Here is a 144,179-nt window from a genome sequence, read left to right on the forward strand (position 1 = left end):
CATTGAAAGGGCCTGGCTGATTTCCTTCCCCATCCTTGACACAGTCTGAGCTTGTGCTCCATCTCTAACGACATTTATGTCAAGGGGATGTTAAATGCAATCTTCCTTCCTTTCCTTTAAAGCATTCCTAGGCAATGCTAGCAATAATTCGTCTTTTTTCTTCCTCATCTTCTTCACAGTATCCGTACTCTGCTGTGAAGTATTTCCAGGAGAACTTGGTGGTGCTGTAAGGGCCTTTGCATGGTTTTAACCAATCAAAATGCACTACCACAGCGTGATAAGAGAACTGGGTCTCCGCATTCGCAGGAGAAGTTACCCATGTAATAGGATAGGGGCCTTCACACTGAGGTGTGAATTTCTTAGTTTTCTCTTTTTTAACCATAGGACTTTTGGACAAAACTGTACCTCCTAGTTTGAACTGGGAGGGAGCATAGCCCCTCTGTTGCAGCTTTGTAACCGGTTCTGAGTAGCCTTGGAATTAATTTGTTTAACCTGTGCCCAGACAGCCTCATGACAGTGAGCTGGACCCTTTATTTCAGCCAAATCAGCGTCAGGTGGCAGCTTGTCGAGTTGAAATGGGCAGTTCATAAGTCTTATGTATACTCCCTCTTAGGGTATACAAACAGTTTATTTGTGAATAAAACTGTTGCACATAGAAGCTGCATAAGTGACATGCCAGTCCCAAACTGAATGTGATTTTTTCACATAACAAGACAGCATTCGAACGATTGTTTTATGGGCAAGACGACGTTAGCTTTGGGATGAAAAGGCATAGTGCACCATTTTTTAATTCTCAACGATCTGCATACTTGGTTCCTTGGTCTATAAAGGTAGCGTCAGGACTTCCATAAGGTAGAACTAAGTGACTAACAAAGGCACATGCTACAGTTTCTGCTATCGTTTCTACAAGTGGTGCCAGTAAAAGTGGTCAGTTATAGATAAGATGTACTTATAATTCTGTGTGCTTTGTGGAAAGGGGCCAACGGTATTGAAGGTGACATTTTGGAATGGTTTAGTAGCTTCTGGAATTGTCTGTAGAGGAATTTTGGTCCTTAGTGAAGATGCCTTTGGTCACAAGACAAAGTATTCCATATATATTTCCGAACATTTGTCTGTCTACCTTTCCACCAGAAATGGGAGGCTACCCTACGATTTGTGGCCCATCATCGATTATGGCATACTTGCCAACTAACGTGACACTAAACCATGATGCGTTGTTGCAGCTCTTTATCCACTACCCAGTGAGGTCTTACAGCATAAAATAACATTCTCTGTAATGAAATCTGAATGGGAAGGATATTGGTGGCATCCTACATCTCATTGCTGTGTTTCTTTTACTTCTTTTACATTATTTGTCTAAATAACCTTGACTTTGCGGTTTAGTCCTTCAACATTTTCATATAGACGATGTGGCTTGTGGTGTACATCATAATCATATTCTGACAAATTCCAACCGAGTTAAGCGACTACTGGGATCCTTTAAGCTTAACATCAATGGAGGGGCAGTTTGGGCAGTGACTACAATGAATTTTCGCCCACACGAATACCATTTGAAATAGTTTACTTCAAAAACAAGGCCTAACAACTCCTTTTCAGTAGTACTATAGTTTACCTCTGCTGAGTTCATCTGTCTAGAAGTACAATCTATGGATCTTTCTTCGCTATCATACTCTATGACAGCTCCAGTAGCATAATCCAAAGCATCCATTGAAAGAATGAAGAGCTTTTCAAAGCACAGGTAGATCAGCAAAGAAGAACTTGTCAAAACATCCTTAATTTGTCTCATAGTTGCCTCACACTCTTCTGCCCACTTAGACACAACAACTTTCTTCAATAATCTCATCAAAGGTTTAGCCATAAAGGCACAAGTCTTCATAAAACCATGATAGTAGTTAGATAGGCCAAGAGATGACTATAACTCCTTAACGTTGCAGATAACTGAAATGTTCAGTTGATTCTGTTCCTCTTGGGTCTGGCTTTACTCCCTCTGCACTAATAATATGTTCCAGGTACTGAACCTGCAAAAGAACACTTCCCTATTTTAAAGCTTAAATGAGCACTTTGCAACCCGGGCAACGCACTTCCTAGTCTCTCCACATGATTCTCAATTGTTCTTGAAAAAATTATATTTTCTAAATACACAAGACACATAGTGGACTTTAAACCTCTCAATAACAGGTCAGTGAATCAGTGGAAAGTGACAGGTGCATTCTTAGACCAAAAGGCATGTGGAGAAACTCATACAATCCAGAAGGAACCACAAAAGCCGGCTTCGGTCGATCTTATAGTGCAATCGGAATATCATGGTACCCAGAGAACATGTCAAGTGTGATAATGTGTCCAGTGTTTTGTCGATACGGGGTAGACGGTGTCAGGTGTCGTGATGTTACTTACCACTCTCATATCACTGCATAGATCGTAGGTTTTTTCTCCATTGACTAACTTCTTAGGGACCACAACCATTTGTATCGACGATGGGCTTTAAGAAGGATTAATTAACCCAGTAGCTACCTGCTGTTGAATAATATCCTCAACAAAGGATTGTAAGTGGAATGGTACTCTGTATGGTTTCTGAGCAATCAGCATTTCTCATGGGGTTTTCGTACTGTACAAGGTGAGTTGCCGACAAATAGTGCCATTCCTCGTATAGCCATGCATATTCCTCCAGAACTTGGTACAGAAGGCTCTATTCTGACTCAGGCAGATGTACTAACTTCTCCTGTAAGTGATTTCTTAGCCAAGCTGTTATGGCATGAACCTTTCTCACTAGAAGCTTCCTCTTCCTATATATTATGTTGAATCCGCTTTTGACACTGAACCACTTCTTCAATTACTTTCTCTCCACTGGTCAATATAGTTCTGCATGGTATCTCAATATCTCTATGACCAAAGTTATTAACACTAATTGATACCTGAGCGTTAGTTCCGAGTGCTTCTGTTTAAGTTATACTTCTTTTGACATGAAATTGCAACTGGTGAGAGCGTTGCTCTAGCTAAGCAGATCTACCAGGAGGTCTAATCTCAGCAGTATCTCAGTTTTGACATCAATCCAGAGAACTTTTTCCGTATCTCCACTGATTTGGACAGTGGTGCTAGTTTTTAACACCCCTGTACACATTACCATCGACACATGTGAAAGAAGTCTCACACAACAGATTCCTTGTAACTGGGGTGCACACTTGCTGCCAAATCAGTGAGTTGCCCCATTGGATTGTACAGTTCACTTCTTATACTCTATCATAGGCTGAAAACGGTTTAGGAAGTAGTCCCACAAATTGACATCGAAATCTCGTTAGTGTTTCCTCACTACTTCCATGTCCAATTCATATTTACTCCAACATTCTGCAAATATAACAAACAATTACCTGCAGGGACTATTATCTCCCCACCTAACTCACTTATTTCGTATCAAGGCAGCTTGAATGCACATCTACCATTTCATGAAACAAATTCTGAGTTCCTCTATCGATTAACATTTTGTCAGCCCTTCCTTTGAGCTTGCCTTCTAAGATTATGTTTGACACCACTCTGATTTCTCCATTTCTCGTTGGATTCATTGTTCTTGTAGGGGGCAAGGGTGGGTGGCAGAGCCTGCCCATCCCGTTTTCCCACTGTGCATTTGCATTTCCCCATTCCGACCTCCCGTTTCACCTATTTCTTTGCAGTGAATTTTGCTGTGGAAGCCCTGCCTCAGATTTTATGCGCAGCCATCACTGGTATGCCCTGTGGTACAACATGAGAACAATTCGTACAACAAGGAATGTGACAGCGCTGAGCCAAGTGTTCAGTTTTCCACACTGCTGCCAGCTTGTACCATTTCGATTGATGTGGCATGGATCAGTGCTGTGCACAGTGGCTGAAACAAATAGACCTGCTTCCTCACACAACAAAGCCAATCTGATGGCTCTGTGTAACGAGGTGGAGGACGCCTTCTTAACTTCACTCCCAAAATGTGGATAACTCCATAAATAAATACGTCAATAGCTCTTGCTTCGGTTTCTTCAATTAGAACCTCTTTGCCCAGCGCATATGTGTAGCAAGGCGCAGATCTTATTCTGTCTGCAAAAGCCTCGAATACATTGTCGTTTTTTTGGCGCAAAGTGGACGACCAGTGTCGGTAGTAACTCACATACTGTGTGATCAAAAGTATCCAACACCGCCAAAAACATACGTTTTTCATATTAGGTTCGTTGTGCTGCCACCTACTGCCAGGTACTCCATATCAGCGATCTCAGTAGACATTAGACAGAGAGGACAGAATGGGGCACCCGTCAGACCTCATGGACTTCGAATGTGGTCAGGTGATTGGGTGTCACTTGTGTCATTCATCTGTACACGAGATTTCCACACTCCTAAGCATCCTTAGGTCCTCTGCTTCCGATGTGATAGTGAAGTGGAAACGTGAAGGGACACATACACCACAAAAGCGTACAGGCCGACCACGTCTCTCGACTGACAGAGACCGCCGACAGTTGAACGGGGTCGTAGTGTGTAATAGGCAGACATCTATCCAGACCATCATACAGGATTCGAAACTGCATCAGGGTCCACTACAAGTATTATGACAGTTAGGCGGGAGGTGGCAAAACTTGGATTCACTTCTGGGCAGCTGCTCGTAAGCCACACATTATGCCAGTAAATACCAAACGACGCCTCGCTTGGTGTAAGAAGTGTAAACATTGGACGATTGAACAGTGGAAAAACGTTTTGTGGAGTGACGAATTACGGTACACAATGTGGCGATCCGATGACAGGGTGTGGGTATGGCAAATGCCCCGTGAACGTCATCTGCCAGCGTGTGTAATGCCAACAGTAAAACTCGGAGGCGGTGGTGTTATGGTGTGGTCGTGTTTTTCATGGAAGGGGCTTCCACCCCTTGTTGTTTTGTGTCGCACTATCACAGCACACGCCTACATTGATGTTTTAAGCACCATTTTGCTTCCCACTGTTGAAGAGGAGTTTGGGGGTGGCTATTGCATCTGTAAACACGATCGAGCGCCTGCTCATAATGCACGGCCTGTGGCGGAGTGGTTACACGACAATAGCATTCCTGTAATGAACTGGCCTGCACAGAGTCCTGACCTGAATCCTATAGAACACCTTTGGGATGTTTTGGAACGCCACATTGCAGATGTTTTGCAGAAATGTGGTGACACTTTTGCTGGGTTTCCCCTAAAAGGAAGGAAAAATGAAACTGCAGAAAGAATAATAGCAAACATGTGGTATATATATCACTGTTTCCACTGTAGATGCTCTAGAACTGCTTGCAGGCCTACAGCCTGTCTAGTTTCACGTTCACATTGATGTACTAGATCAGCAGTCTGCTCCTGTAACTGTATTTTATGTAATAACAGTGCATTAACCTGTTTTTGGATGAAGGGAGCATTATCTGTCTCAACATTCCTGGCAACAGCGGCTTCTTGCCATTCATCCGGCCAATTCGCCCCAGAGCACATGCCAGACATTGTTACAAAATTTGATACCGAAAGTGCTAGAGACCAGAGATATTAACAAATGTAGAGACCTAACCGTGTCGAAGTGCAACGGCGGCAGCTCGCAGAAAGACAGTGGTAGAATGTAACTTCTCGAAGCAGCGAGACTGCCATTCGTGTTTCCAGAGTCGGGTGGGGAGATGTGTCGACAGCAGTGTCAGCGCGGTCAGCAGCACAGTGTGAAGTGTCGGCGACGTTGGAGTCAGCAGGATCGGCGTCAATACAGACCCTCAACAGACAGCACAGTGATGATGAAATGTGGCTTCAGCCTTCAGATCGACGGGGTTGACGTTGACTGTGCTGGGATAGTCAGTGCAGCAGCATGATGTGTGGTGTGGGTGGTGTACAGTGAGCAACTGCTGAATGTAAGGGGCTGCGTGTGTGGCAATGGAAGGCCTGGTGCAGACGGACACTTGGCAGTGCCAGCAGCGCATATCACTCACACACAAGCGTGTGGCACGGCACGAAAGAGAGCGTCAAACACTAACTGATGGAAGTGGTGCAGTAAGGCAGCTCTCTCTCTCTCTCTCTCTCCCTTAGGATCAATAAGTGGCGATTATCTGCAAAGGCTATGCCAGCCCACATTGACAGGTTAATTCTGCCCCATAACTGACACCACTCTGTTCAGGCACGGACAAGTTAGGATGGTGGTGGGATGGGGGCACCCAGGTTTGCTAGGAAATTTCTTGAAATGCAGACTGTGAGCAGAAACTTAACTATCAGAATTGGAATTTATTATCTACAGATCCTAAAATTAAAGAGAGGCAAGTGATGTGTTCTATGGCCGGTAGGCAAGAGAGCAGCTGTGTGGTCAGGTGCCCCTGTCGCTGGCGTCCACTGTTTCTAGCTTTCTTATTGGCTAGCAGATGGGTACCTTAAGGTATCGCATGGTCACTATGCCTTTGGAATAGCATCCCCTGTCAGCAGTACCCTCTGTGAGCTGAGTGTGGGTAGGTGTGCATCGAGTAACATGTGGTATAGCACCAGTCCAGGCCAAGCAACTGTCTCATCATAAGATGCTATACCAGAACCATGAAATAGAATGAAATAAGAGCTTGAAAAACTCCCCACAATGTTTTAGATAATCACTCAGTCTGAATGCTCACCACTCTCATCATCACCACCCTCTTCACATTCTATATCATCATTAATGTTCACCACAAGTTTGTCATTGTTGGATAAATAATACCGGTAACAAATTTTAATAGTTGTTTCATTTTTTGTCCCACTATCCACACACAATTTTTTGGAGATTGCTCGTAACTCCGCTTCTGAAAATGATGATTCAATGAATGACTTCTTAGCTTCAAGTTCACAAGGCACTGACTGAAAAGGGAAACAGGGAAATTCTCACAACTGTTTCAGATTTCTTCTGCCAGCTGAAATTGTTCAGAAAATTAACTTATGTAGAGCTCTAATGGTTTTAACCAGTGACGTGGTTTACTTTTCCCATTTCACTTAACATTGCCGTTTACAGAGCTTTTTCGCCAGCTACTTCTCTTTTTCACCACGTTTCAAATGTCTCCTTGCGTCGCTCTGCTACTGCTAATCGTCGTTAAAATATAAATCCTTGCCGTAGATACAAAATCACCAGAATCACATGTCGCTATGTCGTCGCAGCAAAACGACGCTTAGAAAAGTTTGGAGTAAACGTCGTGGATTAGGCACCAAAACTGTGACATCACTCATGTAGTTGATTTCGGACAGAGCCCCAAAATATGTAGGAAAAACAGTTCCGACTTTCACAAAGAAACTATTTATTAATGTCCGCATTACAATAGAAAAAAACGAAGCATAACCATCAAACTCATGTTTTTTTTTCCTTGACCATTATTTCTCCAGGAACAAACAAAACTACTTTCCAATAGTCAGCTTCTCTGGCGTGTCACTAGTCTCATCAACAGAAAAACATTTAAACCCCTCATCTGAATGCAATAGTAGTGTTTATCGGGCCTTAGAAGAGATCATAAACATGCCATGAGTAGCATTATTTCATCATAAACACAAAAAGACTTGCATTTGCATATGCCATGAGTAGCATTAAAATGACAGTACTGTTTTTCAAATCTAATAAGGAACTATCTATTCTCTCAGTTAAATGCAAATTGCTCCAGCTGGGTAATAAACCAGATAAGTTTACGCTTACAGTGGTCACAATGGGATACAAAAGTGAGAGGAGGGCAGCAAGAAAAAAAAGGCAGGGATTGATTGTGCATGATTGAGGGAAAAGTGAGCATGCATGGTCAAACAGAAAATGGACTGAAAGGGTGGGAGGAACTAGAATTTAGGGAAGGAAGGTGTACAAAAGAGAACAGAATGGTGTCTTCATTTGATTGTGGAAACACAAGCTAGACCAACACAATATTGCTTTTCCTTGAAATGGTGACTGTCGATATCAACACTAATAGGTAAATGTAGATGTCATCTTTAAATGACTGGTATTGACAGTCTTTAGATGCTGGGCTCACCATCTTTGTGAAACCTGCCTGGTGTGTGATTTTGGAATCAGGTGAGGGCTTCCTTCCATTCTCACTTTATTTGGATAGTGTTTACTGTTGATTTGTATGAATAGTGACTTATTTTTTATCATCATGTATTATTATTAAAACATTATGTGTGTTTGCATATTCTGCCAAGTATGAGATTGTTTATAATGGCTGCATTCTTTATAATATTAAGTAGTATATGTATCTGTTTGTCTATGCAAATTTCCAGTTCAAATGGGGTTGTTATTAATTTGGATGGTACACTGCTATATATATTGTAATCATCCATTAGGACATGTGGTCCACAGTCTTTTCATAATGTTGAGGCATAATCTCCTATAGTTTTGTTCACTTCATCACCCCAACCATTCCCCCTTATCCTTCTATTTCCTATTTAGCTTACTTCTTCCCTTCACCATGCTTGCTTGCATTCCCATTACTCATACTCAATCTAACTCCTCCCCGCCCCCCCCAACCCCCTCCCCCCCTGCTGCCTCAATGTGCACTCTGTGTGTCAAATTATGTCAAATCCGTAAAGGAAACCAAGACACGGCGCCGTTCAACTGAACCATGAGGTCCAGCACCTAGAACAACTTCTATTCTGTAGTACAGCAAAGAGTAAGATAGGTAGAGTCTAAACAGGCGAGGAATGTCTGGTCTTCTGGCCATTCTGGAAAATAAAAGAAATGTTGTGACCTGTTAAAGATATTATTAGCTGCAGAATGCCAGGGATTTATGATTCTTTGTGAGTGCGTCATTAATTACATGGGGCAGTATGTGAGGCTGTTGCTAATTAGTGAGTTGAACACAGTTACCTTAAGTGCACAAACGTTAAAAGCGCAGCAGTTTGTGGGAACACGAGATTATGTTTGTACAGATGAGGAATCTGATTAGCACTTCAAACCGTTGGGTCTCTGTGATTAGGGAAGCAGTAGAAATTAGACAGTATACTCACAACTTTAGTAGAGACACTGGCAATGCACTTAGCAATTTATTTATCTGCCGATTATTTAGTGTGTTATGTAGACACAAGAACAGACCAAATGTTGCGCAACACATAATACATATTTTAACTCGATTTCAAACAAGTTAGTATAAGTAAAACAGTACATAGAGGCATGCACTTGAGAAAGAAAATTGACAGAGGAAAACTTAACATAGTTCTATATCTACATCTACATACACACTTTGCAAGCCTTCGTGTGGTACATGGCATGGCATAACTTATTCCACTACTAGTCATTTGCTCTACTGTTTCACTCACAGAAAGCACAAGGGGAAAACGACTGTCTATATGCCTCCATATAAGCCCTAATTTTTTTCATATTACCTTTGGAATCCTTACGCAAAATGTACATTGGCGGCAGTAAAATCGTTCTGCACTCAGCTTCAAATACCGGTTCTCTAAATAATCTCAATAGTGTTCCCTCATAAGAACGTCACGTTCCCTGTAGGGATTCCCATTTGAATTTCTGAAACACCTCTGCAATACTTGCGTGATGTTCGAAACCACTGGTAACAAATCTAGCAACAAGCCTCTGAATTGAAACTTCCTGGCAGATTAAAACTGTGTGCCCGACCAAGACTCGAACTCGGGACGCGCGGAAGGCAAAGGTCCCAAGTTCGAGTCTCAGTCGGGCACACAGTTTTAATCTGCCAGGAAGTTTCATATCAGCGCACACTCCACTGCAGAGTGAAAATCTCATTCTGGAAACATCCCCCAGGTTGTGGCTAAGCCATGTCTCCGCAGTATCCTTTCTTTCAGGAGTGCTAGTTCTGCAAGTTTCGCAGGAGACTTTCTGTAAAGTTTGGAAGGTAGGAGACGAGATACTGGCAGAAATAAAGCTGTGAGGGCCGGGCGTGAGTCGTGCTTCGGTAGCTCAGATGGTAGAGCACTTGCCTGCGAAGGCAAAGGTCCCGAGTTCGAGTCTCGGTCGGGCACACAGTTTTCATCTGCCAGGAAGTTTCATATCAGCGCACACTCCGCTGCAGAGTGAAAATCTCATTCTGGAAGCCTCTGAATTGCTTCGATGTCTTCCTTTAATCCCACTTGGACCGACACTCAGGCAGTATTCAAGAATGTGCGGCTCTAGTGTGCTATAAGCGACCTCCTTTCGCAGATGAAGCACACTTTCCCAAAATTTTCCCCGTAAACTGAAGCCGACCATCTGTCTTCTCTACTACAGTCCTTACATGCTCTTTCCATTTCATATCACTTTGCAACATTATGCCTAGATATTTGAATGACATGACTGTGTCAAGAAGGACACTACTAATGCTATATTCGAACGTTAGGGAATTGTTTTTTCTATTCATCTGCATTAACTTACATTTTTCTACATGTAGAGCTAGCTGCCATTCATCACATGGACTATAAATATTGTCTAAGTTATCTTGTATCCACCTACAATCACTCAACGACGACACATTCCTGTACAACACAGCAGCACCAGCAAACAGCCGCAGATTGCTATCTATCCTCTTGGCCAGATCTTTTGTGTATATAGCGAATAACAGCAGTCCTGCCATGCTTTCCTTGTACACTCTCCACAATACCCTTGGCTCTGATAAAAACTAGCCGTGGAGGACAATGTACTGGGGTCTTCAAACCAGTCACATACATGGTAATCTATTCCATATGGGCGGGTTAAAAGAACAGTCTGGATCGCAATAATACTTTATTAACGACGGTTTGAACTTCTACATGAAATCGAAACAGGCCAATAATAAAAAGTTACTGCAGTCTAGATTGTTGTTTTAACCTAGTTGTATTCCAGATCTCTATTATTCATCTGCAACAAATTGACCAAATTTATGATGTAGTCTATATGAAATTCACCATCTGATATGAGTCATGATGCTGTAAACTATGCTGGGTAGCAAGCACAAACGTAACTTATGGGTACAGGGGACATCACACAAGCATACACCATCTTCGTGATGTCATTATGATGTAATTTAGCCAATCAGTTGCCATCCACTGGGCACAAAAATGGTAGTTATACAGCAGTCCCCTGGTGATGGAGGACGTCATCAGAAGTTTAGGATTTTATCCAAATTTGATGTAGCATGTTAACTCCGAACTTTTTATCAATGCAAGTAAGAATATTGTTTACAACTACTTGTTGACCATCTTACAGAAGCCTCTTAGTCCTTCGTATTCTTACATTTACATGTCAGTCTATTGACTCTCTAATAGTATATGTTGTTAATAGTGTGACTTATGAGCATTATTGAAATGAACCGGCAACATATTGGAAGCATGAAAAATTTCCATGTTGTCTATCGATCCCTACTTCGGATTCAAAATGGGATTTTACATTATTATACAAAAATCTTTATTGGGTTGCTGATAGACATCCACCAGAATACTGGAAATTGCAAAATATTTATAAAAAAATACAAAGTAATGGACTATCTTATTAGTCTCCCCTTCCATAATCATAATGTTTGAACATATACTAGTTAACACTAATGTTCATATTAAAAGCTTTTTAACTTTACTGTTATATGTACAACCGATGGTGTTCCTTGTACAGTAATAAAATGGTTTATATAAAGTGTTACAGAAAATCAGCAGCTGAGTGAAAAACTATTCCTAGCTTTTAGGAGTCTTAATTCCTTCCTCCGGGAAGATGGACAAGTTTGAGAAGATTGGGTACATGAGGAAGGCCACTTGGACCACACATTGGGAGGGAACTACCTACACAGAACACTAGTGTGACCCATTCTTGCATACAGCTTGAGTGTTTGGGATCCCCACCAGGTTGGATTAAACGATCACATGGAAGCAATTCAGAAGTGGGCTGTAATATTTATTAACTGTAGGATCAGTCAACACGTGAGTATTATGGAAATGCTTCGTGAACTCGTATCAGAATTCCTGGGGGAAAGACAACATTCTTTTCGTGGAACACCACTGAGAAAATCTGGAGAACTAGCATGTCAAACTGGCTGCAGAAAGACTCTACAGCTGCCAAAGTATATTTTGCGTAAGGACCATGAAAATAAGAGAAATTAAGACTTGTGCAGAGGTATATAGATATCATTTCTACATCGGTCTATTTGCAAGTGAAACTGGAAAGGAAATGATTTGTAGTGGTACAAGATATCCTCCACCAGTAAATATGGTATGTATCTGTGAATACATAGATGCTGAATACGGAAAAAATAGTGACCGCCTACTACATTAAAAAATTAGTTGATATTAGCTATTTCGTGATTTGTTTCAAATGATTTGTTCCACATTTAACACTGTACACTGTGATAATCAGTGGCTTGCACGTATAACAGTCTTATAATTTGGAGATGTGAGTGTTGTCTACCTCTATTAATATTCCTCATTCAGCTCTGTTTATCAAACTGCCAAATACAGATAAACTGGATTCTGAAAAATTACATAGAGTTAGATGCACCTGACATGTAGCTATTTGTTTACATAACAACAATAAAAAAATCAAGCATAACACGTATTGGGGCTAGAGAATATAAAACGAGGAGCCAAAACATTATGACCACTGTCCACTGCGAGGTTGAATGCCTTCTGGTGGTGTTGCGGGCGCATAACACAGTAAGAAAAGAATGTAAGTGGATGAGAGACGAATGGGCAATCATTATAGTGAAGATATGGGCCGCAAATGCGGAGATCCACTGATATAAGGGGTACATTGTTGTGGCGCTGCAGCTGGAAACGAGAATCTCTGAAACGATGAAGCTGGTCGCCTTTTGGCGTTCTTCTGTCGTGAGCACTTACGAAAAGTGCTTCAAGGATGGTAACATAACGAGTAGGCCATATTGTATTGGACGACCACGTCTCATCAGGAAACGTAGCTATCGAAGGATCCCCCACTGTGTTATCCAGGATGGGCAGCGATCTGTGGCAGACCTGGCGACAATGCTGGGGCAGGCACAAGTATTTTGGAACACACCATTCAAAAATGGCTCTGAACACTATGGGACTTAACAGGTATGTTCATCAGTCCCCTAGAACTTAGAACTACGTAAACCTAACTAACCTAGGGACATTGCACAACACCCAGTCATCACGAGGCAGAGAAAGTCCCTGACCCCGCCGGGAATCGAACCCGGGAACCCGGGCGTGGGAGGAGCACACCATTCAAAGGCCAGTGTTGAAAATGGAGCTCCACATCATACGACCCTATGTGTTCCTGTGCTGACCCAGTGACACTGTTAGTTGTGATTGTAGGGGACGCAGCATAACTGAGTTGTCACAGTGGATCGGCAGAATCGTGTCGCCTGTCGAATCAGTCACATTTCTTGTTATAAACAGGTCAATGGTTGTTTCCTTACACGTCATCAGCCAGACGAATGACTGCACGAAGCGTGCACTGCACCACAAATGCAGAACAGTAAGGGCAGAATTATGCCATGGGATGAACCTGTCTGTGTTGCAAGGTCCGAATTGTGCTACAGTGGTTTTAGGTGCATTATAGTGAAATCACATTGATGTTTTGGCCAGCAAATGTATCTGATCTGCACCTGTTGAAACCCATATTTTGGCGCCAGCTGTGTGCCTGTAAACCACCATTCCATAGCTTATGGGAATTGCTTGTCCTGTGCGTAGATATATGGTGCAAAATACTTTTGGAATCCTGTCAAGGACTTGTAGAATCCATGCTAAGCAGAATCTTCGTTGTACTGTGTTATAAAAGTGGAACAACACACTGTTAAACAGGTGGTCATAATGTTTTATCTCATTGGTGTATGTGGGATAGAGTATGATATTGCAAGCCCTTGCCCCCCCCCCCTCCCCTCTCCCAAGGAAATCTTGCTTGAGGTTACAGGCCTATTTGCAGTGCACTCTGAGGTCTACATTAGGTTGAAAGAGGTAATTTTATTGTCAGTTGTGGAACTCAGTGAATGTGAAATAAAGCTTATAGAAACAGACTGACGTGTGGTATTGCCTAGTATTTATGTTTGCGCCATATTTAAATGTACTTTGGTATATTTAACGCACTTTTTGTCATAAAAACTAAAACCCTATAGCAAAGCCCAACAATACATATTAGACAATGAAAAACCATCTGATGAATATTTTGATGCATATTATGTACGTATATCATATGTAAACCGCAAAAAATGGAAGAGAAATTCCAATGTATAACTTTTACCCACATTTGGCCCTTTTTCCACATTTGTTACTGCTGCTATGGGTGTAAACACAAATTCTTAATTAAGTACTGCTAAGGCCTGATCATCAATTAGATTAGGAAGCACCGCTTTATATACTGAAAAACGTTGAGACACATTACAATGAAGGTGAAGTAATATGTGTTATGCTATAAATCACTTTGTCATTCAATTAATAATTCATAGTCACTTCATTGGCTTCAGTCAATCGTGTAACACATTAATCTGGGCTTAAGTTGGTGCTGCACCCCGCCACTACCCCTGAGATCCTGGTTGTGGTGACAGATTGATCTGTAGTGCAGCCTGAGGTCTAGGTTGAGCCAAGTAATGAAGGTGAAATATTATTTGTTATGCTATAAATCATGTGACATTCAATTAATAGTTTGTAGTCACTTCATTGGCTTCACTCAAGCATGTAATCTTGGCTAAAGTTATTTATTGGACCCTGTCCCTCCCCCTGAAATCCTGGTTGTAGTGACAGACTGATCTGTAGCGCAGCCTGAGATTTAGGTTAGGTTGGAAGGTGACAACTGGGTTGAGTTAGGGAAGCCAATGAATGTGAAAGCAGAAAATCTGGTTACAGTAACAAACTGGCTGGTAGCAAAGCCTAATATCTAAGTCCATGCCATATTGAAAAATGCAAGGGTGTCCAATATGTAAATATTACACTAATCTGTATCTATTACTACGCTATGGACTAGTCTGTCACCATGGTCTCTCAAGATTATTCGTATTTGAACCTCTTTTCTGCATTTAATTCTCATGACCAAAGCTCCATTTAGCAGTATGTACTGACTTGACATTCCAAAATGGAGCTGCAGACAGGTCTGTATTTAAAGGCTTTGGGCAAGACATGAGCAACGTCACTTATGTAAACAGAGCTGCTTAAGACCAATTCACACTGTCTGTCATGGCACCATCACAGCAACATCACATCACAGCGCTGTCACATCAGGGTGTATTCACGCCGTCCATCGTGGCATGGCACGTCAAGCCAATTCAAGTCGCGTGATCTCAACTCATATTACTGTCCTCAGCTGTTCTTTTCGTGGGAATTCCGATATTCGCAAGATGATTTTCACCTTTTTTACATGTGAACTGCACATACACAACGCAGCAGCTTATATGTGTGGATGCTGGAGTCCAAATCTGTACGAAAAGGACATTTATTGGACTCAAATAGTTTGCAGCTTGCAGGGATAGCTTTTATATTAAAGAAGGGAATTACTGTTCAGAATTCGGTTTTGGTTGATATAATTCGTCCTTGCATTCAGTTATATTGTTCGAAGAATTTGAGTGATGTAGGTGGAAACAATATGCGGGTACAGTTAAAAGAATTGTTGAAGAGAGGCCTGTTACTGTAAACATCAAAAATAAACCAAGTCTAACGATTATTGATACCGGGCATGTATATTTGTTTCTAATGAAATGTAATAGGTGATGAGGCGCTATGGTCTCGTTTGAACATTGTTCATTCTAATGGTCATATTGGCCATTGTCTGTCTGTGAAGGAGGAGGTGGATACAACGCCGTCGCCATTTAGTCCGGAGACGCCGGTATGGGAGATTTCGTCCGATGAAGCATCGTGTTACTCGCATGATGAGACGATGAGCTGAGGACAATTTCATTAAGGAATAAATATACTGAGAAACAATGGTTAGAATACAAAGTTCCTTGAATAGGTTTCTACACGATCCTCTTGAATTTACACCACAAATGAATCTTATTACACTCTTTTGCACACTAAAAATTTTTGCTTGTTTTGACGAATTACCCCAGAATATGAACCCATATGACATAATGGAATGAAAGTAAGTAATCCCTGAAATTTAACACTGTCAAGCTTTTCAATATGCATGTCTTCATGTGTTATGCACATGCTGGAAGGAAATCTCCTACAAGTTCAGAACTGCTTATAGTGAATCAGCTTTAAACCATTTATTCATGTCAGTGAAAATTTGATTAGTAGCTATTTCTGAATCAGTACTTCACTTGCTACTTCTTCCAATGTTTGTATCATCTACAAACAAAACAAACTTAGTATCTCGTAATGTAACCGGTGTGAGGTCATGAATGTACACAAGATAATGCAATGGACCCAAGATAGAACGTTGAGGAACACCACATGTAATTAATTCCAGGTTAGATGAAGACTGACTATTTACTGCATAGGTATTTCGCAACGACACCCTTTGTTTCCTAGTTAGATAAGAGTCAAACCATTTTGCAGCAGTGCCGGTGACACCATAATATTCTAATTTACTTAAGAGAATGTTGTGATTCACACGGTCAAAGGCTTTAGATAGATCACAGAAAATGAAGATGAATAATAAAATTTTTGTTGATGGCAGGACTCAAACCAAAATAACCACATTTACAATTCAACTGCCTTCACCAATCATTACGTATGTTACCCACTGCACCAGAGTGGTTAACTGTAGTTTCACACTTTGTTTTGTTTCATATGCCAGCTGAAACTAGTAACCTCAATAACTCATTAGCTGACATTTAATGTCAATAAATTGTACCTTTTAGAAAGATTCTCAATGTATTTGTGTGGAACAGCATTTTATTATGTGGTTACAAGATAAAAGACGCCAAATAGAAGTTTGACGAAATTCAAATGGCCTCATGCAGGTGCTTCAGCCAAAGTATATCTTTGAAAGGAGTGCAGCCAGAGTACCTCTCGTAATGTATATGCAAATAAAGGCATGTTCACATCTTTCCCAGCCATAAGCCCATATTATGTGGGAAGAGGATATGAACAGAATCAGTGTTCTATCATAACATAAAGCAGGCATGGAATGAAATTTTAAAAAATCTTAGTTCTCTGATCCTTCAATGGACGATGTGGGCTATATGTTCCCTCATTTCACATCTACATCTATACTCTGCAAACCACCGTGAGGTGCACGGCAGAGGGTATGTCCCATTGTATCAGTTGTTAGGGTTTCTTCCTGTTTCTTTCACATATGGAGCATGGGAAGAATAACTATTTGAATGTATTTTGCATGCAGTAATTATACTAATCTTATCTTCACGGTCACTATGTGAGTGGTACATAGGTGGTTGTATTATGTTCCTAGAGTAATCATTTGAAGTTGGTTCTAGAAATTTTGTTCACAGACTTTCTCGAGATAGTTTACATCTAACTTCAAGAGTCTTCCAGTTCAGTTCCTTCAGACATCTGTGATACTCTCCCATGGGTTACACAAACCTGGGACCATTTGTGCTGTCCTTCTCTATAATGTTCAGTATCCCCAGTTAGTCATGACTGGTACAGATCCCACACACTTAAGAAATATTCTATAACCAGTCACACAAGTGATATGTAAGAAACCTCCTTTGTAGTTGGATTGCGTTCCCCGTTATTCTGCCAATAAACCAGTCTACCACCTGCTTTACCCAAGACTGAACACAGGTAATCATTCCATTTCATATCCACGTTACACTCAGGTATCTGTATGAGTTGGCTTATTCCAAAAGTGATTGATATTATTGTCAAAGGATACTACTTTTTTTTCGTTTTGTAAAGTGTGCAGATTTACATTTCTGAACATTTAAAGCAAGTTGCCAATCTCTGCAGCACTTTGAAATTTTATCAACATCTGAATGAATGTTTATGCATCTTCTTTCAGATAGTACTTCATTGTAGATAACTGCATCATCTGCAAAAAGCCTGATGTTACTATTAATATTGTCTGCAATGTGATTCATATACAGCATGAACAGCAAGTGTCTCAACAAACTTCCCCGGACCACACCGAAGTTACTTCTACATCTGACGATGATCCTCCATCCAAGATAAGATGTTATAACCTCCCTGCCAAAAAGCTCTCAATCCAGTCATAAATTTCACTTGATACACCATATGATCATACCTTTCACAATAAGTGTAGGTGTGGTGCTGAGTCAAATGCTTTTCAGAGATCGAGAACATAGCATCTATCTGATTGCCTTCATCCATAGCTTCCAGTTTGTTGCGTGAAAAAGTGGCCGTTAGGTTTTGCATGATCGATGTTTTCGAAATCCATGCAGGTTGGCATTGAGGAAGTCATTCTGTTAGAGATACCTCATTACGTTTGAACCCAGAATATGTTGTAAGATTCTACAGCAAATGGATGCCAAGGATGTTCGACGGTAGTTTTTTGGATCACTTCTACTACCCTTCTTGTAGATGTGTGTGACCTGTGCCTTTTTCCAAGAACTGGTCACTGTTTTTTGTTCGAGGTATCTACGGTAGAGCGGCTAACTCAGTCGCAAATTCAGTGTAGAATGTGATAGGGTTTTTGTCAGGCCCTGGAGCATCTCTTTAATATTAACGATTTCAACTGTTTTCCAATACCACTGACACTAATACTTATTTCATTAATTTTTTAAGTGATATGAGGACTAAATTGGGGCAAATCTCGTGGGTTTTCCTTTGCAAAGGGACATTTGAAAATGGGAGTTATGTGCTTCAGGTTTTGCTTTGCTACCCTCAATTTAAGTTTGTGTCTCATCAGTAGAGACTGGACACTAACATGGTGCCACTAACAGCCTTTACGTATGACCAGAATTTCGTTGGGTTCTATCAAAGATCATCTGACAATATTCTGCTACAGTAGTCACTGAAGGCATCATGCATTGCTGTCTTGACAACCAAACACATTTCATTCAGCATCTCTATATCTATAGCCCTAAGCTTTGTTTTACATGTATTATGCAGTAATCTCAGTTTCTTTAGAAGTTTCTTAATAGTGATTGTATACCATGGAGCTACTTTCCCATTATGAACTGTTCTAACATGTGCATATCTACCAGTACATGGTGAACTATTCTTTTAAACCTGAGCCAGAATTCCTGCCCCATACTGCAAGTTTCAAGCTCCTCATTGAGATATGACACTACTGATTTTTTATCTAGTTTACTGAATATACACACACACACACACACATATATATATATATATATATATATATATATATATATATATATATATATATATATATATATATACAGGGCCCTAGCCGAGCCTCAGGTACAGGGCGGGTCGCAGGTGGCGGATAGCAAACGATCCATCAGATATGGTGGACAGCTGCGAATAAGGGGAAACCCAAATAAGCAGTCCCGGACCGAGGCGGCAGCATCACGAGGGTGTGAGGGTGACTTTTGGCAAGGGCCACACTCATTCAAAAACCACAGAATCCGAAGACGTTGCTGTGTCATGGCGAGTAAGTGCCGCCATTACAATAAGCACTGTCAACACCCAATTCCAGGACGCGTCTGAAGTGGGAACCATCGGCATCCTGGTCAGCGTCTGTTCACACAATGTGCGGCTGGTCATAATGCGCCAGGAACTAATAATCCCTGGTTCTAAACACCCAGTGGAAACACTGGACCAACTTGATTACAAGCAAGCATGACTCGTGCAAGTAATAACAATATTACCCCAGGTGGTAACCAATCCACCCATCAACAGATGGCAACCAGGAATTCGGATTCTGGGGAACCTGGACTTACATGATTACATCAGAGAAAGTCGGAGCTCTCTGGCAAACTTCCACTTAAAACACCTTCATACATTGGAACCTTTAACATAAATACATTAATCCAACCAGGAAAACTTCTAAACCTTACAACAGAACTTGAAAAGCAAAAGATAGTAATACTAGCTTTACAGGAGACACGTTTTACAGATGAAGAAACATCAGATTATGGCAACTATCGCATTTTTAAGAGCAAGACGGATAAACGAATCGGAAGAGGAGCCCCCCATCTCGCGATGGCGTTTATCATACACAAGAGCGTGCTCAGCTCCATCAAGGAAGTTACTCCCGTAAATAATAGGATAATGACGATGCGCTTACAATGTGCCAACAAAACATACACAATGGTTAATGTTCATGCTCCCACAAACGGAGACAACAAGAAAAACCCCATAGAAACAGCAAAGGTCTGGGAAAATTTGGAGAATATAATGGCCAAGATTCCAAAAGATGATACAAAAGTTCTACTCAGCGATTTTATGCCCAAATTGGTAGAGAGAAAATCCACCAAAAAACCGTAGGCAAATATCCTGCACATAAATTTACCAATAAAAATGGTACAAGGCTCGTCGAACTATGTAAGCAGAATAACCTGAAGATAATGTCAACATCTCTAAGAAAATGTCCAAGAAAACAAAAGACATTGAGATCTCCTATACAACAAATTGGCGAGTTTCAAATAGATCATGTGGCGATTTCATACCCAGTACAAAAAGAAATTTACGACGTCCAAGTATACAGAGGAGCAAACATTGATTCAGACCATTACCTAACTAGAATTAAAATCAAGTTTACAGCACGAAGAAGTCATCAGAAGAAAACAGAAATACAGAAATATGACACCAAGAAGATTAAAGAATCTAAAGTAAAAGAAGAATGGGAAAAGGAAAAGGCAAACACATGGGAAGAATTTCATTCTAAAATCACGCAAATAGCTAAGGAAACTATTCCCTTGAAAAAGATATTCAAACACCCTTGGTGGGATTCAGACTGTGAAAATGCATGGGAAAGGAGAAAAAAGGCATTTCAAGAATATAACAGTAAAAAATCACAAGAAAGTCTACATTTATTTAACGAGGTTAGAAAACAGGTTTCAAAATCTATTAGGCAAGCAAAAAGAAAGTACACAAAGGCACAACTGGATGCCATAGAAGAAAATTTCCAAAACTATAATACAAGAGATTTCTACAGAACTTTCGCAGATAAAATACGAGGATATATCCCTCAAAATTTATGTTTCAGAAAACCAGATGGTAAATTAGCCCTAACAAACCAGGAAAACTGTCAAGTATTGGCTCAATATTTTTCTAACCTACTAAATTGCCCAGAACCTAGTTTAAGGTTTCCCAAAGAAATCAGTACCAACGCTCAACCAGATTCATTACCACCAACACAGGAAGACATCAAATGTCACATTAAAAACTTAAAAAATAATAGAACATCTGGCGAAGATGGCATTGTTGCAGAGCTATTAAAAAACCTAGGACCAAAGACGTTGCAAGAGCTCATAAAAATAATAACAAAAATATGGGAAACAGAAAAATTACCAGAGGATTGGAAATGTGCCCTTATTCACCCGTTACATAAAAAAGGAGACAGAACAAATATCAATAACTACAGGGGAATCTCACTTTTACAAGTCATCTACAAAATTCTCTCAACATGCCTGCTGAAAAGAACACAAGAGCAGCTGGAACGCCAAATTGGTGATTATCAAGCAGGCTTCCGCCCCGGTCGCTCATGCATAGAACAAATATTTAATTTAAAGACAATATTAAAACACAAAGCAATTAGAAATGCCCCCATAATTTGTACATTTGTAGATTTTAAGAAAGCCTATGACTCAACTGACCGGCAATCTTTGTTTAACATTTTAGAGGAACTTGGACTTGACTCCAAAACACTAAGGCTTATCAAAGAATCACTGACAGACACTGTATCTAAAGTTAAATTCAGGGGAGAAATCTCTGAACCTTTTCTCATAAAAACTGGTGTACTTCAAGGTGACGGGCTAGCTCCACTTCTGTTTAATATAGTCCTGGATAAAGTCATTAAGGAATGGGAAAAAGAATTAAAAAATCAATCCTACTGGAAACCAATCCATCTTGGTAGAACCAAAGACAACGTGGAGATATCTTGTTTAGCATTCGTGGATGACTTGGCCATATTTGCTGATGATGAAGAAATCGCCACCAAACAAATTGAGATCCTTAAGGAATGCGCGGATAAAGTAGGTTTACAAATTTCGTTTCAAAAGACAGAATTTTTCTGTACGAAATTCCATATACACAGTTTGAACACAAAATATGGAAAAATAAATAGAGTAAAACATTTTAAATACCTAGGTGAAATTTTGGAGCCAACCGGAGGAGAGAAAGTTGCACAGAAGATCAGACAACAGAAAATGAAGAGAGCATATGGTATGACACATGAAATATACAATAAAAAAATGCATCTCCTCGAACACAAAAATCAGACACTACTGCGCAGTAATTAAGCCAGCAGCACTATATGCTAGTGAAACGCTCACACTCCACACAAAATGTGATTTAGAAAAAATACTAAAAGAAGAACGCAAAATTATGAGAAAGATTTTAGGTCCAAAACTAACAGAAGAAGGATACCGGATACAATAAAGAAGAACCACAGAAACTATATCAAACCTGGCAGCAGACGTAAGAAGGCGAAGATTAAAATTTTATGGACATGTCACTAGACTTCCCCCCACACGACTCACCAACAGAATTCTCACTTACATAGAAAAAGTCAAATCAACAACACCATGGATTAGCCAAGTAAAATTAGATTTACAAAAAGCAAATATTGAACTTAAAGATGTCAAAGATAGAAAAACTTTTAGAAATAAGGTGGAAAAGTGGATTGTATTGTCGGAGAAGGAAGCACTAAAGAGACCAGGAACAAAATGGACAGAAGAAAGAAAAAGAAAACATGGAGAACGAATGAAAGAAGTATGGAAGAAACGACGTCAGAAAGCTTTGCGTGATCCTTCTGGGTCCATTCGCGATAACGTAACGTATATATACGGGGTGTCCCAGCTATCTTGTCCACCGAAAATATCTCTGGAACAATAACAGCTATTGGAAAACGACTTTCACCGGTATCAATGTAGGGCTGAGGCCCATGAATGTACATATTTGGAAACATTCTAAAACGAAAGCATATGTGTTTTTTAACACAAACTTACGTTTTTTTAAATGGACCTCCTATTTTTTTACCATTGTTTCGGACCTCTTGATAAGTATGGAAGTGTGACTACGCATGTCAATCACATCGCAATTACGGGCAGCATGGGGTTCACATGTGAGCCTCAGGACGTGCGCTAGCAGCGCATGTCGGGTGTTTCAAGTGTCAACTTCGCGTCTTAATATCTCAGGATGTAATGGGAATATTGCGATGCAATCAACGCCATTGTGTATGTGCTTTGTCATGCTATGGATTTCTGAAGAATATATATATATATATATCTGCTTGTTTCAATTGTCCTTTGTACTTTGGTAGTTATGGTTGCTACAATCACATTGTGGTCATTGATACAAGTTTCGATGTGGACATCCTCAATAAGATCAGGTCTATTTGTTGCCACTGGATCCAATATATTTCCATCATCGGTGGAGTTCCTGGCTATCTGTTTTAGGTAGTTTTCAGAAAAGACATTTCATAAATTTCCACTGGATGTCTTATCATGCCTACCACTAACAAAATTATAATTTTCCCAATTAATTGTTGCATGATTGAAGTCTCTACTGATGATTACAATATGAGTGAGGAACTTACGTACAAGTGAACTGTAAAGCTTTTAGTTACATTAGCAGATGAGTTTGGTCGACAATAGAAGGATCCAATTATGATTTTTATACCTACCCCTGATACTGACTCTTGCCCAAACGATTTCACATGCAGCTTCAGTTTCTACCTAGGTGGATTTGAGATTCTTGTCTACTGTGACAAATACATCATCTCCGCCTCCCATTTGCCTACCTTTTCAATATGTAATTAAATTTTCCTTAAAAATCTTAGTGGTATCAATTTCAGGTTTCAACTAGCTTCTGTACCTATTATTGCATGAGCTCCACTACTCATCATTAGTGCTTCATAATCTGCTACTTTATTGGGTATGCTTTGGCAGTTTACCAGTAGGATTTTAATATTCTCACCTGTTGGAGGCATTTGAGTGGAAAAAAAAATTAAAAAAAATTTAAAAAAAATTGTGTGCATCCTGCGCACAGTTGTGGTATTTTGGTATTTTAATGAACTATTGTTAGAGGACCAAGTAGAAGAAAGTAAATTTTGCATACTTGTGCCTTTGTTTTAAGTATGAGGACGAAGTAACTCTAAACAAATTATTAAATGTTTCACTGTCCATCCGCAGAAAGCTGATGTACTCGTCGGGTTCTGAGTATAGCATTTCCATTAAGTGGTTTTTGTCGTGTGTATATTTCCCTCTCATTTTAAACCTTTCCATGGACCAGGGTCTTGTTTTCTTCTATAAACACAGTGCCATAACTGTGTTTGTAGCCACTCCCAATAGTGTTAAAATAGAGCATATACGGCACGAGAAACGTCTGCTTCAGAAGTAAGGTTAAATTGACAAGGTTTTTTGGTACATGTACGAGCTTGTTTGACCCTTCTATGGCTATATAAGAACGAGTTTGACAGACAAGTTTGTCCTTTTACTGACGCCTTAACAAGTTAGTGTAAGTTTCTTTGCCCATTCGAAGGAAGTTGCTGTAATCTCCTTGTTCTAAGAGTAATATTTCCTTTGACAGATTATCATGTGTAAATCTCTCTCTCACTTTAAGGCATTTCCTGGGCAAACGTCGTGTTTTCTTATTCTTCTTTAAGCACAGTACCGAAGTCAATACGAGGACTGCTTTGTCTCCATTTGTGGCAATTCGCCCTACTCTCAAAATACTCATGAACACGAACAATGTCTGCTTCAAAGTGAGGTTAAATTGACAATCTTTGTTTTTACGTATAGGGGCTTCTTTAGTAAATCCGCGGCTACATAAGGGCGAATCTGACAAACAGGTTTGCTTGTTTAGACTGTGTGGCCTTGACGTAAAGCCGGGTTCACACAGGCAACAAAAGTATCGCCACTGCTAATGACGAACTGCAGTTACTTTGTAGTTGCATAATCGAATAACGTCATTCGATTGCTACCTCGCGGCTGGATTCAAACCTTTCTAGTGCGTATTCGTTCGCAGATATTGCTTTTGTTTGTGCGTTTGCTATTAATATGTCGAAAAAGTGTTCAACAGCGACAATTATGAGATTATTGGAGATGTATCAAGAACGAGAATGCCTTTGGAACCACAAAAGTGAATCATACAAAGACAGAAATTTGAGAGATGCTTCATTAATTGAAATAGTAGACAGTATGCGTGAATATGTGCCTGGAATTTATGTAGCTACAACAAAATTAAAAATTCGAAACATTCAAAATGCTTACATGAATGAACATAAAAAAGTACAGAAATCACTTAAGAGTGGTGTGTCTACAGACGGTATTTATAAACCCAGCCTTTCTTGGTTTGAAGCTGCATACCGGTTCTTAAAACACGTAGTCGAGACAAGAGAGACGAGAAACAGTTTGGTAAGTAATATTTTGCATTTATTATGTTTCCTAAAGATCTTATTTAGTAATACGTACAGCCATTTAATCAGCTGAGACAGGTGACGCCATTTTGCAAACTGCGCAATCACGAAGAATTTGTGGCGTCCTGTGTGAACGGTAGCTCACAACGCCACTCCAGAATGACTTGTGGCGATACTTTCGTTGCGTGTGTGAACAGCCACACGCGTACTAGTCGCGAAATGCTCCCCACATGAGGACAGGTATATCTTTGCCTTCTTGTAGATCAATAGCGTTAGTTTGTTCTTCCGCATTTATTATCTTAGAGCACAAGACAATAGCGTGTTGCGAAGTTGCTGCGAATTTATGTTTTTCCGAAAAGTGGTAAATTACGTTCTTCAGGTAATAGACAAGTGTCTAAGGATTAGAGACGTGAACGAAGGAAAGGCAATTTATTTTGGAACTAATTTAATACCTGAAGCAGTTCGCCAATGTCTTGTCATGGTGTAATGACTTCGTAACCCAATTGTATTTGTTTATTACGGTTGTTGGACACATTTGAACATAACTTTATTTGTTATTTAATTTTCTGTGACAAAATCACTTTCGGTGTATTTGGTTGTGGCTTTGGATGATGTTATGAATTTCGTACATAACTGTTTATTACAACTAAACAATTGCGTTACTTTCATCGAGTATGCAATTTTTCGTATTGGGTAAGGGAGTGGAATACTTAATAAAAAAGCCATTTTCGTCTACTGTTGACAGTCATGATAAAGGCACGTTTTCACGTATGTGTAGTGTCTTGTGAAATGCTTGCTATTTTCGCACTGTATGATAAAATCGCTATGTGTGTCTCTCGTAACTTGGTAAAAGAAGCGGCTGAGAGTGTGATGTGAAGTTACTGGAAGAGTTTCTCTGTGCTGTGATCCACGTGAAAGTCAGTGTTAAGTATTTGGTGACAGGCGGAAAGGGCCATTGTAAAGTTTCCCCATTGAAAATATTAGAATGGTTATGTTGACGTGCACACCGCATGTAAATATAATAATGTTTGTGAAGGGACAACCAGAAACAAAAGAGAATTTTTCTATGATCTGATGTATACCTCTTTCAGATTACAAAGTGAGCAGTTTGATTGTCATTTCTTTTGACACAGGGGCCCATAGTTATTACTAATCATTTCAGAGATTCGTTACATTGGGATGAAAGAAAGTGCTGTGTAATCCATTCATTCTGTTGGTTTTCAGTGTGTGTTTATTATTCGTCTAGTTCGTTCAGTGAATCGTTTAAGAATTCAAAGTGCAGCATAGAGTGGTATGATTATAATTACAGATTCTATTCTGTTGTCACCATTTGTTAATAATGAAAGGATTATAAAACGCTTTGATAGTCAAGGAAAGCTTTGGAGTGCAACCATTTGGTTTGACCCTCGCTGTAAGCGTGTTATGTTGTGTGAAGTCCTTCTCCAAGGCCTCGGGTTTGTGAGTCGGGTCATGTCTGTACATAGTTGGCGTATTGTTGCATTTGGTGGCGCGTGCTTGTGGGTGTTCATGTGATGATTTATGCGTGGCATTCGGTGATGTGAATTTATATAACAATTATGTGGATTTGCTGGAAGAACGTATTACAGTCGCCAGTGAGTTGATCTATTGTTTTGGGGGATTATGTGCTCATGTTGTTTGGTATGGACTGACATGTGTTAGTGTTTTCTTGTTTTTTGCTGGCATGGATATGACAGAAGAAATGTAAGTTATGCTATGCGGTTCCACAGGGTAACGATATGACAGTAATAAGGTTTATTCAGCGGTACGGTGTGATTGCCTACAATATGGGGTGTGGTGTGTAACGAGAATATGAAGTTAACTAAGAGTCCTGTCTCCTTGGATCAGTGACCTGTGTATGTGACTCTGACGCCACAACAATATTTTGAGATCTATTCAACGGAGGACCTTGTTTTAGGTATCAGGAGGATTGTTTTAGTCAAGTATTATATTGGTTAGCGTTCATCTTTCCATTTTTTTTATGTGTGAATGGTATTAGTTTTTGTTTGTTCTATTTCCTTTTGGGTGTTGTGATTAGGACTAATGTTCGGTGGGTTGGTTGGTTAAGGGGGGGGGGGGGAGGGTTGAGAGGTTGTGGTTGTTTGGAGGTTTTTGTTCTGTTTTTGTTAATTGTGTGTTGGGGGCATGAGGGGGCACCTTGTTGTATTCGTTGGTGGCTGTGGTTGGTGAGTAATGTTTTATTTTTATTTGCTTTTTAATGCCTTATATATGGTTTGTTTGTTTTGGTGTAGGCCTATAGTTCCTGTTTCTATTTTAATTGGCCAAGTAATCAGGGCGTTTCGGATTTTCAATTTGTCTGTGGGGTTTTGATATAATTGGCTTTGTGTGAGCTATGTCGGTGAAGGGCATTAGCGATACAACGTTTTGGAGTTGCGCATTTTAGTTTCCTGATACCGGAGGCTTCATTTTGAACTCTATAGTTCAACATAAGTGTACATTTCGTGTGAGTTTCGTATTTGTAATGTTACGTTGTACGTTGAGAATTTTTTGTTTTTCACGTAGGATGTGATATTTACTTTGTGATGTTGTTTTTCGTGTCCTCGTAAATTTAGTGCCTACTTCCTACAGTTGTGCCGTTAGTTTCATTTTATTGCTAGAATGAAATTTTTTGGTGACGTTTGTATTTTTATTCACATTTGTAGGCAATGACATTATGGTCACCATATTGTATACGGTGGAACTAGGGGATGTCCTCACCTTGATGATGTCATGGGTCGAGCCAGGTGGGTGGAATCAGATGTTTCCGTAATGCACACTTACATTGTATTGTGCATCAGGATAGACTCAGAATCATTCCGCTAACTTTGATGTAACAGATAACTGCGAGCTCCAATTTAACCTTCCTTTCTTCGTCTGCAAAATTTGGTCAACTAGTGTACATTATGGTTTTACTTAGTAAATTCATTGTACTATATTAGTTTCTTTTCTTGATCATAATGCCAAATGTAGAGTTCATCCAGATAAATCTTTCTCCCATAGTTCACAAAATAGTGCGATGTAGCTTAAGCCAGTGCTCCATAGTGCATTATACCTTAAGCCGGTGCTCTAAAGGAACTGTAGCAATCAATGTACATTTAAAATACAATGTTGCAGTGCCTGTATTGTTAAGAATGATGACACAATGGCTGTAGTTGCCACAGCACTTATTCCTGCAGACATGCATGCATGTCCGAAGGAACATTGCGTCATTTCTCTTAACAGCACAGAAACTGAAATATCATATTTATTCACCAATACTGGGCAGTGACATCAAATTAAAAGTCCTCCCCTGTGTGGGAATTATGTAATGTGTGTATGAATACAGGTTGTGGCACAGGAACGATGATGCACATAAGTTTGGGTATGGCTGTGAGTCGTGGATGGATAGCCAAAGTGGTTAAGGTGACCACTTGTGGAAAGCGGGAAATCCAGATTCAAATTTTGGTGCAGCACAGATTTTCATTGTCATCATTCCCTTAAACAGCTGATGGTTGTTGGTATTTGCAACTGTGAAAATATTTCAGTATTCATTTTTTTGCATTGTACATGATTTTGAGATTGTGTTCTGACTATCTGTAAAAAAATTAGGTCATGTTGTTGGATGCTTGTTTCTTAGCCAGGGTCATATGTATTTTTTGTATAGTTTGTTGTTTACTGCGGTCCATAAGAGACAGAAAATATTGTCTTTGAGCTATACCTGATAGTGACAATGGAAATTGAGTACAGCGGTTTTTATCTGATTGTCTGTTTTTCAGACGTGTACAGTGGCAGCCATGGATGACATGAATACTATCTGGATAAAACAAGAGATAACAGATGGGGTACCTTCTGAGCCGGACCCTATGGTGAGTGGCTTCCTTGTATTTCCTGCTACTGTTTCATTAATTTCTGTGTGCAGTATGGTGTGTGAGTAAACATAATTCATATTTTGTTGCTGTATGAGTGAGTAATTCAGTCTCAATTTTCTAAAATTGAAGTGTATGTTCATGTTAAATATTACATGTTACAACACTACTTTATGTCATTGCTGGTGTGGAAGCTCTCACACAATGGAGGTAGTGCACCAACTAATTCTTTGATGGTATATTTGGCTTAGTGAGTTTATTCTGATCAGATATATCTCTTTTTAAATGTCAACTTTATTGACCTACATAATACTAAAGTTCATTTTCTCATGAATATTAGCAATGTTACTAAATATAAAAATGAAAAACATTACATCTTTTTACACTGTGTGCACCACGAATTTAGATTTCTATGTATTTGATTTAAAATAATTATTACAGAAATGAGTGTGAAGACACACTTATTGTGTTCATCAGTCTGAGAAATATGTTTCATAATAATATTTACATTCTGCATTGGCTTCGAATATGCAAACGAGGCTTCAGTGAGGACTGATAGCAATTAAGTTCACTGTTAGAGGGATATCATTAATTGACATCAATTAATAGTTATGCAATTTCATATATGTATGCAGCTTTACTGTATGGTTAAAAGATAATGGCATACTCTTGGTAAAATAGTCCCCCATTCGGTTCTCCGGGCGGGGACTACTCGAGAGGACATCGTTATCAGGAGAAAGGAAATTGGCGCTCTACGGATCGGAGTGTGGAATGTCAGATCCCTTAATCAGGCAGGTAGGTTAGAAAATTTGAAATGGAAAATGGATAGGTTAAAGCTAGATATAGTGGGAATAAGTGAAGTTCGATGGTAGGAGGAACAAGACTTTTGGTCAGGTGAATACAGGGTTCTAAATACAAAATCAACTAGGGGTAATGCAGGAGGAGGTTTAATAATGAATTTAAAAAATGAGAGTGCAGGTAAGCTGCTACAAATAGCATAGTGAACGCATTATTGTGCCCAAGATAGACACAAAGCCCACGCCTACTACAGTAGTACACATTTATATGCCAACTAGCTCTGCAGATGATGAAGAAATTGATGAAATGTATGATGACATAAAAGAAATTATTCAGATAGTGAAGGGAGATGAAAATTTAATAGTCATGGGTGACTGGAATTCGATAGTAGGGAAAGTAAGAGAAGGAAACGTAGTAGGTGAATATGGATTGGGGTTAAAAAATGAAAGAGGAAGTTGCCTGGTAGAATTTTGCACGGATCATTACTTCATCATGGCTAACACTTGGTTCAAGTTTCATAACAGAAGGTTGTATACATGGAAGAGGCCTGGAGATGCTCAAAGGTTTCAGATAGATTACATAGTGATAAGACAGAGATTTAGGAACCAGATTTTAAATAGTAAGACATTTCCAGGGGCAGCTGTGGACTCAGACCACAATCTATTGGTTATGAACTGTAGATTAAAACTGAAGAAACTGCAAAAAGGTGGGAATTTAAGGAGATGGGACCTGGATAAACTGAAAGAACCAGATGTTGTACAGAGTTTCAGGGAGAGCATAAGGGAACAACTGACAGGAATGGGGGAAAGAAATACAGTAGAAGAAGAATGGGTAGCTTTGAGGGATGAAGTAGTGAAGGCAGCAGAGGATCAAGTAGGTAAAAAGACGAGGGCTAGTAGAAATCCTTGGGTAACAGAAGAAATATTAAATGTAATTGATGAAAGGAGAAAATATAAAAATACAGTAAATGAAGCAGGCAAAAAGGAATACAAACGTCTCAAAAATGAGATTGACATGAAGTGCAAAATGGCTAAGCAGGGATGGCTGGAGGACAAATGTAACGATGTAGAGGCTTATCTCATTAGGGGTAAGGTAGTGCCTACAGGAAAATTAGAGACTTTTGGAGAAAAGAGAACCACTTGTATGAATATCAAGAGCTCAGATGGAAACCCAGTTCTAAGCAAAGAAGGGAAAGCAGAAAGGTGGAAGAAGTATATAGAGAGTCTATACAAGGGCGATGTACTTGTAGACAATATTATGGAAATGGAAGAAGATGTAGATGAAGATGAAATCCGAGATATTATACTGAAAGACCTAAGTCGAAACAAGGCCCCGGGAGTAGACGACATTCCGTTAGAACTACTGGCAACCTTGGGAGAGCCAGTCCTGACAAAACTCTACCATCTGGTGAGCAAGATGTATGAGACAGGCGAAGTACCGTCAGACTTCAAGAAGAATATAATAATTCCAATCCCAAAGGAAGCAGGTGTTGACAGATGTGAAAATTACCGAACTATCAGTTCAGTAAGTCACAGCTGCAAAATACTAATGCGAATTCTTTACAGATGAATGGAAAAACTGGTAGAAGCCGACCTCGGGGAAGATCAGTTTCGATTCCGTAGAAATATTGTAACACGTGAGACAATACTGACCCTATGACTTATCTTAAAAGATAGATTAAGGAAAGGCAAACCTATGTTTCTAGTATTTGTAGACTTAGAGAAAGCTTTTGACAATGTTGACTGGAATACTCTCTTTCAAATTCTGAAGGTGACAGGGGTACAATACAGGGAGCGAAAGGCTATTTTCAATTTGTACAGAAACTGGATGGAGTGGAGGGACATAAGAGGGAAGTAGTGGTTAGGAAGGGAGTGAGACAGGGTTGTAGCCTCTCCCCGATCTTATTCAATCTGTATATTGAGCAAGCAGTAAAGGAAAGAAAAGAAAAATTCGGAGTAGGTATTAAAATCCATGGAGAAGAAATAAAAACTTTGAGGTTTGCCGATGACATTGTAATTCTGTCAGAGACAGCAAAGGACTTGGAAGAACAGTTGAATGGAATGGACAGTGTCTTGAAAGGAGGATATAAGATGAACATCAACAAAAGCAAAATGAGGATAATGGAATGTAGTCAAATTAAGTCGGGTGATGCTGAGGGAATTAGATTAGGAAATGAGTTTTGCTATTTGGGAAGCAAAATAACTGATGATGGTTGAAGTAGAGAGGATATAAAATGTAGACTGACAATGGCAAGGAAAGCGTTTCTGAAGAAGAAAAATTTGTTAACATGGAGTATAGATTTAAGTGTCAGGAAATCGTTTCTGAAGGTATTTGTTTGGAGTGTAGCTATGTATGGAAATGAAACATGGATGATAAATAGTTTGGACAAGAAGAGAATAGAAGCTTTTGAAATGTGGTGCTACAGAAGAATGCTGAAGATTAGATGGGTAGATCACATAAATAATGAGGGGGTAGATCACATAACTAATGAGGAGGTATTGAATAGAATTGGGGAGAAGAGGAGTTTGTGGCACAACTTGACTACAAGAAGGGATCGGTTGGTAGGACATGTTATGAGGCATCAAGGGATCACCAATTTAGTATTGGAGGACAGCGTGGGGGGTAAGAATCGTAGAGGGAGACCAATCGATGAATACACTAAGCAGATTCAGAAGGATGTAGGTTGCAGTAGTTACTGGAAGATGATGAAGATTGCACAGGATAGAGTAGCAGGGAGAACTGCATCAAACCAGTCTCAGGACTGAAGACAACAACAATAATATTTACATTCTGCATTGGCTTTGAATATGTAAACGAAACTTCAGTAAGGACTGAGAGCAATTAAGTTCACTTTCAGAGGGATATCATTAAGTGACAGCAATTAATAGTTATGCAATTTGATGTACGTAGAATGAATCACTATGCAGCAGTGCAGTTGTGACAAAGCCATAGGGTTGCCCTTTGACTGTTAGCATGTTTCTTTGCTACCACCCTGTAAATTCACTTTCCATTGTCATTAATAATGTTCGTAAAACTGCAAGTATGATACAGAAAATTAAAGGGCTACAGAGTTAAGCACTGTGAAGTTTCACTCAGTGCAACCAATTGGAGGCTGGTCAGCAATTGCTGGATAGACTAACTCACAGGGTGCCATTAGTCATTCTTACAGTGCTTCCCACAAGGACAGACGGTACTGACACAACTATGCAACAGTTGACTTTTGAACTACCTGCAGGTCCCAAATATGTTTCCTGAAGCATCTGTCAAAATCCTAAACTAGCTCTGAGAAAATTAGGGAAGTAACTATATATAATCAAATTTACTGAAAACAGTAATAGGTTGAGTAGAACCTGCTGATATCAGGCTTTGGCAGTAACTCTTGATGTAATGAAAGTTGGCTCATCCTTAGGGTAGCTTAAGGTATAGGTTAATGTAAGGTGATTTTTTGATTTTGAGCTGGCAAAGCCAACAAATGGGATATTGTAAGGGTCACTATTATTATTGTCGTGACATTTATTTTAGACCAGTTGGGTTTATTGACGGGCAGCTTTGGCAAGTTCCATATTTGGCATTACTGCCAGAAAGAGCCCTGTTACAATCTGGTAGCTTAAACTTACAATCTTTGCAAATTAATTGAAAATTTCAACTTTTTAGAATAGATGAGAACTAGTTTGAACTTCAACTCTGAAACTATTGCGAAGCCCCATGAAATCTTCTCACACTTCATTTGCCACTTTAGTTGGTAGACTGAATATTTTCGTTGACTTCTGATATTTATTTGGGTATGAATTCATTGAAAGCCACCTTTGTTGCCAAATTTAATAAAACGTAATATTTTTGGTTGTTTTATATATCATTTTCTAAACACATGGTGTCATCATTCTCTCCACAGTTCTACTTTGACATTGTTCCCATGGCTTTGGTCAGTGTCCATTTGAAGTCGTAATGGCTGAATGAATATTTGCCAGTTCCCATCTTAAAAGATAAATTAATAATGATGTCAAAGATTGTTGTATTTCCATCTGCCGTGAGGTTTCCATTCAAAAATTTTTTGGCCACCAGTCTGGTGTTCTCAGGAAATGTAGATAGTACTTTAATGATTCTGTTTCCATGCTGTCACTGTTTCATTTATCATTCTATCTGTTAACTTCACCATTAGTCTTTTCCACAATTCTTGACATTCTGTTACTTCTCTTTAAATAATAGATTTCTCCAGCTGTCACACTTCTCTTTAGATCAATATTTAAAATCCTTAGTTCTGTTAATAGGACAGATACAGCCATTATACTACTCTCTCCTTTATTGTTGTTGTTGGAAATATTCTTGTCTCTCAAAAAAATTCATATGCGTTGTTACTTTTTTTCCTTTGTTGTATTCAGTGTTACGCAATCCACTCTTATCGGCACATGACCCCTAGATATTTAAAGCATTCTACCTGCCTTGTAAATGCTATGTCATTGATGTGTTTGTAAAAACTATCACTATTCAGTGTGACATATTGAGTTTCTGTGAGGCTCGCCTACAATCCCCGTTTGTCATATTCCTGATACAGTTAAGAGCCAAAGAAACTGGTACACCTGCCTTACATCATGTAGGGACCACGTGAGCATGCAGAAGTGCTGCAGCATGATGTGGCATGGTCTCGACTTATGTCTGCAGCAGTGCTGGAGGGAATTGACACCATGAATTCTTGAGGGCTGTCCATAAATCTGTAAGAGTACGAGGGGGTGGAGATCTCTTCTGAACAGCACATTGCAAGACATCCTAGATATGCTCAATAATGTTCATGTCAGGGGATTTGCTGTGGCCAGCGGAAGTGTTTAAACCCAGAAGAGTGTTTTTGGAGCCTTTCCGTAGCAATTCTGGCTGTGTGGGGTGTTGCATTGTCCAGCTGGAATTGCTAAAGTTACTCGAAATGCACAATGGATACGAATGGATGCAGGTAGTCAGACAGGAAGCTTATGTACATGTTACCTGTCAGTTGTATCGAGACATATCGGGTGGGTTCCATATCACTCCAACTGCACAAGCCCCAACCATTACAGAGCCTCCACCAGCTTGCTGTGCTGAAATGCATAAATTATATTATTTGTAAGTTATTAATATTTGTATGTGTTGTTCATAAAATTCATAACAATTGTAGCAGAGACATAAATTACACATATAGCACAGTGTTTAAAAGTCCCTGATACAAGCAGTGAAAACAAGCAGACATGGCAGCATGATTACCCCACTCTATGACAACTCCAATTTGTGTGGGCCTTTTTCCTTCTTTTTTTTTTGCTATAGTTCAGTGTTATAGCATGTGTAAATTTGGTGTTCTGACTAGTCAGGCTGCAGCAGCAGTTGTAGCAAGAAGTTCATAAAGTGCTTTATTATTTTATGAGGCACATTAAGTTGCAGAACACTTACACATTAGGTTCTGACCACATCCTTTGTCACAAAATGAAAGAGAAACACCATTAATTCACACAAGCAAGCACACCTCATGCAAACATGATTACCAACCCCGGCAGCTTGGACCAGAGCTGCTTGGGGGTCCTGTGCGCGTGAAGTGTGCTTGATTGTGTGAATGAATGTTGTTTTTCTCTATCTTCTTCTGATGAAAGATGTTGCCGAAAGCTAATGTGTAAATGTCTTTTAATTGTGCCTGCCTGCAACTTAATGTGTTATCTGTACAGTAAGTAGTAATCTGTCTTTTCCTTGTGTTGTTGACATTCCAACCTGTAGTTTCCCTAGTTTTATCATCGAACAATTTAGGTTTAAATTGGTTATTGTCAGCTCATAAACTAACTATGAATATCCATGAAAAGGAAAGGATGGTGGTTCATATATAAATATTTGGGTTGAGTAGCATAGTGTTAATGTGACGAATTCTTTAAAATAAGCTGCAGACCTGAGCTAATGGTCTTGTTTTCAGTTGGGTAAGGTCTTGTGTCTGGTTGTGCATCCAGAACACTGTTGTGGCTTCAGACTGTGTTAATGGGGCCTGGTATGTTTTGGTGATCACAAGTTGAACAATTAGAAGTATTCTGGGACTTTAAATTCAGTTGGAACTTGGGAATTTCAAGTCACTGGCAAGGATTGATTCTTTGTAGTCATGTAAACTTTTAGTATTTAACTGTTTATAAGGAGCTGTGAACTTTTAGTGAGTTTGCTGCATATTAATTGTATGATGAACTTGTTCTACATCAATGATGATGATCTTCATCATGATAATGAACTATAGATTTCACTGTGAGTGCTAATGAAATTTCACACTTTCTCAAGCTGTTAAGAACCAGCTGCTAGTTCTTTGTGAATTAGTGTGTGGCCTTGTGCATTTATTCCAACTTACTACTGTATGTAAATTATCCACTTGCACTGTAAGTATACCTCATTGAGCTACTTTGAATGTTATACAGTTGATTTATTAACTTTGATGTGAAACCACCATTCACATGTATTTGTGTGCTTACAAAAATAAAGTTCTAGTTAAAATTCTAAACTGCTCATTGTAGACAACATCAACAGCCTACAGGATTGTTTTAACATATTTACCCTTCATTTTAATTAATTATTTCTTATTTTGTCACTATTGTCGGTACCAGTAAGAGGGCTTCTGGATTAATTTTGAGCTATAATTTGAGCTTAAAGGCTACAATGGATAAACTACCCCTGCTGAGTCATTGAGCATGTACTGAAACATCATGTCGTGGATTGCCCTCTGCAAGCTGCTTGTTCTGTAAGAGTTTAATTGATGCATGTAGAGGCCAATGTTTTGTAAAGTTATAGTCTGTCACTGTTCTGTACTAGGAACCATATCGTAAGCTTAACCTTTAACCAAATCAGCAAAGGCTATGTGTAGCTCCTTCCTTAGGCTATAAATTTCTCCACTAGTCATAGTAAAATAGAGATTATCTGTACTGTCTAAACTCACTCAGGTCTTCCCAAATATGATGGCCAACATTCTTCCGTAACCCCCTGTGGGCCCGGGGGCTAGAATAGGCCCTAGGTATTGCTGCCTGTCGTAAGAGGTGATTAAAATGAGTCTCGCACCTTTTGGCCTTTATGTGATGGTCCCCTGTAGGGTTTGACCTCCATTTTTCAAAATTTTCTCGAAGAGTGAGCCAATTGGGGAAGGGCGCCTTACATGGTGCATTGTGTCCGTCATGCACTGAGATCTTTAGCCCACTTTCTCCTTGTGGCATTGCAGTCCCACTCATCTGCCATCTCTTGAGCGAGGACACCTTCCTGGGTGCATTCCTTCGCCCACTGTGCAGTGTCGTTTTCTGTGCCAACGAGGACCATGGAATTCCTTGCATCTCATATCCAGCATGGTGGCAGGTCTGTTGTGGTGGGGTCACCATATGCCCTGTTGGTTGTAGCCCCCTGACAACACAGTATCACACTACTGATGCCTGCGCCGTTAACTCCCCATGTATGCCATGGAGTAGATGCCCATCTCCCTGGGGCATCTGGAGTCACGGCAATGGTCATCGTGCCAGGTGGCCCTTGCTGAGGCTGAGTGGCGCCCATGGGAAGGGCCCCTGGTCAAAGTGGGTGGCATCAGGGTGGCTGACACGCCATGAAGCATAGTACGTCATCTCCTGCTGGTGGTCCGTCGCCAGCAGTCTCTAAGTGGGCAAAGTCTAACTTCAATGCTAAGAAATATGACCAAATTGTTCCCCTCCCTGTCCACACCATGGGTGGAACGCCAGGCTAAGGATGGCAGTGAAGCTTATTCACACCAGTACCTCATACGTACAAGAGTTGATGGGGAATCTTTCATGTCCATGAAGCCTCAGTTTTTTGTGTAGCGTTTCGAGGACAAGTTGGGGGAGTGGAGGGCTTGTCCAACTGTGCTCTGGGTCAGTCTTGATAAAAACAGCATCCTCTGTCCAGTCACGGGCGTTACTCGCTTGTGACAAGTTAGGGTATGTTTCTGTTACCATGTCCCGTAAGAGCTTAAATATGGTCCAGGAAATTATATTCCACAGGTACAGACAATAAGCAGTCAGACAACAAGCTGTGCTCCAATTTAGAGTGGTGAGGTGTTCATTTTGTCTGGCGCCATTCGGCCATATGTCTTCCTACTGCACTTCCAGTGTCACATGTTGAGATTGTGGACGTCCATCACATCCTAATACTCCATGTGCCGCACCTCCCATCTGTGTCAACTACCGAGAGCATCATTCACCTTGTTCGCCAGACCGCAGGATTTTACAGAAAGAGAGGAAAATCATGGAATATAAGACGCTGGACCAACTGACCTACACTGAGGCTAAGAGGAAATTTGAGTGCCTACATCCTGTGACTATGACCTCCTCTTACGCTGGCGCTACAAAAACAGTTGTTGCCTCATCAGTTCCTCACATTCCTGTCGCCTCTCAGAACCACGAGACTCCACCTGCCCCTTGATGGTGGGGGGCACTTCCTTCCCTGTTGCTCCCACACCCCCTATTTCGGGAGCAACACCGCCCCCAACCATCGAGGATATCAGTCCCCACTTATGAGCCGGAGAAGTGTAAGTCTTCTTTGGCTCCTCTTGCTAGGAAGGGGTCCCTTGGGTCACTGCCTTCCCAGGTTTCTGCTAGTGGAAGGGATGACACCTGCCAGTGTCTGAAGAGCCCAAAAGCAGCTGGTCGTAGGGCTTCACACTCATCCTCAGTCCCGGAGACTGAATGAGTGAAGTCTTCCCAGCCAGGAAAACCCAAGAAGCAGTGAGAGAAATCCAACAAGAAGGTCCCTAAGAGCAAGGGAATTGCAGTGGCACCCACACCACCACTACCTACAAGCTCTGCTTCTGTGGATGAGGCCGCTGAGGACCTAGATCTCCGGCCAAATGCGTTACGTGTGGCGGGGTTCCCATGGGGGTGCATGTCCACCTCCGTCCCTTCGTTGCACCAACTGTATGGATGACCACACTGCTTCCTCTAGAGATTGCCCCATTTTCAAAGATGAATGGCTTACTCAGGAAACCATAGTGAAGGAAAAGGTGTCTACATTTTTGATCGTAAGGTATTCGCCTGTCGCAAGCCCACTGTGCCTCCAGCAGGTAAATATAGCACTGTCCTTGCATCTCCTTGGTCTTCTAAGGAGGCAGCCATGCAGACTTGTGATCTCACCTTTAGTGCCACGGTCGTCAGATTGGCGAGTGCAAAGATTGCCCATTCAACCTCCACACTATCACCTGCTCACTCTACAGCTCACCCTTCATTGGCACCTGCTCAATCACGAGCCCCAAAATCAGACACCCAGACTTACAAAAATGAGCCTACTCGCGAAGATTTTTTACATACCCCAATTTCACAACCGTCGATTTCTCCCTCATCTCAATGTCCTGTTTCCAAGAAGGCTCATAAGAAACGAAGTTCCTCTCCTTCTCCGCCATGGCATCTGGCGGCCGATCAACTGACCAATCGCTGGTGGCAGGAACTGCCCCCGAACAACCTATGGATCAGGATCTTCTGCCTTTGACTGAATGCCGTTCCATGCTGTTGGCCTCCGGCTCTCAGAAGTCGTTGAGTTGAGAGCAACCGTGGTAAGATTCTTCCCTTTTCTGTCCACCCTATGTCAATTATCCACTGGAATATCTGCAGCATTAGAGCTTATCGGGATGAATTGTCAATCCTCTTACGATCATACTTGCTGGTCAACTTCTGTCTTCAGGAAACAAAACTGCGTTCCCATGATCGCTTTGTTTTCCCTCATTTCCAATCAGTACAGTTTGATCTCCCGTCTGTTGATGGAGCTCCAGCACACGGTGGACTTATGATTCTTCTCCATGATACTGTCGATTATCACCCAGTCCCCTTAAACAGTTCCTTCCAAGCTGTTGCAGTCCGTCTTTCCCTTTCTGGATATGTCTTCTCTCTTTGTACCGTGTACATTCCATCATCCACACCGATGGCAAGAGCACATCTCCTTCATCTCCTTGGTCAGCTCCCAACCCCCTATTTGTTGGTTGGGGACTTTAATGCCCACCACCCGCTTTGGGGGTCTCTGCGTCCTTGTCCGCAAGGCTTTCTATTGATTGACCTCTTCCACCAAGCAGATCTTGTTTGCCTCAACACTGAGGAACCTACATTTTTGTCTGCCTCCATGACAAATTTCTCTCATTTGGATCTTTCAGTCGGTACTTTTCAGCTAGCTTGGCGCTTTGAATGGTTCACTCTTGCTGATACACACTCGAGTGACCATTTTCCATGTGTCCTTCGATTGCAGCTACAACTGCCATCTGTGACCTGAAATGCTAGAACTTTGCTCAAGCCAATTGGACACTTTTTTCGTCTCTAGCGACATTCGATGACAGTCACTTTCCTAGCATCGATGATCAGGTCACCCATGTCTACCGAAGTTATTCTTACAGCTGCGGAACGTTCAATACCTCGCACCTCCGATTTGCCCCCGTCCCCCCAGTTCCTTGGTGGAATGAGGCGTGCCGTGACGCAGTACGCGAGCGGAGACATGCTCTTCGCATTTTCCGCCACCGTCCTACTTTGGCCAACTGTATCCGCTATAAGCAGTTACGTGCGCGATGCCATCGCGTCATCTGCGATAGCAAGAAGGCAAGCTGGGAGTTATTTACTAGCTCTTTTAACACTTTCACTCCCTCCCCAGAAGTTTGGAGTTGAATTTAGTGGTTATCTGGTGGTGCACCTAGTTTCTCACTGTTGCGCATGATACCTTAGTGAACCCAGTCGCAATTTCTAACTCATTGGTCAACACTTTGCTGAGATTTCGAGCTCTTCGAATTGCCCGCCAGCCTTTCTCCCAAAGAAAGGTGCAGTGGAAGTGCGGCCTGTTGCTTTCTCATCTCAAAATAGCGAAAGCTATAATACATAAAAACAAAGATGAGGTGACTTACCGAACAAAAGCGCTGGCAGGTCGATAGACACACAAACAAACACAAACACACACACAAAATTCAAGCTTTCGCAACAAACTGTTGCCTCATCAGGAAAGAGGTAAGGAGAGGGGAAGACGAAAGGAAGTGGGTTTTAAAGGAGAGGGTAAGGAGTCATTCCAATCCCGGGAGCGGAAAGACTTACCTTAGGGGGAAAAAAGGACAGGTATACACTCGCACACACGCACATATCCATCCACACATACAGACACAAGCAGACATATTTAAAGACAAAGAGTTTGGGCAGAGATGTCAGTCGAGGCAGAAGTGTAGAGGCAAAGAAGTTGTTGAAAGACAGGTGAGGTATGAGTGGCGGCAACTTGAAATTAGCGGAGATTGAGGCCTGGCGGATGACGAGAAGAGAGGATATACTGAAGGGCAAGTTCCCATCTCCGGAGTTCGGATAGGTTGGTGTTGGTGGGAAGTATCCAGATAACCCGGACGGTGTAACACTGTGCCAAGATGTGCTGGCTGTGCACCAAGGCATGTTTAGCCACAGGGTGATCCTCATTACCAACAAACACTGTCTGCCTGTGTCCATTCATGCGAATGGACAGTTTGTTGCTGGTCATTCCCACATAGAATGCATCACAGTGTAGGCAGGTCAGTTGGTAAATCACGTGGGTGCTTTCACATGTGGCTCTGCCTCTGATCGTGTACACCTTCCGGGTTACAGGACTGGAGTAGGTGGTGGTGGGAGGGTGCATGGGACAGGTTTTGCATCGGGGGCGGTTACAAGGATAGGAGCCAGAGGGTAGGGAAGGTGGTTTGGGGATTTCATAGGGATGAACTAACAGGTTACGAAGGTTAGGTGGACGGCGGAAAGACACTCTTGGCGGAGTGGGGAGGATTTCATGAAGGATGGATCTCATTTCAGGGCAGGATTTGAGGAAGTCGTATCCCTGCTGGAGAGCCACATTCAGAGTCTGGTCCAGTCCCGGAAAGTATCCTGTCACAAGTGGGGCACTTTTGTGGTTCTTCTGTGGGGGATTCTGGGTTTGAGGGGACGAGGAAGTGGCTCTGGTTATTTGCTTCTGTACCAGGTCGGGAGGGTAGTTGCGGGATGCGAAAGCTGTTTTCAGGTTGTTGGTGTAATGATTCAGGGATTCCGGACTGGAGCAGATTCGTTTGCCACGAAGACCTAGGCTGTAGGGAAGGGACCGTTTGATGTGGAATGGGTGGCAGCTGTCATAATGGAGGTACTGTTGCTTGTTGGTGGGTTTGATGTGGACGGACGTGTGAAGTTGGCCATTGGACAGGTGGAGGTCAACGTCAAGGAAAGTGGCATGGGATTTGGAGTAGGACCAGGTGAAACTGATGGAACCAAAGGAGTTGAGGTTGGAGAGGAAGTTCTGGAGTTCTTCTTCACTGTGAGTCCAGATCATGAAGATGTCATCAATAAATCTGTACCAAACTTTGGGTTGGCAGACTTGGGTAACCAAGAAGGCTTCCTCTAAGCGACCCATGAATAGGTTGGCGTACGAGGGGGCCATCCTGGTGCCCATGGCTGTTCCCTTTAATTGTTGGTATGTCTGGCCCTCAAAAGTGAAGAAGTTGTGGGTCAGGATGAAGCTGGCTAAGGTGATGAGGAAAGAGGTTTTAGGTAGGGTGGCAGGTGATCGGCGTGAAAGGAAATGCTCCATCGCAGCGAGGCCCTGGACGTGCGGAATATTTGTGTATAAGGAAGTGGCATCAATGGTTACAAGGATGGTTTCTGGGGGTAACAGATTGGGTAAGGATTCCAGGCGTTCAAGGAAGTGGTTGGTGTCCTTGATGAAGGATGGGAGACTGCATGTAATGGGTTGAAGGTGTTGATCTACGTAGGCAGAGATGCGTTCTGTGGGGGCTTGGTAACCAGCTACAATGGGGCGGCCGGGATGATTGGGTTTGTGGATTTTAGGAAGAAGGTAGAAGGTAGGGGTGCGGGGTGTCGGTGGGGTCAGGAGGTTGATGGAGTCAGGTGAAAGGTTTTGCAGGGGGCCTAAGGTTCTGAGGATTCCTTGAAGCTCCGCCTGGACATCGGGAATGGGGTTACCTTGGCAAACTTTGTATGTGGTGTTGTCTGAAAGCTGACGCAGTCCCTCAGCCACATACTCCCGACGATCAAGTACCACCGTCGTGGAACCCTTGTCCGCCGGAAGAATGACGATGGATCGGTCAGCCTTCAGATCACGGATAGCCTGGGCTTCAGCAGTGGTGATGTTGGGTGTAGGATTAAGGTTTTTTAAGAAGGATTGAGATGCAAGGCTGGAAGTCAGAAATTCCTGGAAGGTTTGGAGAGGGTGATTTTGAGGAAGAGGAGGTGGGTCCCGCTGTGACGGAGGACGGAACTGTTCCAGGCAGGGTTCAATTTGGATGGTGTCTTGAGGAGTCGGATCATTAGGAGTAGGATTAGGATCATTTTTCTTCGTGGCAAAGTGATACTTCCAGCAGAGAGTACGGGTGTAGGACAGAAAATCTTTGACGAGGGCTGTTTGGTTGAATCTGGGAGTGGGGCTGAAGGTGAGGCCTTTGGATAGGACAGAGGTTTCGGATTGGGAGAGAGGTTTGGAGGAAAGGTTAACTACTGAATTAGGGTGTTGTGGTTCCAGATTGTGTTGATCGGAATTTTGAGGTTTTGGAAGGAGTGGAGCTGGAAGTGGGAGATTGAGTAGATGGGAGAGACTGGGTTTGTGTGCAATGAGAGGAGGTTGAGGTTTGCTGGAAAGGTTGTGAAGGGTGAGTGAGTTGCCTTTCCGGAGGTGGGAAACCAGGAGATTGGATAGTTTTTTGAGGTGGAGGGTGGCATGCTGTTCTAATTTACGGTTGGCCTGTAGGAGGATGCTCTGAACAGCCGGTGTGGATGTGGGGGAGGAAAGATTAAGGACTCCAACCTCAACTCCTTTGGTTCCATCAGTTTCACCTGGTCCTACTCCAAATCCCATGCCACTTTCCTTGACGTTGACCTCCACCTGTCCAATGGCCAACTTCACACGTCCGTCCACATCAAACCCACCAACAAGCAACAGTACCTCCATTATGACAGCTGCCACCCATTCCACATCAAACGGTCCCTTCCCTACAGCCTAGGTCTTCGTGGCAAACGAATCTGCTCCAGTCCGGAATCCCTGAATCATTACACCAACAACCTGAAAACAGCTTTCGCATCCCGCAACTACCCTCCCGACCTGGTACAGAAGCAAATAACCAGAGCCACTTCCTCGTCCCCTCAAACCCAGAATCCCCCACAGAAGAACCACAAAAGTGCCCCACTTGTGACAGGATACTTTCCGGGACTGGACCAGACTCTGAATGTGGCTCTCCAGCAGGGATACGACTTCCTCAAATCCTGCCCTGAAATGAGATCCATCCTTCATGAAATCCTCCCCACTCCGCCAAGAGTGTCTTTCCGCCGTCCACCTAACCTTCGTAACCTGTTAGTTCATCCCTATGAAATCCCCAAACCACCTTCCCTACCCTCTGGCTCCTATCCTTGTAACCGCCCCCGATGCAAAACCTGTCCCATGCACCCTCCCACCACCACCTACTCCAGTCCTGTAACCCGGAAGGTGTACACGATCAGAGGCAGAGCCACGTGTGAAAGCACCCACGTGATTTACCAACTGACCTGCCTACACTGTGATGCATTCTATGTGGGAATGACCAGCAACAAACTGTCCATTCGCATGAATGGACACAGGCAGACAGTGTTTGTTGGTAATGAGGATCACCCTGTGGCTAAACATGCCTTGGTGCACAGCCAGCACATCTTGGCACAGTGTTACACCGTCCGGGTTATCTGGATACTTCCCACCAACACCAACCTATCCGAACTCCGGAGATGGGAACTTGCCCTTCAGTATATCCTCTCTTCTCGTCATCCGCCAGGCCTCAATCTCCGCTAATTTCAAGTTGCCGCCACTCATACCTCACCTGTCTTTCAACAACTTCTTTGCCTCTACACTTCTGCCTCGACTGACATCTCTGCCCAAACTCTTTGTCTTTAAATATGTCTGCTTGTGTCTGTATGTGTGGATGGATATGTGCGTGTGTGCGAGTGTATACCTGTCCTTTTTTCCCCCTAAGGTAAGTCTTTCCGCTCCCGGGATTGGAATGACTCCTTACCCTCTCCTTTAAAACCCACTTCCTTTTGTCTTCCCCTCTCCTTACCTCTTTCCTGATGAGGCAACAGTTTGTTGCGAAAGCTTGAATTTTGTGTGTGTGTTTGTGTTTGTTTGTGTGTCTATCGACCTGCCAGCGCTTTTGTTCGGTAAGTCACCTCATCTTTGTTTTTATATATAATTTTTCCCACGTGGAATGTTTCCTTCCATTATATTGAAAGCTATAATACTGTTTTCTCCGTGTGGGATCTCCAACACACACTTTCTTCTTCTCACTCTTCTGCCCCAGGACCAGATGGTGTCCACATCCAAATGTTGCTGCATTTATCCTACCATAGTCTGCTTTACCTCCTTCGCCTTAATAATCAAATTTGGACTGATAGTACTTTTCCCAGAAGATGGCGGGAAGCTATCGCTGTTCCTGTACTGAAACCTGGAAAGGACAAACATCTCCCCTCTAGCTATCGCCCCATTTCTCTCATGCGTAGTAGTTTATGTAAGGTTTTGGAGTGTATGGTGAATTGCCATTTAGCCTGGTGGCTGAAGTCCCGAAGCCGTTTAACACCCGCCCAATGCAGTTTCCGAAAGCATCATTCTGCAGTTGACCATATTGTTGCTCACTCCACTTACATCATGAACAATTTTCTCAGGAAATGCCGAGTGGTAGCAATATTTTTTGATCTGGAGAGAGCGTACGATACCTATTGGAGGACAGGCATCCTCCGCAGACTGTTCTCTTGGGGTTTTCGCTGTTGGCTACCCCTGTTTATTCGTGAATTTATGACAGAGTGCACATTTAAAGTGCGGGTGAGCACTACTCTCTCCTTTACTTTCTCCCAAGAAAATGGGGTGCCCTATGGCTCCGTGCTAAGTGTTGTACTGTTTGCCATCATCATAAATGCAGTTATAGATTGTCTCCTTCCCGATGTCTTGGGCTCCCTCTTTGTGTACAATTTTGTGATCTACTACAGCTCTCAACGGACCAGCCTTCTTGAACGATGTCTTCAAGGATGTCTCAATCGTCTCCACTATTGGAGCATCAAAATTGGCTACCCCCTTTCCCCCAGTAAGACCGTTTGTGTAAATTTTTGGCTTCACACGGAATTTCTTCCGCTTTCCCTACATCTAGGCCCTGTCGACCTTCCGTTTGCAGACGTCGCTAAATTCTTGAGACTTGGGTTTGACAAAAAACGGTGCCTGTCCTCACATGTTTTCTATCTTTTGGCTCGCTATCTGCGATCCGTCAACACTGTGTTCTGAGTGGTCCCTCCTGGGGAGTGGACTGAGTGGTCCTTCTCCGCCTATGTTGCGCCTTAGTGCACTCAAAATTGTACTATTAGCATAGTTTACTCCTCTGCTCGGCTGTCTATTCTTCGGCATCTCGACTCTGTCCACCACCGTAGATTGCATTTAGCATCTGGAGCTTTTTAAACCATCCCTGTGGAAAGCCTTTATGCTGAGACTGCTGAACCTCCGCTGTCCAATCGGCGAGCTGTCCTTCTGAGTCGTTATGCTAGCCATCTGTCTTCCATGCCTGCTAATCCGGCCCATGACCTTTTTTTCGATGCCTCCATGGATTTGGGATATGCAAGACACCCTTCCTCTCTACTACCAACAGGAGTCCACTTCCGTCAACTGCTAAGATCTCTTATCTCTTTCCTTCCACGTTCCTACAACTTTCTTGACAACTGGGCGTACAGCACTGCCTTGGCTCCGCCTCTGGACCTGCCTGCTCCGTGACCTTTGTCAGCTTCTCAAGGATGGTACCCCTTCTCTCGTTTTATTGTTGGGCCTTTGCTGCTCTATGCGCACGAATGAAGGATGCCGTATTTATTTACACTGCCGGCTCAAAAACATAATTTGGTGTTGGGAGTTCCTATATTGTTGGCGACACCCGCGAAGTCGTGTGTTATGCACTTGTCGGCATCGTACCGTTCATCCGGAAGCAGAACTTTACCTCGCTGATGATCCGTTCACTGTAGTGGAGACACATTGATATTTAGGACTGGTTTTTGATGCCCTGATTAACTTGGCTTCCTCATCTGCATCAACTTGCTTGGAACTCCAGGCAGAACCTCAATGCCCTCCGCATTCGGGAGGACGACGGTTCAATCCCGTCTCCGGCCATCCTGATTTAGGTTTTCCGTGATTTCCCTAAATCGTTTCAGGCAAATGCCGGGATGGTTCCTTTGAAAGGGCACGGCCGATTTCCTTCCCAATCCTTCCCTAACCTGAGCTTCCGCTCCGTCTCTAATGACCTCGTTGTCGACGGGACGTTAAACACTAACCACCACCACCACCATCAATGCCCTCTGCTGCCTGAGCAACACCAACTGGGGTACAGATTGCTCTACGCTGCTGCAGCTCTACGGAGCCTTTGTTCAATCCTGCCTTGACTATGAGTCTGGTTTAAGGTTGGACCCAGGGCACCACTGTGGCGTTCGACTAGCGACGGGAGCTTTTAGGACGAGTCCGGTGACCAGTGGCCTGACAGGCTGGAGTTCCTCCATTGCAGGTCAGGCGTGCACAACTGCTCACCAGTTACATTGCACATGTTCGTAATTCTCCTGTGCATCCGAATTACCGTCTTGTTTTCCCACCCTCGGCAGTTCATCTCCCGCATTGGCGGCCCAGGTCAGGGCTTACAATTGCTGTTCACATTCAATCCCTTCTGTCTGGAGTCCTTGCCTATACCACCTATACTTGAGAACCTTTTGCGTACGCCTCCATGGTGTACACATAGGCTGCGGCTTCGCCTGGATCTTTCACATGGCTCAAAGGACTCCATTCACCCTGGGGCTCTCTGCCGTCATTTCCTCTCAATTCTTGACATGTACCGAGGGCATGAAGTGGTTCGCACCTACGGCTTGAAGGCTGATGGTCACATTGGCTTTGTGTATGTCCATGGAGGACATATTGAACAACATTCGTTGCCTTATGGCTCCAGTGTTTTCACAGCAGAGATGGTGGCTATATCTCGTGATCTTAATCACATCCGTTTATGCCCTGGGGAGTCGTTTTTTCTATGTACTGACTCATTGAGCATCCTACAAGCTATTGACCAGTGCTCCCCTCTTCATCCTTTGATAGTGATCATCCAAGAGTCCATCTATGCCCTGGACCAGTCTGGTCGTTCAGTGGTGTTTGTGTGGACCCCAGGACATGTCGGAATCTCAGACAGTGAACTTGCTGACAGGCTGGCCAAACAGGCTATGGATATTGGCATTCCAATAACTGACCTGCATTTGTTTTTACGCCGCCAGGTTTTTTGGCTTTCGAATACGGAATGGCATAGTCTCAGTATGCACAACAAACTACATGCCATTAATGAGACTACGAATGTGTGGCAGTCCTCCATGCAGACCCCTTGCAGGGACTATGTGGTTCTCTGCCGGCTCCGCATTGGCCACCCTTGAGCAACCCACAGCTACCTCCTGTGCCGTGAAGACCTGCCTTAGTGTCAGTGTGGCACCTGGTTGACAGTGGCCCATATTCTGGTGCACTGTCCAACTTTGACTGTCCTCTGATGAAACCTTTGGTTACCGGACTCGTCGCTAATTTTATCTGAAAACGTCTCATCAGCTGATTTAGTTTTACATTTTATTCTTGAGGGTGGGTTTTATCATTTTATCTAAGTTTTAGTGCATCTCCTTTTGCCCCCCTCTGTCCTCCACCCTAGTGCGTTTAGGGTGGAGGTTTTATTGTGTTGCAGAGTGGCTGGCTTCTCCTTTTTATTCTCATGGTCAGCCAGCTATGGTAATCTGTTTCGTTGTTTTAATCTCTTCTACCTGTTACTTGTGTTTCTGTGGTTTTCTTCTCTCCTTTTGTCCATTTAAGTGTTCGTTACCCTCCCATCAGTCTTGTGGTTTTTCCTTTCTCTCTGTTTTGTGTTGTCTGTCTTGCTTGTTATATTCTCACCCTTGTGGCATTGTTTTATTCAGAACAAGGGACCGATGACCTATCAGTTTACCCCCCCCCCCCCCTTTTAAACCAACTAACCTTAATTACGAAGACTGTTAGCAGATTTTGAAGTGTCACATGAAGATCTTTATTTACAACAAAATAAACATAGATGAAATGCAGCTATCGTGGTACTCACTAACATTTGTGTTATTCAGCTGTGGAGGCACGAAATGATAAAGACACCGTATTTCACACACACATAAAACCTGTTACATGGTACTGGTACCTGGAATACAATGCTACTGTAATATCACCAGACTTCTGGTGAGTTAAACAGTTTCAAGTTAGTGCTGGGTCTCAGTTATTGTTTGTTTTTTCAAATTGTAAACATTTATCCATTTTTAAGTCAGTACCACTTTTGATATTTAATAAGAAATTCTCTTTGGGTTGAGCGTTTTCTGTAAATCTGTCACTTCTGCCTTCATTAAAGTTGTGCTCTTGCTGCTGTTGGCAGCTTTCAGTTGTGAAGTACAAATGGCTGCAGACAACAACAATAGTTGCTCATAGTGCTGTGACAATACTCATGAGGTGTTACCATAGATATGTGTTACAAACTCATGTTATGTCATTTGTTGTGATAGAGGTGCAAAGCAACCATACCAAACCCACCTATTTTGCTGGCTCTGCAATAGGCTTGTTTCTTCTTAGCTGCCCCAACTTGTGGTGGTGACTCACTAATCATCATGCCATTGTTGTTTACAGGTAATTATTGTTATTGCACATCCATTTTTAGTGCTCCGTCATCTCATATTGCTTTTATCATTGTGTTTTTTGTACAGTACTGCACTGTGAAGTTTTTAGTGCTTACTGTTTATTGATTGTGTGGCATAGTTCTTCTGTATTTGTTACAGTACTGTATATATTTGTGATTGTGTGTGCTGTACAGCTTGTGTGTGTGTGTGTGTGTGTGTGTGTGTGTGTGTGTGTGTGTGTGTGTGTGTGTGTGTGTGTTTTCAAAATGTCAGAAGTGAATGATAAACATGTTACTCTTCCATTAAATGAAAAGTTAGCAGTGCTACGAAAACTGGACACAGGGGAATCACTCGAAAAAATTGCAAAGGAACTCATCAGAGGCTTCATGATAACTAAAGAGTAGAGAAGAATTCGGACAGACTTTGAATCATGTACAGTGACAGTAGATGGTGAAAATGCTCTTAAGAATTGCAGAACATTGAAAAAGCCTAAATTTGAACTGCCTGATAATGCATTGTGGATGTGGTTCCGCAAAGAAAGGAAGAAGGAAAGGAGCCTGATATCTGGGCTCATTATAAAAGAAAAGGCAATAGCTTGTGGTAGAAGCCAGAAGCGAATTAGCAGCTAGTGAAGGCTGGATTTATTGCTGGAAAACCCATGATGGCATTTGGTGTGTTTCAATTTCTGGTAGAAAACTATCTGCTGATGCTGAGGTGGCTAAGGAGTTTTGTATGAAGTCTCAAGACTCTTCTGAAGAAAATGAAGTGTTAGATTGCCTAGTCTATAACGTAGACGAGCCAGACCTGAACTATAAAATATTTGCTACATCAAATGAAACTGAGAAAGGAATGAAACATAAAAAGGTGAGGCTAATTGTTGCTTCTTGCAGCAGTGCTGATAATTCACACAAGCTTCCTGTTTGTTATTAGGATATGTAAGAAGCTTAGGGCATTCAAGAACATTACCAACTTATCTTCCTTTCAAGTTTATTACTGCAATCAAAAATCTGCTTGTATGGACTGGAATCTTTTCAAATCTTTTTTTGAGAAGTTTGTTCCTTCTGTTGTAAAAGACTTGAAACAAAAGTTCTCTCTTTGTGCTCTGTTGCTGTTCGATAATGCCTCATCAGATCCATCTGAGGAGGATCTCGTGAAAGGGGACAAAAACGCTATCTTCCTTCCACCAAATATCACATTGCGTACCATACCAATGGAACTGGGAGTAATGGTTAAAGAGGTAGTATCGCAGAAAGTACGTCAGCTCAATTTTAGAAAAATACCAAGGAGGTTGTGATGTACTTGAAGCTGTGAAATCCCTCAATGTCAGAGATGCTACCTATACAGTTGCTGATTCATGGAAGGAACTAAAATCTGACATGCTGCAAAAATCTTACCATAAGCTTCAGGTGGAAGTTATGACCGAATCTGACCAGTTTGAAGGGGAGCAAAATGACGTCACGCAGGATGTCATTAAAGATCTACATACTGTACCACCAAATGCCCGTGCTAGTGAAGTGAGGAGTGGATTTTCTAGTGTGACAAAGACTGTGAAATGAGTGAAGAGGTCCATGACGATTGTATTATTGCTGCTGTTTTGCAAGAAAATGGTGAAGAAATTGTGAAGGTCTTGGCTGGTGAAGACAGACCCCCTACCTGGATTTCACACATTGATGCCAAGTATGCTTTTGTTATTGTCCTTCAGTACATTGAGCAGAAATCAACTGCAACACCTATGGACATTTTGTAGACCAAGAAATGGAGGAACACTACAGCTTAGTCCAGAATTTTACCTTCTACACAAAAGATCTTTAACTGACTTTTTTCCTAAGTGATTTTTTACTAGTGTATAGGGTACCTTCAGTTTTTACTGTACTGTACATATGTATTCTGTGTATAGTGCAGTAGATAAATACTGTAGAGTGTTGCTCTTTTTCAGTATGTAATAATAAGAGGGTTGTGGAGTTTATTGCAGTGTTTTTACTGTAGAGAACAATATGCATATGTATAGTAGTCCCAAAACTGTGAACAGAGGGGTCAGTTTTACATGATCAGTGGTCATTGAATATATTTTTATTCTTGCAGAGAAACTTTTTTCTTTAAAAAAGAGCCATCATGTAGCAGCACAGAATCATGCTACAAGGTTTTAACATCTGCTAGATAGGTCTGTACTTCTGTACGTGTTTCCTGTGACTTCTTACAAATTAGCGTGGATCTTGCCTCTTTATAATCACATGCAACAGACCACTGTTTTGGTAACTAATAATGATGTTGCCAATGTGGGGCCAGTTTTACCCCAGATTTTTTTATTGAATCTGTTGGCTACTCCTTTAGGCTCTGTAGCCTCCTCTGTGTTCAGCATTTTCATCTGTTGTGTATTCCATATGGAATTTGAGATTTTTGTAGCTATTTATTTCTAGTTTATTGTTTTTAATTTTCTTAGCACAGTGCTATTTTGGTTTGATTAGAGTAACTCTAAATCTTATCTTGAATTCTGCAGTTTTCTAACATAAGGTGACTTCGTGGCTCAGTGGCAAGTGTGAGGCTACAAAAATCCAAGTCTGTATGGCTTCTTTCTGTGTGAGCTATGATTTCTCTTGTTTTGATGATGATTTCTGTGCATGCAGGTCAATGTCAACAAAATAATTTCGCATTCAAAGGAGGAAGTTGGTGATTGAAATTTCTTGAGAAGATCCTGCTGCAGTGAGAAACGCCTTTGTTTTAATGATGTCCATCCAAAATCCTGTATCATGCCCATGACACTCTTTCCCCATTATCTCGATAATATAAAAATGCTGCCCTTCTTTGAACTTTCTTGCTGTACTCTGTTAATCCGGTCTGGTAAGGATCCCACACTGTGAAGCAGTACTCCAAAAGAGGACAGACAAGTGTAGTTTAGGCAGTATCTTTACTAGATCTGTTGCACCTTTAAGTGTTCTGCCACTGAAACAGTCTCTAGTTTGTCCTACCCACATTTTCAATGTGTTATCTCCAATTTAAGTTGTTCGTAATTGTGATTCCTAGGTATTTAGTTGAATTTATGGCTTATTGTGTAATCAAAGTTAAATGGATTCCATTGAGGCTTCATGTGGATGACCTCAAACTTTCCATTATTTAGAGTCAATCGCCAATGTTTGCACCATGGATAAACAACAGCAATATCTGCATACATTATCACCTAAATCATTTATATAGATAAAGAACAGCAGAGGCCCTATAATACTACCTAGGGGAAATTTTGCCCAGCATTTCTTTCATTGCTGGCAATGATTTGTGTATGTAAAAAATGCAAAGTTTCACAGTAGTTTGTAGTGTCTGTTAAATATTAGTCAGTGAAGAGGTCGGAGGAAGGTTGCGGCATACCACACCCAGTAGAACCATGCTTCGTAGAACACTGCAGTCATGAGAACAACCTCTATGTTGATGGGAGGTTTAGTTAAGGTTTACATTTATTTTCTCTGACATTTCATGACATGTATGTGCCAATGGCGAGCAAGTGAGCCATTCTTAGCTCTGTCATGTCCTTTACTTATCTGCATCTAGGCTTTACAAAGGGCTCTCCAAATGTAAAAAAAATATGAGAGTACATTCCAAATGTACTGTGCTACTTACCTGGTTTCTTCCTGAGAGCACTGCACTCGTGGCTTCTTCTTTGTGCAGTAACATAGGCTGCAAAATATACAACTGAGGCTATCAGAAATTCAACAAAGAGTTTGATATGAGCCTTCAGCTCTGCTTGGAACTGGGTGACTGACATAGGTGCAGAACATGATACTGTTAATTGAAAGCTTCACTTCGGACTTGGTAACAGATGTAGTCTTCATGACCCTTTCAGCCGATGGCCAAAACAAGAGCTGAAGAGGACTTCAGAGTCCATAAAACTTCATTGTTGCTACATCTACATCTACATCTACATCCATACTCCGCAAGCCACCTGACGGTGTGTGGCGGAGGGTACCTTGAGTACCTCTATCAGTTCTCCCTTCTATTCCAGTCTCGTATTGTTTGTGGAAAGAAGGATTGTCGGTATGCCTCTGTGTAGGCTCTAATCTCTCATGGTCTCTTCACGAGATATACGTAGGAGGGAGCAATATACTGCTTGACTCTTCGGTGAAGGTATGTTCTCGAAACTTTGACAAAAGCCCTTACCGAGCTACTGAGCGTCTCTCCTGCAGAGTCTTCCACTGGAGTTTATCTATCATCTCCGTAATGCTTTCGCGATTACTAAATGATCCTGTAACTAAGCGCGCTGCTCTCCGTTGGATCTTCTCTATATCTTCTATCAACCCTATTTGGTACGGATCCCACGCTGCTGAGCAGCATTCAAGCAGTGGGCGAACAAGCGTACTGTAACCTACTTCCTTTGTTTTCGGATTGCATTTCCTTAGGATTCTTCCAATGAATCTCAGTCTGGCATCTGCTTTACCGACAATCAACATTATATGATCATTCCATTTTAAATCACTGTTGTGCACTTGAACTGTGACTCATAGCTGCCCAATAGAGTTTACACCACATCTCAGATGAGATCCTCTGGCAAATTTGTAGTGTTGACAAGTCTCTTCTGTCCTGACAAAGCTGCTGTTTCTCTCCGACATTGGGGCTCCTAGTGATGACCCACAAACTGAGTGGTGTGTGTGTGTGTGTGTGTGTGTGTGTGTGGGTGCGCGCTTGCGCGCACGCAAGTACACACGGTTATTACTTGTGAAAATTAATTGAGTGTATATATTATAGGAACTACAGTGTATGTATTGTAGCTATCAACATGAACATAAATTAGAAACTCCCGTACTTAGGTTAAGGAGTACAGGTACCTGAAGTGATTGTCCTCTGATTCAATAACTGAGACAGTAATGCAAATGACTAATGAAACTCAATTGGTAGTGAAATATTTGACACATTGTTGGATAATTTTGGTAAACATTTTTGGAATACAGTGATCAATTAATTGTTATATTTAGATTGAAGTTCAGTCTTGATCATGTTATGTCTGTTTTAATGAGTAACCGGTTTCGGTTTTTTCTATAAAACCATCATCAGACCCAAGGGAGCCAATGGGTCTGATGATGGTTTTATAGAAAAAACCGAAACTGGTTACTCATTAAAACAGACGTAACGTGATCAAGACCGAACTTTAATCTAAATATAACATTGTTGGATATTATTAAGGACTCCTCCATCAGTTTTACACCTGTTGACATAATGATTATCAGAAGGTAAGTACCATTCATCATACAGTCAACATGAGGGTCATACACAGCAACAGAAACATCCATAGTAGAGTAACTTGCTAATAGCAGCTCCTGACAGAGAAAATAAAAATAAATCTTAGTACATCATCATTTGTGAATAAATATTGAGGGATGTGCCACTGTACGTACTGTCGCAAACTTTTTTCGGTTACTTTCTAAATGAGCCCTATAAGCTTCGTATTTTTTCTCTTCAACGAAGTCATGCAACCAAATTATCATAATGAAATTACAATGAAATCCAGACCATCAGCTGCTTACAGGCATTGATAAGTATCAGCGGGAACAGTTATTTATGTGATGTTTGGATCTCACTTTCAACAATCACGGTTACTGTTTGTATCTATTATAAACTCCATCACAAAGTCCATGGTCCATGAAAGCGTTTCTACATGCCTGTATCTCTGTACAGTTTACCATGCCTCTGCACAAAACTAGCATAGTCCCTGTGGGTATTTAACTATCAGATAGCAGTTACTAGTAAGATGAAAGGTTCTGAATGACTCACATCTACATGTACCTCTCCATCAACATGGCTACTCCTCAAATTGCACTTAAGTGCCTGGGAGAGGGTTTATTGTACAATCTTCACACTAGTTCTCTATTATTCCACTCTCAAACGGTGCACAGAAAAAATGAACACCTGTATCTTTCCATGTGAGCTCTGACTTCCCTTATTTTTTTATGACAATTGTTTCTCCCTCTGTAGGTTGGCATCAACAAAATATTTTTGCATTTGGAGGAGAAAGTTGGGGATTGATATATGTAATTGTAATTCCTAGAAATTCAGCTGAATTTATGGCTTATAGATTTTATTGATTTACCATGTAACTGAAGTTTAACAGACTTCTTTTACCACTTGTGCAGGTGACTCATGCTTTCCTTTATCTAGGGTCAGTTGCCAGTGTTCGCACCATACAGCTATCCTATGTACATTGTTTTGCAATTGGTTTTGATCTTGTCAAGATTTTGTTAGATGATAAACAATCTATGGTGGCTGTTCAGATTCTCATAAATCATTTACATAGATAAGGAGCAGCAGAAGGGCCATAACACTACCTTGGGGAACACCAGATATCACTTCTGTTTTACTCGATGACTGTCAGTCAGTTACTATGAGCTGTGACCTCTGACAGGAAATCACAAATCTTGCCTCTCTTGAATATTGGTGTGACGTGTACAACTTTCCAGTCTTTGGGTTCAGATCTTTCACCAAGCAAGTAGTTCTATATAATTAACTAGGAGTCATTGCATAAGCATACTCTGAAAGGAGGTAATCTGAACATGGAAGACTTACTTTAATTGATTTAAGTTGCTCCACTACTCTGAGGATATCTGTTTCTCAGTTACTCATGTTGGCGGTGTTCTTGATTCAAATTCTGGAATATTTACTTCATCCTCTTTGGTGGAGAAATTTCAGACAGCTGTATTTAGTAACTCTGCTTTAGCAGCACTGTCATCAGTGGTGTTTCTGTTGCTATCATTCAAGAAAGCTTTGAATGTGCTTTGCCGCTAGCATACTTTACATATGATCAGAGTCTTTTTGGATTTTCTGCCAGGTTTCGAGACAGTTTCGCTGTGGAAACTGTTATAAGCATCTCACATTGAAGTCTGTACTAAATTTTGAGCTCCTGTAAAAGATTGCCAATCTTGGAGATTTTGTGTTCATTTAAATTTGGCTTACTTTTTTCATTGCTTCTGCTAGTGTTCTGACCCATTTTGCATACCATGAGGGATCAGCTCAATCTTTTGTTAATTTATTTGGTGTAAACCTCAGTTGCTGTTGACACTATTTAATAAAGCAAGTAAGCTAAATGCTCTGCACAAAGAAAGTACTTTCGGCTGCTGGAACTCACCCTGCTTATTTTTGCAACTGGGGTAGGTTTTCAATAGTTGCTGTTCTATTCAAGTCAGCTGACAGTGGCATATATAGCAGGGCAAAGACGATCCACAAAATTTATACATTTGGCCTTATTTCTCACAAACACACAAGTGATAAAAATGAGCCTAAATATGCCCTGAGCAAAGCTTACATATTCTAGATGAACCTAAATGTGGACTGAGAAAACCTTACATATTCCTGCTTATTCAGTAACACACAGTAAAACAAACAAAATACCTTGTGGAAAGAACATTCTGCACTTGTTCTGTATGCACTATGTGACCACTTTAATTTGCTGAAAATGCTACAAGAGTTTTTAAGTTCAATGGGACAGAAAATAAATTCATTAAATCACTGCAACTGTATAGATAAGTTCATGAAACTAGGTTTGATTGATGTGGAAACAGTCCATCAATAAGGTACATAAATTAAATGAAGTAAAGAATCAGGGAAAGAATAAAGATGGGTGTGAATGGAGGGCAGTTGCTCAAAACCGACCTACTGTAGCCCACCTTGTCATTCACTGAAAGCTGAAATTGTGCCAAGTGTGTGTTTGGGTTCTTTAGACTGGAAAGTTTTGTGGAGAGAACCACTAAGAATTTGTACGTTACTGCATGTAAGGCAAGTGGTCACTGCTATTTACTTCAGAGGCTGTATTCATTCATAGTCCTGGTGGAAAATTTGTCTTTAGTTTTGGATTTATACAATAATAATCATTAGAGTGAAGATGGCATGTACAGAAGTTGTTTTATATGATTTATGTAGTCTTTCTAGTGTTGTAGGTGAAGCCAGTATATTTATTTTTATCTGTACAAATTTAGGATAATTCATAATTTGTATAATTTCAAGTGTAAAATAAATGTTGTGGTTGATAAAGCCTCCATAATTTACTGTCTCTGTAACATGACAGTGGTATTAGAGAGAAGGAGAAAGTTACGTTCTATTTTCTGTACAGAAATGAAATGCCACTCTGTGCAGAATGGTGGAACTTTTAGTGAAGGAAAATAGCGTATCTTTTGTGTGTGTGTGTGTGTGTGTGTGTGTGTGTGTGTGTAGTTGGTATGTAAGAATTAATTTTTGTTGATATTTGGTGGTTTATCTTCTTCTGACATGGCAGACTTCCAGAGTGAATAGACATTTGGTTTAAGATGTTTGACTGTGGCATCCACATTTCCTTGCTGTTTAGGGATAACTGCTATCTACCTTTGTAGCTGAGGGGTTAGCATAGCTGACTGTCATAAGAGTGACATATGTTTGATTCCCATGTCGATCAAAGGTTTCCCTTGGTGGGAGGACTTAAATGGGTTGACCACATGCCCCCCGCCCCCCAACCCATACCACATCCAATAACACTATCTGCAGCAGATGATATGGTGAGACAAGCCAAAAAGTGGAAGTTAGAAATTTAATGCTAATTGTTACTTCTGTGACATCATTAGTCATTTGAAAGCATTCCCTCCACGTTCCCCTCCTCCACCCCTCTTATGAGAGAGTCACATACAGCCAAGGTACAGAAGTTTTGATTGCATTATTTTTTTATTTTCTTAAAGTTCCATTGAATAACCGAAATCCCAGTGTTCACTGCTTGTGAATGGCTCTGAGCCTAATGTAAGTTTTTGAAGTTTTTGAACTTTGTAAAAATATTTGACATGTAAGTGATGTATGAAAGTTAAATGAACACTTATAAGAAGTGTAACTTTATTAACCGTGACCATTGGTGATAACTTTTTATTACATGTATAAGTAATGGATGCCCTACATCTACATCTACATCTACATGATTACTCTGCAATTCACGTTTAAGTGCTTGGTAGAGGGTTCATCGAACCACAATCATACTATCTCACTACCATTTCACTGCAAAACCTACGTCAATGATATAGGTCTGTAGTTTGATGGATTACTCCTACTACCCTTCTTAAACACTGGTGCGATCCGCGCAATTTTCCAATCTGTAGGCACAGATCTATCGGTGAGCGAGCGGTTGTATATGGTTGCTAAGTAGGGAGCTATTGTATCAGCGTTATCTGAAAGGAACCTAATCGGTATACAATCTGGACCTGAAGACTTGCCCATATCAAGCGATTTGAGTTGCTTCACAACCCCTAAGGTATCTACTTCTAAGAAACTCATGCTAGCCAGCTGTTCGTGTTTCAGATTCTAGAATATTCCATTCGTCTCCCCTGGTGAAGGAATTTCGGAAAACTGCGTTCAATAACTCCGCTTTAGTGGCACAATCGTCGGTAACAGTACCATCGGCACTGCGCAGCGAAGGTATTGACTGGTGTCAGTGTATGAAGGAAGATTCCTCCCTGCAGTAATTGTTGCTCTGTTAACCTGCCTTAATGTTACATTGCTATAAGAGAAAAGCTGGCAGCCATAAGCAGTAAAATATCTGGTTGGTATATATTTGAAACTTAGTAGTTACTGTTCACTGAATACTTAATGTTAAGGAAGATGGTTGTATCCAGTGCACAAGACATACATTTGGGTTTTAATGCACAAGTCACACCAATATTCATGAAAGGTAGTAAGAGTAATCCACTCAATTACAGGCCCATATCATTAACGTCAGTATTCAATGGGATTTTGGAGTATATATTGTGTTCGAATGTTATGAATTATGTTGAAGAGAATGGTCTATTGACACAGTCAGCACAGGTTTAGAAAAAATCATTCATATGTGTCTACAACTATCTCTTTACACTCACAAAGTGCTGAGTGCTATTGACAAGTGATTTCAAATTGATTCTGTATTTCTATATTCCCAGAAGGCTTTTGATACTGTTACACACAAGTGACTCGTAGTGAAACTGTGTGCTTATGGAATATCGTCTGAGTTATGTGATTATTCGTGATTTCCTCTCAGAGACGTTGCAGTTTGTAATAATTGATAGAAAGTTGTGTAGTAAAAGAGAAGTGATTTCTGGCATTCTCCAAGGTAATGTTATAGTCTCTCTGCCGGTCATTATCTATATAAATTATTTAGGAGAAAGTGTGAACAGCTGTCTAAGGTTGTTTGAATATGATGCTGTCATTTGTCATCTAGTAAAGTCATCAGAAGATCAAAACGACTTGCAATACAATTTAGAAAAGATATCTATATGGTGCGAAAATTGGAATCTGGCCCTAAATAACGAAAAGTGAGAGTTCATCCACATGAGTGCTAAAAGGAATCTCATAAACTTCGGTTACATGATAAATCAGTCAAATCTAAAGGCTGTAAATTCCAACGCAATACCAAGGAATTGCAGTTACGAACAACTGTAATTGGGAAGAACACAGAGAAAATGTTGTGGGGAAGACACAAATCTACCAAAGGGACTTCCTACACTACGCCTGCCTGTCCTCTTTTGGAGTACTGCTGCGCAGTCTGGGATCCTTACCAGATAGGGTTAACAGAGTATGTTGAGAAAGTTCAAAGAGCAGCAGCACAATTTGTGTTATTGCGAACTACAGGATTTGGGGTGGACATCATTTAAAAGATTTTTTTTGTTGTGACAGAATCTTCTTACAAAATTTCAATCACCAACTTTCTCCTCCAAATGCGAAAATATTTTGTTGACGCCAACTTATGTAGGGAGAAACGATCATTGTAATAAAATAAGGGAAATTAGAGCTTGCACGGAAAGATATAGGTGATCATTTTTTCTGCGTGCTGTTTGAGACTGGAATGATAGACAATTATTGTGAAGGTGGTTTGATGAACCATCTGCCAGGCACTCAAGGGATTTGTGTAGTACCCATGTGGGTGCAGATGTAGAATGGAGCATTGCATTTCCTAAACAGCATGCACTGAAAAGACATGGTGACAGTGTGAAGCTGTGTAAATAGCACAAAATTTGGTTAATTCTATTGATACTGTATTCATTTTATGACCAAAAATCACTCTTTCTGTTTGTGGGTTTTCAGTTGACAATGCAATCATTTGCATCTGTATTTCCTGAGTTTAATTAATTTTGAAATGTTATATCACCTCTCCCCTGCCCCCCCACCACCCACACGAGTGTAAGTTTAGGATACAGCAGGTCCTCATGCGACTCAGAGTAGATTTTATGACAGAGATAGGTAATGAAAGTATGCCAAGAAGATCATTCGTACAAGCAGAATCAAATTTACGTTCTATTGTAAGAAAAAAATGAGCATAAAGGAAATATCTACAAATATGTGATAGAAGACTCCGGTATGGCTGTGAAGCTAGGAAGTTTCGCAAGTCTCAATATTTATGGTGGATATGTAGCTAGACTTACACATTTTATACACTATCTGATCACCTATTGCTGAAAATTAATATGGAGTGTCCACTTTTCTTCTTTATGAAGGCATGAACTCTGTGGGACACTTTCAGTGATGTATCTCAATACCTGATGGCAGCTCATTCTTCCTTAAGAGCAGAAATCAAGAAGGCAGTATCGATGGATGTTGGGGACTGAGTGGTGGTGGATGTTCTGTCTAATCCCAAAGGTGGTACATAGGATTTGTGTCAGGATTTGGGTTGGTGTAGGCTAGTGCAATTCAGCACCATTATTGTCCACAAACCATTGCTTCACAGATGCTGATTTATAGCAGGGGGCATTACCATTATGATACAATAAACATCTCTGAACTGTTCCTGTACTGTATGCAGCACACAGAACGGTAAAACATGTTCGTATCATTCCACATTTAGCATTTTCTTAGGTGCAATAAGAGAAGCACGCACCAGCCACAAAATACAGCCCTATACTGTAACTACCTGTTCTCCATACTTCACAGTTGGCACTACACATGATGGGAGGTGACATTCTCCAGGCATTCACCAAACCCAAAGCATTCCATTGGATTGCCGCAGCATATAGCATGATTAATCAGTCCAAATCACTTATTTAGTCACGCATGGCCCAGAGGCATCATTCTTTATACCACCACGAACATTGCTTACCACGGACTACAGAAATGGGTAGCTTATGAGGATATGCTCAACTGTTGTAACCCATTCTTTTTAACCCCCTACACACAGTCATTATGCTAGCTAGACTGCTGGTAACAATTTGGAACTCAAGACTGTTTCCTTCCACTAATTCCGTGCAAATTTTACAACTGCTCACCTTGATGCCCATTGATTCCTGTACATTGGTACATGAAGCCTGCCTGGTCTTTCTAACTCTAATGTTCCTTTGTTTTTACTCTTAAAAATCAGATAACCAACAGTTAACTTGGGAAGCTATAGAAGAGTTGAAATGTCCCTGTTGGTTTTGGTACTCAGGTGACACCCAATGACTAGTCCTCTTTTGAAGTCACTGATCTCTTCTGATCAACCCATTCTGATGATACTACCTATCTACTGACAAATCAGTACTCCCTACTGTCTTTCATATTGGCAAATCCACTTTCTGTAACAACCAGTGGTCAGTTCCACATTCCATAATAAATTCTGGATACTTTAAGTCTTTGCATTTTCACTAATAGTACCCAGCATTGGAAAATAAGATCAACTTGGGTGAATATTAAATTTATATCTGGATGTACACAATCAGAAAATCGAAAAGAAGATAACTGAACTGTCTGAAATAATATATTACAGAATACCACAGAAAATTGTGTGAACTGATAAGAACTGAGGCGGTCTCCACAGAATTGGCAAAGGAGAAACTTACAAAAAGTACTGAGAAGAAGGGCAGGATGATAGGACTCATGTTAAGACATTGGGGAGTAACTTCCTTGATATTGGAGACAGCTGTAGACGACAAAACTTCAGGGGAAGACAGAGGTAGGAATACATCCAACAAATAATTCAGGACATTGAATTTGATACAGATACAGAAGAGGGCAAAAAATACAAATATTAATGTTACCCATGTCAAACAGGATCTGTAAATGAAGTACAGTTAATTGTTATGTAGTGCATAGCAGAAAATCATGATACAGTGTCATGAGAGAGGCTCAAAACTGTTAAGTAATTTATTTATTTACTTTTTTCCTTGAGAAGCATGTGTCATAGGTCCATTTCCAAAGGACACAGTAAGAAGAGCTGGAAATTGTAACATTTATTCTAATATATGCCTCGCAAAATGACTGTGATGGCGAAACCAGAGGCTGTAGAACCCATAAAGATGCTTTCCAACACTTGTTCTTCCCAAGCACTTGAACTACACAAAAACATCTGAAATCTTTAGATGTTTTTATAGTTGTATCTCTCTTGTTGGGAAGTGGGAAATATTTGTAATGGTGCCAGAAGCACACTCTATAATATACAATAAAGTGGCTTGCATGGTTAAGATGTAACTTGAATGACAGGTCTCAGGGATGAGCATGTGGCATAATTTGTTGTAGGCAGGGATATAAACTGTAAATTACATATTTAGTATGAAACACATCTTGGAGATGTTCCAGGAATTGAAATAACCCATGTCTCCAATATTTGTAGATTTTACAAGAGTGGACAGTAATCAGACATCGATCATTCAACAGTGTGGGGGAGTGTTGGAAATCAAGGAAGGTAGTGTACTTAGTGAGAGGGTGGTAAGAAACAACGGTAAGGTGATACAGTAGAACCTAGCTAATGTGACCTCGGATAGTTCAATTCCCCACTTAGTCTGACCATGCCATTTCTGGTTTTTGTGTGCATACCCCGTCTGTCACTACAGTTAGTTCTGTGATGTGGATCAGTAGGCAGGTGACCATTGATAGATGCAGTAATTCGATCAGTTTTAGTATGAAATAACTTGTTTCTTACCTGATCAGTGTTACTTTGAATTCATTTTATAAATTAGTGACCATGTTTTTTTTACATATCGAAGTATGTAATGTTTTTTTTACATATTGAAGTATGTAAAATTAAATTATAGCATCAACTAAACGTAAACATGTGATGCTGTCTTTAGCAGAGAAACTGATAGGATTTAGAAGGTTTGCTAAAGAAGTGTCTCTTTAAAAAACTGCAAATGAGGGGATGACAAAACAACAGTTGAAGAATGGAAAAAATAGAAAAATTTATGAAAGCGACACAGTGCTGATTGATGAGAAGAGTGAACTGAAAATGAGAAAGACTTTGAATAACACCAAAAGTGAAATTCTAGGTGATGCTTTGTGGGTATAGTTTGAGCAGGAGAGAAGAAAACAAAACTCTGTTGTGTGGACTAATTGTAAAAGAAAATACCGGCTGATCAAAAAGTCAGTATAAATTTTATAACTTAATAAACCACGGAATGATGTAAATAGAGAGGTAAAAATTTACACACATGGTTGGAATGACATGGGGTTTTATGAGAACAAAAAACAAAAAGAAATTCACAAAATGTCTGACAGATGGCACTGGACAGCACAACGTCAGTGACTGCACATGACAATCATGTATAAAAGGAGCTGTAATGAGAGAGAGAGAATCAGATGCGCCAGCAGTCGCAGCACATTGATGTTACTTGAAAAGGCGCATTTAATGAAGCTGTATTATCAGAATGGGGAATGTGCTTGTTCAGCGTTACGGTCCTATCGCTATAGGAAGGGGATTCGAATGGGTAAAGGTCCGTTGACAAATGCAGCTGTGGCGAGAATGATTTCGAAGTTCGAATCCACGGGTTGTTTAGTCGATAGACCCCATAGTGGCCAACCGAACACAAGGCATAATGCTGCTGAGACAGTTCAGGAAGAACTGGAGACTGTAGAGGGTTCGTCCATGCACAGGGAAGTCGGCGCTCGTGCAGTCGCACCAGCATTCCATACACTACTGTTTGGTTGGCACTTAGGCGTACCCTCTGATGCTATCTGTAGAAAAGTCATCAGCATCATGAACTGTTACCTGGCGTTTTAGTGAAGTGGAGGGCATTTGCGGTGTGGGCATTTCAAAAGGTGGCGGAAGATGACGATTGGTTGAGTAACGTGTTGGGGACCAACGAAGCTCATTTCACGCTCCAAGTGTCTGTCAATGCCCACAACTGCAGAATTTGGGCTACCGAAAATCCTAGAACTGTTGTGGAAACTCCATTGCACGACGAGAAAGTCATGGTATTGGTTGGATTTACCACATCTACCGTTATCGGGCCTTTTTTCTTTGAGGAAATGCGTGATTCTGGTTTTGTAAGTGCTACCGTGTCGGGTGAGAGGTACGCCGATATGTTACAGAATCACATCATCCCCAGCCTGGCTGATAAACACCCACTGGAACGTACGATGTTTATGCAGGATGACGCTCCACCCGATATTGCTAGATGAGTGAAGATCTCTTGCGCATGTTGTTTGGTGATTATCGTATGCTCAGCTGCCACTTTCATCATGCTTGGCCTCCCAGGTCCCCAGACCTCAATCTGTGTGATTATTGGCTTTGGGGTTACCGGAAGTTGCAAGTTTATCATGATCAACCGACATCTCGAGGGATGCTGAAAGACAACATCCGACACCAATGCCTCACCATAACTCCGGACATGCCTTACAGTGCTGTTAACAACATTATTCCTCGACTACAGCTATTGGTGAGGAATGATGGTGGACATATTCAGCATTTCCTGTAAAGAACATCATCTATGCTTTGTCTTACTTTGCTATGCTAATTATTGCTATTCTGATCAGATTTTTTTTTGTTCTAATAAAACCCCATGTCATTCCAAGCATGTGTGTCAATTTGTACCTCTCTATCTACATTATTCCGTGATTTATTCAGTTTTCAAATTTATATTGACTTTTTGATCACCCGGTATATTGATTTTGTATGAAAGATTAGGAGGAAATATTGGAAATGCAAAGTCTGTAACAGTCTGTAACTGTAACATCAGTGGAATGGCATTTGAAATGTAATTATTTTTGGTATGAAACTGTCTGCTGACAAAACAGCTGTCAATGAATTTGTTCCAAAATTTGAAAAAATTATTAAACATCAAAAGCTGATACCTTGCTAAATGTGTAACATTGATGAGTGTGGCTTAAACTACAAAATGCTCCCTACAAGATCTGTTGCTGCACAAAATGAGTCTGTAATACATGAATAACTTGCTAAAGATAGAATAACTATTGATCTCTGTAGTAATGCTAATGGAAGCCACAAAATGCCATTGTTTGTAATTGGAAGAGGAAAAAAAACCAAGGGCGCTCAAGAACAGTGATATGGCATCACTACCTGTATATCATGGTAACCAAAAGTCAGCATGGATGGAATACAGCCTCTCTAAGAAAAGGTTTTATGATTAGTTTATCCCTACCATTACAGAATGAAAAAAATAAAAATAAAAAAACACTCCCTCAACATGTTAGATTGATACTTGACAATGTGACATCTCATCCATCTGAAGATGAATGTGAAAAAGAGGTAGTAAAACTTTATTTCTGCCTGACAGTTTAACATATCTAATCCAACTCGTGGATGAGGGTGTCACTGAGTGGCTGAAGAGGTGATACCATTGAAAATTCACTGGATCAATTTTAGAAAGGATACAACAAGGTAGCAGCTTGTTTAAAGCTATGAAATCAATACATGCAAAAGATTTAAACTGTACAATTTCCAAAGCTTGGGAGGAAATACTGGCATCAACATTTGAAAAATCTTGTCAAAAAATGAATGAAAGAAACAAGTGAAGAGAATTAAGGTGAAACAGCACGTGCAACAAGTGATGAAAGTCAATACGTAGAAACACCAACAGTTCTTAGAGATTTGCAGTCTTTACAACCATATGTTGAGGTCACTAGTCTGAGTGGATCAGTACAGCTGAAGTTGACTGCACAACAGAAGAAGAATTAACTGATGACAAAATGATTGATACTGCAACTCAAGCAACTGATGAGAATGAGGAAGATGGTGAAGACAATGAACGTGCAGCTTGGTTCAGATCGATAATCATATACAGGTGCTAGAAAAGCATGTAATATAGCTCTTCAATATATCTCACATTTTGTGGATAGGAAATGGCAGAACAGTGCAGCAAAATCAAGCTTGTCATCTGCTGAGCAAAAGAACATTACATACTTTTTCATCCTGCTAAAGAACAGAACATTTTTTGTCATATGAGTTCTCATGTTGTAATCAGTTAAGTGGAAATTAGTTGTGTGTCAGTGCAGTACTGTAATAAGGTATGTGCAGATGTTAAACTGCAAGAATAAAAGGAAGCCAACCAGTTGCAATAAATGATGTGTTTCAAATAATCTTTAAATCTGTCTTCTTCATAAAGACAAAAAACATCAGAATAATACTTCATTCAGTAAAAGCTGTCTCCACATTCTGTCTGTATTGGCAATGGCCAGTATATCCCACACACTTAAAATAAGACCATATTAGTTGCTACATGCAGACCCTACTGCTAGTTACTAATGTGGTGTGTTATTTTAAGTGCTTGGTTTTACTGATGTGAGAAGCCCTTGATTCTAGGGCCCTTAATCTTTACATATGGATATGCAAACTGTTGCTGATACATGTAATGTAGAGACAGCTTTTACTGGATGAATTACTAATGTGAAGTTTGTTTGTTCTTCTGGAGAAGATGGGTTTAAATCTGTCAAAACCAGGGTAAAGGTTATTTGGAATCCACCATTTATTGCAGCAGGTTGGCTGTGGTTTATCCCTGCTGTTCTGTAACCATTGCTGTTGTGCAGCCATGTTCAAAATAATTCAAGTTGTTAAATTTTCATTCATGGTAACACTATCTTACTGTACAATACAGATGTATTTTAGACTGTAGGTAAGATTTTTTAGTGTATCTACATTCTCTTTGTGTTTTGCTTCTGTTTTAACAGTGAACACTATTTCAGACAGCACTTCCTGTAGAAAATTAAAGTTGTACTAAGATGTTATGGGTCAGTAAAAGGGTTCCTATGATAAACAACTTTTTTTGCATTCTGACCATGTTACTGGTCTGTAGCGGACAGATTGGCGAGGTAATACCTAAAATATTTATAGTGAAAAGTTTCTGTTCATGCACAGGTTGATGACAAGCTTATGTCGCTTGTCCAAGAATATTCATCATATTAATTAATAAATTAGAAGAAACAGCAAAGGTGGTAACTTTACTGGAAAATACAGGAGCTGAACACAGGACAATTTTATACAGCCATGGCAAAGTCCAGAGATGGGATGATGGTAATAGTGAGGTTTGTAGCCAATAGGACAGATGGAGCTGACCTGGACAGTAATCTTGAGAAAACATACATAATAGTTCTTTGATTCTTTCGAGAGGTCTAGTGCAGACTGCTTCACTGCAAGCTGAGAATTTTATTTTTGAGCCTAGGAAAATTTTTAAATATGGGTGCAACATACAGCTGCATATAAAACAATGGAGCATTCCAGAAAGTAATGTACTGCAATTTTTTTCTTTATTGAACAGAATGAGGATTATGCACACAAGAGAATGGTATTTTATCTACACACCCTATTTTTCCACGTAATCTCCATCTCATTCTAAGGCCTCCTCCAGTACGAGACAAGGGCCCCCGTGTCCTGTCGGTATCAGTCCTTGTCCTGATGGTGGATGCAGTGCTTCACTATGTGACTCGCCACCTCATTGTCCTCAAAGTGCTGAGTTGTAATGTGTTTGTCCTCACAAATGAAATCAGCCCACTACAACATGTCAGGTGTGACAGCTGTTGGTCTCCCGACAGCTGCAATTCGTGGAGCTCCACCAAACCGCCTTCTGACAACCTCACTCTTCATGCCCAGCCATTAACTGTACTTTTGTCTACAGCAGATGCTCCATAGAGTTTGCGCAAGCGTTGTTGAATATTCCCCATAGTTTCTTCCTCTGCAGTGAGCAATTCAATGAAGGCACGCTGCTTGTAATGTACATCACCTGCAGATGCCATTTTGAAACTGTCTGATGGAAGTGATGGAAGTTTGGCGTGCTCACTCAGGAGACTTCAGATTATGCATATGTAATGTTTTGCATATGTAGCATATGTTTTGGCTGAGAAAGAAAATGTGGTGCATTACTTTCTGGGCAACCTTCGTTCATCCATAACCTTGCAAGTACAACAACAATTGACATCACGCGCTATCCCAAAAAAACTGAAATCAAGGCATATAATGCAGTTACATTCCCAGTGTTGATTTATACAACTGACTCCTAGAGCCTTAAACCCAGATGATGGTGAAGCTTGAGCTCTAAATCTCCAGTATCTTTGGTCCAGTGGAAGGTTCTGGTGATGTCTGGACAGAAGGAGAAATCAATGGAAACAGCTGAAATGACAATGTAATGTTGTCAGAAAATAAGTCTTGTAAGCCGAAATACATTCAACCCAGAGCTGTGAGCATGAGAATTTGTTAATTTTGCGAACTCGGACAGCACATAGTAGGCGAGGTGATGGAGGCAGCAAACTATTAGGTCAGCACATAAAGGTAAAGATCAGTAAGTGCTGTAAAGTATGCTGCATAGCAAAAAGAACTGGATCTTTGTAGTGCAGTTCAGCACAAGTTGAAATCATGGGAATGTGTGTTGGTATAAAAGTGGCTCAATAAATTATGTTTCTAAATATATTTGAGCATAAGTGATCAGAATCTCAGAAAGAATGGATGAGATTCACAAGAAAGAAATATTGAGATCCATATCAGGAGAGCAGCTTTAATTGAGAGATTGTTTCCTTTTTTTTCCAGGTTCTTGAAGATCCAGAGGGGAACTCCTGCCCCACTGACTTTATCAAAGAGGATCCTGAACCAAATTTGCATGTGGATGAAACTGAGAATATTGTAAGTATTCACATCTCTGATTTATTGCATATAGAGTGAGGAAAAATGCGTTTGGTTGTTTAATGTAAAGGATGTATTGCAAGGAATTAGGCATATATTGAGAGTTTTCTTGGACTAAGTGCCCTTAATAATTTTCCACTATTCTTGTACTATTAAACTTGACTTGGATTTTGATCTATTATTTGCTGACAGTTATGATTAGAATCTGAGCAGGACTTTTAACAATATGTGTAAACCTATTCTCAGCAACCCTTTTTCGTACCAAACATTTTATATGTGATGGATGCCTTGCATTCACATTTAGTAGATGTATAAATTCTGATGGTGTAGGTTGTTTATGAAATATTCCTATTTTCAATAACTTCTGATTAATGCAATTGAGAAGAATACATTGGACTTTTTTACCTTTTCAGTGAATCTTTGATATATGTAAGTTTATGCCAAGATTCTTAATGGGTGGGAAATTTGTTAAACGTTATAATATTTGTGTGTGCTAAATCATCCTTGATACTTCAGTTTCAACTCATTGTACTTGCGCATATATGCGAAATGTTGAATGACTAAATTAGTTTGCCAATACTTGTCACAAAGATAGTTAATAATTTCTTTAATCATTAAGTTTATAAAGAATTTTATATTTTCTCAAAACTATTTAAATTCCTAAATGAGATTTGGGTGAGTTAATGTGAGATGAGTCTTAATTTCTGCTGTAAAAGAATATGAGTCATGTTGAGGGGTTCAGAGGATCTATGTGCCACTGAATCTCAAAATATTGTATATAGAATGTGTGGATCAGATGTGTGTTGAGCTAGTTACACAGCAAAAAATAATTAATTTTGTTCTGAAAGAATATTTTCTTTTGATTCTCTGTGGACCATTATGATGAATGGCCCAGACTATGATTTAAAATGTCATGCGTTACCAGTAAATGGTGGAAGCATTCAAGAAAACATTATTTTGCATAAAGAAAAGGCATGAAAGGATTAGCAGGGCCTCTTAATTAGTTAAGAAATTTGTTTCATTGTAGAAATGACTGACTCATTTAAGACTATTCAATATTATCATTTAAAATAATTGGTATAGGTAGCATGGTTATAGTCTAGCAGTGAAAATGCATAGGGGTACAAAAGATTTGAGTCGTTAAGGGTCAATTGAATCACAAGGGAAATTTGTTCGATTAAAGAGCCATGTCGTATAGTCACTCATTTTTCACTACTCAGTATGTTAACATTTTCTTTTCTAAATGACTAATATTGCATTCAGACACATGTCTGAACAGAATTAAATATAATCCATGAAAGAAATATGGTTTTACATTGTATTTCAGCCAGAAAATTAAAGGTTCCATATAGATTATGAAAAGTACCTTGCACCACACAAGAATGTACGGATTCTAAAAATTCCAAGAATTTATTGGCATTAAAAACCTGTCATTAAAATTCAAATTCATGAAGAATGAAATACTTCAGCCATTCAATAATTTACCTAAAACTTGAAATGTTGCCCAGATAAATTCACTGGCTCCCAGAACATGTGAAGCACACAGAAGGGGAGGAAGAAACAAAATGAGACTTCACAGGTTTATGGTATGTTAAATTATTTCAGTTATTATAGTATCAAGTCAAATTTACAAAGAAATTGGTGATATGAGGTCACTTATCATAATGATGTACTTTCTCTGGGCTGCATGCTTACACTGATTTGGTTGGAAAGAGTTCCATAAAGTGATTGCAGGTGCTCCTGAGGCAAGCTGATCCACAACTATTTTATGTAACTGGTTGTAGGTAATGTTGATACTGGTATTGGGAAAGAGTTGACATACAAGCTGGTTCCACTCTTCATGTACAGGGGACAGATTTGGAACTTTCTGGCCGCAGGAGTACCTCAGCATCAGACAAACAGCCTTAGAGGCATGCCATATCTTGAGCATTGTCCTGTTGAAAAATAGTACCACTACACTGTCGCATGAGAAGTAATGCATGAAGGCACAGAACATTTCTGATGTACGAGGGTGGTTTGAAAAGTGCTCAAATCACCATGAGAGGTCAGCACTAGTGCAACGAGTAGTTCACGTGATATTCATTGGAGTGCTGCCTGTAAACATGTGCTGCATCGCTGTTCTTGGAAGAGAGCTGTGGCAGTGATGTGGCTCTGTTGTTGTTCCCACATAGTGATTTGTGAAGATACAAAAAAATTGAGATTCGAGCAATGATTTAGTGCTTCGTAAAGAAAGGTATGAAAGCAAAGGACATTCATGCTGATTTCCAGAATACATTGGGGGACTCTGCTCCTTCATATTCGACTGTTGCCAAGTGGACAGATGAATTTAAATTTGGTCAAGAGGATTTAGATGATGATCCGCGCAGTGGTCGGCTAAGATTTCCTCCAGAAATAATTGCAAAAGTGCACAAAATGCAATCTGCCGATTGAAAATGCGTGAAATTGCTCACGCTTGCCAGATGTCATTTGAAAGGGTATATCACATTTTAACTGAAGAATTATAAACGAAAAAATTATCTGCAAGATTGGTGCCACGACTGTTGATGCGCTCCCTGTGTGCCATCGCCATGACAAAATTACACAAACTAATGTATGAATTGTTGCCACACCCACCTTATTCACCCGATACGGCTCTGTCAAGACTTTCATCTCTTCCCAAAACCGAAAATTTTTCTTGATGGACAAAGATTCACTTCAAATAAAGAATTGTTAGCTATAGTTAACAACTATTTTGCAGGCCTGGAGGCAACTCATTTTCGAGATGGGATCAAGGTACTGAAATATCATTGGACCAAGTGCATTAATCTGCAAGGAGACTACATTGAAAAATAAAAAAAAGTTTCAGTCTTGTAAGTATTTTTTTCAATTCTGTTCCGAGAACTTTTCAAACCACCCTCGTACTTTTATGCCATCATAGTTCTTCCAGTCACTATCAGACATGACTTGAAGTCACACATGATGGCTGTGCACATAATGATGTCAGGAGTAACACTATTGTGCCAGTCAAAAACATTGGAAGAACGTGATCTCTTCCCAGGCATTCCAGCAGGCCGTGCTTCCAAGTCAAGGCAACACTTCAAAACCCAGTGATTTCTGTTGTGGTGTTAATGACAGCCTACCCATAGTATAGTAATTTCCTAGTCCGGCTGCTGCTAGTTTCCGAACAGTGGTTCAGGATGACCGAATGTTACAGGGAGCCTATAACTTTTTCTCAGATGGTAGGCACAGTTGTGAAGAGACTAAAATGTGCTTTGTGTGTAATGCAGCGATCCTCCCTTGCAGTGGTGGTATGTGGTTGAACAGAACCTTCATGATGAGTATACCTGCCCTCATACGTGAAAGCCCCACAAAACTGGATACTGCTGCACAACTGAATCAGCTGACCAAATGGTCACCTGCAGTGAAACAGCTTCCTAATTGTCAGGTGCTGATAACACAGTCTCGCAAGCGTGCAAAACATCTTGGTTTCCTTCACAGTGCACTCAACATCTGACACTGTTCACACTCCTTATAAGGTGTGTCTAAAAAGTATCCAACCTTTGATTTTCCTGCACAAAACAGAGACGATAGCACAGCGCCACTGGACACAGTAAAGGAAGAGACCTTTATATGCATGCATGAATTTGGTCCCCGCCTTCCAGCGCGTCAGTTGCCGAGTGAGATGCTACACTACGTGTTCGTTGGATTACCGATTCTCTCAAAATGATGGAAAGTGTTGAGCAAAGATACTGCATCAAATTTTGTCGATAGCTTGGTGATTCTCGAAGTGAAACAATTTGTAAGATTCAGCAGGTGTTCGGAGAAGATGTGATGGGTGTAACACAAATTAAGGAGTGGTTCAACCGATTCAAATACGGCAGCACATCAGCAGAGTGTGACCAGCATTCTGGCAGGCCTCAAACTGTTTGGAGTGCAGCTGTTGTTGAGAGGGTGCAAAATTTGGTGATGGCAGATCGTCGATTGAGTGTGCGGGATATTGCCCAAGAAGTTGGAGTGAGTAAAGATTCTGGACATGCAATTTTGCATGATTTGAACATGCACTGAGTGGCTGTGAAATTCGTGACAAAGTTGTTGTCGCCGGAACAAAAAGACTTCAGTTTTGACATTGCGCAGGATCTTCTGGACACCACCAACACTGATACTGGGTTTCTGAACACCATGATAACTGGAGATGAGTCATGGGTGTACAGGTACCATCCAGAAACAAAAAGACAGCCATTGCAATGGAAGCATCCCGAGTCTTCAGGGCCAAAGAAAGTGCAGCAGGTGCGAAGCAAAATCGAGATGGTGCTGACTGCCTTCTTTGATGTCCGTGGAATTGTGCATCACAAATAGACACCGGAAGGACGAACAGTGACAAAGAATTACTATCATGATGTTATCCATGATGCAGTTTGGCGCAAAAGACCAGATATGTGGCTGGTGAAAAACTTGCAACTGCATCACAACAAATGGCGTAGGAAAATAATTATGTCGGTAACGTCAGGACGCGAAACCCACTGCTCAGTGCAATGTGTGTCAGTAAATTAATGAATTATATTTCAAAGACGTTGAGAAGATTTTGAAAATTTTCGTGTTAACCTGCACGTGGAGATCTTTTTTTACCACCTAATCCGTATCAGAAGAGCTGTATAACAACGAGGAAAGAGACGGCATGGAAGGCGAGTGTAAAACCTATGCGACTGCAATACAGTCTGCATTTAAACAGAGAATTATTTGTGTGTTAATTTCCATTTATTTCATTTCACATATGATCATGAGAAGTATCCCTACAGTAGAAATAAACTTGGTTTGTAGAATTACAGGTGGTAATCTACATTCTTCGATTGACAACTCGGGAAAAACCATAGCCGATCATGGTCTACAGTCAGCTGTGTGACGAATGCAGTTCGCGCGCAGCGCTCTAGCCGAACACAAATCAGCGTCATTCACGTCACCGAAGATACAGCGTTGCCAGTTCCGCGACATGGACAGGTCAGTTATCATTGTAGCGTTGCCCACGACATCTGTTGACCGACGGGAAAACTATTTTTACGGTTGCCTGTTCCGCCGTAAGGACGGTCAGTCTGTTTCTTACGTGATCTGGGATTAGAGTCCCAACCCCGACAGGTATCAGAAATATTTTTTCTGGCCAAAGGTCGGATACTTCTTAGGCAGGCCTCGTATATTATACTAGGCCTAGGGTGACCATTCTGCCTGTCTCACAGACAAATTTACATCAATTACATACCTGCCAGTGGTGTGTGTGTGTGTGTGTGTGTGTGTGTGTGTGTGTGTGTGTGTGTTTGTACGAAGTTTTAGTTGACACTTGACCATGTATTCTGGGTATGTCATTTCTTTTCTTGGGCAGTGTATTAAAAACTGATCATTCAGTGTAGGCTTTCATGGCTGGTACTGTCTTCACTTAAAACTTCTGGGCTGATAGGCCATGGTCTATGTATAAAGCTCTCCCCTGACATTTCCTCCGACTGCGGGAGACGTCCTCAGAGGTGAAGTCAGTGCTTTACCTCGGAGGATGTCTCCCGCAGTTGGAGACAAAATGTCAGGGGAGAGTTTTATACATAGACCACGGCCTGTCAATCCGGAAGTTTTAAGTGAAAACTCAAATTCTGTTTGGCACTCTTTTGATTCTGTACAAGACCTATGCAAATACAGGGTGTAAATGAAGTCTGGGAACATTTCATTTATTTGTTGCACAAGAACTAAACATTGTACAGATGTCATACATACTGCATTTTAAAGAGAAACTCTGAAAGTTTTTTTTTACAAACGTTCGATATGTGAACCATTAGTGACCCGGCAGGTGTCAATACGGTAATAGAATTCTTGCCATACCCATCCGAGCATGGCATTGTCAACTGTGACAGTCGCTCGCCGTATTCTCTCCCAGAGCACATACACCAGATCTTTGATGTGTCCCCACAGAAAAAAGTCACACGGAGTGAGATCTGGTGATCGGGGAGACCATTTCATGAAACAGCTGCCCCCTTCTCTAGCACAGCCGATCCATCGATGCGGCAGCTGTGTGTTCAGGAATCCACGAACGTCACGATGAAAATTGGGTGAAGCCCCATCCTGCTAAAAGATTAACGGAGAGTTTGATTGCATTTGAGGCATCAGCCATTGTTGCAACATATCCAAGTAGGAATATCCAGTGACAGTGCTCTCGGTGAAGAAGAATGGCCCATGCAGTTTTCAACGTGACAAGGCACAAAAAACATTTACCTTTGGGGAATCACGCCCAAATTCAATGTTGCAACTGCGAACAAAACTCAAAACAGTTGTCTTTGTCATCGTCATTGAGCTTCTGCTCTAGCTCCACATTTGAATGGTGTCATAGACAGCTTTTGTAGCAGGACTTTCCACACTGGCAATGGAGCCATTTCGAGTTCACGGGATGCATGATGCACCCATTTCCTTGGACTCCTTATGAATGTCTCTCGCACGTGCTCTACATTCACTTCACTCACACTGGAACGTCCGCTTTTCTTTGCTGGGCAAAAGCAAACCGCCAGTGGTAAATGGCCTTCTTTGTTGGAAGCTTTGTACCATACTTGGTTCTAAACATCAGTTAAACAACTTGTAGCACACTTGTTTTTGTTGAACTCCAACACACAGAAAGCACGCTCCACACCTGAACTCGCCATGTTTGCGACTAATGCTGAATATCGGCAAATTACTAAACTATGTTGTGGTGGTATACGTGAAAAAATCTTTCAGGGTTTCTCTTTAAAATGACGTATGATATTTGTACAATGTTTGGTTCTTGTGCAATAAATAATTGAAAATGTTCTTGGACTTTGTGTACACCCTGTACTTAATGCAGTTTATGGTACTCTACAAAACTAAGCTATACATAAATTATGAACATTGGAAAAATCAATGTTTTATTTTTCCTTTTTTCAATTTTTGTGTTACTTTGGCAATTAAAAATTAAGATAGTTGCAGGTCCCAGTTTTAAACAGATTGGTTCGTGGAATAACCATTGGTTCATTTGTTAGTCTTAAAACATAGTCATATTTGACAGAAGAATTGTCACTTTCACTCGGTGTTGTTCAAATGGCTCTAAGCACTATAGGACCCAACATGTGAGGTCATCAGTACCCTAGACTTAGAACGACTTAAACCTAACTATCCTAAGGACATCACACACATCCATGCCCAAGGCAGGATTCGAACCTGCCACCGTAGCAGCAGCGCGGTTCCGGATTGAAGTGCCTAGAACCTCTTGGCCACAGTGTCTAGCATTTGGTGTGCAAGTATGGATTTCAGAAATATCACTTTAACTTCTACACTTTCATTGACACATTCACAGTTCCCATAGAAATTAGTTTTTAAACCTTTTTCATGTGAAATTTCTGTAGTGATAAACAGTATAGGAATTATCAGATCAACATTCACATCCTTGTAGTATGCCTTCTAGATGTGTCTCATCTGCCACATCTGGTTCTTCATAAGAATCAGTATACAATTCTGAATATGCAACAAATCTTTGAACAGTTGACTCCCAAGTTGTGACTAGAATTCTACCTCTACATGACTACTCTACAATTACACTTCCATGCCTGGCAGAGGGTTCTTCAAACCAACTTCAGACTATTTCTATACTGTTTCACTGCCTAACAGTGTGTGTGGAAAAATAAACTCGTAAATCTTAATGTAAGAGCTCTATGCCATGTAGTATGGTGACAACATTTTCACATTCAGAGGAGGAAGTTGATCAAAATTTCATTAAAACATTATACCACAATGAAAAATGCCTTTATTTTAATGGTTGCCAGCTCAAATTACTTGTCATACCCATGACACTCTGTCTCCTATTTAGTGACGATACAAAAGGAGCTGCCCTTCTCAGGACCTTCTTAGTGTCCTCTGTCAGTTCTATCTGCTGAGGATCCCATGCAGTGTAGCAAGATTCCAGCTAAGGATGAACAAGCATAAAGTAGATAGTCTCTGTAGTGGACCTGTTGCATTTAGTAAGTGTTCTTCCAATAAAACACAGTCTTTGGTTTGCCTTCGCCACTAGATAGTGTATGTGATAATTCCAATTTAAGTGGTGTGTAGTTATAATTCCTATGTATCTAGTTCATTTGTAAACTTAAATTGGTCTGATTTGTTGTGTAACCAAAATTTCATGGAATTCTTTTCATCCTCAGCTGGATGACCTCACATTTTTCGTTAGTCAGAGACAATTGCCACTTTGCACCATACAGATATGTGTGTCATTTTGAAATCGATTTTGATCTTCTAATGCCTTTACTAGATGGTAAATGACAGCAGATTGTCTCCTAAATCATTTATGTAGATTAGGAACCACAGAAGGCCTATAACAATTCATTGGGGAATGATGGATATGACACCTGTATTTCTTGAAGATTTCCTGCAATTACTACATACTGTGACCTTTCTGACAGGAAATCATGAATCTGGTCTGTGTGCTACTTCGCACTTCTTGAGTTTGGATGAGGAAGGACTGGGTGAGTGGGCATTGAACATTATTTGTTGCAATAACAGTGCTAAATGCCATTTATTTAAAAATATAGATTCACTTAAAATACAATAACACATAAGATTCAAGACAATGTTTTTTACATCTTCAAGATAACAGCAGCTACCTTAGTTGCCGCAAAATAAGATTATAGGAGCAGCTAGTTAAACTGTACAGTAAACCTCAGTAGCAGTAAAGCCTGAATAGTATACTAGTTAATCTCGGGAAGGTTCAAAAACAGATCAAACAGGAATTAATAATAATACTTTAAATCAGGCATCAAATATTGATAGCAAAAAATGCTTTAAATAATGAATTAAATCTTGAACAGTAGATGTCATAAAATCAGAAATAAAGTTTCCAGAGCAGCTGTGAAAGTGCACGAGTCTAAACACTGTAAACTGAGACATCTCGTGCTACACTACCTGAGCAACTCAGATTACCCCCCTGCGGGTCCGGGGATTAGAATAGGCCCGAGGTATTCCTGCCTGTTGTAAGAGGCGACTAAAAGCAGTCCCTCCCCCTCAAGGGGGTGGTTAGCGCCTGCGTCCGGAGACGGACGGTTCCACGACCTATATTTGCAGTCATTTTGGTTTTTCACTTCTTCTCGTTTCTTCCTTCCTTTGGTTGGTTCCTTACTTTGTCCTTCTCCATCTCACTGTCTTCCTTACTCTTTCCCTTGCCTTCTTCTCCTTGCCTTCTTTTCCTTGCCCTCTCTGGTCTCCGCCTCGGTGTTTGAGACAGTCTGTCCTCTCTCTCCCTCTCTCTCTCTTCTTTTTCCTCTTCTTCCTTCCTCCCTGTGTGCGCCTGAAGGCCGACCCACACATTCGCATGCGTAGCTGGTGATGGGGTAACGCGTAATTCCCCGCCCTGGGTAGACAAGTAAGGCACGCACGTACCCCCTGGTAAAGGCCAGGCCCAAGGAGGGGTGATTGCCCGAGCTGATACCTTCTGACTGTGCCGATTGGTCCCTCCGTCTGTTTCTCGGGAGGTGTGACCTGAGGTGTAAACATTCACCTAAGGCAGGAGTGCCCTCTGAGAGGGTCCCCACAAGGAAGGAGCACGCCATCGGAGACGCTGGCAATCATGGGGGATTCCTCCGCAATGGATTTTTCTTCTTCTTCTCTCTCGACTTCTGCCCATAAACGGAAACTTGAGCAGCCACCAGTGACAAAAGTACTACCGCCTGCCCCACAGTTCCTCATAGTTTCTCGATCTGAGGACGGCAAGGATTTTTCCTCTGTCAACCCTTTCGTTATCCAGAAGGGCGTAGATGCCATAGCTGGATCTGTCAAGTCATGTACCAGGTTGCATAATGGTACCTTGTTACTAGAAACTGAGAGCGCCTTTCGGGCACAAAAACTGCTTCGGGCCACACTCCTGTACATGTCTCCTGTCCGGGTGGAGGCTCACCGCACTTTGAATTCGTCTCGTGGTGTGGTATATACTCGATTACTCAACGGATGGACTGACGAGGAGATTCAGTCTTACCTCGCTGAGCAGGGCGTAACGGCTGTCCATAGGGTCATGAAAAAGGTCAACAATGACCTTGTACCGACCCGGACACTTTTCTTGACCTTTGATAGTGTTCAGCTGCTGTCGCGTATCAAAGCGGGCTACGAGGTTATTTCTGTTCGCCCCTATGTCCTGACACCTACGCGCTGCTACCAGTGTCAGCATTTTAATCACACTCGCCAGTCTTGTTCCAATGCGGCTAAATGTGTCACTTGTGGCAGGGATGCCCATGAGGGTGACTGTCCACCTCCTTCTCCTCGTTGTGTGAACTGTCAGGGTGATCATGCAGCGTCTTCCCGCGACTGTCCCATCTTCAAGGAAGAACGCTGTATCCAAGAAATTCGGGTCAAAGAGAAAGTGTCCACCAAGGCTGCTCGCAAGCTATTTGCTAGTAGGAAGCCCATGCTGCTCCCAGCGGGAAAATACAGTACTGTCCTCTCCTCTCCTCGGACTACCAGGGAGGTGGCGACACAGACATGCGATCTGACCTTCAGCACCACGGTCGTCCATTCGGCCAGTGCTAAGATCGCGCGGTCGACGTCTCCTCTTCCTCCCGTCACCCCTGAGACACAAGCACCTTCATCAGCTTCTGCTAAGACCAAGACCCAGAAGTCAGATGCATGGGCCTTCAAGAAGGAACCGTCCCGTGCAGACTTCCTACGTACCTCGAACTCCCAGCCGTCGACCAGTACATCCACTAAACAACATGCCAAGAAGGCTCATAGGAAGCACAGTTCTCCTCCGCCGTGGCGCATTTCTTCTCCTGTGCCACCCAGCGGTTGGCGCCCCAGGCCGTCATCAGTTTCGCCTGGCCACGCCGCTGGTAGCCAAGCATCCGGCCGTCCACCGGCGGAGGAAGCTCCTCCTCCCGGCCATCTTAACGAGATGGCTGATGAACCTATAGAACCAATGGACGATGACTGTCCGCCTGCTGATAGCGGTGGCAGTGCTCGCTCGAAGCCTGTCCCTCAGCGGCCTTCGAGGTGACCCCTTCTTTCATCTTCCTTTTCCTATCACGATGGCACTTATTCGCTGGAATATTCGCAGCATTCGCTCCAACCGAGAGGATTGAAGTTGCTGCTCCGCTTGCACCGTCCGCTCGTCGTAGCCCTCCAGGAAACGAAGCTACGCCCATGCAATCACATTGCCTTGGCACTCTACACCTCTGTGCGTTTTGACCTACCCCCTGTGGTAGGTATTCCAGCTCATGGAGGGGTTATCTTGCCGGTCCGGGATGATATTTACTATGATCCCATCACATTGCACACCGGCCTACAGGCAGTTGCCATCCGAATTACTCTCCCCACTTGTACATTTTCCATTTGTACCGTTTACACTCCATTGTCGTCTGCTGGTACCAGGGCAGACATGATGCAAATTATTGCTCAGCTACCTGCACCATTTTTGTAAAATGGAGACTTCAATGCCCACCATCCCCTTTGGGGCTCTCCAGCATCCTGCCCGAGGGGCTCCCTGTTAGCAGACCTTTTCGACCAGCTCAATCTTGTCTGCCCCTACTTTTCTTTCGGACACATCTCACACCTATTCCCATTTAGACCTCTCTATATGTAGTACCCAACTTGCACGCCGGTTTGAGTTGTATGCCCTTTCTGATACATATTCGAGTGACCACTTCCCATGTGTCATCCATCTCCTGCACCATACCCCCTCTCCGTGCTCAACTAGTTGGAACACATCCAAAGCAGACTGGTGGCTCTTCTGGACAGGTTAAGGAGGGAGAAGGGCAAAGAGAGGTGGGAAGTGGCAACAGGTAGCAGAAGGAACAGGCCTAGAACTAAGTCTGACAGTTTTGTGGTGAATGTCAAAAATAAGTTTGACCTGTTGCTTCAGTTAGAAACTGATGAGCCTCAAGCAGAGGCAGGTGTAGACAGGACACAACAACCTTTCAATAGGAAATTGAAAAAGAATGTAGGAAAGTCATCGAAAAGGAAGAAAGTTTTGTTGTTAGGCAGTTCTCATGCCAGAGGTGTAGGCCAACTTCTGCAGGAGGAATTAGGACCAGAATACCAGGTCACAAATTTTTTCAAACCAAGTGCTAGTCTGGATCAGGTGACAGAGGATTTAGGTTCACTCTGTAAAGGATTTACCAGCGAAGACACCGTGGTTATAGTGGGAGGGCCAGGGAACAGCATCGACAGAGATCCTGGGTACAGTATAGAGTGTGACCTGGTAAAGATTGCGTCGGTATTGAGACACACCAATGTTGAATTTGTATCTGTCCTGAGACGCCATGACCGGCCTCATTTGAACTCTTCTGTTGGGAGAGTTAATTTGGAGTTGGAACGGCTGCTTGTGTCGGGTGCGGGGGCTCATATTGGTGTGGTTCCTGTTGATTATCTCAGTAGGTGGGACTATACCAGGCACGGCCTACATCTCAGCAGGAAAGGGAAGGGGAAATTGGCTGGGGTAATAGCAGGAAATTTAAGGGGGGGAGGCACTGCCATGAATGGTAAAATACCAGTGGTTACAGGTGTTGGAGCAGCACCTTTTTTAGGATAGGTAAGACAGAAAGATGTCAAGTTCTACGAGAGGTCAGGATTGAAACAAATCTTCAGTTTAGGAAAGAAATTCAACAGCACAATTCTAGCACATTGGATCACCAATCACAGCTATCAATTATAAATTTTCACCAATCACCAGAAATTTTATCTCCACCAAGTTGTATCTCAGTCCTAGGTAATTGCATTGATGAACTAAAGTCACCCAACCCAATTGACATAATCTGCCTCTCTGAACACCATGTGACCACTGGTATAGGAACTAGGCCTAAGCACAGTGAGAAACTCAGACAGGAGAGTACTGCAAATGTTAGAATAAGGAAAGGTTCTCATAAAAGTATAATTAAAAATAATGTAAGTATATTTCATCAAAATATTAGGAGTTTAAAGAATAAAGTAGATGAGCTTCTGGTTTGTTTGGAAGATTTAGAAGCTGAGAATGAAATAGATATACTATGCCTGTCTGAGCATCACATTGTTACTGATATGGATAAGGTAAATGTAAGTGGCTATAAGCTCTCTGCACATGTAATGAGAGAAAATATGGAGAAAGGAGGAGTTGCCATATATGTCAAAAGTTATCATTGTGCAAAAAGTATAGAAACAAAAAAGTTTTGTGTAGAGAAACATATAGAAGCATGTGCCTGTGAGCTTAAATTAAATAAAGGCACATTTATAATTGTAACTGTATATAGGTCCCCATCAGGAAATTTTCATCTATTTCTGAAAAATTTGGACTCCTTGTTGTGCTATCTGTCAGACAGGGGGAAGCAAATTATTATTTGTGGGGACTTCAATGTAGATTCTCTGAAAGAGGGTAATAGGAAAAATGACCTTGAAGTATTACTCGGTTCTTTCAATTTGACACCCGTTATTGATTTTCCTACTCGGGTGGTAAAGGATAGCAGCTCACTGATAGATAACTTCTTTATAGACCAAGATAAGTTTAACCAGATAAATGCTCAGCCTGTTGAGAATGGTCTTTCTGATCATGGTGCACAGCTAGTTACAATATATGACATAGCTCCATTCAGCAATACTAAACAGTCCTCCAAAGTAGTACGTTCAGTCAACAATTTAACAATTGCAAATTTCAGGGAAAGCCTACAGCAGTTAGACTGGGATGAGGTGTACCGTGAACCTGATGCCAATTTAAAATATAATTTATTTCATGACATTTTTGTAAATGCATTTGAAAACTGCTTCCCCAAGAAAATAGTTAAATATACTCGTAAGAAACCTTGTAACAAACCATGGCTTACTAAGGGTATAAAAATATCTTGTAACCGGAAAAGGGAAATGTATGTGACAGCAAGAAAGAGTAGTGACCCAGAAACCATCAAAAATTATAAAAACTACTGTGTTATATTAAGAAAAGTTATTAAAAAAATCCAGGAGTATGTGTATCATGTCTGAAATCAGCAACTCTGATAATAAAATTAAAACAATTTGGAATATTATTAAAAGAGAAACAGGTCAACCAAGAGCAGAGGAAGACAGTATTACCATCAAATTGAATGAAAACTTTACGAACAAAAAGTCAGAAGTTGAAAATATTTTTAATAATCATTTTCTAAATGTTGTGGATATAGTAGGATCCAGGTGTTCATTAGAAGATGCTAGGCTGTTAATGGAAGAGGCCATACCTATGCAATTTGATACAATTGAAATCTCACCCACTTCTCCCTCTGAAATTAGGAAAATAATAAACTTGCTTAAAAGCAAAAACTCACATGGAATTGATGGCATTTCCAGCAAAATACTAAAAGCTTGTTCTCAACAGATAAGTAAAATTCTCAGCCACCTGTGTAATAGCTCTCTGGAACAGGGCATTTTCCCTGATAGACTGAAATATGCTATTGTTATACCTTTGCATAAAAAGGGGGATAGATCTGATGTCAACAATTACCGTCCAATCTCTCTTCTAACAGCTTTATCCAAAATTTTTGAGAAAGTAATGTATTCAAGAGTAGCTTCACATATCTGTAAAAATGAAGTACTAACAAAATGTCAGTTTGGTTTCCAGAAAGGCTTTTCAACAGAAAATGCCATATATGCTTTCACCAATCAAATTTTGAATGATCTGAATAACCGAACACCACCCATTGGGATTTTTTGTGATCTCTCAAAGGCTTTTGATTGTGTAAATCATGAAATTCTGCTAGACAAGCTCAAGTATTGCGGCATGAGTGGGACAGTGCACAAATGGTTTAATTCGTACCTAACTGGAAGAGTGCAGAAAGTTGAAATAAGTAGTTCTCGTAACATGCAAAGATCAGCACATTCCTCAAACTGGGGAACTATCAAGAATGGGGTTCCACAAGGGTCAGTCTTGGGTCCTTTGTTGTTCTTATTATATATTAATGACTTGCCATTCTATATTCATGAAGAGGCAAAGTTAGTTCTCTTCGCGGATGATACAAGTATGGTAATCACACCTGAGAAACAAGAATTAACTGATGAAATTGTCAATACTGTCTTTCAGAAAATTACTAAGTGGTTCCTTGTAAACGGACTCTCACTGAATTTTGATAAGACACAGTACATACAGTTCCGTACAGTGAATGGTATGACGCCATTAATAAATATAGACCTTAATCAGAAGCATATAGCTAAGGTAGAATATTCCAAATTTTTAGGTATGTCCATTGATGAGAGATTAAATTGGAAGAAACACATTGATGATCTGCTGAAACGTTTGAGTTCAGCTACTTATGCAATAAGGGTCATTGCAAATTTTGGTGATAAACGTCTTAGTAAATTAGCTTACTACGCCTATTTTCACTCATTGCTTTCATATGGCATCATATTTTGGGGTAATTCATCACTGAGGAATAAAGTATTTATTGCACAAAAGCGTGTAATCAGAATAATAGCTGGAGTCCACCCAAGATCATCCTGCAGACATTTATTTAAGGATCTAGGGATATTCACAGTAGCTTCTCAGTATATATACTCTCTTATGAAATTTGTTATTAACAACCAAACCCAATTCAAAAGTAATAGCAGTGTGCATAACTACAATACTAGGAGAAAGGACGATCTTCACTATTCAAGATTCAATCTAACTTTGGCACAGAAAGGGGTGAATTATACTGGCACTAAAGTCTTTGGTCACTTACCAAATAGTATCAAAAGTCTGACAGATAACCAACAAGTATTTAAGAAGAAATTAAAAGAATTTCTGAATGACAACTCCTTCTACTCCATAGAGGAATTTTTAGATATAAATTAAGGGAAAAAAACCAAAAATATTTAAAAAAATAAAAAAATAAAATAAAAATAAATAAAAAATAAAGAAAAACAAAAAAATAAAGTTGTTATATTAACTTAAGTATGTTGTTAAATTAACCTAATTATGTCATGTATTGGAAAATTCGACTCGTTCCACATCATTACGAAATATCGTATTCATGATCCATGGAACTAGTATTAATCTAATCTAATCTAATCTAATCTAATCTCTTCCAGGGCGACCTTTCAGGATCAAACCTTCACAAGCTGTGATAGTCAGGTCGCACACCTCACGGAAGTCATTTTCACTGCTGCTGAATATTCCATCCCTCACACTACTTCTTCTCCACGTCGCGTACCACAGCATGTAGAGATGCTTTACGTGCTTGTCGACGTGCTTTACGCACCGTTAAACGCCACCCTACAGTGGCACATTGTATCACTTATAAACGATTACGTGCACAGTGCCGTCGTATTATTAAAGAAAGCAAGAAAGCCAGCTGGGCTGCTTTCACAAGCACCTTCAACAGTTTTACTCTTTCTGTTGTCTGGGGTAGCCTGCGCCGGCTATCTGGCACTAAGGTCCACTCACCAGTTTCTGGCTTGACGGTCGCGAATGGAGTCCTTGTGGCCCCTGAGGATGTCTCCAATGCCTTCGGCCGCTTTTTTGCAGACGTTTCGAGCTCCGCTCATTACCACCCTGCCTTCCTTCCCAGAAAAGAGGCAGAGGAGGCTAGGCCACCTAACTTCCGCTCCTTGAATCGTGAAAGTTATAATGCCCCTTTCACCATGCGGGAACTCGAAAATGCACTTGCCCGGTCACGGTCCTCCGCTCCAGGGCCTGATTATATTCATATTCAGATGCTGAAGAACCTTTCTGTTGTGGGTAAGGGTTTCCTTCTTCGTACTTATAATCGCATCTGGATTGAGGGACATGTTCCTGCACGCTGGCGCGAGTCTATTGTAGTACCGATTCCTAAGCCGGGGAAGGACAAGTACTTGCCTTCCAGTTATCGACCCATCTCGCTTACCAGCTGTGTCTGTAAGGTGATGGAGCGAATGGTTAACTCTCGTTTGGTTTGGCTGCTCGAATCTCAACGCCTACTGACCAATGTACAATGTGGGTTTTGTAGGCGCCGCTCTGCTGTTGACCATCTGGTTACCTTGTCGACCTTCATTATGAATAACTTCTTGCGGAAGTGCCCGACCGCATCTGTGTTCTTTGATTTGGAGAAGGCTTACGACACCTGTTGGAGGGCGGGCATTCTCCGCACCATGCATACATGGGGCCTTCGCGGTCGCCTCCCTCTTTTTATTTGTTCCTTTTTAATGGATCGACAGTTCAGGGTACGTGTGGGTTCTGTCCTGTCAGACACCTTTCGCCAGGAGAATGGGGTGCCACAGGGCTCAGTTTTGAGCGTCGCTCTCTTCGCCATAGCGATCAATCCAATAATGGATTGCCTCCCAGCTGATGTATCAGGCTCCCTTTTCGTGGACGATTTTACCATCTATTGCAGCGCGCAGCGTACATGTTCCCTGGAGCACTGTCTTCAGCGTTCTCTTGACCATCTTTACTCCTGGACTGTCACCAATGGCTTCCGTTTTTCTGCCGAGAGACGGTCTGTATTAACTCCTGGCGCTACAAAGAGTTTCTCCCACCGTCATTACGACTCAGTCCCGTTGCTCTCCTATTTGTGGAGACAACAAAATTTTTAGGTCTTACATTTGACAGGAAACTTAGCTGGTCTCCACATGTGTCTTATTTGGCTGCCCGTTGTACCCGTTCTCTAAATGTCCTCCGTGTTCTCAGTGGCATGTCGTGGGGAGCGGATCGAAACGTCCTACTTCGTCTATATCGGTCGATCGTCCACTCAAAGCTGGATTATGGGAGCTTCGTATACTCCTCTGCACGGCCGTCCATCTTTCGCCGCCTCAACTCCATACAACATCGGGGTTTACATCTCGCGATCGGAGCATTTTATACTAGTCCCATCAAGAGTCTTCATGCTGAAGCCGGCGCGATATACTGCTTTGTCGGTATGCCTGTCGGCTACTGTCAATGCCCGACCACCCGTCTTATCGTTCCTTTTTTGACGACTCTCTCGATCGTCAATACGGGTTGTATGTCTGCCCTGCTACCCCCTGGAGTTCGCTTTCGTCGCCTCCTTTAACACCTTGATTTTTCACTCCCTGCAACCTTTAGAGTGGGCGAGAGCCACACGCCACCTTGGCTCCAGGCTCAGGTTCGTGTTCACCTTGACCTCAGCTCGCTCCCAAAGGAGGTTACCCCCGGTTCGGTATACCACTCCCGTTTTGTCAAACTTCGTTCGAAGTTCATTAATATGACCTTCATTTATACAGATGGCTCTAAGACCAATGACGGGAGTGGTTGTTCTTTTATTGTCGGGGCACAAAGTTTCAAATACCAGCTCCATGGCCATTGTTCGGTCTTCACAGCTGAGCTCTTTGCCCTCTACCAGGCTGTTCTTTATATCTGCTGCCACCGACATTCTGCTTATGTCTTCTGCTCCGATTCCCTGAGCGCCATCCAGAGCCTCAGTGATCTGTATCCAGTTCACCCTTTTGTGCACCGGATCCAACGCTCTCTTCAGCAGCTGGTGGACGACGGTTCCCCGGTTAGCTTTATGTTGGTTCCTGGCCATGTCGGTATCCCTGGGAACGAAGCTGCAGATGCCACGGCCAAGGCTGCGGTCCTCCCGCCTCGGACAGCTTCTTGTTGTGTCCCTTCATCAGATTGTGGCAGGGTCATTTGTCGGCGCATTTTATCGCTGTGGCATGCCGATTGGGCTGCACTTACGGACATAAAGCTTCGGGCCTTGGAACCTCTTCCCGCGGCTTGGACGTCCTCCTCACGCCCTTCTCGGCGGGAGGAGGTAGTTTTGGCCCGGTTACGAATTGGACACTGCCGGTTCAGCCATCGCCATATGCTGATGGCTGCGCCGGTGCCCTTCTGCCCATGTGGGCAATTGCTGATGGTCCGCCACATTTTAACGTCCTGTCCGGATTTTACTACACTGTGTCTTGATGTTGGCCTGCCATGTACTCTCGATGCCATTTTAGCGGATGACCCAGGAGCAGCTGCTCGCGTTCTTCGTTTTATCAACTTGACGCACCTGTTTAGGGACATTTGATTATGCCATTTTTTTAATCCTATGCCTGTCGATCTTTTATCGTGTTTTCCCTTTTAGTTGCTGTTTTAAACTTGTGCCTAGCGGTGCATTCCTAATGTAGTCTGGGCGTTAATGACCATTGAAGTTGTGCGCCCTAAAACCACAAAAAAAAACAACTCAGATTCCCCTCAGGGGGCTCAGCATTTAGTTGCTTGGTACGGGCTTTGCGATCCCGGGGTCCCTTAGCTGGTGACTGGAAGCGCCACCAGTCCTCAATACCGTAAGCTCTGAGCGTGCTTCAACGCCCACCGTAAGTTACGGTACAGAGCTCGGGGATCTTGGCTTCAACTGCGTGGATCGTGAGGATTGTATAAACCTCTATAAAAAGAAACCTCAATCTGAAGGTGTGCTGCGCGCTGAGGAGACGAATGACTGTTGAGGTAGAACTGTTGCTAGCGGGCGACCTCTGGGGAACCTTCCGCCCCCGGTTGTATTAGGCTTACCCAGACAAGTGGGGCTCTGTCTGGGTGGACATTCCTTTCCCTAGCTGCTCGTGGGACCACCATGAAAAGAAATACGAATAGTGCACAAGCACGAGTCTCTAAGAAAGGAAATTTCAATGTTTTAGTGTATGACCCCCAATCGTTCCCTTCCCTGCCCACACCAGGGGAGGAACGGCGGTCTAAATTACCTGGTGAGACGTATTCTCCTCAATTTCTGGTTTGCAGCTGAACAGATGTAGACTCATTTCTGACCGTAAAGCCTCATTTTTTTGTGGAAAATGTAGAGGACAAGTTTGGAGAAGCTGAGGGCATGTCTAAAATGAGGTCTGGAGCAGTCCTCATACAGACAGCATCATGGCCATTGCTTGCTTGTCACAAACTCGGTGATGTTGCAGTCTCCATTACGCCTCATAAGAGCCTCAGTATGGTTCAAGGACTTATTTTTCATCGTGACCTGTTGTTGCAGTCTGACGACTAGCTCCGTGCAAATCTGGAACGCCGCAGTGTCCACTTTGTACGACGTGTCTTCAGGGAACCTAAAGATAGTAGGGTCGCCACCGGCGCCTTCGTCTTGGCTTTCGAGGATGACACCCTGTGCGCGAAGGTGAAGATGGTGATATATCGATGTGATGTTAAGCCTTAGTCCCTCCTCCCATGCGCTGCTATAAGTGCTGGAGGTTTGGGCATATGTCATTGAGATGTGACGCCAACTCTACCTGTCAGGATTGTGGACGTGCCTCCCACCCCAGCGTCCCATGTTCACAACCCCCTGTTTGTGTCAACTGCAGACAGAAACATTCGCCTTGCTTGTCAGACTGCGCGGTTTATCAAAAAGAATGGAAGATTATGGAGTATAAGACCTTAGACAGGCTCACTTACACGGAGGCTAAACGCAGGTATGACCACCTTCACCCTGTGCTCATTTCATCGACGTATGCTGCAACAGCTTCGATGCCGCCATCCCTGGCGATGAGCCCCCAAGCTCAGCCGCTTTCTGTGGGCCCTCCAGCCCAGCCTTCTGTATCTGCCCCCCTGGTAGTTGGGGGAACACCCTTTTCCATTGCTCCCCTGTTTTCAACATCGAGAGTAACAACCCCGCCTTCCTTGGGGACTGCAGTCCCTACCTCTGAGCCGGAGAAGTGCCCACCTCCTCCGGCTCCACTCGTGCGGAATGGATCGCTTGGTGCCCTCCCTTCCACGGTTACTGCCCCTCCAGATGTCAGTCATTGGCTGAAAAAGCCACCACCTGAGAGCCGTAGGGCTTCCAGGCCAGTCCATGAGACTGGGTCGGAAAAGCCCACTCAGCCTGATAAACTGAAGGACAAATGGGACCCTACCAAAAAGAAGAAAAAGCAAAACGAGGAGGACATAGAGAGAGAAAAGGAGTTCACCACTGCACCTGAAGATGATGATGGGCATCTAGCATCCACTCAGGAGCTAGATGTTGCTTGACCCGCAGCTCCTATGGAAGTTGATCAGGCTACTTCACAATCGGTGGTGGCGAGTGCTTCTAAAGTGTGATCTATCCCCCCCCCCCCCCCCCCCCCCCCCCCCGTCAGGTTCTTTCATGTCTTCACGGTCGGATACCATTATCCTTCAATGGAATTGCCGTGGTTTTTTCCATCACCTTGCTGAGTTGAAACAGCTTTTGTACCGCTTCCCTGCCATTTGCCTGACCCTACAGGAAACCTGGTTTCCTGTTCGGCGGACCCCCTCCCTCTGTGGCTACCGGGGTTACTATAAGAACCGCATAGAATACGACAGGGTGCCTGGCGATGTCTGTGTTTATGTTCTTGCCACTGTTCCTAGTGCTCCAGTGCCACTTCACACGGCTCTCGAGGCTGTGGCTGTTAGAATCCGTGCAGGATTGGAGCTTACCATCTGTTCCCTCTACCTTCTCCTGGATGACGTTGTCCCTCTTGCTGACCTAGCTGCCTTGTTCGCCGAGCTCCCCCCGCCATTCCTCCATTTGGGGAACTTCAGTGCCCACCACCATTTATGGGGTGGGGCCCAGATCTCGCGCCAGGGTAGGAATGTTGAGGCTCTCTTGGCACAGCAGGACATTTGCCTCCTTAACACTGGTGCTCCCACATATTTTAGCTTGACTTATGGCACATACTCGGCCATTGACCTCTGTCTTAGTAGCCCAGGTCGTCTTCCATACCACAGGTCCACGACGACCTCTGTGGTAGCGACCACTTTCTTATCCTGGTTTCTCTTCTTCAATCCCATCCCCCTGACCAGCTGCCATGATGGTCTCTTCGTGGAGCTGTTTGGGCAGCCTACACGTCAGCTACTTTGGCCATTGCTCCGCTACCTGGTGACATTAATTTTGCAGTGGACGAGGTCACTAAGGCCATTGTTTCTGCTGCCGAGGCAACTGTCCCCTGTTCTTCAAGTACTCTAAGGCGTAAGTCAGTCCCTTGGTGGACACCAGAGATTGCAGAAATTATCCGGGACCGCCAGCAAGCCCTGCAATGACACCGGCGCCATCCTTCCCTAATCTGGTTGCCTTTAAACGGCTGCGGGCCCAGGATGGGCAGTTAATCCTGCGGAGCAAACAGGACTGCTGGGAATGATATGTTGCCACCATGGGTTCTCGCACCTCCCCATCTCAGGTGTGGTCATGGGTTCGGCGCATTTTTGGCTTTCACCATCGTGCGTCTGTCCCTTACCTTTCTCTTCGGGGTGCACTTTGTACTGACCCAATCGCCATTGCCGAACATCTGGCAGAGTACTTCGCTCGTAGTTTGGCGACAGCAGGCTACAGCGCAGAATTCTGCGCCATTTAAAGAGCAGGCTGAGCGTACGCAGTTGTTGTTTCGCACGCACCATTGGGAACGGTACAACACCTTGTTTGGTGAATGGGAGTTCCAAAGTGCCCTTACAGCTTTCCCCAATACTTCTCCAGGTCCAGACCAAATTCACAACCAGTTTCTTCGCCATCTCTCGGTGCACTCTCAGGGTGAATTACTCGCCCTGTTTAACTGCATCTGGATGGAGGGCGTTTTCCTAACTCGTTGGCAGGATAGCGTTACCATCCCAGTGCTGAAACCTGGTGCAGATCCATTGGTGGTTGATAGCTATCACCCTTACCAACGCTATGTGCAAACTCCTGGAACGGTTGGTGAGTCGGAGTCTCATGTGGATCGTCAAAGCTCCGGGCCTCCTGACCCAACATCAGGGGGGCTTCCATCAGGGCCGCTCAGCGACCGACAATTTAGTCTCGCTAGAGACGGCTATTTGTACAGCTTTTACTCGGCGAGAACATCTATTAGCTGTTTTCTTTGATCTCCAGAAGGCGTACGATACCACCTGGTGCCGTCACATCCTTGCTATGCTGCACGAATGGGGTTACAGGGTCCACTTCAGATTTTTCCTACGGAATTTTCTCTCCACTCGCTCCTTTCGGGTTAGAGTTGGCACTTATTTTAGCTCTGCTCATATTCAGAACGGTGTCCTGCAGGGCTCAGTTCTCAGTGTTCCCATCTTTTTGTGGCGATTAATGGTCTTGCGGCTACGGTGGGCTCATCGGTCTGTTCCTCTCTATATGCCGATGACTTTGTCTTTATTAAAATTCCCTAAGCATCAGTGTTGCTCAACGGCAGCTGCAGGGAGCTATCCGTAAGGCACATTTTTGGGCATCCAACCATAGTTTTCAGTTCTCAGCCTCTAAGACCCGAGTGATGCATTTCTGTTGTCGTCGAACGGTCCACCTCTATCCAGAGCTCTACCTTGCTAATGAACTCCTTCATATTGAGGAGACGCATCACTTTCTTGGCATGCTGTTTGATGCTCATCTCACTTGGACACCTCATCTTTGCAATCTTAAACAAACGGTACTGGAGGCACTTCAACATCCTTCACTGCCTCAGCCACACCCTTTGGGGGGCTGCACGAACAACCCTCCTACAGCTCTATAAGGCCTTAGTCCAGTCCCATCTTGACTACGGGAGCGTGGTGTACGACTCAGCAGCACCTTCAACATTGCAGATCCTAGACCCGATTCTCCATTGTGGCGTCAGACTGGCGACAGGTGCCTTCGGCACTAGTCCCATGACTAGCCTTCTTGTAGAAGCTGGAATCCCTCCCCTACGATTCCGCTGACAACATTTGCTTGCATCATACATCGCCTGCGTCCATGCCTCGCCCGACCACCCAAACCGCAGGCTCCTTTTTCCATCTTCTGCACTCCCCTCCCCATGACGGCAGCCTAGCTCAGGTCTCCCGATCGTGGTTTGCGTTTGTTCCCTTCTCTCGTCACTCGAGTCCTTTCCCCCTCCTCCATCCTTCCGGCCCTCATCTTCTGCCCCTTCTTGGTCCCTCCCTCACTTGTGGCTTTGCTTGGATTTGTCCTGTGACTCCAAGTCCTCCGTTCCACCTGCCAGTCTTCGTCAACAAGTCATGGCTCTTCTTGCCTCATTTTGCAATGCAGATGTAGTCTGCACCGATGGTTCTGTGGTCGATGGATGCACTGGGTTTGCTTTCATTCACGGCGACTATGCTGAGCAGCATTCCCTGCCTTGTGGGAGCAGTGTTTTCACTGTGGAGCTGGTTGCTCTTTATCGTGCACTCGCTCGCCTTTCCTCCTGCCCTGGGGAGTCATTTGTCATATGCAGTGACTCCCTGAGTGGATTGCAAGCACTCGCCCAGTGTTTTTCTTGGGACCCTTTGGTGCGTGGTATTCAAGATGTGGTTTTTGCTCTCGCCGAGTGTGGTCATTCAGTGACATTTATGTGGACCCTGGGCCACATTGGCATTCCAGGAAATGAACGTTTCGATCGGTTGGCCAAGCAGGACACCACTTCGCCACCCCTGGAGCTTGGTCTCGTGGAAAGAGACCTCCGGTCAGCCCTACATCGCACAGTCCGTGATGTCTGGAGCTCTGAATGGTCTGTCTTGAACACGCCAAATAAGCTCCGCATGGTAAAGTCGTCCACGGCCATATGGAACTCATCCTTGAGGAGCACGCATAGGGACTCAGTTGTTCTCTGCCATCTCCGAGTTGGACATACGCGGTTGACCCACAGCTATCTCCTTTGCCGCCCAAGTGTCGCTGTGATGCAGGACTGACAGTGGTCCATCTTCTGATGGACTGCCCCCTTTTAGGCCCCTTGCGGCAGTCCTTTAATTTACCAGCTGCACTTCCTTTAATTCTCGGTGACGATGCCTCTATAGCTGACTCAGTTTTACGTTTTATCCATGCAGCTGGGTTTTACCACTCACTCTAGTGTGGGTGCTCTCGCATCATTTCTCAGACTACACCCACTCCAGTGACTTTTAATTGTGACATGGATACCAAAATAGTGTCTTTTATGGTAACAAGTTGTGTTGGTACCTCTATAAATGCTTTCCAGCTGGAGGTTCTTCGTTTGTACTTGAGTGGTTGACCTTTTACGTGATCCATCAACTACTGTAGTCTGTTTTAATCTAGTCAACTATTTGCTCTGCTCCTTTTAAGTGTCCTCTATTTTGTGTTATCGCGGTGTTCATTTTAGCCCTGAACCCCTTGGTGTTCCCTCCCTCTGGGTGCAGAGGTTACGCTTTTACTGTGTAGGCCTTTTACAAGTACGTCTGTTTGGAACAGGGGACTGATGACCTCAATGTTTAGCCCTCATCAAACCCCCCAAAAAACCAACCAACCAACTCAGACTAACTGCCTCTAAAACACACACACACACACACACACACACACACACACACACACAAACACAAACACAAACACACACAAACACAAACAAACAAAATACAATTCTGAAAGAAGAGAGAAGATGCACACAATCATGCAGCAGCAATATGCCAACTCGTTTCCCAAACAGTTAAGTGAAGGAGTTTCTCTCTCTCTCTCTCTCTCTCTCTCTCTCTCCAGTTGATAATTCAAGAAAAGGGAATCATACTAAATAAGTGACTAACAGATCACTTCCTGTAGGTAAAGCAGGTAACAACAACTGGTAATTACTCATTTAACAGTTCCTGCGCAAGCAGTCACAAGCAAGTAGTGAAGTTCACATGCTAGGTGCTAAGGACATCCATAATATACCTTAAATTTATAAACCACCAAATACATTTATATGTATCAAGATAAAGGCATTAAATAAAGATCAGATAAGTACACCGGAAGGACATGGGAGACCGAGTATAGCCAAAACAAGGCACCAGGTTACACTCACAATAGTGAAAGTTTGGCATGAGAAAAGTTCACTCGGCAAACGTGATAAGCTGGCAAGCACCTTATACACAAATGCAGCACACCCGGAGATATACAGGTGGAGTTGCACAATGTGGAAACATCACTGGGAAAAGACCACTTGACAGCTGAATTTTTGCGAACCATTCCAAAACTTGCCATCTGGTATCTTTAATGGAGACTCGTCAGAAATTTGCTTCCAGCTCAAAGATATGAACTGCTGTAGCCCCTGTAGCGTTACAGCAGAATGCCCCCCTCGGGTAGCAATGGTCCTCTCCATCTCCGCTTGGTTGTGCCAAAATGATGCTTTCACTTGCTCTCCTCCAACTTGTGCCGAAAGATGCCCAATGTGTCTGACGGACCAGCACAATGTTGCTCTCAGCTGTGTATAAATTCATTTAATAAAAGTTCAGGCATAAAAATGTTTTAATTTTTGTTATTTACTATTATTACTGTTTATTTATATTGGCGCATTAAGCAATTTAACTCTTCTCCACATTGTTCTCAGAACTGTTGTATTTCATCTGCATTGTTTCTGTTCTCACAATTTATTGGTGCATGTGTATTATTTAATGTGTACCTCTTTTTTACATGTTGAATTGTGAAGGCGAAGTGTCCTTCTGAAGATGATGGAAAATTTGATACCGAGTAGTGTAGATTTGTTAATTATGAATGCAGTGGCTAGGTGTGGCATAGTTCTCATGACACGCTTCTCTGTTTCCCCTTTGAAGAGCCTATAATCCTCTGAATGTGATATTTCTTCACCTTTGAATATGGTATTTTTAATGCCGATATTCTAACTTGTAAATTAGCAATTTATTTCAGTAGTTTGAGTTGCCGACATTTAGTACTGTTTCTATATTTAATGTTACATGCCTGTACTTCATTTTGGGTTTGAGTTTTGTAGTTGAGTTTAGAAGATACTCAGTTGCCTTTGCCTGTTGGTTTGGACTTTCCAGAAGACAAAGTCCCAAATGCATCACTCGTGATATAATTTTATAATGAAAGAAAGTAGAGAACTTTTACGCAAGTCGTGGGAGATGAGATGTTTCTGGCCACTTTCCTGTTTGAAGTATCAAATAGGAAGTATGGTTTTAACTGAACCACTGCATTATTATAGTTACGTATGGTACTAAAAACAGTGTTGAAATGAAGTTTAAATTTTTACTTGTACTGTGTTGTGTGTCAATAACTACTACAGTTTTTATGGCATGTCCTCTTTATTTCTATTTGCAAGCATTACAGACATTATCTTGTGGAACAGTCAGATGGTAGTTGGTGTTTATTAAGTTTTATTTATTTAGTGTTTCATCACTTTTAAATCACTAATAATTTCTTGAAATATTTCAGGTGTTAGCCTCAATGAGATGTGCTTCTGATAGTGTAAGGTAAGTTCTTGTTATTCATTGCAGAACTCTCTCTGCAGTTTACATTTTTATTTACTGCACATGAAAGTAGTTAAAACATAAAATCTACTTTAATAATTGTTAATTATTATCGATAAACAACAATAGTAAAAGGCAGAATCCTTAGTATGAATGCCAGTTGCATAGTAAACATGCTGAACGGCTAATATATAAACATATAAACGATGGCTGTCATAATATAAAAATGAGAACTTTTAATATACATACAGGGAAATGAATGGCAGATAGAATTTCAACAGTTATACTGTACTTCCCAGAAGATAACTTGGAACTATGGAAGTTACTGAAATTCAACAGATTCGTGTTGATGGGTATAAGCTAATGCTACGGTACAAGTGAGAAGAAGGGCTGAGTGGCTGTATATCCAAAAATTATATAGAATTTCCAGCCTCTTCAGATTAATGAACATAGTGTTGAACAGTTGTTTGAATGTTGTGCCACAATAGTGGATCAGGAAACACATGATCTTGTGGTACCAACATTCCACAGGCCACCTTCAACAAGTATCTTAACTATGATTAAGCAGCTGAAGACAGTTTTAGTAATATTATGAAGACCTAACTGATGTGTCAATGTTTGTAGATACTTTTATATTGATTCTCTGTCAGATAATACTAACTGAAAATACCTCAAATTGCTGATGTCCACTGTCAAAAACCTACCACAAAAAAAAGCCATACAAGGACTTACAGACATAGTGCAAGAGCTATCAAGTTTGTTTAGAAACCCAACAACCATCAGTGATGTAGTAGCAAAACAATTGGTCACCAGTTTCCAGAATGTGGTAGCCAAATGTATACTGATCAGTTAGGCTTAGATCACAGCAGGAAAGTATTATCACAGAATTGAAAGCAATGATTCAGTTACTGTATTAGATTACAGGATGAATGTTGTTAGTTGAAAAGACAATGTGGTCAGAAAATTATACTTTTTGCTAACCATATTCCTAGACTTCTTTACCTCTGAAAAGGTATAAAATTGAACAGAAGCTTGTGTGTTAAGTATCTTGTGTGAGGAAGAGGGAGCTTTATATAATTCAGAGGACAACTTTTTTTGTTTGTATGGTTTAAGTTTGATGACACTGTGAAGAATTTTGCTATACTATTTGTAGTGCACATTCAAATCTTTGTTAGACCTACCCCTCTGTATTGACTTAAGCTCTCCCTGGCACATGATACTTGAGTTCAGATGTTAACCACACTTTCTCTTGGCATAATAAACTGTAATTACCTCTTATGTGTTGTAAAAGAACACATTATTCATAGTGTTGCAAAAATATTTACAGGAATTTGTTAAATTTCTCATTTACTATGTGTGTATTTCCTCAGTATCCTAGCAGTGTACTGAAGTCTGCCACCAGCATTATCTATGACTGAGCCAGTTTGATGATTCCATTTTAGATCACCACATATTGTTACATTTGGATATTTGTAAAAGATGGGACATTGATGATGTAGCCATAGTATATTATTTCTTTTTATTTTTGTGAAGTGTACTGTTCTATGTCTGAACATGTAAAGAAAGTTGCCAATCTTTGCACTGCTTCGAAATTGTAAGGGACTACATGATACGTTCTTTCCAATCTCTTCATCATTTGCAGAGCTAATATGTATATACACTACTTATATTATGGATGACTACTTACGTTATGGATGGTCATGGCATTGTGTCCATGTTGGGTGTAATACTGTGTTCACTATTCTGTTCATAATAATTACTGCACATTCCTAAATTATTATTTAGTATTAGACCTGTTACTGCATTACCCTTATTTCATTTTGTGTTGATAACCTGTATTCATCTGACTAAAAATTCTGTTCTTCCTCCCACTGCACATCACTAATTCCCATCATATCCTGCTTGAACCTATCCATTTCTCTTTTCTGTTCTCTAACCAACCTACTGGACTAAGGGATTAACATTTCGCACTCTGACCCATAGGATTATTTGTTTCTTTTTCCTGGTGACAACATCCTACAGAGTAGTCCTGAGTTATGAATGGCAGATTATTTTACTTCTGGAATATTTTATCCAGCAGGATGCCATCATTATTAAACTGTACAATAGAGCTACATGTCCTCAGGATATCTAATTATGGTAGTTTCGCCGTTCACAGTACCGGTGTAGAAAGATCATCTTAGCTTATTGTACAAGCCCTGATCAGTCAGTTATCCAAACTGTTGCATCTTCAACTTGTGAAAAGGATTTTGATCTTCTGTTGTAGCCACATATTAGTGGGGGCTCTCTCTAGATGTCATGTCATTGCTGTTGGACCTGTGGTATGGCTGTCTGTTTCATTAAGGCATACAAGCCATCTGGTTTCAACTGGGTCATTGGTTCATGTGGAAAGGGGAGGGGGTGTGTCACACAGCTGAAGGATGTAAAATAATTTGACCATTACCAGAACTCACAGACTTTTAGAAAATGACATTTTGTCATGGTGATATTAAATGTACAATTAACAAGTCAAACAATATCAAAACAGGCTGGACTTCAGCAATTGTACACTTAATGTCATGGAATATCTCAACATATTAAACTTTAGTAAATGTATGGTTTCTTGTAAGCCATTTTTGGGAATTTAACCTGTGGACCATGCACTAAAAACTGAGTTCAGGGTGCCTGGTGGTGCAGTGCTATTAATTCTAAGAACAGCATTTGGCCTCAGTTGGCAGTATTCAAGAGGTGCTACCAAGTTTATTTAGAGTTGTCTATCAGCAACGAGTGTTGCACCAGGTTGTGTAATGGTCATCTAGCAGATATTGCTGACTTTTCTGTAGTTTAAAGAAGACAGAAAAGGTAAGGACTTAAATGACAGCGATGCAGAAGCGTCAAATGCCGAAGAAGTACTGACTGCTGACAGTGATTCTACAAGGATGTAGTCTGTTAATTGTCATGCAGGGGAGAATAAATTTGCACCTATGGGGGCACCATGTGTAAAACTTCATTTTGCAAATCCTCTGAATCCACTTGAGGTTACACTTTCTTTTTTGATGAAGGGATGTTAACAATGATAATTAGTAAGAATACTTTGCAACTTCACATGCAGATACTTTACTGATCATGTAAGCACACATGTTAGCAAACAATTGAGATGTGTATTTTTGTTTGTAATGTTATTCCTACAAGGTGTAGTTGAGAACCTCGATTTTGAAATGTATTACAAGAGGAAAGTAATCCTTGAAATACTAAATTTTGGAAAAGTAATGTTTATGCATTCACTCCTCTGATAAAATCCTTCACGAGACTATCAAAATAAATCAAATGGAACAAGCTTATTTTCGTAGCATACATTGCTGCTGCCAAAAGCTTCAAATCACAACAATCATTTGATTTGAGTGAAGCACTCCAAAATGGTAGATTATGCTGTGCTGCAAGAAAGCACTAGAAGGCACGAGCACAATTACGTGGGTTGGAAGAGAGAATGGTGCAAGATATAGCCAAGTCAAGGGGCTGAACAGGAATTGGAGGATGGCTGGTGGAAAGGATGCAGCAAATAATTGAGGAAAATTTTAAATCATGGGAATAGTGAGTTGGATATCAACAGTGGTATTAATATTAAACTCCACTTTATCATTGTTAACAGAGTTAACAGAATGTGTAACTGCTTAGACGGCATTGAGGTGATGTTATTTATCCCAGGTAGGGCAAGCTATTGATCTGTTTAAAGTTTTTTTTCAGTGGGATTTCACTGTATAATGTAGGAAACCAGAAACTGTGGAAAGTACCATAAAACTACACATGGAGCAGGACCATGATGTTACATTTCAAAAGTTTTTGTTGACTGTTGAAACAGTTAGTCAGTTTTGAGGAATGACTAACTGGCATTGATGATGGATATTCGCCGTCATTTGGTTTTGTTATGGGAGATGCCATTCAGAAAAGATGATACATACAATGTTCAAGCTTTCACCAGCAATTTTTTCGAGAACACATCCAATGGTGGACCATATGCACAGACTGTTATTCCTTCCAGATTGGGAGCTGATGCAGCAGTTAAAAGTATCACTTAACATTCTACTCTTTCCTAGCATTCAAAGACAGATAATATTTGACCTTTTAAGACCAAAAGGACCACCATAATCATCGGAGGAAAACATATAGATAACAGTTGTCAAAAGAATTGGACATCAAGCTTTCACAGCATCAAATTCAACATTTACTCAGTGATGTCTATTTTGTTTTGATTACTATGCCAAGGCAGCCCTTGAAAGTTGCATTACTAATCTCATCTGCAAAGCGAGGCATCCATTTCTTTTTTTAGGAGCTATTAATGGCAGTAATGTGTAATAGAATTCCAGCACGCCCTGTGGTCAGAATGCAGAAAACTTGGTCGTTACAAAAGCTGTCTCTTCTGAATACAAGTAGTAGCATTTGCTTCAGCAAGGTAACACATTCTGCAACTAATCTCTTATCTTGCTTCGTAGTGGTTGCCAGCTCCTCTCAGGGGCTTGTTCTTTGTAACACAAAAGGAAGTCATTGGGGTGGAAACCATGTAGAATAAATTGGGCAATGTTTTACCATCTGAAAATTTTCAAAATTGCTTACAGCATCTCAGACAAGGAATATCATTGAGTAGACTAACCACACTGCTGGTACACTCCTATTGTGGATCTAAGTATTTCAGTCCATAGCAGGCATTTTTGTACAGCTTGGTGACAATTCCAATGGTGATTATGTACAGGGAACATCAAACTGTTGCAGATTAAGAGAACATTTGTATCCTGAACATTACCCCCCCAGAACAACTTTTCAGAAATATATTTTGTTTTCCATTGTTTACCGAGCTCAGTGAAGATACGAGAAACAGAGTGTGATTTATTACTGTCATAATAGCTCACCAAAGCTATTATAGCAGCAGGGATGACATAAACACTAGAGAGTGTAGTTCAGTGGTGAAAACTGTACCATGAAAAACGTAGATATTCCTTTTTATTTTCAGTGAGTACTAATTGGTACAGCACTTACAGACCTAATATGCAAGCATTTGCTATATGTTCTTGTGTAGTGTGGAGTCTGTATTCCCAAAAGTCAAATAAATTCCATCACCCCATGAAATGGGCTCTTTTTAATTAAAAGCTGACTGACTAGAGATCTTTGTACTTTATGCTAGGAAGCAATCTGATTTCCTCTCCTGAAACCAGAGAAGGACTGTACGTTTCACAAGAGCTGTGATAATGTGGCCCTCGGTAGCTGTGAGCAGCATTAAATAAAAAGTTTTCTGAGCAAGTGGCTTACTAGGCTGTAGAATCCAAGAAACTATTTACTGACTTCCTGCCGTGATTCAAAAGGTATCACTCCACCCTGAACAATCCAGCTGCTGGAATACACTGACTTCCACTCCATTCCTCTTTGTAGTTGTACTTGGAGGACTCTTACATGGACAGTCATCACCTTGCTGCTGTAGATGTGAAAGTATGAGGTGTTCTAGGCCACCTCTAACATGAGTCCACAGAATACAAGAACCAGACAGATACAATATTATGCATTAGCTTTGTGACTGAGGAGTTCTTCTTAAAGAATAATTTGTTATGTATATTCTTGGCAATGAATACTATTAACTAATGTGTTGCTTAACTGCAAGTATTTTGATTAATCACATAGAAAATGTATTTGTCCAAACACTTATACTAAATAATTATGTACACTGTTCAGTATACAAATCCCATTAAAGTGAAAGTTCCTCTTAGAGGTCACTTAAATTTTCTCTTTGTTGCAAACTGTTTGCATGAAAGAGAAATGAGACAGAGTAGGGGGGGGGGGGGGGGTGATTTTGAGAGGGAGGGACACACACACTCACAGAGGTCAACATCCTATTCATCACTATACATAAAGAAAATAATGACCTCTCTTTTAACTTGAGCAGAAAAACCCACATCAACATATGTAGGGTGTGCACAATTAAAATTCCAGTTTCAAAGCACTGTAGAAAGAGAACTACTACTCAGAACGACGCCAAATTTGAGCAGCATATTATTGATGCAGGGGCAAAGGCAAAGGAACAAAAAGTTAACGAAAATTTTACCAGTACACGGAACTGCACGCATCTTAACATAAATTGGGTCAGCTACAAATGACATGAGTCACAATACGATGGCTATGATTTGAGATGCACATTACACCATCTGTACTGTCAATTGTACAGGACTGCACAAGTTTGGTAGTCAGTAGTTGTGACACTGTTAGTTAGGTAAGCTCATGCATCAAGACAAGATCCTACCACATTGGATGGGAAAAAATCAGTTTTTAATTGTCCCGAGGCCAAAAACTGCATAAAAAGCAAAAGGACATCGGTTTCTAGTTTAGGGACTGGTAGACATACTCAATATGCTGTCCACCATTTTCTGTGACAAGTTGAAATCGAGAAGCAGCTTGTTCCAAGTCAGTGTGTTTTGGGGGTCACATTCAGAACACATTGCACTGTGGGTGCCTTAGATTCAGATACGTTCTTTCAGATAACCCCAGAGCCAGAAGTCGCACTGGAATTTTAATTGTGCGCACCCTACATATGTTGATGTGGGTTTTTCTGCTGAAGTGATCTGGACAGCCAGGCTGTTGGAGAAATGATAGATAATAATTCTAGCTTTTTCAAAATGCGTTGGCAGAAGTGTGATCTTGCATAAAAATAAACCCACACACACATTCAGAATGTTGAAGTGATGTTGATGCACAAATGATTCCCAAAGCATTTACCAGGAAAAGTACAGATAACAGGGCCCACACTACTCACCTCCTCCAGAAAATGTGGCCCTACAATTAATGATGCTTGCTGTCAACCTGCACCACACAGTTAACATTTTCATAATGAGTTGGTACTGTTTGATGTGTGTGCAGATTTTCCATTTGCTATATTCAGCATACTGCAACATGTCCTTGGATATGGAAGCCAACTTCAGAATGTTCCATGGAAGAAATTCTGCAGTGAGCTTTTGTCATGCTGGCAGGCCAGCAGGAAGTAACTCCTAAATATGGACGATTTTGCATGGATAATACTGCAGGATTTTATACAGTTATTTGTGCACCGTGCTCGCAGGCATGTTCAGCATTCAGGAAATTCCTCATGTGTTACGCGTTGCACACCACCACCACCCCTTGACCCCACCTGGAGTGTGGACACACCTTCAGCAGATGTTTGTTCAGCTGGTTTCCTTTCTCTGCTGCACTGTACGTCAGAAGAACTTGTCTCTTAGAATTTTGCAATTGTATTCTCCAGACTCTTAGCAGAAATCAGACCATTGCTTTTTTATACCCTTGAGTGCATGGAACCTCAAGGTTACTGATGCACTTTATCAGCAGAGTACGATCCTTCATGGAGGCAGTCATGTCAGGGGTCTTAGACACAAACTTACAAATAAGTGTCTGTTGGCATGAATATTGTGATGCTTATGGTACCATCTGTTGGACAGATTTTAGTAAGTGTCTTTTGTGTCCCATGGTGTTTCCCTGTGTCAATAATATGCTGTTCAAATTTGATGTCATGAATAGAGGGTCTCTTGTTGTAGCATTTTGAAACTGGAACTTTAATTGTGGAAACCTGTACAACTGAATTACTCTGTCTGACATTGACATTAGCAAGTAGGCATATACCACCCAAAACCTAACCTCTCCCTCAGTAAAAATGGATATCAAAATGAGATATTGTGGATGAACAACAAAGACATATTAACACTGCAGAGTCTGACTACCAAAAGTAAATCACAGCTATAAAAGGAAGCCGGCCATTGTGGCCGAGCGGTTCTAGGCACTTCAGTTTGGAACCACGAGACCGCTACGGTCGCAGGTTCGAATCCTGCCTCAGTTATGGATCTGTGTGATGTCCTTAGGTTAGTTAGGTTTAAATAGTTCTAAGTTCTAGGGGACTGATGACCTCAGATATTAAGTCCCATTGTGCTCAGAGCCATTTGAACCTACAAAAGAAAACAGAACCCTAGTCTGAACAGCTTATAGTAATAACATGTACCATATTTACTCGAATCTAAGCAGCACCTGAAAAATGAGACTCAAAATAAAGGAAAAAAAATTTCCCGAATCTAAGCCGTACCTGTAATTTTAGACTCGAAATTCAAGGGGAGAGAAAAGTTTTAGGCCGCACCTCCAAATCGAAACGAAGTTGGTCCATTGTAATATGAGACACAATTTAGGTCGAATGAATGACTATACAGCTACAGTAGTTTGGTTTGAGTTGTAAGCATAGCAGTTAAGCTTTACTAGGTAGCCATTGCTATGTGTCAGGCGCTCTGTCCGTATTTATTCGGGTACCCTTCCTTTTTCATGTGCTTCGTCTGGTTTGAATCGATTGCTTAGTTTGCTTCGATCTGATAATTGCCGTTTTCTTTGTTATAGGTGTTTACGTCACTCTTAAGCTGAAAATGCATTACTGTACTGTGTCATGCATTGTTTGTCGCATTCTGATAGTGCGTGTTTACGGCCTGTCGCGGCTCGTGGCATGGCTTACTTTTGTGCGCGCTACTGCCGCTTACAAAAAAAAAAGAGAGGAATCGTCTCATTAGCGAAACAATGGCAAGAGACTGCTATTTGTTGTTACTTACACTGCTGCTTTCTATGATAATGATCAACAAGAACTAAATAATAGACTGCGTATGATAGAACATGTTCTGAACGAGAGTTAGGTGAAAATTTTTCTCCGTTTGAAAATCTTTGCGGCCGCTGCTTTAGTACATCAAATTCTGCACAGAAATTAGTCATCTTAGGTTTAAAAATCTAGTCAGTTGCCGTGCTTCATTTTTTACTGTATCAGTATTAGGCATAAGCATAATACGAATATAAACATGGCTCGATACGTATATTCTTCCGCGTTTGCTGTTGTCTCACTCTAGTTTCGTAGTTTATTAGGCAGACGGGATTTAAATGAGATAGCAGCAAACATGAAAAATACGTGGCAAAATGTTTATATTCGTATTATTCTTATGGTGAAGAGAATACTGCATGTGATTCACATTTCATCAGGTTCCTATTAGTAACCATCTCTTCTCAGAGGTAGGAAAAAATTGAGAACGTAGAGTTGGCCATATTGACAAACATCCCAAACAGTCTTGCCAGTCAGATTTTCGTAGCACATTGAAATTCTGCTACATTCGAAGATGAACAATACGGAATTTGTATTTACTTCGTTGGATAATGTATGAAAATGCAGTGGTCGAAACTCAGGGTGGAGAGAAAAAAAAAGCTCGTCTTGCACCCTTTTTTTTTTTTTTTACTGGCGCAGAGGTTTTGGCACCAGTATTTATCTTTGTGCCTACAAAGCTTGACTGTGTAGCGCTACATATATTCGACGGCAGAAGTTAGTTGTGGCAGCACCTACCAACATTTTTCAGAACTTCCGCTTGCTTTGCACTCGTTTCTAAGACGCAGCCGGTTTTTTGGATTACAAGAACCGAAAAAAAAGTGCGGCTTAGATTCGAGTAAATATGGTAAATCACTAATAGAAGAGCATCAATCGCTCATAGCAATGCAGAAAAAAATGTTACGCAGTTCTTAAGCAGTCAAGTTAACACAGTTTTAAGTACCACAAGCAAGAGACCACCTCTTCATCAATTTCAGAATGAACGAAACACTACACATGCATATCTTGAAAACAAAAATTTCAACAGGTAAATTAAGAGAGGAATATTTGTCCATACAACACCAGAGCTGTGATGTAGAGAAAATTGGAAATATGTATAAAAAACACTTTCTATTTACCAGATACTGTGCCGAACAAAACTATACATTCACACCAAAACGCAAACAAGTCAGAAGCAACAACCAGAAAAGGAAAACACACACACACACACACACACACACACACACACACACACACACACACACACTCACAAGTTTCATGCCCCTACATGACGCACATATTGGGATACTGAAAGATGTCACCTTTCGATTCTGCTGTAGTGGGTAACTGTAGATGTAATGACTGGACCCAGACACCACATGGGTAGCCCAGCGAATAGCTTCCATTAATGGCCTTCGGTATGGTATTATAGCTTCCACTGTGTGTGATCTGGAGACCTAGCCTTTAACATCTGTACCTGAATCAGTTGAGGGTCTTCTTGCATCCCAGGTGATCTGCTGTTGGGGATTCAAAAAAAATATTTTAAAATGCCTGATTGTAAGTGTATTGTTCAGCTTACTATTGTTTCCACCCTGCCAAACATTCTTGTGGTCTTCAGTCTGAATAGGGTTTGATATAGCTCTCCATGATACTTTATCTGGTGGAAGGCTGTTTATCTTTAGATAATTACTACAATCTACAGTCATTTGAACCTTCTTACTGTATTCTGCTCTTTCTGTATAACTTGTACCTCTGTACTTTCCTCCAATACTAATCCATGATTCCTTGGTGCTTCACAATGTGTCCTGTCAGCAGATTATTTATTTATTTATTTTTCGTGACGTTAGGTCACAAATTTATTTTCTCCTCAATTCTATTCATTATTTCCTCTAATCTTCAGCATTCTTCTGTAGCACAACACATAAAAGGATTCTATTCGTTTTACATCTGAACTGTCAGTTCCCATGTTTCACTCTCATACAAGGCTATGCTCCAAGCAAATAGCTTCAGAAGACACTTCCTAACACATTAAATTTATATAATTTGTTAATAAATGACTTTCTTTCTAAAATATATTTTTTGCCACTGCTGGTCTGCATTTTATGCCCTCTCTACTTCAGTCATAATCAATTATTTTGCTGTCCAAATAGCAAAACTCATCTTTTACTTTAAGAATCTCATTTCATAATATAATTTCTTCAACATTGTCCAGTTTAATTGGACTACATTCAGTTATCCTTGTTTTGCTTTTGTTGATGCTCATCTTATAGTTTTCCTTCAAGACACTGTCCATTCCATTCAACTGCTCTTTCATGTCCTTTACTGTGTCTGACAGTATTATCATACAACTGGGTTATTTTTCTCCAAAGGTCTCACTAATTTTCTTATAGGTGATATCTATCTTCTCTATAGTTATAAATGCTTCTATAGGCTTGCATTTATCGTCTAACCATTCCTGCTTAGCCATTTTACACTTTTGGTCAACATCATTTTCTACACATCTGTAATCCATTTTGTGTGTTTCTTTTGCTGCATTTTAATGTTTTCTGGTTTCATCAATTAAATTCAGTATCCAAGGATTCTACCAGATCTTGTCTTTCTACCTATTTTATCTTCTACTGCCTCAAAGCTACCCATTCATCTAATTCTTTTCTTCTGTTTCAGTCAATCTCTGCATAATGCTTCCTTTGAAACTCTCAACAACCTCTGCTTCTTTCTGCATATCGAAATCCTATGGCCATGTTGGCTGACCAGGCCAGTCAGTCATCCAGACTGTCGCCCCTGCAACTACTGGAAAGGTTGCGGACACACTTCAAGAACCATGTTTCTCTGACCTCTCCACAGATTTCCTCTGTTGTGGCTACACAGATATTATACCTGTCTGTATTGTTGGGGGCCACTAGCTATCCTGTCTCGGAAAGGTCTGTGGTGTATTGGAGGGGTGCATGTGTGTACCATGCATCATTTGCATGTATACAGGGTTTTACATCTGTTTCAGAGCCAATGTCTCTCTCTCTCTCTCTCTCTCTCTCTCTCTCTCTCTCTCTCTCTCTCTCTCCCTCCCTCCCTCCCCCCCCCCCTCCCTCCCTCTGTGTGTGTGTGTGTGTGTGTGTGTGTGTGTGTGTGTGTTTGAAATTAATTAATTAATTAATTCCTCAGCATATTTGTTTGTTTTTATTTATTGAACTGAAATTGTTCCCTGTTTACGTACAGTCATTATCCACGCGATTGGAGCCATACTAGATGGCCAATAAAAATGCTGCAGCTTGCCCTTGTTTTTGATTTACATGAAATCAAATAACAAACTTTGCTGTTTTACTCAATGAAATAAACTTATCAATGACTGTTTTACCTAAAGCTAAAAATGTTTTTCAAATCAAAGGAAAAGCCAACTGCAAAGTGTTATTTTATCATTATTTTAAAATCATTATTTGCTCTACTTTCCTGGTTCTTTTTGTGTCCTAGTATTAGTTGTACTTAAAAAGTCTTATAGAATGAACTAGACACTGTTCACTTGTGAGATGAATGTTAAAGAAGTAAGAATCTAATTATACATATTCAGTATTTCTCTTACATAAATCTGAAATGTCTCAGCCTTCATTTTTGGAACATATTGAAGTGCAATGAAAATAAATAGATATGAACCAGTAGCTTGCAGTACCATATGTTAAACAAAATCACACCCTTTTAAATTAAAATATATACTAAAATGTAGCAACCTGAATCAGTAGTAAATAATGTTGTTGTTGTTGATATTTGTCTGATCATTTTCCTTAGAAATGTGTTAAACCTTAGCATCTATTTGCATTACTTAAGTCTTATGACGACTCTGGATTTGGAGGACATGTCACCAATGTTTTTATGTTCTTCTCGTTCTTCAGGTTGGTTCATAGTATGGGTGAGAGCTGTGGCATTTCATTCGAAGAAACTGTTCATGAAGGAGTAATCCATGACAAACTGGAGAGAGGTGCAGAGGACACAGTACCTGTCTACTTACGTGGTACCCATACTCAGGGATTGACTTTGCAAGAGGATAGCTCATTCAGCACCAGACACAATTGTAGTTTAAGTGAAATCGAATTGCATGAATTTAGTTGCAGTTTCTGCTTACAGATATTTCCTTCAAAATACAGGCTTATAATGCATATCTTCACCCACATTGATGGTGTAAAGCCACCTATATTTGTTTGTAGGTCATGTGGGGAGGTATTTTCCAGTAAATCTAGCTTGAACAAACATTTGAAAGGGAGTGGAGGAGATGAAGCCTTATCTGCTGGCAATAGAGAGATATTTGACACCTGTGATGAGGATGAAAACATTATCTTGGAAGATGGTAAAGCAGTTTCTGTAACAGAACAAACTGAGAAGCAGTTTTCACACAAAGGAACTTTGAAAACTTCAAAGAATTCCATGAAGGACATATGTGATACACACAGTATAACACATGTTGCAGAGAGACAAGACAAAAGTGATAGTTATGGAACTTTATGTACAGCAGATAATGCCAGTACTGATGCTGCTGTAGTTACTGTAAAGAGACCCCACAAATGTGATATCTGTGGCAAATCTTTCTTTGAATTGTGTAATCTGAAGACACATTCGTTGATTCACACTGGAGAGAGACCACACAGATGCGATATTTGTGGCAAATCTTTTATTCAGTTAGGTCATCTCAACAGTCATTCATTAATACATTCTGGAAAGAAACCACACAAATGTGACATTTGTGACAAATCTTTTATTGAGTTGCGCTATCTGAAGGGGCATTCTTTGGTTCACACTGGCAAGAGACTATACAAATGTGATATTTGTGGCAAATCTTTTACACGCTTGCATAATCTCAAGAGGCATGAATTACTACACGCTGGATATAGGCCTCATAAATGTGATATTTGTGGTAAATGTTTTGCTCAGTTGGATACTCTCAAGAGCCATACATTAATGCACTCTGGAGAGAGACCCCACAAATGTGACATTTGTGGTAAAACTTTTACTGAGTTGCGTTGGCTCAAGAGGCACGCAACGATTCACTCAGGAAAAAGACCACACAAATGCAAAATTTGTGGCAAGTCTTTTACTCAGTTGGCTCATCTTAAGAGCCATTTACTAATACACACTGGCAAGAGACGTAAGGCATATGCTACCTAAGGCAAAGAACTTGCCCTTGCTGGTGCCCTCAAGGTCCACATGATAATACATATTGGAGGAAGACATTGACACCTGTGAAAAGCCTTAACATGTCAGGATTTTGAAGATACATGCAGTAATATGCACTAGAAAGAAGTCACAGAGAATGTGACAGATCAATTTGTTTAGCTAGACATTTCACGAAGTTGCAGTACTAAAAATGAGAAACCAATCACCCTATGTGGATTCTGTGATTGATACTCCTATGTCCCTATTGCACTTCAGAAGTTCATCATTGTAGAGAAATTGCTTACCTACATTAGTAATTGAACATATCATGCAGTATTCATCACTCCACATAGTTGAAGGAAATGTAATGGTTTGTCAGTTATCATTCTAAAGATGGGATGTCAAGACTCATATTAGGCATAGAGCAGGAAAAAAGAAGTTCACGGCATATCCTTCGCTCAGGTAGTTAACACTCGGGCATACTTACACAACAGTAGTGCTGTGTATGTAATGTTGTCTACATATGTGTACTTATTCTGCTGATCCTCTGTTATGAAATATCTGGTAATGGCAAATATATACTAATGAGCCAGAACTAGATCATGGGATTAATAGTGTGTTGGCCCACCCTTGGAACACTTTGCAGCAGTCATTCTGCATGGTCTGATTTCCAGAGCTATGTTGTGCCAGATGTGTATACATAGATCACTCAGTTCCCAAATTGTAGGCCAACTGGTTTGTGAGCACAGAACTAATGCCAAGTTAGCTTCCCAGATGTGTCCCACTAGGTTTGTATCAGGTAAATTGGGCGGCCAAGACGTCAGTATGAGTTGTTGGCACAATTGGCATTGTGACATGAACAATTATCATGGAAGATGCTAGCATTGTAGGGTCAGCCATCAAGCATGAGGGCTGTAGGTTGCTGCAGTTGCTGCAGTAATGGTCATGTAGTCCACAGACACCATTGTCCTTCAGTTACCATTGTCCTTCAGTTACCACCATTTGTCCCCTAGCAGCCCAAGTGAATGCCCCCCATTACATAATATTTCATGCATTGACTGTGTCTCTGGGGTGGTGCACATTTTGAGCAGGTATTGATATGCATGATGACTTATTTGGACAGTACTATTGACCAGCTGTAACAAGTAAAATCACTTATGTGTCCAGGTGACATTTTCATTGGGCTGTGATGCAATCCCAATAATCTTGTGCTCACTGCAGTCATAATTGTCAATGTTGTTGGATCAAAATGGGAACATACAGTGTTCGTATGCTGTGGCACTGTTGTCACCTGCTAGTGTCACTGTTTCTGTTGTTTTAGAGAGAGGATCAGCTTCTTACCTTCACATTCTGCAAAAAGACATGGATTTCTTAATCTTTGTCACCAGTCTGTGGTTTCAATGCCCTTGAACAACTTTCCATGGATGCTCACAAAACTAGCACACAAACAGCCAACCAGTTTTGTTGCTTTTCAGATGCTCATTCCCAGGCAATAGGCCCTAACAATCTGCCCTTCATCAGAGGTCGTTGTTGTAGTGGTCTTCAGTCCAAACATTGGTTTGATGCAGCTCTCCACACTACTCTATCCTGTGTAGTCTTCCTCATCTCTGAATAACTATTTCAATTTACATCCTTCTGGATCTGCCTAGTGTATTCATCTATTGCTTCCACTCTATGATTTTTACTGCTCCACCTGCCTCATTACTAAACTGATTATCCCTTGATATCTCTGAATGTGTCCTATCACCAATATTTTCTTCTAGTCAGTTTCTACCACAAATTTTATTTCTGTCCAATTCTATTCATTACCTCCACATTAGTTACTTTATCTGGTCATCTAATCTTCAACATTATTCTGTAGCACTACATTTTGAAAGCATCTATTTGCTTTTTGTCTAAGCTGTTTTACATCCGCACAAAAGCTTTTAGAAAAGACTTCCTAATGCTTAACTCTGTATCTCATGTTAACAAATTTCTCCTCTGCAGGAACACTTTCCTTGCCATTGCCAGTCTACATTTTATGTCCCCTCTACTTTGGCCATCATCAGTTATTTTGCTGCTCAAATAGCAAACGTCCATCTCCCACTTGTCTCGTTTCCTAATCTAATTCCTGGAGCATCATCTGATTTAATTCAACTTCATTCAGTTATCCTTGTTTTGTCCAGTCCATTCAGCTGTTCCTCCAAGTCCTTTGCTGTCTCTGACAGGATTACAATGTCACTTGCCAACCTAAAAGCTTTTATTTCTTTTCCCTGGACTTTAATTCGAACTACAAATTTTCTTTGGTTTCCTTTACTGCTTGCTCAATGTACAGATAGAATAAGATTAGGGATAGGCTACAACCATGTCTCACTCCCTCTCAACAGCTGCTTCCCTTTTATGCCTGTTGATTATTCTAACTGCCATGTGGTTTCTGTACAAGTTGTAACCAGCCGTTTGCTCCCTGTATTTTACTCCTGCTACCTCCAAAATTCCAGTCAACACTGTCTAAACCTTTTTGTCAGTCTGCAAATGCTATATACATAGGTTTGCCTTTCCTTAACCAATCTTCTAAGCTGAAGTCATAGGGTCAGTATTCCCTTGAGTGTTTCTACATTTCTCTGGAATCCAAACTGATCTTTCCCAAGGTCAGCTTATACCAGTTTTTCCATGCTTCTGTAAAGAATTTGTGATTGTATTTTGCAACCATGACCTATAAAATTATAGTTTGCTAATATTCACACCTGCTGTGTTTGGAATTGGATTTATTACATTTACCTATAAGGTATGAGTGTATTTCATAGTCTCATACATCTTACTTACCAGATGGAAGAGGTTTGTCATTGGCTACCAATAGTTCTGACAGAATGTCATCTACTCCCAAGGCTGTGTTTTGACCCCTGTCTTTCAGTGCTGAAATTCTTCTTGCAGTATCATATCTCCTATGTGATGTTCATCTATGCCCTCTTCCATTTCTATAATATTTCCTTAAAGTTCATCACAGTATGCTCCTGCCTTTCAGCTCTCCCTTCTTTGCTTAGTACTCGATTTCTATCTGAGCTTTTGATATTTATACGGCTGCTTTTATTTTCTCCAAAGGCTTCTTGAATTTTCCTGTATGTAGTATCTATATTTCCCCTAGTGATTCATATGAATCCTTGTACAGGGTGACACACGGGAAATGGACGGTGTTGAATTGCGTAGTACTGAGGGCGTGGTGGTAGGAGGTGGTCATGGTGGGATAATTCTGATCCACACAAGACGTCATTTCATGTACTCAGTCACTATGGAGCAGTGGGGCTTGCAACATCGAGTGTTTGTCTATGACAGTTTCGTGAAAAGTGGTGAGTCTATTATTACTACGCTGCGATTGTTTCGTGCGCAGTTTAAAGTTTGTCAACATGGAGCTGTTCCGAGCCGTAACACAATCCTCAGATAGGTGGAAAACTTCAGATCAACTGGAAACATACTGGATAAGAAGCATCCTGGTCCGAGACGCAGAGTAACGACACCAGAAAATGTTGAAAGGGTAAGGCAAGCAGCAGTCAGAAGCCCAGGACGGTCAGCTTGATGTCATGCTAGTGAGTTACGAATCAGCCGTGAATCGGTTAGACGAATTTTGCATAAAAAAATTAATATTCCATCCCTACAAAATGCTCATTGTCCAACAACTTCAGGAAACTGATTTTGCTGTACGAGAAGACTTCACTTACAGAATGAAAGTGATTTTGGGATCGAATGAAAATGAAATTTTATTGATGAGCAATGAAGCTCATTTTCATTTAAACAGGACCATGAATAACCAAAAACTATGTTACTGGGCTCCAGAGCATTCACACCTTATCCACCATCATCCTCTACACTCAGAAAAAGTAACAGTCTGGTGTGCTCTTGGCTCTGTTGGCATTATTGCACCTTATTTTATTTTATTTTATTTTTTAAGAGAATGGGGTCACAGTTATTGTTAAATCAATTTGTCACGTTCGTATTCTTGAAACCAGAACTAAGAAGATGACGAATCCCTGTAAAACACATTTGGTTCCAGCAGGATGGGGCAACATCGCGCACTGCAAGCACTTCAGTGACAGTTGTTGAACGCATGTTTCCTGGCCAGATTGTCTCACGTTTTGGCAATGTTCCTTGGCCTCCCAGGTCTGCCAGCTTGTCAGTATGTGACTTAGGAACTGTGTCTATAACCTAAACCTCAAAATTTGGACGAGTTGATGAATGCAATCATTCAAGAAATTGCTGCCATCCCTGCAGAGATTTTAGTCCATGTGATGGAGGATTTTGAGAAGGGAAATGATGGACATCACCTTCACAACATTATTTTTCACAAATAACTTTGTGAACTAAAATGGCAAATATTGACATTTGATTTTGTGTAAATAAACATGCATTAATTTTAAAGCTGGCTGAGTATTATTTCATTTCCTGTGTGCCACCCTGTCTCTGTCCTCTAGCCATTCCAACATAGCAGTTTGGCACTTGGTGTCAACCTCGTTTTTTAGGTGTTTGTATTCCCTTTTACCTGCTTCATTTCCTTCATTTTCGTATTTTCCCCTTTCATCAGTTGCATTCAATGTCTTGTGTTATTCAAAGATGTTGACTAGGCCTTGTCTTTTTATATATTTAATCCTCTGCTGCCTTCACTATTTCATCTCTCAAAGCTACCCTTTTGTGTTCTACTATATTCATTTCTCCTGTTCTGGAGAGTTGTTTTGTAATACTCCCTCTGAAATTCCCAACAACCTCTAGCTCATCCAACTTATCTAGGTTCCATCCCCTTAATTTCCCACCTTTTTGCAATTTCTTCAGTTTTAATCTACAGTTCATAACCAACAAATTGTATTCCGAGTCCACATCTACTCATGAAAATATCTCTTAGCTTAAAATCTGGTTCCAAAGTCTCTGTCTTACCATCACATAACCATTGTTAAACCTTCTGGTGTCTCCTGGTCTCTTCCACAGATACACTCATCTTTCATAATTTGTAAACCAAGTGTAAGTCCCTAGAACGCCAGTTTTATTTCTCCTGATGACATCCTTTTGAGAAGTCCACTCTGAGATATAAGTGGAGGACTATTTTATCCCCAGAATATTTTACCCAAGAGATGCCATCGTCATTTTAACCACAGAACTGCATAGCCTCAGAAAAATTAAAATGTACAGCGGTAGGTTCCAGCACAGCAAGGCCTGTTTGGCTGATGTTAGATCAATCTGTCTTAGAGACTATTGCCCCTGCAACTACTGAAAAGGCAGATGCCCCTCTTCAGGAACCACACCTTCGTCTGGCCTTTTAACAGATAATCCTTTGTTGTGGTTGCTCCTACAGTATGACCACCCCACCAATAATAAGGCGGGGGGGGGGGGGGTTTAGAACTGCTTGCATCAGTGAAATTACACGTCTGTGGCCTGTATTTTGTAGAATGATTATCCATCCATTCGTTTTAGGCTTTGCTTATGTACAATCCTTACTTTGTCGTTTGAGCACCGCTGCCAGGTGGCATTCAGTCTCCATGTGGGCAGTAGTCATAGTGTATTTGCTTGTCAGTGTATCTTCGTAAAGGAGTGTCAGCCAATAAAATATATAACAAATTTATCAAGCTTAGTTGCGCCTTATACCAATTCATTACTGCACATTAGAGAGCATATATTTATTGAGATATGCTTTCTATATATTATATAGCTCTGTACATGATTTGGGGTTGATGAACATTAGTGTTATGCATGGAAATTCTAATTTATTTGTTCCATGTTTAGTACTTCATAACCTCTGCACAAAAATAATGGGATGGACAACTGCATCATATAAGGTTAAGTTTAAGTCACCAGTTGCTTCTGTAAAACATGAGGACACTATTTGAAAGAAACCTAAGTGTGATTACTAAGGGCCTGAATTTTACCCTTCAATGGGCACACATGTGGCAGTTTCCCTCAAGATATAGTTTTCTTTTATTATCAAAGATAGCATTATAGTTGGGTGCCCATCCAAATACTTGTTTGTTATTCACAACAGATACTGTCACTCTACATTTGTACAAGTATTGTTGTTCGGAAAATGAGTATTGTGGTTGCGGTGTGTTTCCAGCTATGTGCCTTGTGATGTGTTTTCTATACTTGTTTTCTTTCACTTCAAAGCTATCTTTCCTTTATTCTAGTATGTACCGAATATTAGAATCTAACTGAGATACCATATGCATTTCTCATTATTTTTTTAAAAATCTTGGGTATTCATTTGCAACAATATCTTACTTTTATAAACATTTCTTTGCTAGGTCTCATAAAAGAATGGGAATAGAGAAAACAATAGCATTTTACAGGCACTGTCAAATTGTACATCCTGAAGACTATGATAATTTTCAGAGTAGTTATTGGAATTGTCCGATTTGTGTGAGTCTGATTTGGAAGAGGAAGTTATTGAAGAAGAAAACCACAGCACTGACTGAACAACCAACTGTGGTAGTAGATCACCATATGAGTCAAGAGGGATGACAACAAACATATATATTTTTACACAGGAAAAGATGAAGAAAGTATATGGATTAGTGAACCACTTCCTCCTTGTAAAATCAAGGCCAAGAACGTCCTAAAAGTTTCGCAAAGTCCAAAAGCAACTGCTGAAAGTACAGAAAATTGTGGAAAATATAAACTGACACCCGCAGAATAGTGAAAGAGCTGAAGTTAAACATTCAATAGAATGAGACCTTAGAGACACCACAAAACCATAGATAATGGCTCTTCTAGGTGCAGTATATGTAATAGGTATAAAAAGAGCAGCACACATGAACTACAGTGAACTGTGGAGTTCAGATGACACAGGAATGAACATATTACAATCTCTCTTCAGCTATAAGCATTTTTCCTCTCTTTTTCGAATTCTTAGGTTCAACAACTTGGGCATCCTGAATGAGAGAAAACAAAGTGACAAACTAGCACCTATTGATGCTTCCATCATGAATTTGTCAACAACTGTCTTGCTCACAACAGTGCCAGTGAAATTGTCATTGATGAGAAGAGATGTTGCGTTCTTGCAGAGGATGCTGTGTATCTGTACAGTAGGCAACCACAAAGCTTTCACGATCTACTATTCCTTACCAACATATCAAAGTGATCTACTTTTAAAAATTCAATAGCTACATTTTTAATTTTTGGATGCCGGTACTGCAAAACAACTATTAAAACTAAAAGCTTTAAATTTTCACTATTTATTCGAAACATAATAATTTTATTTCATAATATTCTGAAGTATACTCTTACTAATAACCCAAGAATTATTTTGCATTTAATGTGAAATCTGAGTAGTTGTTCGGTGTTTAACTTGTTACACTTAGTCGAATACATGAGTCCAGATGTTTATTAATCAACCTTGTTCTGTGTTTATTTTTAATGAAGTTCATATTTGAAAACAGTGATTCACACAGGTAGGTAGAAGCAAAGAAGGCCTTTATTCTAGGAGCAACATTAACTAAGATAGGGTATTTCTCCTGAGGAATTAGAGGCCAACGGGACTGGGTTCTGCAACACTTTTGAGAAACAAATCATTTTTAATTATATTATTTCAAGTTCAAGAGCTGCCCTATCTATGTCAGAAACTTCTGCAATGGAAGAAGATATATTCAATAATTCAATGTTAGCCCAAAGGAAAGATACAAACTGGGTTATCACTGAAATCTCCCCTCAAATTGGAGATCATTATTGCACGATATTCACTATTGTAAGGTATCTCACTTTCTTCTATTTGTGTCTTCATAGTTGGAAAATGTCTTAATTCACCCCTCGTAAGGCAGCACTCCCACAAAAAACAATTTTCAGTAAAAGAATTTACTTCAGATATCATATCAGCAATATCTTTGTTATTGCCTTAAAATTTCAAATTCAGCTCATTAAGCTTTTCTGTTAGGTGAATTAAGGAAGCAAAATTCATAAGCCAGAGAGGATCTTCAATACAAGCTGACCACTCTCATCGTGTTCTTAAAAAAACAGTTTGATAGACGGTAAAGGCGTGTGGAAATGTTGCAGCACTTTTCCCTTGCTGAGCCAATACACTTCAGTGTGGAGCAGTTAATCTGCATACTGTAGTTCTAGTTCATTTGCCAAATCTTTGAAACGACGTCTTTGAAGACAGTGAGACCTACTTTTGTTGACTGTCTTTACAACAGTATTCATAGTTTCAACCAAATTTAAAAACTTTCCACAAAGAGACTGCTGGTGTAAAATACAGTGGTAAGTTAAAAACGGTGGAAAGCTTTCATCTCTTTGGCACAGAGCAATAACACCACTTTTAGAACTTCTCAAGGCTGGTGCTCCATCTGTGGTAATGCTTACAAGCTTGTGGATAGGTATTTTCTCCGACAGAATGAGTTGCTTCATGGCAAAAAGTATCTTCTCCTCTTGTATGGCCTTTCAAAGAAATTACTTTCAAAAGTTCTTCCTTGACAGTAAAGTTATCAAAAACCATCCTTACAAAAACTGGCAACTGAGCAATACCTTTTGCATCAATGGACTCGTCTAATTGCATTTAAAAAGACAGCACTCATCCAAATCTTTTTTCAGTTGAAAGGAAACGTCATTAGACATAATTTCAACTCTCCTTGTGACTCTTCTTGATGAAAGTTGAAGGGATTCGATGGCAGCAACTATTTTAGACTTTTTCTTGAAATTATGAAACAACTCGTCAGCAGCTTCTCAAAACGCTTCTTTTACAAATTTACCGTCTTCGAAGGGTTCCTTCCTTTTCGCCAATACATTCAAAACACGATAAGAAGCAAGAGTGGCAGCAACACTTTTGTCTACTGGTTTCATGAACATGCTTTGTTGTACACTTAATTGATTTTTAAGTTTCTTGATTTTCTCATTTCTCTGTTCGGAGTTTCCTGTAAACTTTGTGTTAACATGTGAGTGCACAGTTTTGAAATGTCTCTCGACATTTGTCTTTTTCACAAATGCAATCTTAGCGTCACAAAATAAACAAATGCATGTGCCGTTTCTTTTTGTTATGAAAAATTCGTGTTCCCATTCAGAATGAAAATGATAAATTTTACGTTTTTTTGATACATAACTAATTATGTGTGAAGTCGCTGCACTACTCGTATGTTCTCGAAAATTGTCAACAAGGTACGCAACTACACATGCTCAGCGCTGAGTACGACAGCACAAAAAAGTTCTACCTATGTCCTTTTCATTATCTATTACATCGCGGAAGTTGGTCGTGCATGGCACAGAACTCACCGCCATTTCCAGACACGTACTGAACACATTTCACAAAGATGAATGAAACAGTGAAGCAACGAGTGGCACACAGGTGGTGACTGATTTAACTAATGCAGCAAAAAATTTTAGGGTTCAAGGTAGTTGTTGGTGCCAGTTCAACGCTGTTATTAACAATTAAAACCACTTGTATCGAAGGAACACGCATTTATACTGCTACGGAAAACAATTGGCGATTTTATTCAACAATTTTTCTTTTGCACTCGCATTACTCATGTGATCTACCAAATAAGCGCTCGCGATCTATCAGTAGATCGCGGTTGACGTGGTGCCGACCCCTGTTCTAAATAAACCTTCAAAATAGGGAATCATGATTTATGCCTTGTGTGATGTAAAAAGACTTTATACCGTGAACTTTGAGATTTATTGTGGCAAGCAGTGGCAGTTTGAATGGCATGCCTGCTGAAGGGTTAATTAAAAGCCACAATTTGTGTTGTACTAAATACATACACAGGAATTATTTCAGTTTCATGCATTCTAAATGTAATTTCATATTGTGTATTTTTCTTACATTCTGTGAATGAACATGATGTTTTCAGAACTCTCTACTTACGATTTGTATTTTATTTCATAGTCTTGGTGGTTATGATCAATTTATTTTCAGTTTTACTACCAATTCATTATTAGTGTAAGACATCTGATTTGGTATATCTTGTCAAACGTGTAATAACCTAAGGTAATCATAACTGAGGGGCAGTTTTGCAACTCTCTCTTGTAGTGATGCCATAACAATTGTTGTTGTTGTTGTTGTTGTTGTTGTTGTTGTTGTTGTTGTGGTCTTCAGTCCTGAGACTGGTTTGGGCAACCTACATCCTTCTGAATCTGCTTAATGTATTCATCTCTCGGTCTCCCTATACGATTTTTACCCTCCACCATGCCCTCCAATGCTAAATTTGTGATTCCTTGATGCCTCAGAACATGCCCTACCAACCAGTCCCTCCTTCTTGTCAAGTTGCGCCACAAACTCCTCTTCTCTCCTATTCTATTCAATACCTCCTCTTTAGTTACGTGATCTACCCATCTAATCTTCAGCATTCTTCTGTAGCACCACATTTCGTAAGCTTCTATTGTCTTCCTGTCCAAACTATTTATTGTCCATGTTTCACTTCCATACATGGCTACACTCCATACAAATACTTTCAGAAACGACTTCCTGAGACTTAAATCTATACTCGATGTTAACAAATTTTTCTTCTTCAGAAACGCTTTCCTTGCCATTGCCAGTCTACATTTTATATCCTCTCTACTTCGACCATCATCAGTTATTTTGCTCCCCAAATAGCAAAACACATTTACTAGTTCAAGTGTCTCATTTCCTAATCGAATTCCCTCAGCATCACCAGACTTAATTCGACTACACTCCATGATCCTCGTTATGCTTTTGTTGATATTCATCCTACATCCTCCTTTCAAGACACTGTCCATTCTGTTCAACTGCTCTTCCTTTGCTGTCTCTGACAGAATTACAATGTCATCGGCAAACTTCAAAGTTTTTATTTCTTCTCCATGGGTTTTAGTACCTACTCCGAATTTTTCATTTGTTTCCTTTACTGCTTGCTCAATATACAGATTGAATAACATTGGGGAGAGGCTACAACCCTGTCACACTCCCTTCCCAACCACTGCCTCCTTACATGCTCCTCGTTTCTTATAACTGCCATCTGGTTCCTGTACAAATTGTAAATAGCCTTTCGCTCCCTGTATTTTACCTCTGTCACCTTTAGAATTTGAAAGAGAGTATTCCAGTCAACATTGTCAATAGCTTTCTCTAAGTCTACAAATTCTAGAAAAGTAGGTTTGCCTTTCCTTAATCTTTCTTCTAAGATAAGGTGTAAGGTCAGTATTCCCTCATGTGTTCCAATATTTCTCTGGAATCCAAACTGATTTTCCCCAAGGTCGACTTCTACCAGTTTTTCCATTTGTCTGTAAAGAATTTGCATTAGTATTTTGCAGCTGTGACTTATTAAACTGATAGTTCGGTAATTTCACATCTGTCAAAACCTGCTTTCTTTGGGATTGGGATTATTATATTCTTATTGAAGTTTGAGGGTACTTCGCCTGTCGCATACATCTTGTTCACCAGATGGTAGAGTTTTGTCATGACTGGCTCTCCCAAGGCTGTCAGTAGTTCTAATGGAATGTTGTCTACTCCCGGGGCCTTGTTTTGACTCAAGTCTTTCAGTGCTGTGTCAAACTCTTCACACAGTATCGTATCTCCCATTTCATCTTCATCTACATCCTCTTCCATTTCCATAATATTGTCCTCAAGTACATCGTCCTTGTATAGACCCTCTATATACTCCTTCCACGCTTCTGGTTTCCCTTCTTTGCTTAGAATGGGTTTCCATCTGAGCTCTTCTCTTTTCTCCAAAGGTCTCTTTAATTTTCCTGTAGGCAGTATGTATCTTACCCCCAGTGAGATAAGCCTCTACATCCTTACATTTGTCCTCTAGCCATCCCTGCTTAGCCATTTTGCACTTCCTGTCGATCTCATTTTTGAGACGTTTGTATTCCTATTTGCCTGCTTCATTTACTGCATTTTTATATTTTCTCCTTCCATCAATTAAATTCAATATTTCTTCTGTTACCCAAGGATTTCTACTAGCCCTCGTCTTTTTACCTACTTGATCGTCTGCTGCCTTCACTACTTCATCCCTCAGAGCTATCCATTCTTCTTCTACTGTATTTCTTTCCCACATCCTGTCAATTGTTCCCTTATGCTCTCCCTGAAACTCTCTATTACCTCTGGGTTAGTCGGTTTATCCAGGTCCCATCTCCTTAAATCCCCACCTTTTTGCAGTTTCTTCAGTTTTAATCTACAGTTTATAACCAATAGATTGTGGTCGGAGACCACATCTAGCCCTGGAAATGTCTTACAATTTAAAATCCGGTTCCTTAATCTCTGTCTTATTATTATATAATCTATCTGATACCTTTTAGTATCTCCAGGGTTCTTTCGTGTATACAACCATCTTTCATGATTCTTGAACCAAGTGTTAGCTATGATTAATTTATGCTCTGTGCAAAATTCTACCAGACGGCTTCCTCTTTCATTTCTTACACGCAATCCATATTCACTTACATTTCCTTCTCTCCCTTTTCCTACTCTCGAATTCCAGTCACCCATGACTATTAAATTTTCGTCTCCCTTCACTACCTGAATAATTTCTTTTATCTCATCATACATTTCATCAATTTCTTCATCATCTGCAGAGCTAGTTGGCATATAAACTTGTACTACTGTGGTAGGTGTGGGCTTCGTGTCTATCATGGCCACAATAATATGTTCATTATGCTGTTTGTTGTAGCTTACCCACACTCCTATTTTTTATTCATTATTAAACCTACTCCTGCATTACCCCTATTTGATTTTCTATTAATAACCCTGTATTCACCTGACCAAAAGTCTTTTTCCTCCTGCCACTGAACTTCACTAATTCCCATTATATCTAACTTTAACCTATCCATTTCCCTTTTTAAATGTTCTAACCTACCTGCCGGATTAAGGGATCTGACATTCCACGCACCGATCCATAGACCGCCAGTTTCCTTTCTCCTGATAACGATGTCCTCGTGAGTAGCCCCGCCCGGAGATCCGAATGGGGGACTATTTTACCTCCGGAATATTTTACCCAAGAGGACGCCATCATTTAAGCATACAGTAAAGCTGTATGCCTTTGGGCAAAATTACGGCAGTCGTTTCCCTTGTTTTCAGCCGTTCGCAGTACCAGCACAGCAAGGCCGTTTTGGTTAGTGTTACAAGGCCAGATCAGTCAATCATGCAGACTGTTGCCCCTACAACTACTGAAAAGGCTGCTGCCCCTCTTCAGGAACCACACGTTTGTCTAGCCTCTCAACAGATACCCTCCATTGTGGTTGCACCTACGGTACGGCCATCTGCATTGCTGAGGCACGCAAGCCTCCCCACCAACGGCAAGGTCCATGGTTCATGAATTATCGTTCTCATTATCATTCTCGTTCTTGCAACATAACACTGTGGCTTTAAAATTTTTATGTAATGTTGACTTACTTGCTATTTCTGGTCTTTCATTCTTCATACATATATGACGACAAATTTTTGTTGCGATTCAGAGTGAAAATACATTGATTTCAAATTGTGTTACCTTATTCTGTGCAAACTTCAGTCAACAGCAGTATGTTCTCCTTCACTGCTTACAATAGTCTGTCAGCATTATTGTAAATGTTGGACTCTGTGCGTGGAGAAGTCATCTGCTTTTGGGGCGAAGACCTTGTCATTTTCATCTGGTAAGCAAGTCCCTTGAAGGAAGTCAATAGAGTACAGGAGAGGTGAAAATCTAAAGGTGCAAGATCAGGTGAAAACTACTGTGTAGTCATTTTTGTCAGTCTAGCAGAATGTGGACAGGCATTATACTGGAGTTTTCACTTCATGCAGTCTTCCCGGTTGTTGTTGCATTGTCTTTGCAAGATGTCAATTAACAGTAAAAGTAAGCAGTTATGGTTACTACTTGTGGAAGCAACTTGTAGTACATCACACCATTGCTGTTTCAGCAGATGCATGATATTATCTTTTATGGATATGTGCATGTCTATGGACAAGGAGTTGCTGCTTTGTTTTTGCTCAACTCCGTCTTTCTTTTCCTTACGTTAGCATGAAGGCAAGTTGTGGTTACACTTTGCAAAAGTATTCCAAGATATATTTCCCCCAGAGTTTATTTTGTCAGTTTCTTTTGCAGCCTTGAACTTATAACATACTTTTAAAAAATCAGAACATTGAGTCCATGGCCCCCATAAGGAAGAACCGAATAAAGAACTGCTGCCGGCCGAAGTGGCCAAGCAGTTCTAGGCGCTACAGTCTGGAACCGCGCGACGCTACGGTCGCAGGTTCGAATCCTGCCTTGGGCATGGATGTGTGTGATGTCCTTAGGTTAGTTAGGTTTAAGTAGTTCTAAGTTCTAGGGGACTGATGACCTCAGATATTAAGTCCCATTGTGCTCAGAGCCATTTGAACCTCTAGACGTGCAGAACTCTTTCTAAAATCAGGCAATGATACTTTTAAGAATTTCGTTTAAAATTTCTTCTGTTTCTGTAGATATGCCTGGACTGATTACAATACTAGTGTGATCTGCAAAAATAACTACTACTGCTTTTTGTGTAACAGGTGGAAGGTAGTTTACACATACTAGGAACATCAGTGGACCGAATATTGAACTTTGGGGAACCCCTATGCGATTTCTCCCCAGTCAGAATTATATCCCTGGAGTATTGCTTGAATTACTAAGTACAACATTCTGCATTCTTTTGAGTAGATGTGACAACATCCATTGGTTGGCTATACCATCAATCCCATAAAATGTCAATTTATGTAGGAGAATACTGTGATTCACACAGGGGTCACAGAAAACATCAGCTGGCTCTGTTTCATTATTTAATGGTTGTAAAATCTGGTGGGTAAACATGTAAATGACCTTCTCAATAGAGCACCCTTCTGAAAGCCAAACTGTGACTTGCTAAGGATACTGTTGTTGCTAAGGTGAGATACTGTTCTAGAATACACCATCTTCTCAAAAAATTTGGAGGATGATGACAGCAGTGAAACAGTTCGATAGTGATTTGTACCCCCTCTGATCACCTTTCTTAAAGATATATTTACGTCTCAGAAAAGATGCCTTGAGTTAACGATGCATTACGTATTTCAGATAAGTCTGGGTTTTGTGCTGTGTCAAAAGCATGGATTTCGTTCACGGTTACAATTGCTGAGCATCCAATCTGGTAAATGGCCAATAAACCCTGATGAATACAACAATGTGTGTATGATCTATTGAAAGGCGATAAAACATGTTGTAGATGACCCGAGTGCGCCACAGAGAAAACAGATGGTGAACAGGCGCGGCTTCAGCGATGTAACAACTGGCCATTGCTGATTCGAGAGATGCTATGTTAGCGACACGACATAGCCGGCTGCTATCGATGTTGCCTGATGGCCAAATGGAATAATAATTTAACTGTCTGAAGTTGGCGACGCATTGTGTGTGTGTTCATGTAATTGATGCCTATTGTATGACATCAGAAAATAGTTAGTTCCCCAGTAGACTTCTTACTGATAAAGTTAATCTTGGGACAGGTCAGGGTCGGATGTGGTACCGACCCACTGTGTGTTGTATAGAGGAACTGCAATTAGTGTTTAAGGCTTGGGAGAGATGAAGGAGTTTGGTTGGTGAAGCCAGTGTAGTATGTTGTGCAGTTTATGAAGACAGTGTGGCAACTTTGTCTGTCGTTTAGGCCCCTGTTGATAGATATAGCTGCAACTGCAGTTTTCCTCCCAAGGCCAAGCTACGGAATAAGTGTAGGTTCGGGATTTTGAAGTAGTTGTGGACTAGACACTTTTTTGATGAAATTGTGTTTTTGTGTGGTCGATTGGTTGGATCCTGTGGACAGTTCGGGAGGAAGGAGTGGTTATTTTGCTGTGGTAGATACAGCATGAGTCGAGTCAGAGAGATTTTCATTTGATGATCTTTAGAGAATCGCCAGAACCCGATATCCTGTCCGTGTTGTGTGATTAGTGATTGTGGCTCACCTAGAGGTAATTGTGTTGCTGCTGTTTTTGGGAGTGGTGTGGCAATGACTGCTGTGTATCAAGAAGGGAAAAACTCGATCACATTTGTTGTTTGGATGCCACGATCTTACAGTGGATCTAGTATTGGCTTGTGTATATTTGAACTGTTTCACCTCGATATGAGAGATCTCACCACTAGGTTGAGTTAGTAAGTGATGGGAATAGAAAGGAACCATTTACAAGCAACACATAACTAAACAAAAAACTTGGTTAGTTGAAGTGGAGAGTGGCCTGATTTAATTTAGGGAACTTTAGTGGGTCGTGTTGTGCTAACGCCATAAGAGGCTCAGTTTTGTTTGACTTGTTAATTATGGTTAAGGCAAAAGAGGCGGTGGCGCCTATTTTTTTGGTTATATTTTTGTTTGTTCTTGAATTTCCGTTTCTATGGGGGGGGGTTATAGTCTTTGCTGGCGCTTGAACACTTATGAGACTTGAACTTGTATTGAGATACCTAGCCCAAAGAAAGACAAGTTTCCTTGGGTCAAAAGAAACCTTTACGTGTTGTTATTTAGTAGCTGTTGCGTGTAGTTCATTGTGATGTAATTGCAAGTTTAAGTGTCACCCTGAAAGCGATGTGTTTGAAGGATACTTAATTTCAAAGTGCAAGGGAAACTTATTTTGGTTGAAATTGAGTGATGAATAATCTCTGAAAACAGTGTTATCATGTAAAGGTGAATCAATAGAAACTCGTACAAAACGGTGAAAGCAAAGATATGTTTCAGAGATATTACTAGCTTCCTGTGTAACATAATCTCGAGCTGACATTACGAAATTTTGGTTTATATGAAAATTACATAATTGCGTTGGTACACGCAAATTACACAAGAGTCTGATACTAATAAAAGCTAACAAGATTACATTTACGTAAGAGAAGTTCTCTGTGAGTTAAACTCAGAATTGAAGTTATTTGAAGCTGTTACGAAAACTCAGCGATTATACTCACGAAGCTGTAGAGGTTAATCTGTGGAATACATTACATGTCATTATTTTCATAGGAACATTAGATTACACAGCAAGAAATAGAATTATCGCTTCAGTTATCTTTATTCCTGTGCAAATGTTTTCCAAATAAGAGTTTAATATTTTGTTCAACTACAGCTTATCTCCATCTGCTGAAGTGATACAACGTAGTAGTCAAGCAATAACTTTTTATTTACTGATGCCTCAACACCAATCAACTGAAAAACATGTCAATAGAAAGAATACTTTAAAAAATCAAAGAGTAAAGCAGATTGCCCTTGTGCTCGTTGTCACAGAATAATGCTGCACAGTTGCTCTTCTGGCGATTCCCACAATGTGAATTGGTCTTTGCACTCACTTCATATTTGAGATGAATGTTAAGAGATATTAAAAGACTACAAGGTGGTTCCAGAGTGATTGTTCTGTGTTGGAATGAGGTCATTGCTTGTGAGGACAATTGCAAGCGGGATTTACGATTTAGCTTGACAATATAAACAGGTATCGTATTTAAATAATTTTGGTGTCTTGTTTTGGACGATAGGGAGATAACGTGTGTAGTTGCTGTATTCTGCTAGTCTCGTCATTGCTGGTAGATAGCGATTGATCGTGTTATTTGGATATTTTGGTGTATCAATTTGTGGTGTATCTATTTGTGCTGTAGTAGCATTGCTGTATGGCCTCGAATTATGCATATAATGAAAATGCTGGGTGTTATTGTCTAGCATTTGAGTCTGCTGTCTCATCAGTGTTTATTGTTGCAGTTGCTAATCACCAAAGGGTTGATCTGTCCTCAATTTGTTGGCGAAGAGTGCAGCTACTGTACAAGCTAGGCTTCAAGAGTTTGCCAGACGCTCGGCTACTACTGGAATCTTCTGTGATTGGATAGCGATCCACAGTCATAACAACGACTGTCAATACAAAAACTGTACCTAATTCTTGCTGTAGTGGTCGATTGATTTGCTCAAGCAATTTTGCGTAGCAGGAACCCATACATCAGGGGGATCGTGATGTTGGTACAGTACAATCCCTTGTCGTTTTGAGTTAGATCTTTAGTTCTGCCAGATGGTGCTTTACAGCTTGTTACATGGAAACAAATTTTTAGTACTCTTTTGAAAACTCATCAAAACCAGATGAGCTCCCGTTTTGAGAGATTCATTCATATAGGTTGAATTTTATGACAGTGAATTTTTCAAGATACTGCAGTGATATTGTTCTTGAATTGTTTGTGCCTATGCTTTCTACTATATTTAAGAAATGATTATTACATGCATTTATTTGCTACCTCTGACTCCACATTTTTAGTCAATAGAGATGTTGCCATGTTCTGTGGCTGGTTGTCCTGTCTCTCGTTTCACTATATTCCATATAGTCGTAAGTCTGTTGCCAGAAGTACTGATTTCTGACATTATGTCCATGTTCCTTGATTTTTTTAAATAACTTTTCTGAGTAATTCTGTGTATTTCTTATAGTGTGCAACTATTGCACAAGATCCCTAGTTGATCTTGGCAAAAGATACACTTCTCATTTTCTTTCACAATATAATTTAATCCCTCTGGTGATCCATAGGTTCTTAAATGTATTTTTAGCGCCCTTCCTGATTTGCTTATGAGGAAAGCTATTTTCAAATAATGACATAAATTTATTGTGGAGCAGATTAAATTTTGTGTTACCATAAATTGAATCCCATGTCATCTCCTGTAAACTATTTTTAAAACCATTTGTTGTGGAGTCATTAATTTTTCTAATTATTTTCCACTGAGGAGTATCCATACTGCAGAGGTGCAATGTTATTTACCGTAATCAACTGTGCACCATGATCAGAGACAGCACCTATTACTGGGTAAACAGTTATTTTCTTACTTTGAGTATCATCAGAGGAAACATTATGAATTATGGTTCTACTGTCTTTATACACTTTTGTTGGAAAGTTAATTACTGAGACTAAGTTGTAGGATTCAAATGAGGTTTCCAGATCGTTTTTCTTGTCAGAATCCCTAATAAAATCTACATTGAAGTTACCACAGTCGATTAACTGCTTGCTGATGACTGACAGATAGCATAGTAAGGAATCCAGATTCCTTAGATATAGTTCGAAATTTCCCAGTGGGGATCTAATACAGTTAAAATTGAAAGTGAACTATTTTTCAGCATTCACTCACAAGCACACTCTTCTAGGTGCTGATCGTTACAAAATCTACTTGTCACAATGTTTTTGAACTTGTTTTCTGTCATAATGTCTGTAACAACTCCTTTCCCTTGTAATTTTTGATGAGTAAGCAGCAGTAGTGTAATATTTTATATGTAAATAATCTAACCCTGTCATTATGTGGTGCTCAGACAGGCACAGGATGTGTATCTTTTCAGAGCTCTCTAAATTTTCCAGACAAGAAGCTCTTTTTCATTATTACTCAGTCCTATAATATTTTGATGAAATCAACTAAGCTTACTTTTCTGTGTACTATTAAGCATTTTATCAGGCTCTTCTGTTATTTTCACATTTTTCAAAACAGGGTGCCTGAATTCTGATTCTAACTTAATAAAGGTGCCCATCTGGCGCCAGTAACCACAAGGCTCTTGTTATATGTGATGGTGCCCCCCCTCCCTACCTATGTATATTATCAGCGAGAAGCTCAGCTATCCTATGTTTCCCTCTCCTATTCTGGTGTAGGCCATACCTAGTGTATTCTCATCTCCCAGTTCTAACAACTGGCACTGCACTCATATGAGATTGTGTTTCAGTCGGTAGTGTGCTCAACTTAGTATTCACACGTCTCTCAGTAGTGTTTACCCAGGGCTGGTCATGGCGCTCCAGGACCTCCACAGAACTCATCTTTGTGTGTGTAGTTGCGACTCCCATTTCGTCCAGGTCACCCCTAATGCTGTAATTGCTGTTCTTAGCTGGGCAAATCCCCACTCCACCAACTATAATTACTTGTTCCTCTTTGCCAAAACCTTTGCAAAAATTCCCTATTTCCTTTATCACCTGGCTAGGACTAGCACTTGGCTTCACAATACTTCTGACCTGGTAGTCAGTTATTAATTTGTCTTGTATCATCTGGCCAACTCCTCTCCGATGACTACTACTTAACAGCAAGACTGTTTTCTACTTACTCTATTTTGGTGCCAACCTACATTGAGTTTCTTGCCTAGAAGCCTACTGTGGCCTATAACTGGATGTATCACTTCCCCTCCTACTTCAAGTACCACGTCAGAATTATTTGATACTGTTAGCTCAGATGTAGTGAAGTTGAAGAGCTGCCCTTCTTTCACCTTTACCCATTTTCCAAGACCTTTTTCCCCATTCAACCTATTTAGTTCAAATATCTAATTCAGCCTGAAGGGCACAAATCTTTGCCTCCTACTTAGCGATTCTCTTGTGTTTTTTTTGCAAAGCCTACAGTCCCATTGCAACACAGATTACGCCTTTAATAACAGAATTAAATCAATTGCCTCCCTTTACATTACACGAATATTTGTTACTTAAGAGCAGTAAAAATTTGGCCTAGATGTTAGTGGTTCAGGTGTATGATATATCGTCAAAAGGTATTCTTTACACTTACAACAAGAACTCATGACTCACTCAACTGCTGTATCCATTAAATATTTTAATCAGAAAAAACTGTAACTCTACGCAAACTGCACATAAACGACCGACTAGTGAGAAAGATTCTAAATAAAACAAATTAAGATTTGCGCTACTTTATGGAAACATGAACTTGACAGTGAGTGGAAATGCTCAAATTAAATTATTGGAAAGAAAAACAGAACAACTAAGCGGGATTCTCTAAGTTAATTGTGCCAAACGTAAACAACTGTACAATTACAGCCAGAAGTTACAGTCTTTTTGCGTTTTCTGGACTAATAAATAAAGGAAGGTGACACCTTAAATAGTAAGCTTAAAAACGCCCTGATCCCCCTATTTAATGAGTAATTAGTACTAAACTAACTGTTATTACAATCTAAAGAACTCATCTTTACGAAAGTGCAAAAACTTAGAACTTAAGAAAGTAATGTATTCAAAAGTAGCATCACATATTTGTAAAACTGAAGTACTGACAAAATGTCAGAATGGTTTGCAAAAAGGCTTTCCAACAGAAAATGCTGTATATGCTTTCATTGGTCAAATATTAAATGTTTTGAATAACTGTACGTCACCCATTGGGATATTTTCTGGTCTCTCAAAGGCTTTTGATTGTATGAATCATGAAATTCTTCTAGATAAGCGTTAGTAATTTGGTATGAATGGGACAGTGCACAAATGGTTTAATTCATATGTAACTGGAAGAATGCAGAAGGTTGAAATTAACAGTACAGATAGTGTGCAAAAATTAGCAGAGTCCTCTAACTGGGGAAGTATCAAGATGGTGTCCCATAGGCATCAGCCTTGGGTCCCTTATTGTTCTTAATATATATTAATGGTTTGCCACTCTACATTCATGAAGATGTAAAGCTAATTCTTTTCACTGGTGATAAGAGTATGGCAATCACACCCAACAAACAAGAATCAGCTGAGGAAATTGTAAGTAATGCCTTTCAGAAAACTGTTAAGTAGTTCTCTGTAAATGGACTGTCACAAAATTTTGAGAAAGCACAGTACATACAATTCTGTAGAGTAAATGGCATAACACCATTGACAAATATAGACTTTGACCAGAAGTCTGTTGCTAAGGCAGAATCTTTAAAATTTCTGGGTGTGTGCACTGATGAGAAATTGAATTGGAAGAAACTTATTTAAGGTTATTGTAAATTTTAGTGATAACCATATCAGTAAATTAGCCTACTATGCTTATTTTCATTCACTTCTTTCATATGGCATATTTTGGGGTGATTCATCATGAAGAGAAAAAGTATTCATTGCACATAAATATGTAATCAGCATAATAGCTGGAGCCTACACAAGATCATCTTGCACACTTTTATTTAGGGAACTTGGGATATTCACAGTACCTTCACAGTATATATATTCACTTGAAAAATTTGTTATTAATAACCCAACCCAATTCAAAAATAATAGCGAAGTGCATAGCTACATCACTAGAAGAAAGGATGATCTTGACTATTCTGGGTTAAATCTGACTTTGAAACAGAAAGAGGTGAATTGTGCTGCCGCCAAAATCTTTGGTAATTTGCTAAATAGCATTATAAGTCTGACAGATAGGCAACCAACATTTAAAAACAAATTAAAAGAATTTTTGAAGAGCAGCCCCTACTCAATAGATGAATTTTTAGATATGAAAAAAATTACTTATATCATGAAAAGAAAACTTGTGCTAAGCTGACACATTCCACATCATTAAAAAATGTCATATTCATGATCTATTAATGTAACTCATATATTTTGCCTGGTGCAGGGCTGTCAACCTTAGTGGCTGCGAATATCTACAGATCAGTGAGTGAGAACACAATGACGTTGTTCATATGTAGTAACTATACAGTCTCATCACTACGGCAAATGGGGTTAGGCAACAGCTAAACAAAAAAAGTATATATGGCGATATAGGTCATCAGCAATTTACAATAGCTTGTTAAAGAAGTCTATACGTTCTATAGCTTGCATGTGAAGATCATGCATAGCAGTGTAGTTCACAGTGAACTTGCACTGACAAATCTTTGGATACTGGTCTAGTATTGAATATAGTGAATGATGACTAGTATAGCTAATAGAATGTCGAGTTGGGCTGATTTGGGCAGTGGTTGCAGATAAATCAGGTATGGTATTAATACTGTTGAACTGTCTGAGTGAAACTGTGCATCTGGTTATATCCGGTTTTGGCAGATGGATGTTCACTTGTGAACATAGGTGTCATGTAGAGCAGAACTGTAACATAGTTCAGGTTGTGCACACAGTCTTTAGTGCATGATTGTAGTTCTGTTCTGCCTCTCTGGAGACTGTCCTTGCAAGTGTTGCTCTCTTAGTACATGGTTCTGTTTCACATCTCTTGATGACACAGCATTTGTGTTATTTGGTACTTTGAAAGATAAAAAGATGGCTAATATAAATAGGCTCTGTGTACTGCCTTTTAAATATTGTTTGATGTACTTTTTTCTTAGTAAATAAATGTTGATTTGTTGAAATTGTAGCACTGTCACTATTTTTGGACGTTTGTGTGGAAAATGACACGTGACCCACAGTAACTGAATGAGCCATAAGCAGCCAGAAGGCGCCAAAGTGTTGGCACACCTGTTGCCCTGTTGCAGTAACAGGGCTGATGTGGACGGAGCCAGGCCAAGCACAGCAATCCTGATGCTGCAGGGGAAAGATAGGGCTTTTTGCAGGACAAGTCGAGTAGTTACTACACCATCAGCCAATGGATTTGTTGTTTATTACAGGGCTGTAAGTACTGTATCAACACAGCAAATGAGCTTCTAACGAGTATAAATAACCATCAATTATAGCATAGGTATTCACAGTCTGGCAGTACGTACGACATCAGCTTATGGAGCAATATGGGTCAGTGAGAGCCACCAGGAATTTGGGCCTGTGTGACTGCTGGACCATCTTCTGCTACTAATTCCTCCTCCCTCGTCTTGGCGCCTTTCTGCTGGTGAACCACCTCTCAGTCTCATTTTGGCAGCAGCCAGATCTCTTCCCTTGGAGACCAATGTGGGGGGAATGAGGGCGGCAGTTCATGACTGCGGTGATACAGCCATTTGCCCTGCATTGCTGATGCGGGCATCCAGGCACCAAATGCCTCTGCTTGCAGGGTTGAGTTCCAACCTTGGAGGCTGTCATCCACTCCAAGAATTCCAGCGGGCTTCTGCACCGCTGGTGCCTACCACAAGCAGCCACACTGCACATAACTGTGACACAAATGCTCCTGAGCAGTCTCCTGGGTATCAACATTCCTGGGGCTGATATTTTGGGGAAACTGGTTTTGCAAGTGTATTTATGATTTTTTTTCAAATAACGACATTTTTTTTTTCTCCCCAAAATAAAATTTCTCATTCGTAATAAAATAACATTTGTCACCAAATTCTGAAGTACTGTATGTAAAATTCTAGTTCATTGACACATGCAATAGTTTTTTTTAATTTTCTTGGAATAATGAGTGCATTTATGAGTTCATCATATGAGCTAATTATTTAACCACGTTGCAACTCAGGCTGGGGTTTCTGTTCTTCGTAGGTTGATGGTAATCATCTGAGTTTGCCTTAAGATCACTTCTGCTGGATGTGTTGCATGCATTTATCTGCAGTTGCAATCACAGTTCAAAAGCATGAATATGGAGTCAGTAATATTTTGCTTAATTACGCTAGCAGTGAAACTGTCATGGTCGTCGGTGTTACATAAATACGTTATGTTGTTTGGTATTGATAATTTCAATGAGGATGGACAAGTATTATTTTGTTTGTCATGTGGAGGAAGTATTGCTTCTGACAAAAAGTTCCAAGTAGTATAGCATCTGAACACTAAAGCCCAAACAAACTCGAGCCAGAAAATCTACTTTACGTCAAAAATTTGTAATTAGGTCATGTAGGGGACAGGTCGACATCCCCACAGGTTCATGTCACTCCTCCGTCAAGGACATATGTTCAGCGTTTATAAATAACACGTATCCTAAAACGTTATTAGAAAGAGACCTAAACAAAAGAGATCTTGGTGAACCTACCATCAGAAATTTGTGCCCGAGTGTTTCAACGAAGTTATTCGTCATTTCCAGGAAGCGTGAAAACATTTGGATTTCAGTAGTTGAGACCACGCTGCATGCCAGTGTATATTTAGTGCTGTAGTCAGTTACAATGAAATCAGGAAGTAAAACATACCTTTTAAATATTCAGACATTAGAAACAGTAAAACATTTTACAGTTGCAATATTTTATTAATGGTTCCCTAGATTTTTTGTCGCCAAATGGTATAAAATATGACAGTTTACTGTTACTCGTATTTTCTACAGACGCTGCTCCATGCATTTCGAAAGCAGCAAATGCATTAAAATCTCTTTACTCCAAACAAATACATTTGCCCCATTTAGCCCAGCCCATAGCATAAATGGGGAGATCGCAACATCTGGAAGTTGACCATCTTGTTCCCAGTGTCAAGAAACGTTTCATTGAACCAGCTGCTAGAGTTTAAATTTTCAGAAGACTGGCGCCAAAGTTAGCATTATTTCCTCAGCCTATGTTAACTTGGTTGAGTTTGTGATCGGACACTATATGCTACTATTCTAACATTTCTGTAGTTTGAAAAATTGTAGACAGTTCAGACCTGAAAGACGCAGCTTCTATACAGATAGCGCACCAGAGTTTCAACTCAAGTGACATAAAAACTAAATTCCAATACATATGTAGTTATTCATCAATAGTACTAGAAATCACAAAGCAATTAAAAGCTAGGAATAATTTATTGCAACAAACATAATTCCTAGTGAATCAGGTATTGCAAGCATTGTCCTTTCAAGTACATGGAGTTGCAAAAATTGCTTCTGATAAGCTGAATGTAGTTCTTGGTAAAAATACAGGCTATATAACATTTTGTGAAATTGCAAAACGCCTGCCCGAGAAATATTGTGAAGTGCAAGAACAACACATGAAAGATGACCTTTGAAGTGTCTCACGTACTGGTGACATCTTGTGATGCAGAGAGCTATTTTTCGGTCTACAAAACCTTTTGTGACAAACGAAGAAAAAAAGTTAATTAGTTACAAACTACAGTCTGTGCACTCTTTATTCAACATGTAAATACACTACAGATATTCTGATTTAGGCTATTAAATGTTCGATATGCCTGGCATCCTTGGCGATGATTTGGCGCAGACGACTGGCGAAATTCTGTATGACCCGCTAAAGTGTCGGAACATCGATACTGTTGATGATCACCTGAATGGATGCTTTCAGCTCAGTAATGGTTTTGGGGTTATTGCTGTACGCTTTAGTCTTTAATGTAGCCCCACAAAAAGGACTCGCATGTGTTCAGATCCGCAGAATATGGCGGCCAATGGAGGCCAACGCCAGTGGCCTCTGAATATCCCAGAGCCAGAATGCGCTCCCCAAAGTGCTCCTCTGGACATCAAACACTCCGTATTGCAGGAACCACATCTTGTCAATATCAGGGTCGCTTTGGATAATAGGGATGAAAACATCTTCCAAAACATTCATGTACCGTTTGGTTGTGCAAATACATGCATTTTCATGCCATCGAGGATATCACACTGATTATTCCATGAAGGGACATTGCACACCACACGGACACAAGTTGAGGGTGAAGAGACTTCCTGATCGTGAAATGCGGATTCTCAGTCCCCCAAATGCGCCAATTTTGCTTATTGACGAACCCATTTAAATGAAAGTGGGCTTCGTCGCTAAACCAAATCATGCATGCACATACTAATTCCCATCATTTCCACATGGCCAACCGTGCAGTTTGAATGTCCTATCATGAACTGCTCAGAAGTTATGACGATTTTATTTAATTTAGTTCAATAATTGTCACTCTGTATTTCACTGTGGAAAACTTCAGAATGGCATGTCTCATTTATTGCAACAGCAGCATTGGACAATAACGTTTCTAATAAACAATATTCTTATTTCATTTTCCTTTAAGATTTAGATAAAAGCAGTCCACAACGTTTCTGAAGTAACTGACTACCAATAATTAAATTGTGATGAACTTATGACAATATTTGTTAATATTGCTATTTTTATTTTTCACATTGTTTATCTATATTTTACGAATTTTGGTGCATACTACCATACATTTTCATGCATTTGTTTTTACATGCAAATCCAGGCTCTGATCATCGCGCATAGGGGTGACTGAACGAACTGTTCGTTATTGCTTTCATGAGCAGAGGAGCTAGTATCAAGGTGGGACTGACACTTAAGTTTAAAACTCGCAGTAGTGGAACTCTTAGAACTTGCTGATGTGTCATCATTTCGTGGCAGTACCAGAGAACATTATGTGGAACCTGTAAGGCGTTCCCAGTGTAATTCATTGGAGAAGTTGGTGGGAGTTGTGTATTCTACTTGTCACTGATACGACCACATGACTAGGCAGTGGAGTGAGTTGAGATGGCTCATGATATGGCATATGGTATGTGTTAATGTATTGTAAATGTGACTGTGTGAGCTATGTTGATTGATGCTGTGTTGTATCTAATTGTGTAATGACAGTAAAGATTCCACAGTGTCAGAGTCCAGGGCACAGAGTCTTTCTCAGCAAGACGCATTACAGTGTTTACTTGGCAAGATACCGTAGTTGAGAGCAGACCACACCAAGTGGGCAACTTGCAGATAGGGAGGAGCAGTTAGCATTAACTACACAGCCTAGTTCACAGATAGATCAACGTACCATCAGTTTAATCACTCCCCCTTTTTTTTGCAAGTCATCTTAGGACGTGATGTCTGTCTTGGACTACATGGAATCGGTGAAGGTTGGAAGTTGGTCAAATGATCGGGCAGATTAGATTAGATTAGATTAGATTAAATTAATACTAGTTCCATGGATCATGAATACGATATTTCGTAATGATGTGGAACGAGTCAAATTTTCCAATACATGACATAATTAAGTTAATTTAACAACATACTTAAGTTAATATAACAACTTTTTCATTTTTTGTGTTTTTTATTTTTATTTTTTAAAATATTTTTTTGTTTTTTTTTTAAATTTATATCTAAAAATTCCTCTATGGAGTAGAAGGAGTTGTCATTCAGAAATTCTTTTAATTTCTTCTTAAATACTTGTTGGTTATCTGTCAGACTTTTGATACTATTTGGTAAGTGACCAAAGACTTCAGTGTCAGTATAATTCACCCCTTTCTGTGCCAAAGTTAGATTTAATCTTGAATAGTGAAGATCATCCTTTCTCCTAGTATTGTAGTTATGCACACTGCTATTACTTTTGAATTGGGTTTGGTTGTTAATAACAAATTTCATAAGAGAGTATATATACTGAGAAGCTACTGTGAATATCCCTAGATTCTTAAATAAATGTCTGCAGGATGATCTTGTGTGGACTCCAGCTATTATTCTGATTACACGCTTTTGTGCAATAAATACTTTATTCCTCAGTGATGAATTACCCCAAAATATGATGCCATATGAAAGCAACGAGTGAAAATAGGCGTAGTAAGCTAATTTACTAAGATGTTTATCACCAAAATTTGCAATGACCCATATTGCATAAGTAGCTGAACTCAAACGTTTCAGCAGATCATCAATGTGTTTCTTCCAATTTAATCTCTCATCAATGGACATACCTAAAAATTTGGAATATTCTACCTTAGCTATACGCTTCTGATTAAGGTCTATATTTATTAATGGCACCATACCATTTACTGTACGGAACTGTATGTACTGTGTCTTGTCAGAATTCAGTGAGAGTCCGTTTACAAGGAACCACTTAGTAATTTTCTGAAAGACAGTATTGACAATTTCATCAGTTAATTCTTGTTTGTCAGGTGTGATTACTATACATGTATCATCAGCAGAGAGAACTAACTTTGCCTCTTCATGAATATAGAATGGCAAGTCATTAATATATATTAAGAACAACAAAGGACCCAAGACTGACCCTTGTGGAACCCCATTCTTGATAGTTCCCCAGTTTGAGGAATGTGCTGATCTTTGCATATTATGAGAACTACTTATTTCAACTTTCTGCACTCTTCCAGTTAGGTACAAGTTAAACCATTGTGCACTGTCCCACTCATGCCACAATACTTGAGCTTGTCTAGCAGAATTTCATGATTTACACAATCAAAAGCCTTTGAGAGATTACAAAAAATCCCAATGGGTGGTGTTCGGTTATTCAGATCATTCAAAATTTGATTGGTGAAAGCATATATGGCATTTTCTGTTGAAAAGCCTTTCTGGAAACCAAACTGACATTTTGTTAGTACTTCATTGTTACAGATATGTGAAGCTACTCTTGAATACATTACTTTCTCAAAAATTTTGGATAAAGCTGTTAGAAGAGAGATTGGACGGTAATTGTTGACATCAGATCTATCCCCCTTTTTATGCAAAGGTATAACAATAGCATATTTCAGTCTATCAGGGAAAATGCCCTGTTCCAGAGAGCTATTACACAGGTGGCTGAGAATCTTACTTATCTGTTGAGAACAAGCTTTTAGTATTTTGCTGGAAATGCCATCAATTCCCTGTGAGTTTTTGCTTTTAAGCAAGTTTATTATTTTCCTAATTTCAGAGGGAGAAGTGGGTGAGATTTCAATTGTATCAAATTGCATAGGTATGGCCTCTTCCATTAACAGCCTAGCATCTTATAATGAAAACCTGGATCCTACTATATCCACAACATTTAGAAAATGATTATTAAAAATATTTTCAACTTCTGACTTTTTGTTTGTAAAGCTTTCATTCAATTTGATGGTAATACTGTCTTCCTCTGCTCTTGGTTGACCTGTTTCTCTTTCAATAATATTCCAAATTGTTTTAATTTTATTATCAGAGTTGCTGATTTCAGACATGATACACATACTTCTGGATTTTTTAATAACTTTTCTTAATATAACACAGTAGTTTTTATAATGTTTGATAGTTTCTGGGTCACTACTCTTTCTTGCTGTCAGATATTTCGCTTTTCCTGTTACAAGATATTTTTATACCCTTAGTAAGCCATGGTTTGTTACGAGGTTTCTTACGAGTATATTTAACTATTTTCTTGGGGAAGCAGTTTTCAAATGCATTTACAAAAATGTCATGAAATAAATTATATTTTAAATTGACATCAGGTTCACGGTACACCTCATCCCAGTCTAACTGCTGTAGGCTTTCCCTGAAATTTGCAATTGTTAAATCGTTGACTGAATGTACTACTTAGGAGGACTGTTTAGTATTGCTGAATGGAGCTATGTCATATATTGTAACTAGCTGTGCACCATGATCAGAAAGACCATTCTCAACAGGCTGAGCATTTATCTGGTTAAACTTATCTTGGTCTATAAAGAAGTTATCTATCAGTGAGCTGCTATCCTTTACCACCCGAGTAGGAAAATCAATAACGGGTGTCAAATTGAAAGAACCGAGTAATACTTCAAGGTCATTTTTCCTATTACCCTCTTTCAGAGAATCTACATTGAAGTCCCCACAAATAATAATTTGCTCCCCCCTGTCCGACAGATAGCACAAGGAGTCCAAATTTTTCAGAAATAGATGAAAATTTCCTGATGGGGACCTATATACGCTTACAATTATAAATGTGCCTTTATTTAATTTAAGCTCTCAGGCACATGCTTCTATATGTTTCTCTACACAAAACTTTTTTGTTTCTATACTTTTTGCGCAATGATAACTTTTGACATATATGGCAGCTCTTCATTTCTCCATATTTTCTCTCATTACATGTGCAGAGAGCTTATATCCACTTACATTTACCTTATCCATATCAGTAACAATGTGATGCTCAGACAGGCATAGTATATCTATTTCATCCTCAGCTTCTAAATCTTCTAAACAAACCAGAAGCTCATCTATTTTATTCTTTAAACTCCCAATATTTTGATGAAATATACTTACATTATTTTTAATTATACTTTTATGAGAACCTTTCCTTATTCTAACATTTGCAGTACTCTCCTGTCTGAGTTTCTCATTTTGCTTAGCCCTAGCTGCTATACCAGTGGTCACATGGTGTTCAGAGAGGCAGATTATGTCAACTGGGTTGGGTGACTTTAATTCATCAATGCAATTACCTTGGACTGAGATACAACTTGGTGGAGATAAAATTTCTGGTGATTGGTGAAAATTTATAATTGACAGCTGTGATTGGTGATACAATGTGCTAGAATTGTGCTGTTGAATTTCTTTCCTAAACTGAAGATTTGTTTCAATACTGACCTCTCGTAGAACTTGACATCTTTCTGTCTTACCTATCCTAAAAAGGTGCTGCTCCAACACCTGTAACCACTGGTATTTTACCATTCATGGCAGTGCCTCCCCCCCCCCCTTAAATTTCCTGCTATTACCCCAGCCAGTTTCCCCTTCCCTTTCCTGTTGAGATGTAGGCCGTGCCTGGTATAGTCCCACCTAATGAGAGAATCAACAGGAACCACACCGATATGAGCCCCCGCAACCAACCCAGGCAGCCGTTCCAACTCCAAATTAACTCTCCCAACAAAAGAGTTCAAATGAGGCTGGTCATGGCGTCTCAGGAGAGATACAATTTCAACATTGGTGTGTCTCGATGCCGACGCAATCTTTACCAGGTCACACTCTATACTGTACCCAGGATCTCTGTCGATGCTGTTCCCTGGCCCTCCCACTATAACCACGGTGTCTTCCCTGGTAAATCCTTTACAGAGTGAACCTAAATCCTCTGTCACCTGATCCAAACTGGCACTTGGTTTGAAAAAATTTGTGACCTAATATTCTGGTCCTAATTCCTCCTGCAGAAGTTGGCCTACACCTCTCTCATGAGAACTACCTAACAACAAAACTTTCTTCCTTTTCGATGGCTTTCCTACATTCTTTTTCAATTTCCTATTGAAAGTTTGTTGTGTCCTGTCTACACCTACCTCTGCTTGTGGCTCATCAGTTTCTAACTGAAGCAACAGGTCAAACTTATTTTTGACATTCACCACAAAACTGTCAGACTTAGTTCTAGGCCTGTTCCTTCTGCAACCTGTTGCCACTTCCCACCTCTCTTTGCCCTTCTCCCTGCTTAACCTGTCCAGATCTTCCCTAGCCTGATCTAGCTCAGCCTGAAGGGCAGCAATTTTCCCCTCCTGTTCCACTATCTTCGTATCTCTGCTGCAAATCCTACATAACCACTGATGAGCCTGATCCACTTTCCCGACACCCACACCACTGCAGTCCCCCCCAGTGAAAAAAACTACTGCATCCATCACACCAAATCCCGGAACTAACAATTCTACGGCAAGTCAGGCACTTCTCACTCATGGCAAAAATAATACTTCAGCTAGAATAAATCAATTAAATTACCGAAAATAAAAAAAGACGTTACAAGAATTAAGCCTATTCACAAATGTATATAAGCAAGTTTCTGATTTAAAATTCCGCTGTTTTTCTGAGATCTGTATTAAAACAATGAAGGTATACGCTATTTATTTTATATTTCACTCGATGGAATGAAAAAAAGGACAATTAAACGAGATACTTTAACTTTGATTCTCCAAAAACGTTACGAGAATTAGGCCTATAAACAAATGTATATAAGCAAGTTTCTGATATAAAGTTACGCTGTTTTTCTGAAATCTGTATTAAAACAATGAAGTTATACGCTATTTACGGTAGTTTACTTATTTGTTACCGAGAAATTAGTTAAATTACCGTGAAACAAGAAACAAACACGTTTACAAAATTTAAGCCTAAGCGCGACTTCGCGAAGTTACGATCTTTTCGTGTTTTCTGAAAAAATACGCAAAGAAAAGTCAAACCTTTAACAGCAAGACTAAATGATACACTAATGCATGTATTTAATTTGTTGTCAGAGTTAAACTAAATTATATTCCTGTCTAAATCACTTAACTTTCTGGAAATGGTTTCTGGCATCACTTACTCGGCGGCCATCTTGGAACATATTGGAGGTAGCAATAGTACAGTTGGCAGGGGAGGCGAAAACTTTTATCAAATGGTTCAAATGGCTCTGAGTACTATGGGACTTAACTTTTGAGGTCATCAGTCCCCTAGCACTTAGAACTACTTAAACCTAACTAACCTAAGGACATCACACACAGCCATGCCCGAGGCAGGATTTGAACCTGCGACCGTAGCAGTCGCGCCGTTCCAGACTGTAGAGCCTAGAACCTCTCGGCCGCCCCGGCCGGCAAAACTTTTATCAGATACGTGGAGGAGTGGTTGAGATATGCGGTCATTTGATCAGTTGAAACACTGCCTCCCGCAGTGTTTTAAAGAAACAGAATAGCATGAGGTTTTCCGTGAACAGTTAAGTATGTATAACAAAGACCTAGTGTGAAACAGTAGAAAGTTTTGCGGATAGGATACGTAAAATTAATTTTCAAACATACAAGTGGAGGGGTGGGGGGTGGGGAGTGACAATGCAAACAGGATTATACTCCAGAAAGTCCAATCCAGGGCGTTAGGTGCTTTTCTAAGGGGCTTGTCGCCTGATCTGTGTAGAAGGTTCAGACAGGTACCGCATAATAGCTATACACTGCTGTCACATTGGCTACAGAGTTTGAGAAGACTGATGTAGGGACAGGGGTATGTGATAAGCGAGTGGTGTTTTGCACTAATGTAGGATGTTACAGGTGTGGTCGGTCAAAGTATGTCCGTATGCAGTGTCAGCAGTCTTAGTGGGGTAAATGTGATGTGAATGTACACCAACAATGAGACTGAAAAAGTAACAGTAAAAATGGACATTGGTGAAATGGACATGTGTTAAATGCAAAAAGGAAGCCACAAGTCTGCTGAGTGGCGTTCCTGTTAAATTTTGATGCTACAAATCCATATGCAGAGGTAGAATATATTGTAATGGAAATTTTAGGCATCAGAAAACGTAAGTTTTTGTTGGGCACATGGCAGTGGCAAGTCTGGATCTTGTAGGTCAGAAGAGATTGAACCTATTGTGCTATAGGTTACGTGGGGTGGGAGGCTGATGTAAAGTCATCTGTTTCAATGCTATTAAATTTTCATGTTGATGCAGAATAGTTTAAGCAGTGTGTCCAAGTAGTGCCTTGTGTAAGTGACGAGTACTGTCTGATCACAGGGTGGGACTTTCTATTCGAACATGAAGCCATAATTGAGCTTTTGGTGACATACAGTGGAATGCAGAGGGACAAAATTCCAGCTAGGAAAAACTATCACAAGTGGAGTATTGTCGCGAGATTCATCTGCCTTAAGGGGCAAACTAGTTAAACTTAAAAAAAAAAAAAGCTGTAAGTCTTGAAACTTCCTGGCAGATTAAAACTGTGTGCCCGACCGAGACTCGAACTCGGGACCTTTGCCTTTCGCGGGCAAGTGCTCTACCATCTGAGCTACCGAAGCACGACTCACGACCGGTACTCACAGCTTTACTTCTGCCAGTATCCGCCTCCTACCTTCCAAACTTTACAGAAGCTCTCCTGCGAACCTTGCAGAACTAGCACTCCTGAAAGAAAGGATACTGCGGAGACATGGCTTAGCCACAGCCTGGGGGATGTTTCCAGAATGAGATTTTCACTCTGCAGCGGAGTGTGCGCTGATATGAAACTTCCTGGCAGATTAAAACTGTGTGCCCGACCGAGACTCGAACTCGGGACCTTTGCCTTTCGCGGGCAAGTGCTCTACCATCTGAGCTACCGAAGCACGACTCACGACCGGTACTCACAGCTTTACTTCTGCCAGTATCCGCCTCCTACCTTCCAAACTTTACAGAAGCTCTCCTGCGAACCTTGCAGAACTAGCACTCCT

At 40.7% G+C, this 144,179-nt stretch overlaps 1 protein-coding gene across 4 annotated transcripts; it reads left to right on the forward strand.

Moving 5' to 3' along the window:
- The first annotated feature begins 25,579 nt into the window (after nt 1-25,579).
- On the forward strand, nt 25,580-112,339 carry LOC124719957 (zinc finger protein 724-like). 4 transcript variants are annotated; one of them, XM_047245170.1, is made up of 6 exons: nt 25,580-25,651; nt 29,046-29,135; nt 69,249-69,341; nt 77,756-77,818; nt 96,269-96,306; nt 108,790-112,339. In XM_047245170.1, the coding sequence occupies exons 4-6, from the start codon at nt 77,804-77,806 to the stop codon at nt 110,054-110,056; spliced, it is 1,320 nt and encodes a 439-aa protein (XP_047101126.1). In that variant the 5' UTR covers nt 25,580-25,651; nt 29,046-29,135; nt 69,249-69,341; nt 77,756-77,803; the 3' UTR covers nt 110,057-112,339. The 4 variants fall into 4 exon arrangements, with proteins under 4 accessions (XP_047101126.1, XP_047101124.1, XP_047101127.1 ...); XM_047245168.1 differs by lacking the exon at nt 77,756-77,818 and having other exon boundaries at nt 25,586-25,651; XM_047245171.1 differs by lacking the exons at nt 77,756-77,818; nt 108,790-112,339 and adding an exon at nt 96,555-96,698 and having other exon boundaries at nt 25,586-25,651.
- The last annotated feature ends 31,840 nt before the right edge of the window (nt 112,340-144,179 follow it).

The sequence above is a fragment of the Schistocerca piceifrons genome, chromosome 11 (genome assembly GCF_021461385.2).
Source record: "Schistocerca piceifrons isolate TAMUIC-IGC-003096 chromosome 11, iqSchPice1.1, whole genome shotgun sequence".
Taxonomy (NCBI): domain Eukaryota; kingdom Metazoa; phylum Arthropoda; class Insecta; order Orthoptera; family Acrididae; genus Schistocerca; species Schistocerca piceifrons.

Excerpts from the sequence above, each read along its gene's own strand:
- LOC124719957 (XM_047245168.1), top strand. The coding sequence starts at position 25,616 with ATGTTTTTCCGAAAAGTGGTAAATTACGTTCTTCAG. Across the intron at positions 29,136-69,248 it reads CTTCTGAGCCGGACCCTATG|GTTCTTGAAGATCCAGAGGG; the intron begins GTGAGTGGCTTC and ends TTTTTTTTCCAG. Across the intron at positions 96,307-108,789 it reads TGTGCTTCTGATAGTGTAAG|GTTGGTTCATAGTATGGGTG; the intron begins GTAAGTTCTTGT and ends CTCGTTCTTCAG.